General features: G+C 45.2%; 3 protein-coding genes and 1 long non-coding RNA gene across 5 annotated transcripts in view; 3 read left to right on the top strand and 1 right to left on the bottom strand.

Annotated features, from left to right (window-relative positions):
* Positions 1-43,254: 43,254 nt before the first annotated feature.
* LOC143804407 (uncharacterized) lies at positions 43,255-74,613 on the bottom strand. 2 transcript variants are annotated; one of them, XM_077282485.1, is made up of 10 exons: positions 74,418-74,508; positions 73,552-73,687; positions 61,997-62,030; positions 55,679-57,979; positions 55,217-55,282; positions 52,534-52,625; positions 52,384-52,448; positions 50,385-50,536; positions 48,075-48,227; positions 43,255-43,906 (listed from the first exon to the last, which is right to left on the bottom strand). In XM_077282485.1, the coding sequence occupies exons 2-10, from the start codon at positions 73,654-73,656 to the stop codon at positions 43,587-43,589; spliced, it is 3,288 nt and encodes a 1,095-aa protein (XP_077138600.1). In that variant the 5' UTR covers positions 73,657-73,687; positions 74,418-74,508; the 3' UTR covers positions 43,255-43,586. The 2 variants fall into 2 exon arrangements, with proteins under 2 accessions (XP_077138600.1, XP_077138601.1); XM_077282486.1 differs by having other exon boundaries at positions 43,261-43,906; positions 74,477-74,613.
* A 21,203-nt stretch (positions 74,614-95,816) lies between these two features.
* Positions 95,817-96,911, top strand: LOC143809091 (uncharacterized). Its single transcript, XR_013222064.1, has 3 exons — positions 95,817-95,934; positions 96,303-96,384; positions 96,869-96,911. It is a non-coding gene; the product is annotated as an uncharacterized LOC143809091 (long non-coding RNA).
* Positions 96,912-96,916: 5 nt separating this feature from the next.
* Positions 96,917-122,122, top strand: LOC143803657 (germ cell nuclear acidic protein-like). The gene is made up of 9 exons (XM_077281438.1): positions 96,917-96,948; positions 97,134-97,213; positions 97,314-97,433; positions 97,712-97,757; positions 98,203-98,344; positions 120,248-120,380; positions 120,791-120,998; positions 121,179-121,472; positions 121,799-122,122. The coding sequence occupies exons 1-8, from the start codon at positions 96,917-96,919 to the stop codon at positions 121,261-121,263; spliced, it is 846 nt and encodes a 281-aa protein (XP_077137553.1). The 3' UTR covers positions 121,264-121,472; positions 121,799-122,122.
* A 19,398-nt stretch (positions 122,123-141,520) lies between these two features.
* The window catches only part of LOC143809090 (germ cell nuclear acidic protein-like), a 4,721-nt gene continuing 2,062 nt past the window's right edge, over positions 141,521-144,179 (top strand). Inside the window, exons 1-7 of the mRNA XM_077292251.1 lie at positions 141,521-141,647; positions 142,016-142,097; positions 142,583-142,625; positions 142,847-142,920; positions 143,016-143,135; positions 143,414-143,459; positions 143,904-144,045. Of these exons, the coding sequence (XP_077148366.1) occupies positions 141,570-141,647; positions 142,016-142,097; positions 142,583-142,625; positions 142,847-142,920; positions 143,016-143,135; positions 143,414-143,459; positions 143,904-144,045 (585 nt within the window). The 5' untranslated portion in view covers positions 141,521-141,569. The remainder of the gene's footprint in view (positions 141,648-142,015; positions 142,098-142,582; positions 142,626-142,846; positions 142,921-143,015; positions 143,136-143,413; positions 143,460-143,903; positions 144,046-144,179) is intronic.

Raw genomic sequence — 144,179 nt, 5'->3', positions numbered from 1 at the left:
TGCAGGGTTAATCTGTTCAGTTGAGAGCTCCTGGAAGCTTACCTGCTTTGATCATCTCAGCTGTTCAGTGTTGGCCACTCACCTCTGCTATATATACTGGCCTTTGGCAAGCAGGGATTGCCAGTGTTAGTTTAATACTGCCTGGTTCTGGAGTTGGAGGTGTTGGTTGATAGGAGGCAATTGGAGTGTTGTTCTAAAGACTGTTGCTTGGTGATTTGCCTGTGTGCATATCCTTATCCTCTCCCATTTAGGTTTTCCTCCCTTTACTTTCTGACGTTCCACTGTTTATGAGTGCATATTTGTATGATTGGTATATTCCATTATCCCTGTATGTCTTCCCCAGTTAGTCTGGTTTGTCTATTCGTGTACACTGCTACTCCTCACTTCTCTATGTGGGGGAGGAGACAGATAAGAGCTGATTTAGGAGCTCAGTAAGGCATGTAGCCTCGGCGTCTTCACCATCAGAAGTAATCCGGGGAAGCAGGGATAGCTAGAGCGCCCCTAGCTTTAGGAATATGGAAGAAGCCTCTAGCCCCAGGATCTCTGGCAACTATGCTGTGACAACAGGCATCATGTATAAAGTGAGTCACAGTGACTGGAAAAATGCACAGGAAAGGGATAATTTAAGTCAGTGATGTCACCAGTGTGACAAAAAGAGAAGAATATAAAAAGAGATGATGCAGAAGAGGGAGAGATGTTAAATCGGTGGGGTTCTAACTGCTAAAATCCACAATTAAAAATTGCAATTTCAAAATTCAAATTTCCTGATATTCAGCAATATGCAACATGGTGTTTGAGCCAAGGTGGACCTTTCTGAACAGTGTCGGGTATTGCATATTTTCCCAGTGGTCACAGCTTTTACAATGTAACGGCCGATAATGAATGTGGTTTCCTTCATCTGACCAGCTTAGCTGTCTCTGTTATTAAATGGCAAAGGATAGACTGAAGAAGCCACCAAAGACTCCACTCCTGTCTCAGAAAGGATATGAGACAGGATGGTCATGAATGAGACATTGTCCTCACAATGTAAAAGTCCTGACAACTTTCCAGTGCTGACGTTTATTAACCTAGAATGGCCAATTATCTGCCTACCCTTTTGTCTGAACAATGCATGTTACATTCAGGGAATGACAACCCAACACTTTCACTTGGTGGTTTTGAGTAAATGTTATATTTGGTTTTATCCTTAAGAGAAGACTCCGGAAAAAAATCCATTAATTAAAAGCATTTATTCCTTGAATGGTCTTATGGCGCGGCTCGCATCAGGGTTTCTCACAGTTAGTTTTTTGAACCATTAAGACAAGCTCTATTGTGCTTGTGAAACAAAGAACAAATGGAAAGAAGCAAGAAATTCCTAACACTTATAACTGCAAGCCAGAAAGATTTTAAGAGGTGGGTGGCAAAAAAAGACAATTTAAGACTTGGTATTTGTAGTACGAATAAGAATATTTTTTTCCTGAAGATTGATAAATCTGCAGCTGTTTCCTTTTCTGCCTTTATGTAATTCCCCATATATTATAAGCCATGTGTCAAGGGTTTAGTGCGACAGAGAGGAACCAGAAGACCTCAGCATCTTATTTCTCCGACTCCTGCACTGATTAGAAGCACCTCACCTTCAAATTAAACAGTGCAAGTTTCTTTTAGCAGTGCAGGGTTTAATCTGCTCATTTGAGAGCTCCTGAAGCTTTCCTGCATTAAGGCTCAGCTGTTCACTGTTAGCCACTGCCATCTCCTAGATAATCTGGGTCCTGGCTAGCACTCATTGTCAGAGTAGCTTTGGCTGCGTGGATGGAGGTTGTTGGTGGTAGTTATTGGAGAAGGCGTTTGGTGGATTTATCTGTGACTGTTGCTAGGTTTTGAGTGTGTGATAATTCCCTTTCTTCTCCTATTTTGGTTTAACCCCATCCTGCATTCCCCGATGCATTCCTCTGTTGTATGTGTGAGTATATTAGTATGTTTGATATTTTTCATTACCCCTGTTCGTATTACCTTGTTAGTCTGGTTGGTGTATTACGGTACACTACTACTCTCCTCTTCCCTGGGTGGGGGAAGGGTACAGACTGAGGGCAAATTCAGGAGCTAAGGCAAGGTATGTAGCCCCGGAGTCTTCACCGTCACAAGTAATCTGTGGAACAGGGCGAGCAAGGGCGCCCCTAGTGTTAGGAACAGGGAAGGAGCCCATGGCCCGGAGACACCCGACAACAGAGTTGTGACACCATGCATGTTGCTGACTATTTATAGTCAGTAGCTGTGAAATATGTCATACAGCACGTTGGACATTAAAGGGAACCAGTCACCATGAAAATGCCATCCAATCTGCTGGTACCATGTTATAGAACAGGAGGAGCTGAAAAGATTGACATATATACAGTTGTGTGAAAAGTGTTTGCCCCCTTCCTGTTGGCCTATTGTTTTGCATGTTTGTCACACATAAATGTTTCAGATCACCAAACAAATTTAAATGTTAGACAAAGATAACACAAGAGAATAGAAAATGAAAACCGGGCTTAAGCTGATCCCTGGCTTCCTCCTCATGTTCAATCCCTACGAAGGTGGAAATAGTGACGCTGCGTTAATTGGATTGGAGAGGTGAACGTTTGGTTAGAGCTGGACCGATCAATAGAGAGTTGCAGTAGTCCAGAAAAGAATGAGTAAAGGCCCCGTCACACACAGCGACGCTGCAGCGATACAGACAACGATGCTGATCGCTGCAGCGTCGCTGTTTTGTCGCTGTGTGGTCGCTGGGGAGCTGTCACACAGACCGCTCTCCAGCGACCAACGATGCCGAGGTCCCAGGTAACCAGGGTAAACATCGGGTTACTAAGTGCAGGGCCGCGCTTAGTAACCCGATGTTTACCCTGGTTACCAGCGTAAAAGTAAAAAAAACCAAACACTACATACTTACCTTCCGCTGTCTGTCCCCCAGCGTTCTGCTTCTCTCCACTGTGTAAGCACAGCGGCCGGAAAGCACAGCGGTGATGTCACCGCTGTGCTGTGTTTTCCGGCTGGCCGGCGCTCACAGTGCAGAGAAGCACAGCGCCGGGGGACAGACACCGGAATGTGAGTATGTAGTGTTTGTTTTTTTTACTTTTACGCTGGTAACCAGGGTAAACATCGGGTTACTAAGCGCGGCCCTGCGCTTAGTAACCCGATGTTAACCCTGGTTACCAGTGAAGACATCGCTGGATCGGTGTCACACACATCGATTCAGCGATGTCAGCGGGACCTCAACGACCAAAAAAACGTCCAGGCCATTCCGACACGACCAGCGATCTCGCAGCAGGGGCCTGATCGCTGGTACGTGTCACACATAGCGAGATCGCTACTGAGGTCGCTGTTGCGTCACAAAACTTGTGACTCAGCAGCGATCTCGCTAGCGATCTCGCTATGTGAGACGGGGCCTTAAGAATAACTGTAAGGGTATGTGCAGTTTCCAAGGTGAGAAAAGGTCAGATTCAGGAGATGATTTGCAGGTGATATGAGAGAGTGAGGGATTGGGTATAGGGAATAAAGGACAGTTTTGTGTGAAATATAACCCCAAGACATAGAGTGTGCCCCTTAGGAGTTATGGTTGAACCATCCAAGGCAATTGCAATATCGGGTATGAGTTAGCTACTAGAGGTCGGAAACGAGAAGTTCAGATTTGGAGAGATTCCGTTTCAGATAGAGGGAGGACATGATGTTAGAGACAGTGGACAGACAATCCCTGGTATTTTATATTAAGGAGGGGGTGATGTCAGGAGAAGAAGTGTATAATTGAGCGACAACAGCATAGAGATAGTACTGGAAACCAAATCTCCTGATAGTTTGTCCAATAGGAGCAGTCCATAGGGAGAAGAGAAGGGGCCTAGGACTGAGCTTTAGGGAACCCCAACAGTAAGAGGAAGATTAGAGGAGTAAGAGCCGACAAAAGATACAGTGAAGGAGCGGTCAGACACATTAGAGGAGGACAAAAGAGAATAGGAAGCAAAACAAAACACAGGCAGGTAGGTGCTGTCTAGCTACCTGTTTTGCCAGGTGCCTACTTCTTCCAGCACAGACTGGTTAGAGTCCGCTCCTGCCGGCGATTCAGCAGCTTCCGCTGACGTTATTTCTGCAGAGAAGTGACTTCTTTTACTCACTGCTCTGTTTATGAGGCGTGATAGCCGACTCCTAATTGTGAAGAACCAGCTGTCAATCATCATGACCTCGACTGTTGCACATTGTTGAACAAGTTATTAGCAGGATGCTAACAATCAGGACCCCACTGATCTCATGCTAAAACCCTGCCCTAAGGATAGGCCATCAATTTTAATATATTTGAAGGAAAGAACAAGTCCAAAGTGAGAGATCTACGGTAGTTTGCCGGGTAGGGTACTCTACCACACATACGTACATGTATCCTATGTCACATGTAGACATGATATAGCGTTACATAAAGTGCCTATGGGCCACTTACTGGGCTGTTTGCTGCAATTTTGATAAAATCACATTTTTATCTGATGCAGATCTACAAGTTCTATGAATGCTGAGCTCTGTATAACCCCACTCACATCACTGATTGGCAGCTTTCTGTGTACACTGTGCATAGGCAGAAAGCTGCCAATCAGTGGTGGGGGCTGAGTTAAAAAGAACGCATAATTATGGAGGCGTATATAGTTTACTAGTCGTCTAACGATAATCTTCTGCTGATAAAACGGTGATTTTATCGAAGCTACAGAAAGTAGCCAAGTAAGTGACACATCGCTGGAATCAGGATCTCTCGCTATACACTACATTACGCTGCTGTCAGATTAGGTGGCGAAAACCTGTTGACAGATTCCCTTTAATTATTTTAATATGCGTAGATTCTGTTTTTTTTTTCAATGCAACATGATATCAATTTAATCTTTTTTGCAGACACAGCATAGTTTGATTTTTACATTATGTTGGCATAGGCATTCCAGTCTAAATTGCTCTGTGCATTGACTGCAGTTTAAGAAAGAAACAAATGGCTCTTTGTGAGGCTAGGCCCACACGCATTCCTCTGTAGAGGAGCTGGAAAACACGAGATCCTCAGGCGTTAGATAGTTAATTTGGATTCTAAGAATACACAATTCCTAATTCTGGTACTTTCTCTCAATGCTCCGAACACGGAGCGATGACAAGATGCAATAAAGCACGGCTCATCTGCTGTGTCATCCCAAATCCTCCAGTACAGTCATATCACCCCGCCGAGCGAATCATGCGTCTTATTTGGAAACATTTTCTGTTTAATTGAAGTGCAGACTGTAAAGCTTTTAGAAAGCTTCGACATGGCAGAACCCACATTACTCTTCCTATAAATGACTCATTATTTATATCACGGCTCTGACAGGAACATCTGAATAATGACTATGTGCACAGAGATGGGTTTCCATTAGAAAACTAACACCATAAAAATAAAATGGATTGTGAATACTATTGTGTAAACGAAGTGCATAAATCTGTTAGTCTTAAAGGGGTAGAGGTAGCCCATCAATGTTTGATCGGTGGGGGCCTGACCTGTGGGACCCACATTGCTGGTCAGGGTGTGCGGATAGCAGTGTTTTTGCTAGCGCCATGTTCCCTTCTTTATTCATATAGTTCCCTACATTTGCTTTAGGTTGTGCCTGGTTCTGTAGCTATGTCTTATTCAAGTGAAAGGGACTAAGCCGCAGTACCAGGCACAGGCACTCAAATGGATGACTGAGTTATCAATGAAGGAAAGGAAGATTCCTCATTAATCCAGCCTTGGATTAGCCCAGAATGTTTCATTTTGGAGCAATCCCTTTGTTATTGAAAAATTACATACAGCAGGGACTTATGGACTCATGGCAAGATTAGTCCATTTAAAGGGAAACTGTCAGCTAATTCATGCTGCCCAAACCACGGCCAGAATAAATCAGAGTTTAACTGCAGCCAGGTTTATATCTTCATCTGAAACACTCTAGTGTTTTAGAAAAAATATAGTTATAAGACCAGGCCAGGGACCACAGGGATAGGCGAGACTAGTGTGGCACCATGCCCTGCTAGCTATTCCCAGCGCCAATCCAGGTGATTGACAGGTACTCTCACACTCATGGGAGAAACATGTCCATCACCTGAAGTAACAGGGGAGATCTCCTAACTATTTCTTATAGAACAACATACTTGGCTGCAATCGTACAACCAGGCTCCGGTCCCGCGAGCAGCATGAATCTGCTGATTGGTTCCCATTATACCTATTGAAGACAACTATGTATTGTGAAAATGGGCCCTTTTCTGGTCAGCCTGGCACCACACATTGATGTGTCTGAATTTTTAACCAAATGTGAAAGGTGGAGGTTTATGAGAAATCCATGAATTGGTTATGCAGGCTTAGTTTCCTATCTGACCTGACCATTCAGCACTTAGCGAGTATACTGTACAGGCTCTAATCCGTGTGTGATAGTGCAGCGCCCCAGAGTCCTGGTCGTTGCAGTAATGTCATTCTTCCACCAGGGGGAGTGATATTACGTCTGATGGCAATAAAGGAGATCTCCTGTTCAGGTATCAAAGCCACACCACACACTTCACACTCCAGTCCACCAGGGGGAGCAAAGGTTCTATCTATTAGGCCACTTCTCACAGTTAGGTAAAACTAGTGGGTTGGTTAGGAAGTAGAGAGAAGCGAGCTGGATTCCATCCAGTGAGCATCAGACAGAGTTCCTGGCTGGAGACAGAGAGAGAAAGGTCTCCAGGCCGAGCTGGCTGGAGCAAGGCCCAGCTAGATCCAGACTACGGTCTGAGGAGGACGAGGGTCCACGGAGCTGCGCCTGCCCCACGTGCGGCAGCATCCAAAGAAAGAGACATTGAAAGGAAGCGTGTTCTAGTGAGTGAGAAACGAAGGCATAGCAACAAGTGGATACCAGAGAGGATAGTAGACGTGAGGAGCTGCATCCCTCTGGTGCACGTTCCAGTAGCCAGAACACCAAGGGAGTAAAGTGCTCTACGCCATTACTTCAGAGACTGGCAGGACAGTCAATTCCAAGTTGGCTGCCCGACCTAAAATACCTAAGAAGACACGGTGGCAAATTGTGGGGGTCGGGGCGTCTCTAGGGTCCCTATAAACAAGCCTCAGGTCATCAGTCATACGGGTTTTGTTCTATCCGGCCACAGGGAACAGAAAGAGAAGAGTAATAACAAGGCACATGGGCAACCAACTGCTCCATTCTTTTTTAGGGTATGTGCACACGCTGCAGATTTTGCTGCGGTTTTGATGCTGTACAGTACCATGTAAACCTATGGAAAACAAAATCCGCAGTGTACATGCTGCGGAAAAAAACGTGCGGAAACGCTGCGGTGTTTATTCCGCAGCATGTCACTTCTTTGTGTGGATTTCGCAGCAGTTTACACCTGCTCCTCAATAGGAATCCTCAGGTGTAAAACCGCAGGTGGAATCCGCACAAAAATCACGGTAAATCCACGGTAATTCCGCAGTAAATGCGCAGGTAATCCGCAGTGCGGCTTACCTGTGGATTTACAAAAACAGGTGCGGAAAAATCCGCAGACATCCCACCTACGTGTGCACATACCCTTACTTGCCGCTGTCATGCGACCACAGAGGACGCAGTCAACCATTCTATATCGATGGGGGTTCCGATGGTGGATTGATGGCAATTTATGTGGCCTGGAATGAGAATCATATATTGCTTAATTTCCACTATGGCGGCACATCACAGAAACTGAACAGCTGCAGCCTGATCCTTGCAACAGGATATCCTGCAATCAGTATGTTTAGCCAGGACATTCCTCAGTTGATGGGACTCAAACAGATCTGACAATCATCACCTATCCAGTGGTAGTAATTTATATAGGCAGGAATACCCTTTAAAGGGGTGGCCCACTACCTGAACAACCCCTTGTTAAAGTCAATGCTCATGACATTGTTATGCAGCGATCACACCTGCCTTGTATGAAACATTGACGTCTGAGGGAAACGTAGGAACTGCAGCCCATTAGTGGCCGCTGATTGCACCGCTCTCATGGTCAGTGAATGGTGCGGGAGATGAGTATCTTTTTTTCAAACTTTTTTTAAAATTGCCAGTACAGCACTTAAGAGAGGGTTAGCTAAGCAGTAGGCAACCTTTTTAAAGGGACCTGATACGCTATCATTGCTGGGGCATGTTTACAGTCAGCGCTCACTGTGTACTGAAGCTGTGCCTCTAAGACTGAAAGCCAAAGGCCGACGGGAGGAATAAAGTTTACTTACCCCATGTAGCCGAGCTCTCAGTGAGGCGGTCGCATGGCTTCAGAACACTACTAACCTGCAGTTTAGCCCCTTATCTGCTGGTCAATTTTTTACTAACTGATGAAGGGATCTCTATTAATTTTAATTTCTGTTATGTTGTTGTATATGCCATTTTCTTAGTTAGATCTTTTTTTTTTACCGAGCGTTATCCAATATATATTATATAGTGATACTGTCCAAGCTTCTTTATGAGCAGTGTCACAAAGTATATTTTCTATTTGGAATCTGATGAAAAGCTCTTTCGACCCATTTAGAAGTTGCAAAAAATAACTAGGTTTTCAATCATCGTTTTCTTTCACAGCGCAATTTATGGCACATTTCACAGAAGCGTTACCTACTGCCGTCCGCAAACAGTGGAGAAATATCCGCCCGTGGGTAAAGCCTCGCTGTGCACATGGGCAAATTTTTTTAACAAACATTAATTTGTAGTCTTATACTTCAAGAAGGAGCAAAATTAAAAGGAAGTATCCCAGGAAAACCTCTTTAAGAAAGCGTATCGCAAAATCAGGGTATCATATACAGGCAGTTACCGTACTTTCTGTAACGACAATTACCAGCGGTAAGACGCAGGCAGTGATGTTAATGGAACAAAAAAGCCATTTTATTGGATTCATTAGTTGAAGAGAAAACCTCTTTATGGGAACATAATGTATGATTAACATACTTCAGAGAATAGATGCCAAACTGGGGCGAGGATGACTGCGAGGACTTCGTCTGTGCAGATAAGTGAACAGTCAGATGAGAAGCATTTCCTGCGATCCCTCGAAATCAGCAGAACACGGAGATATCTGTTCGACATTTTGTTCTATGATGAGACAATGATTTACCAGGGAAGTGGAGCAGACGGACAGAGAGACGAGTGTAATAAATTCATGATGTTGACGTTTGTTTCCTCCGGAATCACAGCCCGTACATTGTAATTCTGGAATAATGCGCTCATAAACATATTAGATGATAATACTTAGAGGATGCGTGACCATATAGTGGTGTCACGTGAGAGCTCATCTATCATGGTGCTAAAAATATCGGCGCCAATTCATTAAATCTGACATTTTGCCTAATGAAAGGTACACTTAACTGTTGTGTGCTCCGCCAGAAATGTTAGTGCAGCGCCCCAGAGTCCTGGTCGCTGCAGTACTGTTGCTCCGCCGCTAAGGGGGGCTATGGTACGTCTGATGGCACTGAAGGAGTTCATCTGACCAGGTATCACAGACACCAATACACTTCACAGTCTGGCCTCCAGGGGGAGCTAAGGGTTCTATGTATTAGGCCACTCCTCACAATCTGGTAAAACTGGGGGTTAGGCAGAAAGTTAGTCAGAAGCTGACTGGGAATTGAACAGGCAACACCCTGTGGCAGGGGGTGTTGCAGGGAGAGACTCAGAGGGGTCCCTGTCAGAGGTGGGATCCTGACAGAGGCCTAGCAACCAGAGAGAACGTTACGGGACCGCGCCTGCACGATATAGCGGCGGTACCCCAAGAAAGGATAAGAAGCGAGGTATATTGTGCTGAGTGAGAAACGAGATCAACGCAACAAGGAGAATACCAGTAGGAGTCGTGCTGTAAGACGAGGCAACATCCTACTGAGGCGCATAACCGGTGGCCGGAACGCCGAGGAAGTATAGAGCTCCAGGCCAAACTTCAAACCTACGGCAGGACAGTCAGTTATAGGTGGGCTGTCTCACCCCATTGACCTAGGAAGACACAGGGGGGGTAACAACAGGAGTGGGGCGACGCTAGAGTCCCGGAAGAGCTCCGAGCCTCCCCGTCATACGGGTGTGTCCTAACCATAAGATCTGGGGGACGTGGAAGAACATCAGAATCGAGTTGTGAGGGAACACGAGAAACAGACACAACAGTTGTGAGGACTATCCCGTGGTGCTTAGCAGGGAAGGACTACAACACACAAGCGCTAGAAGGTAGGCACAGATTTCCACCTGCAAAGTGAGCTCTGGATGTGCCATCGGACTGGCCAGGCTTGCGCAGCCCGGTTAACCGTATTCCGGATTGAGGATCCTGAAGCCTTCAGTAAAGAGGTAAAGAGACTGCAACCTGGTGTCCTCGTTATTTACTGCAACCTGCACCGCACCACTACAACATCACCACCATCCCGCACACCTATCATTGTACGCCCCTCAGCAGGGTCACGGACCGTATCTAGCCACCGTGACAACCCCAGAACAGAGACTCAGAGGCCCGGTACCGGGTACCCCTCGGCCCTGCGGCAGTGGGGGCGCTACATTATTCCAGTCAGGGACTGGCATACACAGGCGAAATTTTGTGTTTCATAAATTATGATGAATTTGTTGGGTGAGGTTTACCATGGACAAGACGTGAAATTTTCTGCAGTTTCGAGTTACACAAAAATGTTACTACATTTCATGGAATTTTGCGTAAAAATTCTGGCATAAACTCTTTGATGAATCGGGGCCATTCAGTTCTCACTAGAGATGAACGCAACCACGATCCACAGTTCAGGTCAGTGCTCTCTGGCCATGGCCGTGCTCAAATTTCCCGAGCTCCAGGGTTCCCCGGTACTGCACTTGACTTGGATGACATCTCGCCAGCCCAACTTATTATAAGCCAAGCCTGGGATCCCTGAAGGTAATTCGCGTAGCTCCTTTCCACAGACAGAGACCACTGAAAAGGACTGTGGACCGGGGATGCACAAAATGAGCCTCTCATCGCTAGCGGTTTTGAAGGGATTTTTTAAAGGGAATCTGTCACCAGGTTTTTGCTAAGAGTACCATGATGTAAGGACAGAGAACCTTATTCCAGCAATGTGTTGCTTACTGGCTGCTTGATGTAGTTTTTATAAAATCACAGTTTTATTTGCTGCAGATCTGCCAGTTCTCTGAATGCTGAGCTCTGTATAAGCCGCCCACACCATTGATTGGCAGCTTTCTTTGTATACTTTGTATATACAGAAAGCTGCCAGTGGTAGGGGTGGCGTTATACAGAGCTCATGGTTATAGAGGACAATCTGGCAGGCTTACTAGTCTTCTACTACAAATCTATCAAATGTGACACTGAGTCACTACTCACGGACAGGTCCTGAGACAGGGTAGTCAAAAGGTTCGGGGTCAGATACCAAGAGAGCTTGTCATAAACAGAGAGGTTAGACAAAGGCGCAGTCAGGTCACAGTCCGAGGTCAAAATTTCAGGGAGGTAGCGTATCAAGACAAAGGGGCTAGGTAAACAGATGGTCAAAGACAAGGTCAATGTCGGGCAGCAAAAGATCAGAAAAAGAGCACTGGAAAACAAGACAAACACACCACCAAACTAAAGCTAGAACTGGCAATAATCAGACATTGACAGCCAGCTAAATAGGCAAGTAATCACCCAGAATGGGAGACACCTGGAAGAAAAACAGCACGCCCCTGCCTTGATTGGCGGTTGGACTGTTATTCACAATACTGACACCTCAGCACGCTCCTTTCCCAGATTGGACAGCTGACCTGTCGCTCACAATACTGACAGCTCAGCACGCCCCTTTCCCAGATTGGACAGCTGACCTGTCGCTCACAATACTGACAGATCAGTATGACCCTGATTCTAAGCTGTTCACTGAGCTGTCGCTCACTGCGTCCAGGGCACAGTGAGTGGTGGAACCATGACAGCAGCCCAGTAAGTGACACATCCCTGGAATCAGGGACTCTGTCTCTTTGTTATGCTTCTCTCAGAATAGGTAGCAAAAATCTGGAGACCGATTCATTTTAAACAACTTCTTTTCACTTTGGTGAGGTAACACTTTGTTGGAAAAAACGTAAAAAAACCCTCTGTATGTACAGCAATGTGGATTTCACATTGAAAACCATAGGATGAATAGTCAGGGAGTACTTGAAGCAGATTTTGAGGCTGATTCATGTAAACACTGACTGAACATACCCTTACTATTTACCTTTTTGCAACTTTTACTGTAAATTCTATACATTTAGCATAAACAATGTCCCATAGACTAACGGCAATTTAAAAAAAAAAAATGTGGTCCTCTCGTATCAATCATCTTCAAATATCTCCAGCCCAGAGGATGAATATACATCTTTACGCGTTCCTAAGGGGGTAAGCACCATGTCCTCCATCAGTGCTTTCAGTGTGCAGCACAGCGTCTAATCAAAGCTTTTTGGGCACTTAAAGGGAACCTGTCACCCCCCCCCCCCAGTCGTTTCAAACTAAAAGAGCCACCTTGTGGAGCAGTAATGCTGCATTCTGACAAGGTGGCTCTTTTAGTTCTGGGTGCTGTAACTAGAGAAATAATCCGTTTTATAATTAGTCTGAAATACCTGCTCCTCAGTCAGGTGGGCCGGCCTTTTCCCCCTGCTTCAGACAGCACACAGCTGTCACTCACATCTTCTTGGCGCCGGGCGCCGCCTCCTCCTCACCGCTGTTTTCAAAATAGCCGGTGCCTGCGCTCTTATCCCCTGCCTGGTGCAGGCGCAGTGAGCGCTGCCCGTCTGTCCTCATATGCAGCCCAGCTGACTGCGCCTGCGCGGCCGCCCTGCCTGTGAATCCCAGCCCCGCAATGTGCATAAATCATAAGTCACTGCGGGGCTGGGATTCATAGGCAGGGCGGCCGCGCAGGCGCAGTCAGCTGGGCTGCATATGAGGAAAGACGGGCAGCGCTCACTGCGCCTGCACCAGGCAGGGGAAAAGAGCGCAGGCGCCGGCTATTTTGAAAACAGCGCGAGGAGGAGGCAGCGCCCGGCGCCAAGAAGATGTGAGTGACAGCTGTGTGCTGTCTGAAGCAGGGGGGAAACGCCGGCCCACTTGACTGAGGAGCAGGTATTTCAGACTAATTATAAAACGGATTATTTCTCAAGTTACAGCAACCAGAACTAAAAGAGCCACCTTGTCAGAATGCAGCATTACTGCTGCACAAGGTGGCTCTTTTAGTTTGAAACAACTGGGGGGGGGGGTGACAGGTTCCCTCTAATGTAGTTGAGTAGCAACTAGCAAGTCCTTGGTTTAGAAAACTTGAGATTTACTTGCCCAAAATGCCTTTGTCAACTCCATTGCAAAATTTCAGCGATATGTGACTTCCTAATTAATATTCCCAGCAGGGAAACATTTCCTTTGTTATCAGAGATTCCCTTTAACAGTTTCCTTTTCTTTGCTCCTCTGATACTAAGACCGGCCTGTTGAGCAGCGAAGGAAGAATTCACAATCTGCTGACAAATCCTTTTCTGAATCGTCAATGATAAAAACAATCAGATCATTTATGGAAACAAGAAGCTGCGGGCAGTTCTGACATCCGGGGATTCAATAATGGCTGCATTCATGGACACTTGTTATTTCATAGAGGAGAAATAACTCAAAATAATATCCATATGGCTATGTTGTGCAGATCGGTAAGTTGTGGATATACAGTATGCCCATTTTGTAACACTAATAAGTAACACCATACCTCCTAACTTTTGAAGAACAGAAAGAAGTGCAAGTTATGTGGCACACATAGAGCGCCGTTGCAAGTTCACACCCCAATCCTCCCCATTTACCATTACTTTCTACCCTGGCAGAAGGCGATGTCAGAGGGCCAGTGGTAATGAGGGACATTCAGCAGATAACCAAGACTACAGGGCGTAGACCCAAATCTGGGACTGTCCATCCTGACCATCCTGATATGCATGGCCTCCTCATCCCCATCCTTGTATGTATGCCCCCCTCATCCCTATCTTGGTAGGCTTGGCTCCTCATCCCTATCCTGGTAGGCTTGGCCCCTCATCCCTATCCTTTTAGGCATGGTCCCCTCATCCCTATCCTGGTATGCATGGCCCCCTCATCCCTATCCTGGTAGGCATGGCCACCTCATCCCTATCCTGGTATGCATGGTGCCAGCTCCCTCAAGTGGCCTGCCCGCTTGCTCAGAGCCCCGGCACTTGCAAAACTTACCTCTCCCTGTTCCTGAGTTTCTCCTGACTCTGTGACATCTAAGGGCAGAGGGCGCGATGACATCACTACAGTGTGCCCTGTGCTCTAAACAGTCAGAGTGCAAAGAGCCGGAAGATGGCGAAACTGAGTCCGGACCTGCGGCCAGCGAGAATAGTATAGTAGAAAGTATTTCATTTTTTTATGTAAGGAGCAATATATAGGGTAGATACTGTTTGGAGCAATATATGGGGACCATTCTGTATGGAGCATTATATAGGGTCTGTTCTACATGGAGCAATATATGGGGTCCATTCTATATGGAGTATTATACGGGGCCAATTCTGTATGGAGCAATATACAGTGCCTTTCGAAATTATTCGGCCCCCTGGAACTTTTCATCCTTTTCCCACATATCATGCTTCAAACATAAAGATACCAAAAGTAAATTTTTGGTGAAGAATCAACAACAAGTGGAACACAATTGTGAAGTTGAATGAAATTTATTGGTTATTTTACATTTTTGTGGAAATTCAAAAACTGATAAGTGGGGCGTGCAATATTATTCGGCCCCTTTAACTTAATACTTTGTTGCGGCACCTTTTGCTGCAATTACAGCTGCAAGTCGCTTGGGGTATGTCTCCATCAGTTTTGTACATCGAGAGACTGAAATTCTTGCCCATTCTTCCTTGGCAAACAGCTCGAGCTCAGTGAGGTTTGATGGAAATCGTTTGTGAACAGCAGTTTTCAGCTCTTTGCACAGATTCTCGATTGGATTGAGGTCTGGACTTTGACTTGGCCATTCTAACACCTGGATAAGTTTATTTGTGAAACATTCCATTGTAGATTTTGCTTTATGTTTTGGATCATTGTCTTGTTGGAAGACAAATCTCCGTCCCAGTCTCAGGTCTTTTGCAGACTCCAACAGGTTTTCTTCAAGAATTGTCCTGTATTTGGCTCCATCCATCTTCCCATTTTAACCATCTTCCCTGTCCCTACTGAAGAAAAGCAGGCCCAAACCATGATGCTGCCACCACCATTTTTGACAGTGGGGATGGTGTGTTCAGGGTGATGAGCTGTGTTGCATTTACGCCAAACATATAATTTGGCATTGTTGCCAAAAAGTTTGATTTTGGGTTTATCTGACCAGAGCACCTTCTTCCACATGTTTGGTGTGTCTCCCAGGTGGCTTGTTGCAAACTTTAAATGACACTTTTTATGGATATCTTTGAGAAATGGCTTTCTTCTTGCCACTCTTCCATAAAGGCCAGATTTGTGCAGTGTATGACTGATTGTTGTCCTATGGACAGACTGTCCCACCTCAGCTGTAGATCTCTGCAGTTCATCCAGAGTGATCATGGGCCTCTTGTCTGATCTCTGATCAGTCTTCTTGTCTCCGGGTCTTGGTAGATTTGCAGTGGTATGATACTCCTTCCATTTCAATATTATCGCTTGCACAGTGCTCCTTGGGATGTTTAAAGTTTTGGAAATCATTTTGTATCCAAATCCGGCTTTAAACTTCCCCACAACAGTATCACGGACCTGCCTGTTGTGTTCCTTGGTCTTCATGATGCTCTCTGTGCTTCAAACAGAACCCTGAGACTATCACAGAGCAGGTGCATTTATACGGAGACTTGATTACACACAGGTGGATTATATTTATCATCATTAGGCATTTAGGACAACATTGGATCATTCAGAGATCCACAATGAACTTCTGGAGTGAGTTTGCTGCACTGTAAGTAAAGGGGCCTAATAATATTGCACGCCCCACTTTTCAGTTTTTGAATTTCCACAAAAATTTAAAACGACCAACAAATTTCGTTCAACTTGACAATTGTGTTCCACTTTTTGTTGATTTTTCACCAAAAATTTACATTTGGTGTCTTTATGTTTGAAGCATGATATGTGGGAAAAGTTCCATGAGGCGGAATACTTTTGCAAGTCACTGTAAAAAGCCCATTCTGTATGGAGTATTATATGGAGCCCAATCTGTATGGAGCAATATATCGAGTCCATTCTGTTATATGGGTCCCGTCTAGTGATAAGCGAGTGTGCTCGTTACTCGAGTTTTCCGAGCATGCTCGGGTGTTCTCCGAGTATCTTGGGTGTGCTCGTAGATTATGTTTGTGTCCTCGCAGCTGCATGATTTTCGGCTGTTAGACAACCTGAACGCATCCAGGGATTGCCTGTTTGTTAGGGAATCCCAACATGTATTCAGGCTGTCTAGCAGCCGCAAATCATGCAGCTGCGAGGACACAAACATAATCTGAGTCGCCCGCTAGGGCCGTGGGGTACCCGGTACCGGGTCTGGTGTTCACAGGGGGATGTCACGGTGGTGACCTGGTCCATGGCCCTGGGTGCCCATGTAAAAGGGAAATTGAATAAAGTTTATGTTCATGACGCCACCTGTGGTATTCGGTCAGTGGGGACCGACGCTGCTTAGAGGGGTCCACTGGGGTGATGTTATGGCAGCTAGATGGTATAACTTCCCACAGGTGAAGTATGTCCCCGGGGCTCCCGGTGTATAGATGAGGATGGTGAACGGTGCAGTAAAGAACAAGGACAGAGGTGTGCAGTCTCTTTACTTGGTTTACTGTAGGCTTCAGGCAACCGCAGTCCAGGGCACCAGATCACAGACAGGACAGGCAGGGTCCGGCCAGCTTGGAAGCGAATTCAGAGTCCCCTTTACCAGGTGGTTTTAAAAGCCTTCCTCATAGCGTGGTGGTGTTGTAGTCCCTTACAGCCTATGGCTTCTGATAAGGTCCTCACAGTTCTCTCTGTCCTCCATAAAGGTGGGACATAAACCCGTATGGCAAGTGACTTGAGCCTTTTTACAGGGTCTCTATCATGACCCGGGCTCTATGTGTCATGTGCCTCCTGGGTGTTAGGGCGGACAGGTGATATGTAATCCAGCTGTCCTGCCGGTTTCTGCTGTCAGTCTTAAAGTCCCTCACAACCTCGGTGTTCCGGCTACTGGTAATCTGCGCCAGCCAGGGAGGTAGCTAATTCACTGCTCTTCTCCAGTGGTGTTCCTTCTTCTGTGCTTCGCTCTCCCACACGCTCACTACAATCTGTTCAGCTTTTGGTATTATCTCTGTCCAGGAGCTGCAGCACTCTCTCGTGGCTGCACAGCTCCTCATATGTTCTTCCTGCCTCCGACTGCTCCAGTCTGCTCTCCGGCATTATCTGACTATTTTTCCCTCCAAACCACAATATATCTCTATATGCAGTGGAGTCACTTAGAAAAAGGATTAAAAGCTCCCCCTTGTGGCCTGGAGTGTGAACATGTTGCATATTTGTGTTACCTGGTGACAGTTATCCTTCATCGCTTCCAAGCGTGACATCACTCTCCCCGTGAGGAAATCAATGCCACTGTGACGACCAGGACCCTGGGGCGTCACAAATCTACGAGCATGCCCAAAATACTCGGAGAACACTCGAGCATGCTTGGAAAACTCGAATAACGAACATACTCGCTCATCAGTAGTCCCGTCCTTTATGGAGTATTATATGGGGCCCATTTTCCATGGATCATTATATGGGGCCCATTTTCCATGGAGCATTAAATGGGGCCCATTATTCTGTATGAAGCATTATATAGGGTCAATTATTCTGTATGAAGCAATATACGGGGCTCATTATACTGTATGGAGCACTATGTGGTGCCCATAATACATTATGGAGGACTATACTGTCCGGTCTAAAATGAAAACTTTTGAATACCCCCAGTGCTCGCATTGGGCGCTGCGAGGATTCGCCGGTTTCTGAGCCATTGTAGATTTAACAATAGATATCACTCATGTAATGTAAGAAGTACCGTATATACTCAAGTATAAGCTGACCCGAGTATAAGCTGAGGCACTTTGTTTTACCACAGAAAACTGGGAAAAATTGTTGATGCGAGTATATGCCTGGTATGTATTGTCTCCTCATCCCCATCCTGGTATGCATGGCACATCATTACCATCGTGGTATGCATGGCCTTCTCATCCCCACCCTTGTATGCATGGCCTCCTCATCCCTATCCTGGTATGTATGGCTTCTCATCCCAATACTGTTCTGCATGGCTCATCATCCCTATCCTTGTATGCATGGCCCCATCAGAAAAACATTAAAAAAATAAACCTTCCTACTTACCATCAATGCGCTCCCTCGCAGCGTCTTGTACCGATGCCAGCATCTGTGATGGTGGGGCGATCACGTGTTCCTGCTGCTATAGAGAAATTCCCTTAAGTAGCAGGTACACGTGATCGCTCGGCCAGTGCTGGAAGCCGGCAGCTGCGACTACTGTGCCAGCTAATGAAGAGAAATGAATATTCACTTTGAGCGCAGTGTTATTTACACTTATATTTATTTACACTTCATTTATCTTTAGCAGCAGGCACAGGCTTTAGCTGCAGCAGCCGGCTCCTGCCTCCTGTTACCATCTGTTCCGCCACTGCCGCTCCCCCTCCGTCTTCTGGGACCCTCACTTAAGTACAAGCCGATGGGGTTTTTTTTCAGCACAAAAAATATGCTGAAAAACTAGGCTTACACTCGAGTATATACGGTAATTTAAATGTTTGGCATTGTACTATACCTATATTTCTTATCTGTGCATCATGAATCGTGGTATGTGTTAAAGGGGCCCATTGAGACTCTTTCGCCTGGGGCCCACGAAAACATGGAGCCGGCCCTGGCTGCATCAAGAGACAATCCGCCACTAATGGACTGCAGAGGTGGCTGGTAAACTAGCAGTATTCAATAAAATTAAAATTCTCTCAGTTCCTGAGAACAAAGAAGCTTTTTAACAGGAGGTAATTTGCAAACTTGCTTGTTGTTACAAGCATTTCCGCTGTCTGTATTGTCTGTTTTTTGTTAGTTACTTTCTCGTCTTTATATGTTGTGAAAATCTGTGTACAACCCCTTCCCTGCTGTTATCTTTAAGGCCACATTCACACTTTCAGTATTTGGTTACTATTTTACATCAGTATTTGGCCGGGATCACACATACGCAAGATGCGTCCGAGTCTCGCAGGTGAAAACCCAGCTCTGGCACCGGCACTCCAGAGCGGAGCGTGCAGCCGCACAGCAATACATGGAGCTGCACGCTCCGTAGTGCCGGCGCCAGAGCTGGGTTTTCACCTGCGAAACTCGGACGTATCTCGCGTATGTGTGATCCCGGCCTTTCCAGGGGTTATTCCTTGGGTCCTGGTCAGACGTTTCTCCCAGCCAAACCAGATCTCACACTTTGCACTGACAAGGGGCAATACCCCGAAACACAGTGTCTGCAAATTGAAATTCTGGTTTTGGCTTTTATCCTAAGTCATGTAGCAAGACTCGTTATTAGTGTTGAGCGATACCGTCCGATACTTGAAAGTATCGGTATCGGAAAGTATCGGCCGATACCGGCAAAGTATCGGATCCAATCCGATACCGATACCCGATACCAATACAAGTCAATGGGACTCAAGTATCGGACGGTATTCCTGATGGTTCCCAGGGTCTGAAGGAGAGGAAACTCTCCTTCAGGCCCTGGGATCCATATAAATGTGTAAAAGAAAGAATTAAAATAAAAAATATCGCTATCCTCACCTCTCCGACGCAGCCTGCACCTCAGCGAGGGAACCGGCAGCGTTGTTTGTTTAAAATTCGCGCTTTTACTTGGTTACGTGAAGTCCCGGCTTGTGATTGGTCAGGGCGGCCATGTTGCCGGGACGCGGACCAATCACAGCAAGCCGTGACTAAATTACGTCACGGCTTGCTGTGATTGGTCCGCGTCCCGGCAACATGGCCGCCATTAACCAATCACAAGCCGTGACGTCACGGGAGGCTGGACACGCGCGCTTTTTAAAATGGGCGCGTGTCCAGCCTCCCGTGACGTCCCGGCTTGTGATTGGTTGCGCCGCGGTCAACCAATCACAAGCCGGGAGGCTGGACACGCGCGCATTTTAAAATTTTAAAATGGGCACGTGTCCAGCCTCCCGGCTTGTGATTGGTTGACCGCGGCGCAACCAATCACAAGCCGGGACGTCACGGGAGGCTGGACACGCGCCCATTTTAAAAAGCGCGCGTGTCCAGCCTCCCGTGACGTCACGGCTTGTGATTGGTTAATGGCGGCCATGTTGCCGGGACGCGGACCAATCACAAAGCCGGGACGTAATTTTAAAATCCTTAAGGACCTGAAATTACGTCACGGCTTGCTGTGATTGGTTGCGTCTCCCATGTGACTGCGACGCAACCAATCACAACGCCGGAACGTAATTTTAAAATCCTGAAGGACCTGAAATTACGTCACGGCTTGCTGTGATTGGTTGCGTCCCGGTCACATGGGCGGCACGCAACCAATCACAAGCCGGGACTCACGTAAAGGAAAGAAAAGCGCTAATTTTAAACAAAGAACGCTGCCGCTTCCCTCGGTAAGGTGCAGGCTGCGTCGGAGAGGTGAGTATAGCAATATTTTTTATTTTAATTCTCTCTTTTACACATTTTTACATTAATGTTGTTTCGATACCGATACCCGATATCACAAAAATATCGGATCTCGATATCGGAATTCCGATACAGCAAGTATCGGCCGATACCCGATACTTGCAGTATCGGAATGCTCAACACTACTCGTTATAGGGCCGGTATTGACATTTAGGATTGCTGCTTTCTATAGGTGGCGCCAGAATTCAAGTCCTCTTCTTCTCTGAAGAGGCCATTTGCCCATCAGTGTTTAGTCAGTATTTTACATCAGTATTTGTAAGACAAAACCAGGAGTGGAACAATCAGAGGAAAAGTAAAATAAAAACACGTCACCACTTCTGTATTTATCACCCACTCCTGGTTTTGTCTTACAAATGTAAAATACTGAACGATTGAACATGACCTAAGGCTTTTTGTGGGTTATCACTTCTAGGGACTATGGCCTCATAGAAGATAGAAAAAAATCTATTATATTTTGTTGTTAAATAATTGATAGGAAATGTAGTCATAGATGACTCCTACTGTGTCCTATGATGATTCCTTTATGGCGACCTATGAAATAATGAATCACCGATTGATCGGATCAGTTCACACAAGCGTATAAAAAGTCATTGAAGTTTTATTCACAAAACTTGGACGATTTTTTGCTCACATGTCCGGGCGTGATCCGTTTTTATACAGCAGCAGCTATTATTCATTTAAAAGACCTGATGTCTGAGTGCTGTCTGTTTTAATAAGGACAGCACTCCAACAGAAAATGTGCTTGTGTGAACGTTACCAACGGTTGTGCTTGGGTTCGGCACTATAAGGCTACCCTCCCACGATGAGCTTTTTGTGTGTTTCTGATGTTGCAGAAATTTTGCGCCTATTATTTAAATTAGGTTACTTGCATTTTTCTGTGCGCTTTTTTAGCATGCTCTTTCATCGGGTGTTTGTCTGTGGTGCATCATTCTTTAAATAAAGCTGCCTTGCTTTTGGTATTTTGATTTCACTGAACTCTATTAATATTTGTAGGTGTGGATTGCAGGCATTTTTGATGCGTCTCCGCAGCGGAAATGCACTACAAAGGCATGTGCGTTTTTTAATGGAGGATTTCCCACATCTGATGTAAGTCTATGGGAAAAATCTGCACAGAAAACTCCATTCACCCGCAAGAGAAATTGACGTGTTGCGGATTTGAAAAACACCCCGCGGGTCAGTGTGTGCTGCGTAAATAAGAAGCACAGTGGACGGGAGATTTCTAGAAATTTCATCCACTTTGCAGGAACTGTAAGACATTGTGTTTTTGATGCAGGGAAAACATGCATTGTCAAAAACATGATAAAAGCTGATTGTTGGAACGTAGCCTAAAAATTGTTTCCTGAATATTGCTGTCATCTTCGTGCCATCAAATGATGGAGTAAATCACTGCAAAAATCATTACATTATAGGAAACGGCACCATCTGGAGGTAAGAAAACAAACTTTTCTGCATATGCGGTCATCCCTGCCAGATGCATTTTTCCCAGACTAATGAGAGTCAAATCTGCATTCATATTTATTATGGGAGCAAAATAAAATGGAGGTGTCAGTAGGTAATCTGAGAAAGTTGGGGGACAACCCCCGAAGAAGCTGAATCTATGAACCACACTGTTCCCCAACTCCAGCCCTCAAGGCCCACCAACAGATCGTGTTTTCAGGATTTCCTCAGTATTGCACAGGTGACGAAATTATGATTTGTGCAATACTAGGAAAACCCTGATAACATGATCTCTTGGCGGACCTTGAGGACTGGAGTTGGGGAAAACTCTTTTGTTTGTTTTCGCACAATCACTTTTTTTTCCATCCCGTCTTTGATGATCTCTAAATTACTTTCCCTTCTATCTATCTAACAGTATCGTGGTTCCTTTTTTGGAACAGAATTGAATTACACCATTTATTTTACCATATAATGTACTGGAAAACTGGAAAAAAATCCAGTGGAGTGATATAGTGAAACAAAATGCAATTGAGCCATTGTTTTTTGCCTTTTATTTTTCGGTAATAATGACCTGGTAACATGATTCTTCTGTACGGTTATAGCGCTATCAAATTTATATAGTTTCATTCACATTTCACTAGTTTTCAAACATTTAGAAGTTTGTAAAAAATATATAAATAATGACTTGGTTTTGGAGCGCCCCCAGACGCAGGGCCACGGGGTACTCGGTACCGGGCCTCTCGGACTCGGTCCTGGGGTTGTCACGGTGGCTAGACCCGGTCCGTGACCCTGCTAAGGGCCGTCCAATGAAAGGTGATGATGGTGCGTGGTGCAAGGCGCGATGAATAACGAGGACACAGGGTTGCAGTCTCTTTACCTCTTTACTGAAGGCTTCGGAATCCGCAATCCAGAGAACTGCTAACAGGGCTGGCTGAGACCGGCCGGTCCGAAGGCACATCCAGAGTTTCCTTTGCAGGTGGAAATCAGTGCCTACCTACTAGCGCCTGTGTGTTGTAGTACCTCCCTGCTGAGCACCACGGGATAGTCCTCACAACTGTTGTGTCTGTTTCTGATGTTCTTTCTCTCTCCGTCCCCCAGATGATATGGCTAGGACGCACCCGTATGACGGGTAGGCCTGGGGTTATTTTATAGGGACCCTAGAGACGCCCCTCTCCCACAATTGCCTCCGTTGTCTGCTTAGGTGATTTAGGTGAGACAGCCAACCTAAAGTTAACTGTCCTGCCGTTGGTTTGAAGTAATGCTTGGAGCCCAATACTTCCTCGGCGTTCCGGCTACCGGCTACGCGCTTCAGTAGGATGTTGCCACGATCTTAGGGCACGACTCCTACTGGTTCTATTCTCCTTTGTGCTGTGATCTCGTTTCTCACTTCTCCACAATAAACCTCGCTTCGTGTCCTTTCTTAAGATGCCGCCGCAACGGGTGCAGGTGCGGCTCCGTAACAATCTGTCCTTGTCGCTAGGCCTCTGTCAAGATCCCACCCCTGACAGAGACCCCCCTGAATCTTCCCAGGAACTCCCTCTCTCACAGGATGTTGCCTGGGCAAAACCCAGTCCGCTTCTCCCTAACTTCCTATCCAACCCCCAGTTTTACCAGAGTGTGAGGAGTGGCCTAATACATAGAACCCTTTGCTCCCCCTGGTGGCCAGAGTGTGAAGTGTAATGTGTGACTGTGATACCTGGTCAGGTGAACTCCTTTAGTGCAATCAGACGTAACATCACTCCCCTTAGTGGCAGAGAGACATTACTGCAACGACCAGGACTCTGGGGCGCTGCACTCCCCCTGGTTAAATCCAGTACTCCCAGACTGGGAAGAAGAACAACAATACATGTTAGCAAAAGACATACAAAATTTTGAAATGCAATGAACAAGTAAATTTAACAGTGCTTCCCTTTATGGGAGGTGAGGACACTTGAACGTTACAAACGGAAACATATTTACATTTTTACTCAAGGTTATAAATAACACATGACTAACTCGACTATAAATAACCATCATTACCCAGCCGGGTATTCTATCTACTAAGTGCAAATTTTGAACAATAATTTAACTTTTCCTTTAAGGGCATATTAAGCTGAACCCACTAAAGGCTTACTATAAAACTCTAAAATATAAATTAACTTTGTCTTTATTTCTCTTTTCTAAATGCAACACTTTTCTTTACTATCTGACTTCGAACATGCAGGACCGCCTGGCTACTCGTCCGGGCCTACTGCCTCTTTTCTTCTATAAGCTCAATTTTTATTCACAGTATAAGATCAATCAACCATCTCTTTATGGTTTCCAGGAGGAATCACTAACTCCTACGGGTTCACTTCACTGAAACTCGGCTTTCAACTCTTTCCTGTTCTCAACCTCTAGTAACATCATCGAACATTTCCTATTATTTCTTAAATAACTACACACTATTCACTACTATTCAACGTTCTTAAAGTAACATTATATTTAAGTGCAACTCATGAACATTCCCTTTAAGAGGGAACCAAGTCTCTTTGAAGTAGTGCAGACTCTCTATCTGCAAGTCCATTTAAGGCAAGAACTTCTGCACTGTATTCAAGAACAGTCTCTTCAAAAAGTTCTCCTTTTTGTAAAACCAGTAGGGGGCACCTTTAAGAAGGTGCGAACTATTTACAACACAGTTTGTGAACCATTCACCATCCATGATTCGGCAGTCTTTGTAAACAATGATGAACAAAAGCAAAAACAAAAAGCAAAAACAATAGGGATCCCGGGTAAACGAAGGGATCCCTTTAAGGACAACCCTGGTCGGGTACTAGCAGCAAAACAGTAGAAGACAAACAAATAACTATTTACAGTTCCATGACTTTGAGGCTTACTCTGGTTCTGGCGGCCTCCACCGGGGCTTCACCTGACAGGTGGCCTTATGTGGCTCAGGGAAGCTTGACTCCAAAGTCTGCTCCCGGTGCCAGGTGCACTCCATGAGTTTGGGTCTTCTGCACGACCAGGTCGTGCGCTGCGATGAGTGTCTGCGTGGGCCGGTGGATAACGCTAGCAGCGGCTGAGGCTGCTGCAGCCGCTTCAGCGGCAAGCTCCTCCCCCTCGGTTCTGGATACCGCCAGGACGGCTGTACAGCGCTGCATATCTCAGGCCCACCAACTCCTTCCCTTTAGGTGTCGGCGATAAGTCACCACGTCTCCAGGCTTCAGGAGGGACTTTGCACCATCTCCGCACAGGCAGGGCTCCACCTCGTCCCGGATGATGCGGACTCTCAGGGTCGCTCCGATTTCCTGGACGAAGCCTTTCCCCTCCTGTGGTTGGTAGATAATCACAATGCCCCATTTCGGCAGGGAGCCATCCAGCAGCTCGCCCCATGTCTCCCGCTCCACTTCCTTCTGGAACTCCGCGATCAGGTGGTTCCGGTATTCTCCCCAGGGGAAGGGCCCGAGAACATGCCCCCCCGGTAATTTGGGGTCAGACGGCGGGGACACAGGGGCGCCAGCGGTCGCTGGTTCAGGTGCGGAGGTGAGGCAACCTCCCTGGGAGTCGTGGCACCGAGTACCTGCGCTTGAGGTAACTCCTCCGGCGCCACTCCACTCTCCTGAGAAAGGCTTACGGACTGGTGACAGTTCAGGCAGTGGACGTTCCACCGGAGGCTCCCATGGATCCAGATCCTCCAACGGAGGCATGTCGGAGTAATCCTCCGGTGACGGGGGCTGGTGCGGGGCCATTCTCTTTCGTAGGCCTTCTCTGGTCTCCAGTCCCACCTCATCTGAGTCATAGTTTTGTTTCTTTGGTCTCCGCCCACCATAGAAGATCAAGAGGTGGGTCTCAGCTGCTGACGGACACGTCCTCAGAATACAGTAATATTTAGACTGGGCGGCCATTGTCTTTCGCGCCCTCCAGCTTGTGTACGCCCACCCCACGCCCTTCTTCTTCTCCTGCGCTCCTCTTAGCGCTGTAATGGTGGCGGTTTTGGCGGGAATTTTTGGCGGCAGATAGCAATACACAGTCTTTGCAATAAATCACGGTTCAAGCACAATTCAGACACAGTTCCAAGGCACACATGACCTGATTCTTCAGGCTTAAGTAGATCCTGTTCGTGACGCCAAGTTGGAGCACCCCCAGACGCAGGGCCGTGGGGTACTCTCTACCGGGCCTCTCGGTCTCGGTCCTGGGGTTGTCACGGTGGCTAGACCTGGTCAGTGACCTTGCTAAGGGGCGTCCAATGAAAGGTGATGATGGTGCGTGGTGCAAGGCGCGATGAATAACGAGGACACAGGGTTGCAGTCTCTTTACCTCTTTACTGAAGGTTTCGGAATCCGCAATCCAGAGCACTGCTAACAGGGCCGGCTGAGACCGGCCGGTCCGAAGGCACATCCAGAGTTCCCTTTGCAGGTGGAAATCAGTGCCTACCTACTAGCGCCTGTGTGTTGTAGTACTTCCCTGCTGAGCACCACAGGATAGTTTTCACAACTGTCGTGTATGTTTCTGTTCTTTCTCTCCGTCCCCCAGATGATATGGCTAGGACGCACCCGTATGACGGGTAGGCCTGGAGTTATTTTATAGGGACCCTAGAGACGCCCCTCTCCCACAATTGCCTCCGTTGTCTGCTTAGGTGATTTAGGTGAGACAGCTGTTGTGAATTTGGATTCTGGGCTCCCCCGGTGGCTACTGGTGGAATTGAACTGGTGTCTTCATCTTCTCTGTTCACCTGTTCCCATCAAGATGTGGGAGTCGCTATATAACCTTGCTGCTCTGTTAGTTGCTTGCCGGTCAACAATGTTATCAGAAGCCTCTCTGTGCTTGTTCCTGCTCCTAGACAACTACTAGATAAGTTGGACTCTTGTCCATGTTTGTTTTTGCATTTTGTTCCAGTTCACAGCTGTAGTTTCGTTACTGTGTCTGGAAAGCTCTTGTGAACGGGAATTGCCACTCTGGTGTTATGAGTTAATGCCAGAGTTTTAAAGTAATTTCTGGATGGTGTTTTTTGATAGGGTTTTCAGCTGACCATGAAAGTGTCCTTTCTGTCTTCTGCTATGTAGTAAGTGGACCTCAAATTTGCTAAACCTATTTTCATACTACGTTTGTTATTTCATCTTAACTCACCGCCAATACATGTGGGGGGCCTCTGTCTCCTTTCGGGGTATTTCTCTAGAGGTGAGCTAGGACTAAGATTTTCCTCTGCTAGCTTTATTTAGTCCTCCGGCTGGGCTGGGCATCTAGAATCAACGTAGGCATGCTACCCGGCCACTGCTAGTTGTGCGTTAGGTTTAGTTCATGGTCAGCTCAGTTCCCATCTTCCAAGAGCTAGTTCCTATATATGCTTATGCTATGTTCTCTTGCCATTGAGATCATGACAGTTTGACCGGCCCGCAAAGTGTTAATTGTTTGGGCTGAAGCAGGAGAAAAAGAAGTGTTGAAGGGAAATTTTTTTTTTTTTTCCCCTCAGAGTTTTGCTGCCTAGCCCTTAATTGCTGTCTAGCTGCTTCTTACCTCCTCTTAACCCTTGAATGGCTCTGTGTCCACCTGTTTGTAATGGATCTTCAGAGTGTAACTGCAGGTTTGAATATTCTCGCCACGAAGGTACAAAATTTGCAAGATTTTGTTTGTCATGCACCTGTATCTGAGCCGAGAATTCCTTTGCCGGAATTTTTCTCGGGGAATAGATCCGGGTTTCAGAATTTTCGAAATAATTGCAAATTATTTTTGTCTCTGAAATCTCGCTCTGCCGGAGACCCTGCACAGCAGGTCAGGATTGTGATTTCCTTGCTCCGGGGCGACCCTCAAGACTGGGCTTTTTCATTGACACCAGGAGATCCTGCGTTGCTCAATGTGGATGCGTTTTTTCTGGCCTTGGGGTTGCTTTATGACGAACCTCATTTGGAGCTTCAGGCAGAAAAAACTTTGATGTCCCTATCTCAGGGGCAAGATGAAGCGGAAATTTACTGCCAAAGATTCCGTAAATGGTCTGTGCTTACTCAGTGGAATGAGTGCGCCCTGGCGGCGACTTTCAGAGAGGGTCTCTCTGATGCCATTAAGGATGTTATGGTGGGGTTCCCTGTGCCTGCGGGTCTGAATGAGTCCATGACAATGGCTATTCAGATCGATAGGCGTTTGCGGGAGCGCAAACCAGTGCACCATCTGGCGGTGTCCACTGAGAAGTCGCCAGAGAGTATGCAGTGTGATAGAATTCTGTCCCGAAGCGAGCGGCAGAATTTTAGACGGAAAAATGGGTTGTGTTTCTATTGTGGTGATTCTACTCATGTTATATCAGCATGCTCTAAGCGCACTAAAAAGCTTGGTAAATCTGTTTCCATTTGCACCTTACCGTCTAAATTTATTCTATCTGTGACCCTGATTTGCTCTTTGTCATCTATTACCACGGACGCCTATGTCGACTCTGGCGCCGCTTTGAGTCTTATGGATTGGTCCTTTGCCAAACGCTGGGGGTATGATTTAGAGCCTTTGGAGACTCCTATTCCTCTGAAGGGGATTGACTCCACCCCATTGGCTAATAATAAACCACAATACTGGACACAAGTAACTATGCGTATTAATCCGGATCACCAGGAGATTATTCGCTTTCTGGTGCTGTATAATCTACATGATGATTTGGTGCTAGGATTGCCTTGGCTGCAATCTCACAACCCAGTCCTCGACTGGAGAGCTATGTCTGTGTTGAGTTGGGGATGTAAGGGGGCTCATGGGGATGTACCTGTGGTTTCCATTTCATCATCCATTCCCTCTGAAATTCCTGAGTTCCTGTCTGACTATCGTGACGTCTTTGAAGAATCCAAGCTTGGTTCGTTACCTCCGCACCGAGAGTGCGATTGTGCCATAGATTTAATCCCGGGTAGTAAATACCCAAAGGGTCGGTTATTTAATCTGTCTGTGCCTGAACATGCTGCTATGCGAGAATATATAAAGGAGTCCTTGGAAAAGGGACATATTCGTCCATCGTCATCTCCCTTAGGAGCCGGTTTTTTCTTTGTGTCAAAAAAAGACGGCTCTTTGAGACCATGTATTGATTATCGGCTTTTGAATAAAATCACTGTTAAATATCAATACCCATTGCCGTTGCTGACTGATTTGTTTGCTCGCATAAAGGGGGCCAAGTGGTTCTCTAAGATTGACCTTCGTGGGGCGTATAATTTGGTGCGAATCAGGCAGGGGGATGAGTGGAAAACCGCATTTAATAAGCCCGAGGGCCACTTTGAGTATTTAGTGATGCCTTTTGGTCTTTCTAATGCTCCGTCAGTTTTCCAGTCCTTTATGCATGATATTTTTCGCGATTATTTGGATAAATTTATGATTGTGTATCTGGATGATATTCTGATTTTTTCGGATGACTGGGACTCTCATGTCCAGCAAGTCAGGAGGGTTTTTCAGGTTTTGCGGTCTAATTCTTTGTGTGTGAAGGGTTCTAAGTGTGTTTTTGGGGTACAGAGGATTTCCTTTTTGGGATATATTTTTTCCCCCTCTTCCATTGAAATGGATCCTGTCAAGGTTCAAGCTATTTGTGATTGGACGCAGCCCTCTTCTCTTAAGAGTCTTCAGAAATTTTTGGGCTTTGCTAACTTTTATCGTCGATTTATTGCTGGTTTTTCGGATATTGCTAAGCCATTGACCGATTTGACTAAGAAGGGTGCTGATGTTGCTGATTGGTCCCCTGATGCTGTGGAGGCCTTTCGGGAGCTTAAGCGCCGTTTTTCCTCTGCCCCTGTGTTGCGTCAGCCTGATGTTGCTCTACCTTTTCAGGTTGAGGTCGACGCTTCTGAGATCGGAGCTGGGGCAGTGTTGTCGCAGAAAAGTTCTGACTGCTCCGTGATGAGGCCTTGTGCCTTCTTTTCCCGTAAATTTTCGCCCGCTGAGCGGAATTATGATGTTGGGAATCGGGAGCTTTTGGCCATGAAGTGGGCTTTTGAGGAGTGGCGCCATTGGCTTGAGGGGGCCAGACATCAGGTGGTGGTATTGACTGACCACAAAAATTTGATTTATCTTGAGACCGCCAGGCGCCTGAATCCTAGACAGGCGCGCTGGTCATTATTTTTCTCTCGGTTTAATTTTGTGGTGTCATACCTACCGGGTTCTAAGAATGTTAAGGCGGATGCCCTTTCTAGGAGTTTTGAGCCTGACTCACCTGGTAACTCTGAGCCCACAGGTATCCTTAAGGATGGAGTGGTATTGTCAGCCGTTTCTCCAGACCTGCGGCGGGCCTTGCAGGAGTTTCAGGCGGAGAGACCTGATCGTTGCCCACCTGATAAACTGTTTGTTCCTGATGATTGGACCAGTAGAGTCATCTCTGAGGTTCATTCTTCTGCGTTGGCAGGTCATCCTGGCATTTTTGGTACCAGGGATTTGGTGGCAAGGTCCTTCTGGTGGCCTTCCCTGTCACGAGATGTGCGAGGCTTTGTGCAGTCTTGTGACGTTTGTGCTCGGGCCAAGCCTTGTTGTTCTCGGGCTAGTGGATTATTGTTGCCCTTGCCTATTCCTAAGAGGCCTTGGACGCACATCTCGATGGATTTTATTTCAGATCTGCCTGTTTCTCAGAAGATGTCTGTCATCTGGGTGGTGTGTGACCGTTTTTCTAAGATGGTCCATTTGGTTCCTCTGCCCAAGTTACCTTCTTCTTCCGAGTTGGTTCCTCTGTTTTTTCAAAATGTTGTTCGTTTGCATGGTATTCCTGAGAATATCGTTTCTGACAGAGGGACCCAATTCGTGTCTAGATTTTGGCGGGCATTCTGTGCTAGGATGGGCATAGATTTATCTTTTTCGTCCGCTTTCCATCCTCAGACGAATGGCCAGACCGAGCGGATTAATCAGACCCTGGAGACATATCTGAGGTGTTTTGTGTCTGCTGACCAGGATGATTGGGTTGCTTTTTTGCCATTGGCGGAGTTCGCTCTCAATAATCGGGCCAGCTCTGCCACTTTGGTGTCCCCGTTTTTCTGTAATTCGGGGTTTCATCCTCGATTTTCCTCTGGTCAGGTGGAATCTTCGGATTGTCCTGGAGTGGATGCTGTGGTGGAGAGATTGCATCAGATCTGGGGGCAGGTGGTGGACAATTTGAGGTTGTCCCAGGAGAAGACTCAGCTTTTTGCCAACCGCCACCGTCGTGTTGGTCCTCGGCTTTCTGTTGGGGATTTGGTGTGGTTGTCTTCTCGTTTTGTCCCTATGAGGGTCTCTTCTCCTAAGTTTAAGCCTCGGTTTATTGGCCCGTATAAGATATTGGAGATTCTTAACCCTGTTTCCTTCCGTTTGGACCTCCCTGCATCCTTTTCTATTCATAACGTTTTTCATCGGTCATTATTGCGCAGGTATGAGGTACCGGTTGTGCCTTCCGTTGAGCCTCCTGCTCCGGTGTTGGTTGAGGGTGAGTTGGAGTACGTTGTGGAGAAAATCTTGGACTCTCGTGTTTCCAGACGGAGACTCCAGTATCTGGTCAAGTGGAAGGGATACGGTCAGGAGGATAATTCTTGGGTGAATGCATCTGATGTTCATGCCTCCGATCTGGTTCGTGCCTTTCATAGGGCCCATCCTGATCGCCCTGGTGGTTCTGGTGAGGGTTCGGTGCCCCCTCCTTGAGGGGGGGGGTACTGTTGTGAATTTGGATTCTGGGCTCCCCCGGTGGCTACTGGTGGAATTGAACTGGTGTCTTCATCTTCTCTGTTCACCTGTTCCCATCAAGATGTGGGAGTCGCTATATAACCTTGCTGCTCTGTTAGTTGCTTGCCGGTCAACAATGTTATCAGAAGCCTCTCTGTGCTTGTTCCTGCTCCTAGACAACTACTAGATAAGTTGGACTCTTGTCCATGTTTGTTTTTGCATTTTGTTCCAGTTCACAGCTGTAGTTTCGTTACTGTGTCTGGAAAGCTCTTGTGAACGGGAATTGCCACTCTGGTGTTATGAGTTAATGCCAGAGTTTTAAAGTAATTTCTGGATGGTGTTTTTTGATAGGGTTTTCAGCTGACCATGAAAGTGCCCTTTCTGTCTTCTGCTATGTAGTAAGTGGACCTCAAATTTGCTAAACCTATTTTCATACTACGTTTGTTATTTCATCTTAACTCACCGCCAATACATGTGGGGGGCCTCTGTCTCCTTTCGGGGTATTTCTCTAGAGGTGAGCTAGGACTAAGATTTTCCTCTGCTAGCTTTATTTAGTCCTCCGGCTGGGCTGGGCATCTAGAATCAACGTAGGCATGCTACCCGGCCACTGCTAGTTGTGCGTTAGGTTTAGTTCATGGTCAGCTCAGTTCCCATCTTCCAAGAGCTAGTTCCTATATATGCTTATGCTATGTTCTCTTGCCATTGAGATCATGACAGACAGCCAACCTAAAGTTAACTGTCCTGCCGTTGGTTTGAAGTAATGCTTGGAGCCCAATACTTCCTCGCCGTTCCGGCCATTGGCTACGCGCCTCTGTTGCCACGATCTTAGGGCATGACTCCTACTGGTTCTATCCTCCTTTGTGCTGTGATCTCGTTTCTCACTTCTCCACAATAAACCTCACTTCGTGTCCTTTCTTAAGATGCCTCCGCAACGGGTGCAGGCGCGGCTCCGTAACGATCTGTCCTTTTCGCTAGGCCGCTGTCAGGATCCCACCCCTGACAGAGACCCCCCTGAATCTTCCCAGGAACTCCCTCTCTCACAGGATGTTGCCTGGGCAAAACCCAGTCCGCTTCTCTCTAACTTCCTATCCAACCCCCAGTTTTACCAGAGTGTGAGGAGTGGCCTAATACATAGAACCCAAAAATCAAGAAAAAAGTTGTCATCTGTTAGGTGTCTGCACTCCTTTCACACCTCCCGTGCCGTGAAGATGTTTATTTGTGTCATTTAATAAAGAAGACGGACTGCAAGCCTGGTGAGTGCTTTGGCGTTTTTTCTTATCGGCATTTTAATACATAGAACCCTTTGCTCCCCCTGGTGGCCAGAGTGTGACGTGTCATGTGTGACTGTGATACCTGGTCAGGTGAACTCCTTTAGTGCAATCAGACGTAACATCACTCCCCTTAGTAGCAGAGCGACATTACTGCAATGACCAGGACTCTGGGGCGCTGCACTTTGTGTTAACATAAACCCATAACCTTTTTTAGAAACATTTCTATAGATGGAGATGTATGAGGGCTGGTCTGCTGTAGTGATCTAATTTCAACAATTTTAGGTTATATTTGACCCTTTGCTCACTCTGTTTTAAATTATTTTTTATAGAGAAGAAGCAAAGTGGCAGAAAAAACAAAATTGTGGAATTTTGTCTTTTTCTTGGTTTTGAAAGAGTGAACTTTTACAAACACTGTGATATCAAATATGCTTATTTCTTTTTTGAATATTTTTTTTACATGTTTTAAATATTTTTAATAGCCCCTCTAGGGGACTTTAACCTGTGACCACTGAACTGCAGTACTTTAGCATTACAGCATATGGTGAATTCACAGATCTCCTATGAAGCCTAGCCAATGGTTAGGCTTCACAGCAGTCTCAAGAAGGCAATGTCAGGTGGCTTCAGTAGACCCCAAGCTGGTATTGTAACTCACTGGAACCATGCAACCACATTTGCGGGCGGCTTAATGGGAGAGAAAAATCTAGGCCCCTCAGGATCTAATCACTTAAATGCCACTGTCATTGATTGACTGCAGCGTCAAATGGTTAAACAGCAGCGATTGGAGCTAATTTCAATCTCTGCTGGTGGAGGCAGATGCCGGATGTATGACACAGACACAGTACCTGCCATGTATGGAGAGTGCTCAGCTCCTTAACAAGCTCTGTCCACTCACATCCTACATTCATCATACATGTACAGCAGGGTCAGTAAAGGGGTTAAACAAATTAAGGAAGTACTTGGATTCCTTTCTTAAAAACCTACCAAGTTATAAGATGTTGCATCTGGAAAGAACGTTTCTGCAAATATGGAGCTATTTACTTGTGATGGGTGAACCCATGGATGTTCGGGTCCAGCAGGATCGGCAGAACATCTAAAAAAAAAAAGTTTGGTTCGAACCCAAACCCGGACCACATTTAGATAAATGGGAGGTTCGAGCATCCGTTGTTTGCCATGACAGTGCAGCAAACAAAGGCTTTGATCGGCAGTAAGATAATATCTGACAGCATGGGAACTGCAGTTCTCTGACTGGCAGTAGAGTACTACTCTCATCAGCCTACACCTGCTGAAAACAGTGAGAGCAGGCACCGCTGATGGGAGTATTCATCAGCCGGTGCCTGTGCTATAAATAAATAAAAATGACATGGAGTCTCTTCTATTTTTGATAACCAGCGCAGGCAAAACTGCAACCTTTAGCTGTCAGCTTTATCATGGCTGGTTATCAACAATAGAGGGGTTCCCATGCCATTTTTTTTAAATTATTTAAGCAAATAATTTAAAAAAATGGTGTGGGGTCACCCTCATTTTTTACAACCAGCCAAGCTAGAGCAGACAGCTGATGTGACCGCTATCCAAATCATCCGGATCGTCATGGACCAGTTTGGATTACTCACTGGACTGGTGAGGGATAGAGTTGTTCATTATTTTTCTTTTTTAACAAGAGACAAGTGCTTCAATGGATTAGGCGTAAAGTGAGTATAATAGTTGTTTATTATTTTCTGTCTTCTAAAAGAGACAAAGGCATCAATGGCATAGACGTAAGGGGAGTATAACTTTGTTTTTTATTTTTAAATAAATGTATACAATAGGGTGTTGATTTTTATTTCAAATAAAGGATTTTATTCATGCTGTGTGTTTATTTCCAAACTTACTCTGGTGTTAGAAATGGGGGAGTCTTATATTGATGTGGTCTCCCATGGCTGTGTGTCCACTAGTTGGGCCTAGTCCTTCTCAGCCCTTATCTACATGCATGTCTCTTAACAAACAATAAGGTTTTTAATATTAGAGTTAAGACTGTCCCAATTATGGTCACCATGAAGAGGTGGGATGGCTTTTGCATTTTTTTTTATTAAAAAACATGTTAACTAAGTACTGTATATTATTTTCATGCACTATGTTATTTACTTATTTACTGCACCTTCTTGATATAATATCCCTCATCCTGGGCCCTTTATTTAATAATATGCCCCATCCTGGGCCCGATCGTATAATAATGTCCTCCATCCTGGGAGACTTCCAGTAATAAAGTACCATCCTGGCCCCTTCTAGTAATAATGTACAAGAGTGGTGGACTGTTCTGCTGCGTTCCTGCCCCTGAAGTCAACAATTGCGGCATGTGTGCAGTGTCATGTGTAATGAGTCCCTGCATGATGGGGACTGCCATCAGCTGGCTGGAATAAACCAGGTGGAACCAATTTGCACTAGAAGAATTGCAGGTGGAGCGAGTTCCTGCATATAAAAGCCCTGTGCTTATTTGGTGACAAAGAAAGAAGCTGTGCAGCCGTGAAGCACAGACTATGCTGAAGGCAGTGTGACAGGTGCAGCAGAAATGGTATGCCAGAAGGGTGCTGGTCAACTGCCAGACAAGACCCAGAGATCTGACCTGCGCCGGTCAAGACCCAGAGACCAGTCTGCACCGGTCAAGACCAGAACATTTGCCCTGCGCAGGGTCAAGACCCAGAGTGCAGGCAAGGTGGGGATAGATTGTTTCACAGGAGGCTCAACGCTCTCTGATAGACAGAGACACGCTGCTGTATTTCTTGTGCGAGAATCGTACTGGCTGTTGGCACTCCTGACCTGAGCTTGACAGCTGCATAGTAATCTATCATGCTGTCATGCTCGGGGGTCAGGAGAGGTGCCGGCCAGTCCGTGCAGTGCGATTATCACACGACTAATACGTCAGTGTGTATCTGCCCTTAGGAGGACTTATGGCCTAGCGGAAAAACTCGGTGACACCTGCTAGGGCCATTGTTGCAGAAAGAGATAACGTGGTAACTCCCAGGAACAGGTTTACCACCCTTATAGAAAGAATATTAGCATAATTATCGACAGACTTTCCCCGCTATTCTAATTGTATTGTTTCATGGTTTATTGTTTTTTGCACTGTTTGATATTAATAACTGTTTCCTAATTACTGCAAATTTCCACTGTATTTGAAAGGATTAAACTGTTCATTGAGTGTTCCTGCCCCGAGTTTCCTGTGCGTTGCATTTGGTCTCCTGCTTTACATTTGACGTAGTCGGCAGGATACAACATTCAAACACAGAGATGGCAGACCAGTCAGACCCTGGGGACAATGCTTAGCAACCTTCACAAATTCACGGCAAACAGTGTATCACCATGGGACTTATTATTGAGACCAATGGGCATGCTGCGCATGTAGTCCCTGACCCTCACCTGTCAAGCCGAGTTAGCCCTCCTGACCCTTGATGGAGAGATCCGGCAGATGGTTGTTATCTACCACCAGCCTAGGGAGTGTGACACTATTGACAAAGTGTTAAAAATCTTAGATGACATGCATGGTGACACTATGGGCTTAAGGCACCTCCTCATGCGACTGTTTCAGTGGGTCCAAGGGGAAAGTGAGACTATAGCTCGGTATATAAATGCGTTGCAAGAAGTGAAAACCATATCACTAAGAAGACCCAAGATGGGTACAAAGGGCTGGGGCGATTGAATGAAGTGCTGCGGGACCATCTGGTGGCTGGACTGAGGGTCCCCTGCCTGAGACAGGCCAAAAAGGAGCGCCAATGCATGAACGCAAATTTGAGATTTCTAGAAGTTGGAGCTGAATCCCAGGTCCTATAACGAGAAGCCCCTGTTCTGATGGGTGTGGTACAGAGCCATGAAGTGGCCACTGCTGTGCAAATACACACAGAGCCCGACTGGGCTCAGGAGCTACATCAGGAAATATGGGATATCCGAGGTGATCGGCGTATTATCAAGGGGACCCCTGCTAGTGTCGTCCAGCCTGTCCCCATGGCCCAATGTGAAAGGAGTTTGGAGTGGGAAAGCTGATTCCCACATGCCCTGCCACGCTACATCCATAGCCCACCAGTGGAATGCGTGCCAGAATTCTGGACCTGCGGTGAAAGGGGTCATATATTGAGAGACTGTCCAAACGAGAAGAGAAGGGTACATCCATTAAACTAATATGTCCCATGGTTTAGGAGCATACTGTGGGGTTCCGAGCCCCTGAAGGAAGGGTGAAGACTCTGAGGATATTGTCTCCGAGAGACCCATTACCTGGGCTGAATTTAATGGTCAGTGCATCTGATGCTTACTAGACATGGGAACTCAGGTAATCACTATGCCTGAATAATACTTTCAGATTCACTTTCAGGAGGTTGCCCGGACCAACAAAGAGCCCACCATCCAATTAGTGGTGGCCAACCAATTGCCCATTACAGTTGTGAGGATATGGTCGCTTCCTAAAGACTATAGGACAAATGGACGTAGAGTGGAGTCCACTGCTCTAAAAGATAGAGACTTTTTCCAGCACAGATTACAGGTTGTGTAGATATTGTTATGTTTTATTAGATATTTTCTTGCTGTGTTTTATTAGTGATTTGCTTGCTCGTCCTAAGAAATCAACGTTTCCATTCAGTGACAGTAAGCATAGGAAGACAAGCCGGCTATATCTTATGTAAACCTAAGGCCAGACAGGTGACTGCTAAGGGTAAATGAGTCGCCCGGCCAGGGCCGTGGGGTACTCAGTACCAGGTCCTGCTTTCACATGGGGATGTCACGGTGGCGACCCTGTCAGTGGCCCTGGGCGCCCATGTAAAAGGAGAAAGGTCTTTAAAGGGAATAAAGTTTATGTTCGTGACACCACCTGTGGTATTCGGTCATTGGGGACCGACGCTGCTTTAAGGGGTCCTCTGGGGTGATGTTATGGCAGCTAGATGGTATACCTTCCCACAGGTGAAGTATATCCCCAGGGCTCCCGGTGTGTAGATGGAAGATGGTGAATGGCGCAGTAAAGAATGAGGACATAAGTTTGCAGTCTCTTTACCTGGTTTACTGAAGACTTCAGGCAGCCACAGTCCAGGGCACCAGATCACAGAGCAGGCAGGGTCCGGCCCGCTTGGAGGCAAGTTAGGATTCCCCTTATCCAGGTGGAAATCAAAGCCTTCCTCTAGCACCGTGGTGTTGTAGTCCCTTACTGCCTATGGCTTCAGATAAGGTCCTCACACTTCTTCTCTGTCCCCCATATAGGTTAGAACATAACCCGTATGACAGGTGAAGCAGACCTTTTTATAGGGTCTCTATCACGACCTGGGCCCTATAAGTATCACTGTGTCTCCTGGGTGTAAAGGCGGACAGCTAACTTGAAGTTCAGCTGTCCTGCTGGCTTCAGCTATGCCTCTTAGAGTTCAGCACAGCCACGGTCTTCCGGCTACCGGAATCTGCGCCAGCCAGGGAGGTAGCTGATTCACTGCTCTGTTCCACTGGTATCACTCTCCTGTGCCTTTTCTCTCCTGCACATCTTCCACAAGCTTGTTCTTTCCCTCTTTGTTCTCTTCCTCCAGGAGCTGTAGTACCTCAGACTACATGGTCCCTTCAGACCTTCTGACACTCTATGTTTGTCTGCTCTCTTCTCTGTCCTCTGACAGAATGCTGAAACTCCCTTTCCCTCCAGACCAGAATGTATTTATAGGGGAGTCCACCCTAAACCAGGTTTAGAGCGCCCCCTTCTGGCCTGGAGTATGAACGTGTTGTGTGTATGTGATTACCTGGTGAAAGATATCCTTCATCGCTTCCAAGCATGACATCACTCTCCCCATGGGGAAAGCAATGCCACTGTGGTGACCAGGACCCTGGGGCGTCACAGTCGCTAACTTCCTGCCTGTTGTGCGCGACGCTGATTGAGAGCGATCACCAAAGACTCCTGTGGACGGTCAGCTGCTCCACGTCAACATAGCAGCTCTTCTTCTTCTGGGCAGCTCTGTCGAGTGGGTGTGACTGCCAGCATCATGCTGATTGAGAGCCGGCTTCCTGCAGTTAGACAGAGGGGAAGGCTGTCAATCAGCATGACGTCAGCAGTCACACCCCATCAACAGAGCAGAACAGAAGAGAAGCAGCTGCTCCATCAATGTGACATCTGAGGATGCTGCTGAATCGCCAGCAGGATTGCTGGCCATGATTGCTGACAACGATCTGCACGGGCACAACATGCAGGCAGTTAGCAATTACCTGCCTGTTAGTTCTTAGGCACATTGTAAAATAGTCCCAGATAACTCATGCAATGCAGGTCCTCACAGATGTTCTCTCTCTGTCCCCCGTATAGGATAGGACATAACCCATATGACTGGAGACTTGAGCCGGTTTATAGGGACCCTAGCACGCCCCAGGCTCTAACGGTGTCAACGTGCCTCCTGGGTACTAAGGCGGACAGGTAACGGAGTTCAGCTGTCCTGCCGGTCTCTGATGTAAGTCGTGGAGTCCCTGACTGTCCTCGGTGTTCCGGCTACTGGTTATCTGCGCTTCAGATGGAGGCAGCCTGCTCGTGGCTGGTCTCACACTGGTATCCTCTCCTGTGGTTTGCTCTCCTACACGTTCACTGAAATATATTCGGCTTTCTGAATGTCTCTTTCCAGGATCTGCTGCACTGCGGCTACACAGCTCCGTAAACCTTCTTCTGCCTCAGACTGTTCCAGTCTGTTTCCTGGCAAGAACTCACTAACTTTCCCTACAGACTACCATATATATGGGGTGTCACCTAGTAAATAGGATCTAAAGCTCCCCCTGGTGGCCTGGAGTATGAATGTGTTGCATGCTTGTGTTTACTTGGTGCCAGTTATCCCTTCTTGCCTCCAAACATAACATCACTTTCCCCATGAGGAAAGCAATGCTACTGTGACGACCAGGACCCTGGGGAGCCACATAAATGTAAAGCAATCATCCTATCAATCCATTGTTCCACCAGCCCTAGGCCCAGTGTGTGAATGGAGATAGTAGACCCAGGAGAGCCGTCACCACAGGGGGTCTCACATCAGCCCCAGGTGATGGAATATGCTTTGTTCTGTGAGCTAAAGAAAAATGTTTAAGGGGGAGGGAGAAAAAGACACATGGGTTGAATCAGGCAGTTGTTGGAGGGACTTCGAGGAGAGAGGATCCAAGCTGGGATGGATGGATGATCTATGGGGCTTTGGAGAATGATTGTTGGCTAGAGGGTATCCGTGAGCTGCAGTCGCAATCCATCTGCAGGAACATAAGCTGTGACTGCACACTATACTGGCTGGAGATACCAAAAGCTGTGGGCCAACCAAAAGTTGGGAGACAGTGGGTATCACCTGGTATGGGGCCAGTAGAACTACTGATCTCAGATCGGGAACTTGTGGACTAAGGACATTGTATGTTGGCCATCTACATTGATTTGTTGTACAACCATGGATGTATGGAATAAAAATAGTTGCATCATTAACCTGCCTAGGTGATTTTTATAACCCACAACATCAGATCTTGACATCAGTGGCTGGAGTTGTGTGGATGTCTGCTGTACGAGTGTGCAGAAAAGACCTGGACCGAAAAGGGATAGTGCTGGCAAAGGGCCCCCGAGAAGGAGGGCTCATCATTAGGGTTGAGCGACCTTAGCTTTTTTAGGATCGAGGTGGGTTTTGTGAAACCCGACCTTCTCGGATGTCGGATCGTATGGAATCGGCCGATTCTACTGTAAAGTCGGGTTCCGGACCCGGAACACGAAACCCAATGTATGTCAATGAAATTATTTTTTTATTCTCTCTCTCTCTCTCTCTCTCTCTCTCTCTCTCTCTCTCCCCTCCGTGCAAGGCATATGTTATTTTTTGACTCCGGAAATTACTACGTCCGAAAACGTAACATAGCACTATGATGCCGCAGGAGCCGGAACCTATGTCATCACGCTGCCCACAATTAATTGGCTCAAAAAAATGGCGGGGAAGGCGTCATTCGAAACGCGACTTTGGCGCCAAGTTCGCGTTCCACGTGGCCGACCCACACTGGGATCGGATCGGGTTTCATGAGACGCCGACTTTGCCAAAAGTCGGCGACTTATGAAAATGAACGACCCGTTTCGCTCAACCCTACTCATCATAACTCTTGGAATTAATGTGTTAAAGGAAGTAGGGCAGTTCCCGAGCAACTGTGCAGACAGAAACAGCTGGAATCATGCCACTCATGACCCAGCCAGCAAGAAAGTGTTCCAGCAGCTTGTGCGAGTCAGCCAATTCCAGAAGTTACCCCTGCCTCCCAGCGCCTTGGCAAAGTGCCAATACCTACGGAAGCTACAGTGATGCTGCCGGCAAGGCAGACTGTACTCACTAAGCCAGTACTGGCTCATTTATCTTTGCAAGGGGTGAATGTCCAAATTGAACCAATATAGGGGGAAGAAGCAAACTTTGCCCTATTGTTTGCCTGCACCTTGGCCATTGTACGACAAGGATACGTATCGATGCGTTGTATAAATTTCAGTGGAGCAAGCCTGCAGTTGATGCCCCAACAAGAAGAAGCCCAAATCTATGTAATGCCAAAAAATTTCAGCATAGGCGAAATTAATGCCTGTAGGAGGAGACCAGTGGACCTTGGCGGTGTCACTTGATGGATAAAAAAGTAGAAGCGAACCACTAGCTGGTCGTCATCTCTTGGAGCAAATGGAGGCTAACCTCACAGAAATTTTCTAGCAACAACTTTCACAAATTAAACAACTACTGCAGTGATACAGAGGAGTGTTTGCATGACATAAAAATGACTTTGGGTGTACCCAGGCTATCCAGCGCGAGATCCCCATGGGGCAGCTCAGATCTGTGATTATTTTCTCATGCCAAATCGACATGCGAGTCTATGGATGCGAGTAACACAACGCACAATACTCAGATATCACCTGAGTGTGGTGCCAATGCCAGCAACAGAGGAGATGGAGAAATTAAGAGGACTGGAGCACTGTAGCACAGACACTTGGCTCCCGCTCGCAGCAGAGCAGGAGCCGAGGGTTATTGGCATCTCACATCGGATGCCATACGCTGATGTGACTCCAGCCAGAGTGATTGTTTGACCTTACACTGGTTCAGTGGGCACTGGGTTCCTCCAGGTTGAAGAAAAAGCCCAGCCTCATGTGGTCATGAGGCCAGGTATTGTTCTGCACTTGATAAAGGAATTGATGCCATTGACTGATAATTGCTTGTTCCAAACCTTAATCCAATTGAGAATCTCATTGACATTATTTATCAGTGCTTCTAATAACACCAAGAAGCCTCACAGACTGTTGAGAACCTCAAAGATGCCCTGATCCAGGTCTAGGCAACCATCCCCTGTTTCATCAGGAGCTTGCCCATAAGTTGTCAGAAGGTCATACAGGCATGTAGGGGCCATACAAAATGCTCAGTCACATGATGTGTCAATACTTTCATTTTTCCACCATAATTTCAGAATGATTTGGAACTCATCCCTCAGCTTGTTGAAGAGTTTGACTTCTATTGACTGTGTGTTTTATGTCACAGTATTCTCAAATTACAACATTTATCTTATCGGAAAAAATATCCACTTACTTCACCAGTTAGACAACATATTTATCCTCCTAATTCTTGAACTCACAATTCATTCTAAAAGGACAAAAACAGGTTAACACTTCTTTATATACCAAGTTAAGCATTCTAACAAGTCTTTTACCTCACTCCAGAGCTAGATTCACATCTATATTGCTCAGGACTGCTGTATATTGTACTCTATGCTACTGATGTTTGTCTGTGTGCTAGAAGAAAAAGCTGTGAAGGCCAGGAATAACTGTGTGCTGGGTAGTGGGTATGGGAGAGACCATAACTGCAAGTCTCCTCCCGGCAGCGATCAGAGTAGACTGCAAATAAAGAGCCAAGAGTCTTCAGGAGGTAAAACTAGTGAAAATGCAGAATATAAGTCATGGGATCCAAGGAGTATGGTTTCTCCTTGCGGAGAGTGACATAAGCATGTCGAGGTGAGGAGACTTAAAGCCGCAATGCTCCTCTGGGAAATATGCAAATTGTCTTTTCAGAGAGGAAGAGGACTAGAACTCTAGTGCCACCTATTGGAAGTAGCCATCCTAACAGTCAATGTTGACCCTTTAACGAGCCTTGTCACATGACTTAGGATAATAGCCAAACCAGAATCTCAATTTGCAGACACTGTGTTTCTGGGTACTGCCCCTCGTCAGTGCAAAGTGGAGATCTGGTTTGGCTGATTGAGAGACGTCTGACCGGGATCCAAGGAGTATCATTTCTCCCTTCAGACGCCTCTCAATCAGCCACTGTCTGAAGAAACAATTTGCAGAATATAAGTCATATAATGCTAAGAAGGTGTTATTCCTTATACACACACACTTACACAACAGCTTATTCTGAAAAGTTACTTGAAGTATTGTTACCCTTTCAGATTTCCAACTTGAATTCTTTAATGAAACTTCGATGTGTGGAATAAGTGGTATGACCATAGAAGAAAACAATATAAGATATATAATGTATAACTATATAACTATGGCTATAAATAGGCCTTTATAGGAGCTGTAGGTACAAAACTATAAGATATTTATTCAACTAGCAAAGTTGCTGGATTTTATAGTTCACATGCATTGGAGCAATACAAATTATTGGTTTGAAAGATGAACTTAGACAATAATCTTGGAGAGCATAGACAACATTAATATAATGCATAGGACATTTCCATTCTTTATTCAGATGTAGGGACTATCATACATAATAGTCATTAGCATGCAGCCTGTTCGACAGTTATCTTAGTAAGCTCAAGTGTGCTTGACGTGTCCCTGGCAGTATGGTGCTCTCTGACACGTGTGGGTGATAAACTCCTGTAGGGGTTGGAAAGTGGTTGCCCAAGTTCTCCATGATGATCACCTCCTACATGTGTTTCAGGCTCTCTCGTTGGTGGATCTTGCAAGCTGAAGTTCACTTTGGCTCGTCTCTTATATTGAACAACAGAAAGAGTGATGATGATGAACAACAACGTGACAGCGACGGTAACGATTGCTCCAATGACAATCTCCAATTGTTCTGAAAGGGAATTGATCTCTGTTTATAGAGAAAGAAGACGGCAAAAGTGTTAACTGAAATCCTGTACAAGGCAAAATACACAAAAGAAAGTGATCATAGTGACATAGCAGAGTCCCAGAAAGTGGTCTTTAGTGATCCATCTAGTAATGATGTAACAGATCCGGCAGCAATCTGTTGACACAAGTTGTGCAGTCATGTGAAGCGTAAGAAAATTGGAGCAAAAAGTCCAAAGTACCGTAATCACAATGTCAATTTATTAGAAATAATACACAATACATAAACAGACTAGGATAAAGTAATAACAAAAGGACAGTGGTACCCTGACACAAGATATTATGTATTCAGCATGGGTAAAAGTGCTCAAGTGCAACAAGAGAGAGACCAACAAATGTTTGCAAATGGCTAAACTAATCTGTGCGCTATGCCATTATGTAGAACCGGGTCCCAAACTTGAATCATTGCTTACACATGATAGTAAAGTGCCAGGATCAGTGTCCACGCCGCCACCGACGAGCGTTTCGCCTCTTTCTCAAGGTGCGGTCAATTGTTTTGTCCAGCTAAAAGCTACCAATTTCAACTGGATAGGTTTATCTTGCATTGACGTCTATAGAAAACGGATTTGTTAAATAGCAATTTGATTTTCATTCCTTTGAAAAGGATCCACTCTTTTTGTTTTTATTACTGCATCGATATCAAATGATAAGTTGATCGGTCACAGGTCCAGTAGCATACAGTACGTTAGATATTTATTTTTGCACCTACAGTAAGCAAATAATGGATCCTTTTCATATGATAGAAAATGGATGGCTATTTGGCGGATCGATTTTCCATACACTTCAATTTTTCAAAACGGATTCTGTTGAATTCAGTTTTTTAACCAGACAAACACCATAAGTTGTGTCTGCACAACTTTTTTTGGCAGATTGCTGCTGGATCCATTCTAACTGATGATTACAGAAAGCCTGAAAAAAAGATTACCGTATTGCTGCTGGATCTGTTTGTTTTTAGTATTAAAGTAAAAATTAAATTAAATTGGATCCGTACTTTTTGCTTACTTGTTTTATTTCTATTTGATTATTATTGGACATGTGAACTCAGTCTTAGCTGCAGTACCAGGCACAGCTAATAGAAAAGGTATGCATGGATGGCTGCAGTGCTCATTGGAGCACCATGGCTCTTTCAATCTGCTGACTGTGTGGCTATTGGGAGTCAAAACGCCAAAGATCTACCAATAAAGCCAATCCCAAGGATAGGCCTTTGTGCTGTGTGAGATAGAAGGTGAGGGCTACTGGTGACACTCCAGTGTAAGGTGGAACACCCAAGAAGTCATAACAGATTTATCGCATGGGATGTTTCAGTATCAGAATCCTAGAAAACCACTTTGAAAACAGTAAAGTGAGAACAAGCTGAGAGCAGAGCGGTGAGCCTCAGGCTACCAAAGCACAGTGTGCACGAGGTCATCTAAGAAACTGGCGGCCATTGTAGATGAACACAGATGGGACCAGGAATCAGCGGATCCATGACAGGAGGAGGTGACCTTTACGGCAACCATTCAGCCATGACAATATATTTCTACTGTAATTATAGTCAGTCACAATACCACATGAACTCAGTTGTCACTACCTCTGTCTGTCATTTGTGCCTCAGTTTCTTTTTTTTTTTTTTTAACCAAAAATGGCCACCAGAGTGGCACGAAAAATGCCATGGAAAATCTGAATCGTAACTTCCCTGCCTGTTCCCTGCCAAGGGACAGGCACAGCACTGTAGTCATGGGCACTGGTCCATCCTACAGAAAGGGAATGCATGTATCAGACGTTACACAACACTCCCCATGCCAATATGGTGGCTACTTTCTGAGAACAGAAAGCATGGCACCAATGACAGATGGAGACGGTGACAATAGTGGAGCGCATTGACTGAACAGTGGCATGTAAAAGCTGGGGCATCCCTAGTCAAAATTATTGTTATTGTGAACTAACTGTTTACAGTAGAAAAACAGATTTATCATGAGTTGAAGATTAAATGATTTCTAAAAGGCCTAAAGTTAAAGATAACACATTTCATTTGTATTTTATCTTGCCAACCATTAAGCATGAGGTGTAGCAGCCAATAGCACGGGGAACATTTCACGGGTAGTGGGAAGTATGGATTCAGTGAAATTTCAACAAATTCTTGATACAAGCATAACACCATCTGTAAAAAAGCTGAAGTTTAAAAGAGGATGGCTTCTACAAATGGATAATTATCATAAACACGCATCAAAATCCACAAAAAAATATCTCAAAAGCAGCAAGCTGAAGGTTTTACAATGGCCCTTACAGTCCCCTGATCTGAACATCATTGAAAATCTTTGGCTAGACCTCAAAATAGTGTAACACCCCCAGGTAATCGCTTGTTACAGTGATGTTGCCTTCCTTTCGGGGAGGGCCAAGGAGGATCCCTCTAACAGGTTGTACACACACATGCAACACATCGCCCACCATAAGGGTACTGTCCTAGGACAGGAGAGAGGGGACCTTGTTAGGAGTCACAGGCAGCAAGGAACTCGCCTAAAAAGCACGAGAAGGAAGGTTTACGAACCTCACCTGGGAGAGGGATCCATCATTGTCTCCAGGCCGACCGGACCACCCCAACACCTGTTGCTGGTACCCTGGACTGTGGCTGTCTACCATCAGTAAACCAGGTAAAGAGACTGCAACCCTGTGTCCTCTGTTTATTTCCAGCACCACACCATCTTTGCCAATTACACCGGGAGCCCTGGGGACCCAGCTTCACCTGTGGGAAGCCATACCATCCTTGCTGCAGCGCCATCTCCCCCAGAGGACCCCTTTAAGTAGTGTCGTTCACCCCTGACCGAATACCACAGGTGGCGTCACAAACTTTTATTATTTCACAAACCCTTTTAAAGACCTTTCTTTTAACATGGGCGCCCAGGGCCACGGACCGGGTCACCGCCGCCGTGACACATTCCTTTAAGTACCCGACCCAGTACCAAGTACCCCACGGCCCTGGCAGGCGTTCCAATAGCAGAGTGCATGCAAGACGACTGAGGAATCTCACAGAACTGGAAGAATTTTCCAAGGAAGAATGCATGAAAATCCCTCAAACAAGAATTGAAAGACTCTTGTCTGGCTACATAAAGCGTTTACAAGCTGTGATACTGTCAGAAGGGGGTCCTACTAGGTGCTAACTTTGCAGGGTGCCCAAACTTTTGCATCGGTCTATATTCCTTTTTGTAATTTTTTTAAAGATAAAATATGCAGTATATGTATATATTTTTGGCATAAAATACAAGGGACGTGTCATTTAATTTTAGGCCTTTCAGAGATCATTTCATCTTCAACTTGCTTAACTGTTCACAATAACAGTAATGTTAACTAGGGGTGTCCAAACTTTTACATGCCACTGTACATCAGAAATGCATAGTCATATTAAATATTAAGGACAGAAAGAAATTTTAGCCAGTGTCCTAAAAAAATAAAATATTTTTAACACTCCTCTCTCCTCAACCTGCCACTGGCGCTCTGTCTTCTCTCTTGCATCTGCTTCCATTTCAAGTCACCTGGCACTGCCGTTCCCGATTAGGTCTAAAGCCATGACGTGGGGGCAACATAGGTCATTAGCGTTGATTATGGGTAATGTACACGCTCATGTGATACCCAGGTTAACTTCAGTGATGAGCACTGCGCCCCACATGACATTGTGACACCTAGTGAAAAACAGCAGTGCCGGAGGAGAAGATAGGAGACAGAAGAGTGGATGAGAGAAGCAATGGTGGTGGGAGCGGTCCTGGAGGCCAAGGAGATGCGAGTAACATTTTTTTTTTCAACCTGGCAATTTGCTGGAATTTCCTCAAATTAAATCTGAATTTTTTGGAGGAAATTCATAATGCTTTTGATTGGTTATGAATAATCTGTATGTCTAGACAGAGTGGGATTATCTATGGCAATGTGAAGCATATGGCCATAATGAGCACCACAATGCTGGAGCAGAAGTGTAGACATATTTATTCTTTTTTTTTTCATTTTTTTTAAAGACAATTTCTTTACAAACATATTGTCTGCAGAGTCATATCATGCTTTAGCTAGTTCATTACCAAGTACCGAACTACAAGGAATTTCACTTTTCTGTAGATTGAAATCCAAGTAATGGAACAAGACAAAATCTGTGCGGTTATTGACCGTACCTGCGGGTTTGGCAGCGATACACGAAGTCCCAGAAGCATCAGGAGAGTGGTCCTCATATCCATCCATACAAACACAAGAATAGGAGCCAACCGTATTGACACAGTGAGCATTACTATGGCAGTTCTCTATGCCAAGCTGGCACTCATTCAAATCTAGGCAGGGGTAAAAGACAACTCATAAAAAAGTCAAGTAACTAAATTAAAGAGGTTGTCTGGTCTTAAGTTGCAAGTCTGCAGTCACTATGTGTACACTGTGAAGATTTTTTGGTACTGGCACCGTGAGTAGCGGGCACATGATTGCAAGTACGTGATTTGAATACATACCATCTAGATGAGCACAGCCTCGCTCAATGCAAGTCTAGTCAGAATGTGGCTGGAAGTATGCAAGAACATATGTGGTCACATGATCGCCTTCCCCCAGCAGCACAGAATCCTGACAGTGTGTACTGTGCACACTGTAAGAATTACACAAGTCTGCAGTCACATACAGTTACTGAAGACTTGTAGTTTTAAAGGGGTTGGCCACTACTTTGAAATTAATGGCCCATCCTTAGGTTAGGTCATAAATATCAGATCAGTGGGGAACCAACCCCTGACAACTTACTGATCAGCTGTTTTCAGCCCTGGTGGTGGGAGAATGTTAGAAGTATAATACGTCAGATCAGATCTGCTTTGCACACATTGTTGTGTCTGTTCTCAGGTGCTGCAGCTCAGATCATACTAAAGCAAAGGAGCCGGACTACAGTTCCCAAGAAGGCCAGTGCACAATGTATGGAGCTGTGTTGTGCTGTTCCAGTTTTGCACACTTAAAGCCGTCTACTGCAGGTGCTGAATATAGTCGATCGGTAGGCTGCCTTACATATCTGATTAGGTCATCACTATACAAATAAAGGTACTGTGGAGTTGCCAACAGGGGAACAACAAAAGCCCTGGTGCCCAAGTTTGCCCCTATGCCATATAAGATATATGCAGACTGCAGTATTGTACATGGCCTGTGGTTGGTGGGGCCCCATAAGCTTCAATATATGCCTCTGCAGCGCCCCAGAGTCCTGGTCGTTGCAGTAATGTCGTTCTTCCACCAGGGGGAGTGATATTACGTCTGAAGGCAATAAAGGAGATCTCTTTACCAGGTATCACAAACCACACAACACACACACACACTCCAGGCCGCCAGGGGGAGCTACAATCCTATCTATTAGGGCACTCCTCACAAGTAGGTAAAACTGTTGGTCTGGATAGAAAGTGAGTCAGAACCAGCCATGGTTTGGCAGAAGCTGGCTGGAGCGTGTTCCAGCCAGATCCAGACTTTGGTCTGAGGAGGACGAGGGTCCACGGAGCTGCGCCTGCCCCACGTGCGACAGCATCCTAAGGAAGAGTCAATAGAAGGGAAGTGTATTGCAGAGGGTGAGAAACGAAGTCATAGCACAAAGGAGAAGAAACCAGAAGGAGTTCTGCCCTGTGAAAGGCTGCCTCCTTCTGAGGCGCAGAATCCCGGTAGCCAGAACACCGAGGGAGTAAGGATCTCTATGTTTTACTTCAGAGACCGGCAGGACAGTTAATTCCACGTTAGCTGCCCGACCTTATACCCAGGAGGCACGGTGGCAACTTGTGGGGGCCGGGGCATGGTAGAGTCCCTGTAAAAAGCCTCATGCCACCAGTCATACGGGTTTGTCCTATCCTATCCATCAGGGGGACAGAGAGAAAGAGACTTAACGTCTACAATAGTTGTGAGGACCTTACCGAGAATCTCAGCAGGGAGGTACTACAACACCCAGGCGCTAGAGGAAGGCTATTGATTTCCACCTGGATAAGGGGACTCTGGATTTGCCTTCAGACCGGCCGGACTCTGCCTACGCTGTGGTCTGTACCCTGGACTGTGGACACTGAAGCCTTCAGTAAAGGTAAAGAGACTGCAACCTCATTATTCACTGCGCCTCACACCATTCATCATCTACACACTGGGAAGCCCTGGGGACACACTTCACCTGTGGGAAGGTATACCATCAAGCTGCCATAACATCACCCCAATGGACCCCTAAGCAGCGTCGGTCACCCTGACCGAATACCACAGGTGTCGTCACGAACATTATCCCTTTAAAGACCTTTCCTCCACTTTTACAACGGACGTCCCTAGGGCCACGGACCGGGTCAGCCACTGTGACATCCCCACAGAATACTGAAGGACCCGGTACTGAGTACCCCTAGCCCTTGGGGACGCTCCACCTCTATTACTCCACAAAGCCTATGTGCCTGCTAAATAGCAGGGATGATAAATAATACACATAATGAAAATAAAATCATTTGATTTACCATCCACTGTGTAAGATATCAGTGTTGCATTGGAAGACCCAAATGGATAACCTTCCAGAGCTTTTAGCTGGGTTTTTAGGAAATTTCTCATTTCTTTTCCTCCTTGAAACAATTGTAGCCAGAAAGTTAGTTTTACTTTGTTGACATTTGACCTGAATTTTGACCTGAAAAAATAAAAATAAATAAAATATAAATAGTAAAGATCAACCCCCCACCCCAAAAAGATATTGGTCACCATCCTGTATATTACTACAAGATAATTAAACAGCTCAATCACAAATTTACATGAATCCAGCACCCCCCAATGACCATTAAGTTTCGGTTTAGTCTCCGGAGCTTCAGTGGCAGTTTACAGTAACTAATTGCCCCCAAATTATGGTAACTCATTTACTTGGTGTCTGTACATTGGGCCAGATTCATCAAGGCAGGTGTTGTTCACACCAGCTTGGATGAGGAGATGTGCTGGAGTCAGACACCCCCGATTCATGAATCAGGAGCATTGGTATTGTAGTGTAGACCTCTCTCTGTGCCTCACCACAAATCCTACTGCACTAAGATTTCTGGTGTAGTGAACACCACTGCTCGTTATGAATTTAACTAGCGGGTGTCACCACCTTCACGGCCAGTTTGTTGGAGCTTGGTGAAAATGGTGTGAGAACTGTGATAAGGTCACTAGTAAAGTACTGGAGGTATGCATCACTGAGGATGTTCGCTTCAGTGATATGAACCTGGGGAAAATGCTCCAGCACACAGTGCTGAGAGCAATTAATCAGCCATATTAAGAGGTGGATTTTTTTGTGATCAGCTGATGAGTGGGTGGGAGGCTGCGCACCACATCTCCACCCCATGGTGGGATCAAGACGGTAAATAGTCAGCATTCTGAATCATCTGCTGTGCCTGGAGATGAGAGCTCCAGAGCTGCATTTATGGTAAAGAGAGCTGAACCCTGTTTTTCCTGAGCAAACGTATCCCCGCAGCCACATAGGCTGTGCTGTATGGTTTGTTTTTTTTTCATGCCAGAAAGGCCATGTTTTGCTGATCTTTGCACTGGTTTATGCCATACCTTTTTAATAAACCAGTGGAAGATTGAAAACGAGAAACGTTTGTATCTACCTCTGTGAGCAAGCAAGTAAGCCAATGTACCACTGTATGAAAAAGTCAAAAAATGTTAGCGCAGAGACAAATTCTGTCAAAATTTTGAGACCTTTCAAAGTTTTTTTTCTACACCAGAATACTGACGTAAAAGCTTTTCATGAATAACGTCCATAGTCTACAGTGGTCCCTAAACTTTATTACCTTGAGAGCTTCATTCAGTTTTGAGAGCTGTCGCAAGGCACATCCAATCGCCCTTCCCCAGTAGTGACACTAAACCTCAATTATCGGTAACATGACAGGCAAAGCTTTCCCACAGAAGGCACATCAAAATGTTGTCCACCCTTCCTTATAAGCAGTATACTTATATGCAGGGGCTTCCCATCTTACCCCCATTCAGTATTTTTGCATCAAGCACACTCACCAGCCACAGTTTGGGGATCCCTGGTGGTCTACAGCATCATTATCAAAGAAGGGGGTCGCATTGTGTAGAAATAAGACAACTTGGTCAAGAAAGTCAACTGTACCCCAGATCTGTAAAGCCTGATGAAAATCCCTGTATGGATCTAAAATGTTACTGTTATGAGCAAACATCTTCTGTACCCTAATTGGGGTTTATTGTGCCCCTTTCTCTCTCTTTCTTCAGTAAAAAACTTCCACTCTAGGTCATGGCCAATGGGTGGGCAAAAATGGGGTCTGGCTTCGTTATTGAAATGAGCAGCCAGCTAGCCCCCCTCATGTGCAACTTTGGTCACGTGCAGACACAGAAAACACGGGCAGAACTTGGCTGAATTAAGTATATTAACAAATTATATAAAACTGCATATATAACCCCTTTAGTCGGACATCTGGGGAGCAGTTATGTGTGTATTTTTTGATAACTATGAATACTACCAGAGTTATTTACCGTCTGTTTTCCTTTAGCATGAGAGAGTTTGCTCCACTTGGATAATAAATCATCCTTTCTGTGATCTATAGAATTAAAAAAATAAAAATCCAGGAAGTTTTTCACTTTCATCAGTCAGGACATTTTTTTATTTTTTATTTTTTATTTTACCTTTTCACTGATGGATTGGACAAGATCTTCCTCAGAACCTTTCCAAACAACATCCTTGTCTTCAATTTCAGTGGTTATCACATATAAAGAGTCTGAAATGTAAATTGTAGCTATTAAATCTTGATAAAAAAAGGAAATCTGGAGAAATCAGCTAATAAAAATTAGAGTGTATATACCGTAAGTGTATTAACAGAAGAAAGGGTCATAGAAAGGGATTATCCTAACTAGCCATCTGAGCTGAGTCAGGGGAGGTCTCTATGGAAAATGTAATGACACCCTCTTCCAAATTATAGAAAATGGAAACAAGATAGTACTGCAGACATATTAATGTCACTACCACCAAAGAGTGGCAAATAAAATTGCCATACACTGCTCAAAAAAATAAATAAATAAGAGTGCTTTAATTATACTATAGGCTGTACCAATCCACCACTAAGAAAGTTTACACTGGGTTGTGATTGGGAAGGGATGGGATAGAGGAATCATAAAATTAGTTATTATGTAAATACACCACATTCCAAATTATGCAAATGCTAATTTAATTTTCTCTGATTTTCCTAAATGGTCGATGCAAATGAATCAGTATAATGTTCAAGAATTTTAGAATCTGAAAATCACATTTTATTGGACAAACCTCCCAATAACCCAATCATAACAAAAAAAAACCTCACTGATCAATGCACTGATCCGAACTTATGCACAACAGAGTTTCCAAACATTTTATAAGTTGTAAAGAGCTGGAAATGGTGATTTGTTACATTTGCAGCATTATGAAGTGACATTTACTGGAATCAAAAGCTTGTTCAATTAAAAACCATCTTAACAGGCCAAATTACATGTTACCATAGGACACTTTTTTTGGATCACCTTCACAATTCTTGGATCTATTGAACTTGTGAGGTTTTTGGAGAGTTTCTGCATGAATCTTTGCAGGATGTCGTACAATAACAAATTGTATTGTGGCACCGTGTTAGCCAGAAAAATCGATGTGAATACTTTGTTGCCCCATGATGACAGAAGTATTCTAGGAGTGATACCTTTTGCAGGAAGTCAGAATCGCCTCCCAGAGCTGCTGTTTTGATGGGAACTGTCTTCCACCCTCAGATATTTCACTTGATACTGATATTCCAAAGATTCTCAATAGGGTTGAGGTCTGGGGAGGATGGTGGCCATACCATGAGTTTCTCTTCCTTTACGCCCATAGCAGCCAATTACTCTGTCTGAAGTATTCTTTGCATGAGATGGTGCATTGTCATACATGAAGATTATTTTGTTACCGATGGCACGGCTTTATTTTTTTGCAGCATTCAAGAAACTAGTCAGTCAGAAGCTCTATATACTTTATTGAGGTCATTTTCACATCTTCAGGCAATCTGAAGGAGCCTACCAGCTCAGTCCCCATGATTCTGGCCCAAAACTTGTCTCCTTGCCGACATCGATGCCTTGATGGGACAGAGTCACCATCCTCCAGCCATGCAGTACTCCATCCATCTGGACCATCCAGAGTTGCACGGCACTCATCAGTTAACAAGACTGTTTTAAAATTAATGTATGCCTGGGCCCACTGTAATTGTTTCTGCTTGGGGAGTACTGTTTAGGGGTGTCCAAATAATAGGTTGCTCACAACTGCAAGCCTCTGGGGTATCCTACACCTTGGGGTTTGTGGGACTCCATAGGCACCAGCAGCTTTAAATACCTGTTTGCTGCTTTGTAGTGGTATTTTAGCAGCTGCTCTTTTAATCCAATGAATTTGTCTGGCAGAAACCTTCTTCATTATGACTTTATCTGCACAAACCCATCTGTGCTCTTTATCAGCCACAAATCTCTTCACAGTACGATAATCATGCTTAAGTTTTCATGAAACATCTAATGTTTTCATACCTTGTCCAAGGCATTGCACTATTTGGAAGAGAAGAGATCCTTTTTCTTTCCCATATTGCTTGAAACCTGTGGTCTGCTTAATGATAAGCAATGTGCTTCTTAAGTAGATTTCCTTTAACTAGGCTCACCTGGCAAACTAATCACAGGTGTTTGAGGTTGATTTCACTGACCCAAAGAGCCCAAAACACAAAACCACCCAGGAGTTTGTGAAAAACAAAACAAAAAATTATATTTTTATGACACAAACCCAATTTATATAATAATTTGGAATGCAATGTACAGTATATATATATATATATATATATATATATATATATATATATATATATATATATATATATATATATATATATATATATATATATATATATACACACACACACACATACATACACACACTCACGTGTATAGATCATGATATAGAAAATCTTACAAAAAAAGTTACCAAATATTTTAATATGCAAATTGCCTCTTCTGAGAAAAAGAGGACTTAACTCTATAGCGCCACCTGTTGGAAGTAGCGATCCTACAAGTCACAATCAACCCTCTAACGAGTAGTGCAAATATTTTAAAAAATATATTTAACATTTTTTTCTTGAAAACAGCTTATTTTGTGATTCTTTTTAATTTGAGGCTGGTCTTCAGAAAAAAATATAAAAAAAATAAATTAGAATGAATTTGAAAAAAAATCTACATGCACAAGACAACAAGAACACAAACTATAACTGTACATCAGTAGCAACTAATAGTCCGTATGTAATATTTCCAAGTCACAGATATCGTCAAGCGAGTTCTTACTTACCTCCTGGTTTGTGAAGAACTCCTAAACGAGATTCATTGTCAAAGAAATAAATTACATCCTGTTCATCTAATGGAGAAAAGCACATTTTTCATTATGTGTTTTGTCTTAAGGTGATATAAGGTGAAGAGAACTGTCTACTCTACTGACTTGTCTGTTTTAGTAAATAATTGTATCCGCTATCACAAAACATTATTCGAGCTCTGTGTTGTTCCATTCCTCTTTTACTTCCATTAGAAATCTATGAATAAATTGACAATGGGGTGTTCCCTAAATGTGGTCACAAAAACTACTGTTGAAAATACCAGACTGTATGAACCCACCCTCATGCCTTGGGGAAACAGAAAAAGTTACAAGATAAATAAGAAAAGATGCTCCAGAAGTTTTGATTATGAGGAATACAATTATTTAGTAAAGCGAATAGACTAGAAGAGTTGCCCTTCCCAAACATGATATTGTGCTTACCTAAATAGCCACCCCTTGGTTGGCCTGCTGCATTTTGGTAAAAATCGAGATCTGAACTAGTTTGGTAGGAGTATGTGCTCTTCTCATTTCCCTCACTGATCAGTCCTCTAGTGGTTATATCCATGCTTGATTTCAAGTTATGTGCAGTTTGAGGAGAATTCGGGGAGGGGGTAACCTGTGGTTTTATATCTTCTGGTGCATTTGAAAAAGTATTTCTTAACTCTCTAGAAAAGTACAAATATGACGGCGGTGTACTTAAGGGATGTGTGGATGTTGTTGAGATGGAATCTGTGGCTTCTAGATTCCCTGTTACTGTCCACCAGTCAAGCTCTTCCATAGGTTCTACAAGAGATTGAGTATACTTATGGTCAATTGTTGGTAAACTCTGAGTTTCCAAGTCTCTCACTATGGTATATTCATCTATAGTCTCCATCTTATCTGTGATTTCTGTAAATTCAAGCATGTTCTTGTGATATGTCAATTCAGTTGAAATTTCAGGGGTTGGATGAGAAGCCACAGTACTTTCAATCATTAGTTGTTCATCGACCTTTACCTCAAGGCTTTGTGGTGATGAAGGATCTGTGTGGCCATGTAATACTGATATATGGGTCTCTGTGAGTGTAGTCGATTGAAGATGTGAGATTTTCGAAGAATCTGGGTCAGGAGTAGGAACAAGAGAGGCTACCTTCCATGGATGCTCAGAAGCTGGTGCTTCTGGATGAGATTGTACATTAGTAGTCAATTGCAATTTATCGACTAACATTTGTTGGTGTGCACCATCGACAGTTAAAAAGCCAGATTGTCCGATAGTAGGTAGTATACTAAAATGATATGTATCCGTAAGGTCCCCATTATTGGTGAAAGTCAATTTGTTGACTTCTGAAAGTACTGTATTGTCAGGTACAATTAGAGGATTCATTTTTGTGGAATAAATATCCTGGACAGTACTGACTTTTGACAACGTAGGCTCAATATATCTGGAAAAATTGAATGGTATGTTCTCTGGGAGCACAAGAGAATTTACTACACTGACATTTAGGCTCTTAGGAAGCTCTACAGCTTGGACATTGCTGAAATATGATATATTGACCTGGTCAGTAGTTTGATCAATACCTAATTGTGAGGTTTCAGTTAATTTAGTGGTACGTATTTCCCTGGAATAGGATGTATCACTTAAAAGTGAAGGCTCGGGGTAATCCGTATTTAGTATGTGTATAAACAAAGGATTTAGAGGATCGGTAGCATCAACTGGACCAAAACTTGATTCCCAAGGTGTGATCAGACTTTGGGTCTGAACTATAGCAGATCGGTCCTCACTGAACATTTCTGTCTCCATCATCCAACTGATTACATCCAAATCTGCTGCCTCAAGAAACTCCGTGTTTTGTGCTGATAGTAGACTTGGTGTCTCAGAAGAAAACTCAGAACCAGCAGTTGTCCAAGTTGATTGAGACATGGTTTCCCATTTTCCAATATGACTTGGTTCTAGGTCTCCTACTGTTGGCATGACAGTGTGGTCTTCCAATAAACCAAGCTCCAAGGACTGTATCATCACTGGAGACTCAGAAGAATAATACATTGTGGAAAGGGTCTGTGATAAAGACCTCGTAACATGCAACATGTCATCTCTATGAGTGGTCGTAGTCAGTAGATGGTCGTTTGTAGGGGTGGATATGTAAGTTTCCATTACAGTAGGTGGCACTTGAGGATAAGAAGGTTCAGGAGTATAAGGTATGCTTCTAAACATTTCACTGGATTTAGATTCTGGAAACACAGAATCCAGATGGGATTTGGTGGTTGGCTTCTCATCAGGAATTGGGGGTTGAATAACTGCGCTTGTTGACACATTTTGTTTACTAACTAATGAGCAATTTCCAGAGTCAATATTTGGTCCAAGAACAGGATCATTAAATACATAGTATCTTCCATAGAAATATCTATTAGAACCAGTGTTTGCAAAACTGCGCCAAAGTAACACAACACTGACGGCTAAGGCTTTGGTGGCAAACACATGGGTATGCTTATTCCAACAGGCATACACAATGGTGTTCTCCACAGACGATGATACGCCTTCAAATATTATTTCATCATGGTTTTCACTGCAGGATTTATTTGTTTGGAAGCCAGTGATATAGATGACAATGTGTCTTTCTGGAGCAGCCATAATAGTCCAATTACACCATAGATTTACATGTATATTCCCATAGAATATAGGTGGTGAGAATGTCCCATGGGGTCCACTAAGATGTAAATGGCAGCTTCTTGCCGGCACAAAAGCCCACACTGCAGATGGATTGAAGTCTGAAAGCAGACAAAATAAAAAATCATAAGACAATACATTTTTATTAACCCCACACATTAGACCATATCTGTGACAATCTAGAGTTGGTGGACTTTCATTGTATGTCATTGAGGGAAACAAAGATCGGCAATGTTAGATTTTTAACATTCTCAACCATGGGGTTTAATTATAGAATATTTGTATTTCTATAATTTTGTGATGTTTATTTATTTATATGGTCACTGTCATTTCAACAAACCTTGAATAAATCAATAGTATAGGGAAATATGACAAACTTCATAACATACTTTATTAGAAAAAATTGGTTCCTCTCTCCATTTATGAACCACTTTGCCTTCCCTCTGCCTCCTGGGCTCTTCAATTACTTTGAAAAATTGTTGACATCCATTTTGGTCAAAACAAAACAGACTGCCGGCTCACTGAGGGATCAGTTTATAGCTGTGCTTTAAATTCTATTGAGAAGGGAGCAGGGAGGATGAAGGAAGAGCAGAGCGAGAGAAAGAGGCAGAGACTAGCAGATCTTGCTGCTTTCACCTTTACCAGGCAGCACGGTGGCTCAGTGGTTAGCACTGCAGTCTTGCAGCGCTGGGGTCCTGGGTTCAAATCCCACCAAGAACAAGGGCAACATCTGCAAGGAGATTGTATGTTCTCCCCGTGTTTGCGAGGGTTTCCTCCGGATTCTCCAGTTTACTCCCACACTCCAAAGACATACAGCTAGGGAATTTAGATTGTGAGCCCCAATGGGTACAGGGATAATGTCTGTAAAGTGCTGTGGAATTAATGGTGCTATATAAATGAGTAAAATAAATAAATCTAGTGCTGGATCCACAACTATATTGCTGTATAACGTCCTCCATGCTGCTGTTTCAGTTTGTGCTGGTTATAAGTAGAGATGAGCAAATTTGCTCGAGCTCCATTATTCGGCAAGCTATAGCGCTTGCTGAATAAGCTGCAGAGAAAACCCAGCTTCCTGGATCGCGCCGGCTACAAATGCAGCTGCGGCGCCGATCAGCTGATCGGCCAGCGTGATCCAGGAAGCCGGGTTTCCTCTGCAGCTTATTAGAGGGAACCAGAGCAAATTAGCTCATCTCTAGTTATAAGTAATATAATGGCCAGATATAGTAAACATACAAACACTTATTCTGAAAGTCACCTGAACTGACAGGTAAGGTTTTGCCTGGTTTAGAAAAACAATTTACAATTTTTCTCAAAGGGAATATCCCATGAACAAAGTATATTTTAACCAACTGATATTGGAATAATAAGTATTCTACAATTGGATGCGTTATTAAAAAAAAAAAAAAAGAAGTTCTTGTGCTGAAATAATCTTATAAATTAGCCCCTGCTTGGTTAACAATTGCTGTGTCTGACCATGCAAAGCTGCTCCAGTTCGTGGTCTGCGCATATCATGTCTACTGGCCAGGGAAGGAGAAGCACAAGTCAATTATTATTAAGCGAGTATACAGAGGATACAGTTTCGTTCTGGGGTAACACATTGCCCTGCCTAATTCATAAGGGCAGTTTAACAGGATTAAACTTTTATGGGCATAGAGAAAGTTTATAAACAAATACGAGGGAGAGATTACAAACAAATTACTCAATAGGGAATTAAAATGGATATTCACTTTGGAAGCCTCTGTACCAAATGGTTTAACACAGAGGTCTCAAACTGCATTCCTCAAGGGCCGCAAACAAGTCATGTTTTCAGGATTTCCTTGTACTGCACAGGTGATCATTTAATCACCTACACACATAATGAGTACAGCACCTTGTGAAATGCTAAGGAAATCTTGAAAACACGCATGGTCGGCGGCCCTCGTGGAATGCAGTTTGAGACCCCTGGTTTAACACAATACAAGACCTTATCTTGCAATACAGATACTCCACATCTATTTAAATATAGATCTTTTCTCCTTTATTTTTTGACTTTCATTTTTTTAAAACTTTTTCAAGTTTTTGCAATTGTCAATTCCCATTTTCATGTATTCTCTCTTATTTTAGGTACAGCTTCTAATCTTTGTTTTTAACTAGTATGTTAGTGGCATATATTGATTCTTGATTGGCTTCCTCAGATGAAAATGCCCTAAACCACATTCTGATACATATAAATAGATGATTTCTCAGTCAGAATCTGAACTATAAGTAAGGCTCTCTGTCGAAAGGCATAGATCCGTTACCTGTACCTATCCGTGTATTAGTGCCAGTAGATTGGAAAAACTCCATACAATCATTACTAATAAATGTTACGTTTTTTATATTTGGAACACTACACTTCACACTGAACCTTATCTTCTTGTTGTCCCATATTTTCCTGCCTGTTTTATCACAGGAGTGAGTGTTTATGCAGCATTTCCAGCCCTCTGATTTCATCATAATTGAAGTCAGTGACATAAGCTCAGTGGCTGCTTGAGCTCCTATTTCAATGACTTGATGTATGATAATGTGGCACCCCAGGGTCCTGGTCGTCACAGTAATGTCGCTGGCAGGATAGCTGAACTTCAAGTTCCCTGTCCGACTCAACACCCAGGAGGCACAGTGACACCCCGCAGAGCTGGGTCATCTAAGAGACCCTACAAACAGGCTCTAGTCACCAGTCATACGGGTTTTGTCCTATCCTAACCAGGGGATAGAGAGAATGAGATAACATCTGTGAGCACCTTATGTGAAGCTTCTAGCAGTAAGGGACTATACCACTACAGCGCAAAGGAAGGCTTCTATTCTTCACCTGGATAAGGGGACGCTGAACTTGCCTCCAAACCGGCCGGACACTACCTGCCCTGTGTTCCAGCGCCCTGGACTGCAGCTGCTGAAGACTTCAGTAAATGAGGTAAAGAGACTGCAAACCTGTGTCCTCGTTCCTTACTGCACCACTCACCATTCTACCATTTACACACTGGGAAGCCCTGGGGACATACTTCACCAGTGGGAAGTTATACCATCTAGCTGCCATTACATCACCCCAGAGGACCCCTTAAAGCAGCGTTGGTCACCCTGACCGAATACCACAGGTGGCGTCACGAACATAAACTTTATTCCCTTTAAAGACCTTTCCCTTTTACATGGGCTCCCTGGGCCACGAACCGGGTCACCACCGTGACATCCCCCTGTGAACACCAGACCCCGGTACAGAGTACCCCACGGCCCTGGAGGGGGACTCAATAAGCTCAGATGAATGTTGAAGTGGCAGAAACGATGTATTCCCTTGCACAAACAAACAGCTGTGCCATCTGTATACTCATGATAAATGACTCATGCTTCCTCTGGCCAATCGCTATGGTATGCGCAAACTATGAACTAGAGCAACTTTACATGGTCAGACGCAGCCATTACACAGTACATAGCAGGGGCACAATTAAAACATTATCTCAGCTAAGGAACATTTTTTTAAAACATATCCAATTAATATTATTCCAAGATCTGTTGATTAAAATGTACTTTATTCATTGGAGAATCTCTTTAATTGAACTACGTGTATTTTGAAGGGGGTAGATAGTGATAAGAAAAAAGGTCTCTTATTATGGGTGCAGTCTGCAGTTTAGAAACTATTAACTACAACTGTACATTAGTGAGGTGTCTACTGTGTGTACTTAAGCAGCTGAAGTCATTTAAGTTTTATATTTTTTGTCATATCCAGATAGCAAAGATAAAAACAGTCTACTACCCTACGCATATATGGTGCACTGATTGTGCGGGATATTGATTTGTGATTTATGTCGAGTCTGGTCACGTCTATCATAATTATAGGAATAAGAATGAGTTTTTAAATGTAACTGACTATTTCTATACCTCGGGCTCACTTTTTGCAAGTTCTTTTCATTTGATGCCTCGGAGTAATGCATAGAGGTTTTACAGAACCTTGCTTCTCTGTGAATTTTTGCTTCTGTATAAAACTACATCTATAATTTTAAAGTATGATTAAAATGGTCAGTTTTTACACTTTTCATTATGAATTTCTGGTGTTCTACTGCTGTAACATCGGCTAATTTATATAAATTCACAGAATAAAATACACTTACCTATTTGTAAATCAGTTTCTACAGAATAACTCTCCTGCAAAGAAAATGTGAGTAAATTAATATAAATACATCATCACAGGGTGATCCCTATGACCATTACAGGCATTAAAAGTAACAGTTTTATTTAATTGGCCCCTGAGATTTCTTTACTTGAAACTGCAGCTTCAAAAAGTTTTCCAAGGTGAAGATGCTGGTCAATTTCCTGAAGCATCTTTGCCATCGTTCTCTCGGTGGCTTTTCCTCTGCCAGCTTTTACACTACTCTGTTAAATATTGAGGGTGAATGGCTTTCTAGCAGAATCCGCTGCATGTTACTTCTTTTAACTGCTTCAAGGTTTCACAAACCTGAAGTGGTTAAAAGACAGGACACAAGACACAACATGTGCCCAGCAGTGCTGTTTGGACATTGCTATGAACTACAGTGGTGTGAAAAAGTGTTTGCCCCCTTCCTGATTTTCTTTTTTTTCCACGTTTGTCACACTTAAATGTTTCAGATCAGCAACTTGAAATATTAGACAAAGATAACACAAGTAAACACAGAATTCAGTTTTTAAATGAAAAAGAAATCCAATCCTACAGGACCCTGTATGAAAAAGTGATTGCCCCCTCCTGAAAACATAAATTAACTATGGTTCATCACTTCTTTGGAAAGCTGAGTACAAATTCCGCTGCTGTAGGAAGGGGGAGCCAGGGAGGTAGCAATGACCGTCAGCAATCCCTGTATCAGTCCCTGGACCCCCTCCTGCATAAGTTCACATTTCTCTGCTACGTTACCTCTGTGCTGACTCTCTGAGCCATTTGGACTTGCTCGGTAAGGGGATGTATTCCTCACAGACGGATCCAAAATAAAGGAGACACACTCCGGCTTTTTTTCAATATGGACTTGTTTACTCAGCACAACTTGCCCAAATACAGGCACTTCGGGTATCACTGTCAGTACCTTCTTCTCTGTCCCTGCTCTGTCCTCTCCTTCTCTATATTCAGCCCCGGGTAGGACTGTATCTTCCGGTCCCGCAGAATCTATTCCATCCGGAATTGTTGCCTCACATGGGGGGTCCTACACCGCTTCGCTCCGGTTTTAAGAACTGCCACCCAGGCAAAGATCTGCCATATCTTGCTTGTACTGCCTGTGCTGATCAGACTTTTCTCCTTTAGAGCGACAGATTTCCTTCAGCTGCATCCGCAGCACTGCCGCACTTCTTAATCCTAGAGGAACCTACCTGTGCAAGCTGCTCTATGCTTGGCCCCTCTCTTGTAACGTTGCTGGGCAGAGTGACTCCTGGTCAAGCAGTCCTATGAGCTGCAAGGGCGCCCAGGCCCTGACTGACTAAAATAGGAAGCCTAACTATTCTTATGCCACTGTGCCCCTCCTACTCTAACTATATGCTACAGTGCCCCCCTCTAATAGCCAAATATGGACACTACGCCCCTATCACTATACTGGGCAGGGGGAAAAATTTTCGCTATAAACTATACAGTATGTGCATGGAATACACAGAGCAATATACACACAGTATAGCAATGCTCTTGTACACGGTGGTAATACACTATGTGTAGCACTACCATCGTGTACGAACACAATAAATATATATATATATATATATATATATATATATATATATATATATATATATATATATATAAAACACACACACACACACACACACACACATACATACACACACTTAAATGGGGGCATGACAACTGCCACACCTGTTCTCAATCAAGAAATCACTTAAATAGGAACAGCGTGACAAAGTGACCAAAAATCCTCAACAGATGGACAACATGCAGCGAACCAAAGATATTCTGGAACAAATGGGAAAGTGAATGAGATCTATCAATCTGGAAAAGGCTATAAAGCCATTTCCAAAGCTTTGCGATTCCAGTGAACCACAGTGAGAGCCATTATCCACAAATGGTAAAAACATGTCATGGACCAGTGGTGAACATTCTAAGAAGTGTGCAGCCATCCAAAATTACCCCAAGAACGCAGCGATGACTCATCCAAGAGGTCAAAAAAGACCCCACAACAACATCCAAAAAAACTGCAGACCTCATTTGCCTCAGCTAAGGTCAGTGTTCATGACTCCACTATAAGAAAAAGACTGGACAAAAATGATGAAAACCACTGTTGAGCAATAAGAACATAAGGGCTCATCTCAGTTTTACCAGAAAACATCTTGATGATCCCCAAGATTTTTTGGAGAATACTCTGTGGACTGACGAGACAAAAGTTGAACTTTATGGAAGGTGTATGTCCCATTACATCTGCTGTAGAAGTAACACAGCATTTCAGAAAAGGAACATCATACCAACAGTTAGATATGGTGGTGGCAGTGTGATGGGACTGTTTTGCTGCTTCAAGACATGGAAGACTTGCTGTGGTAAATTAACTCATGAATTCTGCTCTCTACCAAAAAATCCTGAAGGAGAATGTCCAACCATCTGTTCATGAATTCAAGCCGAAATGCACTTGGGTTATGCAGCAGGACAATGATCAAAACACACCAGCAAGTCCATCTCTGAATGGCTTAAGAAAAACAAAATTAAGACTTTGGAGTGGCCTAGTCAATGTCCTGACCTTAATCTAATTGAGATATTTACTGTGATATGACCTTAAAAAGGCGGGTTATGCTCGGAAATCCTCCAATGTAGCGGAGTTACAACAATTCTGCAAAGATGAGAGGCCCAAAATTCCTCCAGAGTGTTGTAAAAGACTCAATGCCAGTTATCGCAAATGCTTGATTGCTGCTAAGGATGGCCAATCCAGTTATTAGATTTAGGGGGTAATCATTTTTTCACACAGTGCCCTATAGGTTTGCTTTTCTTTTTCTATTTCCCTTAATAATAAAGACCTTCATTTAAAAACTGCATTTTGTGATTACTTGTGTTATCTTTGTCTAATATTTAGGCCATGTGCACACGTTCAGTATTTTTTGCGTTTTTTTCGCGTTTTTTTCGCTATAAAAACGCGAAAAAAAAACGCGAAAAAAACGCTAACATATGCCTCCCATTATTTTCAGTGTATTCCGCATTTTTTGTGCAAATGTAGCCTTTTTTTCCGCGAAAAAATCGCATCGCGGAAAAAAAAGCAACATGTTCATTAAAATGCGGAATTGCAGGGGATTCCGCACACCTAGGAGTGCACTGATCTGCTTACTTCCCGCACGGGGCTGTGCACACCATGCGGGAAGTAAGCAGATTATGTGCGGTTGGTACCCAGGGTGGAGGAGAGGAGACTCTCCTCCACGGACTGGGCACCATATAAGTGGTCAAAAAATAAGAATTAAAATAAAAAATAGTCCTATACTCACCTTCGATGTCTTCCCGCCTCTCCGCTGCATGCTGCCGCTTCGGTTCCTGTAGCTGGTGTGCGGTGAAGGACCTGTGATGACGTCACTGTCTTGTGATTGGTCGTGAGCGGTCATGTGACCGCTCACGTGACCGCAACGTCATGGAAGGTCCTGCGCGCACACACCATCTATACGGAACGGACGCCGGTGAGGAGATCAGCTGTCTGCGGGTGAGTATAAGCATTTTTTTTATTTTTTTTATTATTTTTAAACATTCGATCTTTTACTATAGATGCTGCATAGGCCGCATCTATAGTAAAAAGTTGGTCTCACTTGTCAAACGCTATGTTTGACAAGTGTGACCAACCTGTCAGTCAGTTTTCCAAGCGATGCTACAGATCGCTTGGAAAACTTTAGCATTCTGCAAGCTAATTACGCTTGCAGAATGCTAAAAAAACGCGAAAAAAAACGCAAAAAAAAAATGCGGATTTCTTGCAGAAAATTTCCGGTTTTCTTCAGGAAATTTCTGCAAGAAATCCGGACGTGTGCACATACCCTTACATTTGTTTGGTGATCTGAAACATTTAAGTGTGACAAACATGCAAGAGAATAGGAAATCAGGAAGGAGCAAACACTTTTGCACACCACTGTACGTACATTTTATGGGGCACTTTCTCAGTCAGAATCCAGGTGGAATCCACCTGCAAAAGATGTCATATGCTTGTAAAAAGACACTGCAAAAACTTCTGGAATACAATTATTTTTTAAGAGAAATCCACTGTCCTTTTCATATAAGTTTTTTTCTGTATTTTGCTTTCTTAACCCCTTAATCCCATATGATGTACGATCCTGTGAAGGTGACCAGGGACTTAATTCCCAGTGACAGGAAAGTACGTCATAGTGGATCAGCCGCGCTCACGGGGGGGGGAGGGAAGAGCGGCCGAGTGTCAGCTGACTAATGTCCTGGCACATTAACCCCCGGAACACTACTATCAAACATGATCGCAGCGTTCCGGCGGTACAGGGAAGCATCGCTCAGGGAGGGGGCTCCCTGCGGGCTTCCCTGAGACCCTCGGTACAAGGCGATGTACTCACCTTGTACCGAGCGTCTCCTCCCTGCAGGCCCCGGATCCAAAATGGCCACTGGGCTACATCCGGGTCCTGCAGGGAGGTGGCTTTCCAGCGCCTGCTCAGAGCAAGCGCCTGTAAGCCTGCAGCCCTGCATGTCAGTGCTCTGCAAAGTGTCAGATCAGCGATCTGACCATATAACATGATGCCCCCCCCTGGGGCAATGTTATAAAGTAAAAAAAAAATAAATATTCACATGTGTAATAAAAATAAATACATTCCTAAATAAAAGAAAAAAATATATATATTGTTCCCATAAATACATTTCTTTAAATAATAATAAAAAACAATAAAAGTACACATATTTAGTATCACCGTGTCCGTAACAATCCCACCTATAAAACTGTCCCGCTAGTCAACTCCTTCAATGAACGCGGTAAAAAAAAAAAAAAAAACGAGGCAAAAAACAACGCTTTATTATCATACCGCCGAACAAAAAGTGGAATAACACGCGATCAAAAACACGGATATAAATAACCATGGTACCGCTGAAAATGTCATCTTGTCCCTCAAAAAAACGAGCCGCCATACAGCAAAAAATAAAAAAGTTATAGTCCTCGATGCAAAAATAATATTTTTTCTCTATAAAATAGTTTTTATCGTATAAAAGCATCAAAACATAAAAAAAATGATATAAATGAGGTATCGTACTTCCCGAAGAATAAAACTGCTTTATCAATTTTACCAAACGTGGAAACGACCCCCCCTCCCAAAATAAATTCATGAATTGCTGGTTTTTGGTCATTCTGCCTCACAAAAATCGGAATAAAAAGCGATCAAAAAATGTCATGTGCCCGAAAATGTTACCAATAAAAACATCAACTCGTCCTGCAAAAAACAAGACCTCACATGACTCTGTGGACCAAATATGGAAAAATTATAGCTCTCAAAATGTGGAGACGCAAAAACTATTTTTTTGCAATAAATAGCGTCTTTTAGTGTGTGACAGCTGCCAATCATAAAAATCCGCTAAAAAAAAGCTATAAATAGTAAATCAAACCCCCCCTTCATCACCCCCTTAATTAGGGAAAAATAATAAAATTAAAAAAAAATGTATTTATTTCCATTTTCCCCATTAGGGTTAGGGCTAGGGTTAGAGTTTCAGTTACAATTGCGGGTTTCCACTGTTTAGGCACATCAGGGGCTCTCCAAACGCGACATGGCGTCCGATCTCAATTCCAGCCAATTCTGCGTTGAAAAAGTAAAACAGTGCTCCTTCCCTTCCGAGCTCTCCCGTGCGCCCAAACAGGGGTTTACCCCAACATATGGGGTATCAGCGTACTCAGAACAAATTGGCGAACAACTTTTGGGGTCCAATTTCTCATTACCCATGGGAAAATAAAAATTTGGGGGCCTAAAAAAACTTTTTTGTGGGAAAAAAAAGATTTTTTATTTTCACAGCTCTGCGTTATAAACTGTAGTGAAACACTAGGGGGTTCAAAGTTCTCACAACATATCTAGATAAGTTCCTTGGGGGGTCTAGTTTCCAATATGGGGTCACTTGTGGGGGGTTTCTACTGTTTAGTTACATCAGGGGCTCTGCAAATGCAATGTGATGCCTGCAGACCAATCCATCTAAGTCTGCATTCCAAATGGCGCTCCATCCCTTCCGAGCTCTCCCATGCGCCCAAACGGTGGTTCCTCCCACATATGGGGTATCAGTGTACTCAGGACAAATTGGACAACAACTTTTGGGGTCCAATTTCTCCTGTTAACCTTGGGAAAATACAAATCTGGGGGCTAAAAAAACATTTTTGTGGGAAAAAAAATTATTTTTATTTTCTCGGCTCTGCGTTATAAACTGTAGTGAAATACTAGGGGGTTCAAAGCTCTCACACCACATCTAGATAAGTTCCTTAGTGGGTCTACTTTCCAAAATTGTGTCACTTTTGGGGGGTTTCAACATGGCGTCCCATCTCAATTCCAGTCAATTTTGCATTGAAAAGTCAAATAGAGCTCCTTCCCTTCCGAGCTCTGCCATGCGCCCAAACAGTGGTTTACCCCCACATATGGGATATCGGCGTACTCAGGACGAATTGTACAACAAATTTTGGGGTCCATTTTCTCCTGTTACTCTTGGTAAAATAAAACAAATTGGAGCTGAAATAAATTGTGTGAAAAAAAGTTAAATGTTCATTTTTATTTAGACATTCCAAAAATTGCTGTGAAACACCTGAAGGGTTGATAAACTTCTTGAATGTGGTTTTGAGCAGCTTGAGGGGTGCAGTTTTTAGAATGGTGTCACATTTGGTTATTTTCTATCATATAGACCCCTCAAAATGACTTCAAATGAGATTGTGGTCCCTAAAAAAAAAAAATGGTGTTGTAAAAATGAGAAGTTGCTGGTCAACTTTTAACCCTAACAAAAAAAAAATGTTGGTTCCAAAATTGTGCTGATGTAAAGTAGACGTGTGGGAAATGTTACTTATTAAGTATTTTGTGTGACATATCTCTGTGATTTAAGGGCATAAAAATTCAAAGTTGGAAAATTGTGAAATTTTCAACATTTTCGCCAAATTTCCATTTTTTTCACAAATAAAAGCAAGTCTTATCGAAGAAATTTTACCACTATCATGAAGTACAATATGTCATGAGAAAACAATGTCATAATCATCAGGATCCATTGAAGCGTTCCAGAGTTATAACCTCATAAAGGGACAGTAGTCAGAATTGTAAAAATTGGCCTGGTCATTAAAGTGCAAACCACCCTTGGGGCTTAAGGGGTTAAAGAAGTTTTGACTAGTGCAAAAAAATGAAAGGGCATGTGATATCTATGAAGCAGATTCTGAATGTAACCTCTCCAAACTAGGCACTGTTAAATCAAAAGGCTGCCCCCTAAATTTTGGGGTACAAAAAAAATAAATAAAAAAAATAAAGTCCAAATCTATTCAGATAAAAAAAATAAAAGCTCCTCCTTAAAAAAAAGTTTCTTCAATAAACTAAAAAGTCGTTTAGCTAGGCTATATTCCCATGCAACGTCTTTGTAACATTTCTGTTTTGCTGCGCTTATAAAAAATAAAAAGCTGCTTTTTACAGTGCCAACAAAAATTATGAGTTTTCAGAAATCTCATGAAAACAGCTGTTGTTTTTCTCCCCTGACAATTTGAAACCTGTTGTGTTTTTAAATTTGCAGTGTGTTAATTCTTTCAGCATTTTTTTTTAGATTTTTTCAACCATAGAAAGAAATTAGAAAATGAAAAAAAAAAAAAAAATTAAATGTTTTTGTGCCATTTTTTAGCTTTTGAAGTATTTTGATGAATACAACTAGTTTTAGTAAAAATGTACTGTAAACACAAAGACAATCCACACTCAAAAACAATGCAAAACAGCAAAAAAATAGGTGTCTTGAATGTATCTTTTTAGTTTTGTTTTTTTTTTCACCTCCAAGACACCAGGTTTAGGCTGCATAAAAATGCTGCATGTGAACGTAGCCTAAGGCTACATTCTCACAATGAGCTTTTGGTGCATTTTTGAAGCTGCATCAAAAATGCAGTGTCTTCAGCTACTTTCACACTTGCGTCGTATGACGTACGTCGCAATGCGTCGTTTTGGAGAAAAAACGCATCCTGCAAAGTTGCCCACAGGATGCGTTTTTTCTCCATTGACTTGCATTAGCGACACATTGCGACGGATTGCCACACGTTGCATCCGTCGTGCGACGGATGCGTTGTGTTTTGGTGGACCGTCGGCACAAAAAACGTTCGCGTCCGCCATTTTCGACTGCGCATGCGCGGCCGAAACTCCGCCCCCTCCTCCCCGGACTGCAGAATGGGCAGCGGATGTGTTGTAAAACTGCATTCGCTGCCCACATCTTGCAGTATTTCCAGGGCCGGCGTTAGGGGCAGGCAGACCAGGCAGCTGCCTGGGGCCCCCACTCCCCCAGGGGCCCCCAGCTAGCGGCAAATCACGCAGCCGCTATGGGGCCCCGGGCCCCTGTGAGGCAGGGGGCCCGCCTGCCGCCAGCGCTGACTCCCCCGCCGCATTGAACTGTACCGGCATCTGCCGGTACAGTTCAAAGCAATGATGGAGGAGAGAGCGTCACCTGACGCCCCCTCTCCCATCATTCCCCGCTCTGCCTCTGACACAGCGGGTGCGCGCGCACTCACTGTGTCCCAGGCAGAGCAGCTGCAGCCGCCGACACAGGAGCAGCGCGGGCACGTGTGGAGAGGTGAGGAGCTTGTGTTTTTTTTTTTTCTTTTTACTGGACGGGGAGAGGAGAGGGGAGGAGGGGAGAGGAGAGGGGGGGATGTGAGCTGTGGTGTACACCACTGGGGGCTGTGCTGTATACTACTGGGGGCTCTGCTGTATACCCCTGGGGGCACTGCTGTACACCACTGGGGGCTGTGCTGTATACTACTGGGGGCTCTGCTGTATACCCCTGGGGGCTCTGCTGTATACCCCTGGGGGCACTGCTGTACACCACTGGGGGCTGTGCTGTATACTACTGGGGGCTCTGCTGTATACCCCTGGGGGCTCTGCTGTATACCCCTGGGGGCTCTGCTGTATACCACTGGGGGCTGTGCTGTATACCCCTGGGGGCTCTGCTGTATACCCCTGGGGGCTCTGCTGTATACCCCTGGGGGCTCTGCTGTATACCCCTGGGGCTCTGCTGTATACCCCTGGGGGCTCTGCTGTATACCCCTGGGGGCTCTGCTGTATATTACTGGGGGCTCTGCTGTATATTACTGGGGGCTCTGCTGTATATTACTGGGGGCTCTGCTGTATATTACTGGGGGCTGTGCTGTATACTACTGGGGGCTCTGCTGTATACCCCTGGGGGCTCTGCTGTATACCCCTGGGGGCTCTGCTGTATACCCCTGGGGGCTCTGCTGTATACCCCTGGGGGCTCTGCTGTATACCCCTGGGGGCTCTGCTGTATACCCCTGGGGGCTCTGCTGTATATTACTGGGGGCTCTGCTGTATATTACTGGGGGCTGTGCTGTATACTACTGGGGGCTCTGCTGTATACCCCTGGGGGCTCTGCTGTATACCCCTGGGGGCTCTGCTGTATACCCCTGGGGGCTCTGCTGTATACCCCTGGGGGCTCTGCTGTATACCCCTGGGGGCTCTGCTGTATACCCCTGGGGGCTCTGCTGTATACCCCTGGGGGCTCTGCTGTATACCCCTGGGGGCTCTGCTGTATACCCCTGGGGGCTCTGCTGTATATTACTGGGGGCTCTGCTGTATATTACTGGGGGCTGTGCTGTATACTACTGGGGGCTCTGCTGTATACCCCTGTGGGCTTTGCTGTATACCCCTGTGGGCTCTGCTGTATACCCCTGTGGGCTCTGCTGTATACCCCTGTGGGCTCTGCTGTATATCCCTGTGGGCTCTGCTGTATACTACTGTGGGCTCTGCTGTATACTATATGGAGGACTATGGCGTGTGCATTTTAATATATGGAGGACTATGAAGAGTGTATTATACTATATGGAGGACTGTGGAGCACATTATATTATATGGAGGACTATGGGGTGTATTTTACTAAACAAGTAAAATGCTGCATATTCATTGGGTGATTGGATTGTTTATGCCGGAATAAAAATCATTGTTCTCAGCAGCACATCACCCTATGTAAACTGTAGATGTGCTGCTGATAACATGATACTGTATGGTGATCTGTTAGTGATCTCTTAGTGATGGTTCTGTCCCATCATTCTTTCTCAGATGGTGGAAAGAGGCCGGGAAACAAGCGTCCAACGACTTCAGTATTGTCGATCACACTCGTTTAGCGGCCTGAGATCAGCGCAGGTAAATACAACCGAAATGCTTCTGTGTGACGTGCAATATGTTAGCATTTGGGGCCCCATTTTAAACTTTGCCTAGGGCCCCACTTTGCCTAAAACCGGCCCTGAGTATTTCACAGCATCCGTCGGTACGTCAGCCCGTACTGATGGATCAGTGTGAAAGTAGCCTCAGGCTGTGTGCACACGATGCAGAATTTGTGCGGATCCGCAGCTGATTTTTCTGCGCAGAAACGCTGCAGTTCTGCACAGTGATTTACAGTACAATGTAAATCAATTGGAAAAAAAAAAAGCTGTGCTAATGGTGCGGAAAAATCTGCACAAAAACCGCTGCGGAACAAGGGAAGTAGCATGCTACTTCTTTTGTGCGCAACTGCAGTGTTTCTGACCCCTTCCATAATAGAAATCCACAGGGGTGAAAACCGCAGAAAATCCGCACCTGTGGTTTCTGCCAGGAGATGCGGATTTTTGTGTAAAATTCTGCACCCCAATCCCCAACGTGTGCACATAGCCTTAGGGTATGTGCACACGATCAGACTGGCTGTGCTTTGGATGCAGGACTGTGTCCAAAGCGCTGCTGGCTATTGAACGCACGTAATTCTGCATGCGTTCACTGAACCGTGTGGATTCACTGTGTCCAATACATTCTATTGGTCTCCGCAAGATAAATAGGCATGCTGCAGTCTGGAGAGAAGCGCCGCATGTCAGTCTCCATGGGTGATTCGCAGGCGTCTGTGAACGCATAGTGGAGATGGGATTTCTGGAAATCCCATCCACTATGCTGTAATGCTGTAACATCTGGTCGCTGCAGGTTGTATGCTGCACAAGTACGCAGTGTGTAACCCGCAGCATTTAGTGACCGTCTGCACACACATATATATTTTATTTGTAAAGATTGACGCTTCTTAAAACTGAAGTGTGCTGGTATAAAATACGCCTTCTTAGTAGGTCCAACGCATCGGTTTGTTTCATTTTTGGGGTCAGTGGCGATTTAACAAGTAAACTGCCAAGTACCATACATTTATTACAAATGTAAACATTAAAAACTTCATGATAAATAATGAGCCTTAACGCAAGTTACTCTGACGGCTAATTGAGGTGTGGTCCCTATACTTATTGTATAACCCCACGATGTGGCCACAAATTGTGCAACATAGTGCAGTCATATATTAAGCGCCACGTTTATTTTCTTTCCTGTAAATTTGCAAAAGTATGCAGTGATTGCCAAACAACAGTCAATTAAAAGAAATAAAAATCAGTTTTCAGCTTTCAACTTTGTCCTGTGTTTCTCTTACTGAAGCAACACGTTTGGAACCCAACTGAAAATTATCCCAAAAAAGTGACGATTTAAGAACTGTCGGCGGTCCTCATCTTCAATTTGTACTTACTAGTTTATCACTGTTAAAGCCAATGTTCCAAAAGTATTCTTCATTCATTCCTCCTTCCAGCACAAACATAAGCAGGAGCTGATAAACCATCCAACATGGTCTCATTGCGAAGATGCTTTCTGTTCTTCATCAAAACCTACAAACATTGCAGAAAGGAAGTTAATTCAATGCCTCTAGTGGGGGATATTGGCATTACAAGACAATAAAATCAGACCCTGGCCTAAGTTTTTTTTTTTCACTATGAATTATTCCTTAGCTTCTTCTAACTCTCACATTCTTTTTCCTAGACATTAGTGGTAACTGTAATAGGTCATTATTCTGGTGTTTCACATACATGATGATCCAGTCTAAAGCACCAGCTATGCTTTTTATCACAATGCAACTTTTTTTTTTATTATTATTATTATTTTTTACATTGTAAAAAATCTGGATTTTTTTCAAAGGTGTATTTTTTTCTAAAGCTGAAGAAAATTTAGTGCTAAAAGTAAACTGTAAAATACAAGGACTATTGTGCCCACAGTCCAGCTCCCTGCAGCACGGGGCGGGCAGGTAATAAAACCCCACTAATATGCATTTTACTGCTCATTTGCACTGAAAATCCACGACAAATCTATTCTGTGTGAACATGGCCGTATAAGCAGGGATCTTATTGAGAAGAGAATACATAACAATTAGACTTTTTTCTTTATTTTCTCTCTTGCAGCCTGTCCTAAGGTGGTTTTTTGAGACATTGGTCCCAGATTATAAAATTGTAATGTGACACTGATAAAAATACTGGAGAATATTATATTATATGACACTTTAGAATGTTCTGACATGAAGAACAGAACATCAGGGTCTAATATGCATTTGCCAGAAATACTCACAGAATTCAACGCCTTCCCATGTTTTTCCTGATGTTTCAAAAACCAAAGGCCGTACTGACCTGATCAGCAGCTGAGCAATCACACCTGACCCTCCTAGTGCCGGGCGTCCAACCAAAGCTGCGGGAAGCCGTTAACCCTTTAGTCATCACAAGGATACAAGGGGAGTATGTGTACAGTGAGTTTTGCAGAATTTCCGCACCTATTATTTAAGTTACGTTACTCTCAGTTTTTCATTACATGCTTTTTTCATTGAGTTTTTTTTTTTTTATCTGGTTGTTTCATGTTTTAAATAAAGCTGCTTTGTTTTTGATACTTCCTGGTACTTCACTTTGAAAAAAACTTTATTGATATACTTAGGTGCGGATTACATCTGTTTTTGATGTATTTCTGCTGCAGAAATGAACTATAAATTTGTGCGTTTTTTACCTGTGGATTTTTCAAATCTAATTCAAGTCTAATGTAAGTCAATACACCTACAAGACATATTGAGGCTGTGTGCACTTGGTGCTTTTTTGATGCTGTGTGCACATGGTGCTTTTTTGATGCGTTTTTTGATTGCAGAATTGGCCCAAAAATCATTGAGAATCCTGAAGTCTTGTATACATGATCAGGATTTTTCCGGTCAGGATTTGCTGTGCGTTTAAATTCGCAGCATGTCAATTCTTTGTGTGTTTTTTACCTGCGTTTTTGACCCATTGAATGCACAGGAAAAAAAAAAAACGCATGTAAAAACTGTGGCAAAAACACACGAAAAAAAGTTCAAAGTGCACTTTTTTGCTGCAGTGTTCTTGCTCCCAAGAGATGTAGAAACCTTGCAGAAATGTCTACATTCAAATACTCAACGTGCGCACATAGCATTACATGTAGTGGATTTAAAGCACGAACCTCAGGTGAGTTTACGCTTTAAAAAGAAGCACAGAGGGCAAGAGATTTCCATAAGTCCCATCCACTTTGCTAGAACTGTAAAATGCTGCGTTCATGACGCAGCAAAACTACGCTACGACAAAAACGCACCAGCTGATAATGTTAGACATTGTGGCGGTTATACCTCATCAAGGCGGACAGTGTGGCGAGTGTAGCTTATAAGTGCAGACAGTGTGGAGGCCATAAACCATAGGAGGCTTATTTACTTCATAATATGGTCAGACATTTTTATGCAGAGGGCATTTTAGTAACACTCTTATTTTTAAAGGCACCGGGTTGAGATGTTCTGCAGAAGACTGGAGAAGAGAGAAGTCTGCAGAGAAGAGCTGTGGATATGAAAAGTCATCAAGGCATCTGGACAATATGGAGATGAAAAGAAAGAAACTACACAATCAAAGAAGATGTCACCTCTAAGGTACCAGGATGTAAATGTTTACTTGTTGATACTGACTATGTCTCATCAGTACTGTGGTTCCTGTGTGGTTCACTGTCTGATAATGACTTATAACAACAACTTCCAGCATATCCTTAGTATTGTTAAATACATACTGGAAGTTGTAGGTTCATGAGATACAATTGTATATGGGCCTGACTTGACACTACAATTGATTGCACTACTAAGTTTGGTGATGTATTTATGTACTGATGGTGGTTCTGGTAACCTATTCATGTACTGGTGTTGTATTTATTTACTGACAGTGGTTCTTGTGATGTATTCATGTAAAGGTGGAGGTTCCAAAGATGTATTTATGTAGTTCTGGTGATATATTCATGTACTGATGGTGGTTCTAGTGATCTATTTACTGATATTGTTTTTGGTACTGTTTTTATGTACTATTGATGGCTCTGGTGATGTATTCATGTACTGATGATGATTTCGGTTTCGTATTTATGTACTGATGATGGTTTTAGTAATGAATACAGCCCCAGAACCATCATCACTATGTGAATACATCACCAGAGCCATCAATGGTACATGAATACCGCACCAGAACAAACATCACTACATGAAGATGTCACCACAACCACCTTCAGTACAGAAATACGAGATCAGAACCACCATCAATACATGAATACGTCACCAGAACCACTGTTCATACAGAAATATGGCACAAGAACCTCTTTCAGTTTTGTTTCAAACTGTATTTATTGCAATGTATGATATAAAAACCATCATACGCATAGTGGAGTCTGTTTAGGATTTGAACAAGTAACATCCACAATAGATCTGCGGTTAGTTTTCCAAGATATTTGCAAAAAACCTCCCTTACAAGTTCCTGCACAAACTGTGTGCAGTTTGTAACTAGAAGAATTGAAGCTTTTATGCTGTTGTGAAGATAATGGGTGATCACATCAAATATTGGTCTGAATTAGATTTCTCATTTGTTCATTCACTTTGAATTTTATTAACGTATAGAAATAAACTATTAATACTTTCTTTTTTAAAAAGTATTCTTACTTTGTCTCAATTTTTACACACCAGCCTAAAACTTTTGCCCAGTATTTTTTATATATAAAACACAATAATTTATATGTACCACAAATAGCACTAATAAATGGTCAAATGTGCCCAATATAAAACAAAGCATCATACAGCCACGTTTGTGAAAAAATAAAGTTATGGCTGCTGAAAAGAGGAGAGGCAGAACAAAACCTAATTGTCCGGTCAGCCATCTGTGACCTGGTCACTGAGGGTTGTACTATATTATCTATACCACAGTTCTTTTGCTTCTGTCCATACAGACCCATCATGTTATTCCTAAATTCCAGTTTCCATCATAATGTGCAATTTTACTTTCTACCACTAGATGTCGCTACTTACTGCGGATTTGGCAGCAATAGCTAAAGTCAGCGTTTACCCATATACTTTTATGCAGAAGGAGCCCAAAGATATGATGCGTCATGAACGTGAACAAAGTTGCTTAACTGTCATGATAATGCTGCCCATAGTAAATGAAACCATTGCATTTACTCCTGTTTTGGGTGAATAGACATGGGTGGCTTCTTATTACACACAGCACATGATTAAAGGGATTGTACAGGATTAGACTATATGACAGCTTTCTTTTAGAGCAGCACTAGCTTCATTAAAGTGAATAGTGCTGAGCTGTGACACTGTTTTTCAGGAAAGAAAAACAGACATCAATGCTGCTCGTCTTCCAATGTGGAAATGAGAGGCATGGGAAACCCCTTTAAGTAAGACTTTTCACTGGATTTTTATATCTAAGCTAAGTCCATCCTCCGTTTGCTGCTGCTCCACAGATTCGGGAACAATTTTTCTTTTCCTTCTGGGCCCCTCCATTCCAAAGTTATGCTCCTCAGAAATAATAGTGTAAATGGTGTACATGATTCCTTCAACCTGCAGGGTGTGTACCACAGACCTTCTCTGGGGGCGTGGCTATGTTTTGATTGGCCAGCATCAAATGAGAAAAAGCAGAGAAGTTCTGTGGTGCACGCCCAGTTAGCTGAAGGGAAAATATACTCCATTATTACAGGGGGCATAACTTTGGAATGGAGGAGCCCAGAAGAAAAAGAAAAACTGTTCCAGAATCAGTGGAGCAGCACTAATTAGAGGAGAAACTTAGTTTAAATAAAAAAATCCAGTGTATTATCCTCTTTAAAATGACATATGTGAAATTAATACAGTGGCATTTGTCTATGGAGGGACGTACTAAGCAGCTAGTGAACGTTCAGTATTTGATCTTCATGTGGAAGGAGTAAAAACGGTCAAATATAATGGTAAGGTTACACGGGGGACATTGCATCTAATGATGTAAAAGAGGTGAGGGTGCAACCCACAACCGACTGCGACTGTGAAGCAGTAATCACTAAATGTCTTTCTGGGTTGAATTTTGGATTTTTAATTGCAACTTACTTGCATGTTATGTGTCTGCAATTTGTCTTTTTTCATTATTTACAGCCAAATTGTAGGTTGAAATTCGTCGTATGACAGTGAAGTTAAGAAAGCACGACCAGTAAACTAGAGACAGGGTAGCGGACGCTCCAACTTTCTTGATCTGCACAGAGAACAAGGAATAGCCTCATCTGATCTGAGCAAATTGCTGAAAAATTAAAAGTTAGTGATGGCTCCGTCAGCACATAGAGCAATGCAGCTTGCAATGTATGGAGCTGTATAAGCTCGGAGTGGTCAGAGTGCCGCCTTGGTCCATGTCCAACACTAAAAGCACCTACAATGAGCACTTGAGCATCAGACCTACACAGTATCGGACTGGGGTGCCAAGGGCCCACCAGTAACTGACTTTGGGGGGCCCACTTTTCACCTGCATGCAAATATTATACTACCTTCGTTCACAAATTTACCTATATCTCTATATAATAATACACTGGGTAGCGTGGTTAATGAAAGAGATGCTGCTTTTTTCTGTACAGAGTGAATCAAGTGAATTATGGCAAGTGCTGCCCATACAGTGGAGTTGGGGGCCCAGATCTACACAGGGGCCCACCGGGGGATTCCCCTGTTACCCTGTGGGCCAGTCCGAGCCTGGACCTACATCATAAAGCAGGGGAAGATAGTGGCCTATCTTTCTAAAAATTTCTCTTTTTTAATATAATTTGGATGGTCTATGCATGCGAGTGGCTTTCATGGGGCAGAGATGGCACCAGGATGAACTGCTGCAAACTAAGTGCCCCTTCATGGCCGTGCTGTTCTCTGATGGCAGCAGAATAACATGATCTGCCACAATGCAAAAACTGCTTGGGAAGGATTTTATGCTTCCACTGTTTGGAACAGCGTTAGTCGTCTGCTTTTTTTGTCGTAAAAAGGGATAAAGTAAAAGAAAAAACATACGGTAGAAAAATATCCTTTTTTTTTAGCAAGTTTCCTATGGTGACAGATGTACTGCGTGACATCTCTGAAGAGTCTGTTTAAGTTTTCAAGCGAAAACGTCTTCATGAAATGTTCTTGTTTTGGGGAATCTTTAGAATTTTTCTTTTCCTGAAACAGTTTTGTAAGAGTTTTTTCCCCAGAAAGGTTTTCTCTGCAGCCGTTTGATTGGACAGTTTCTAGTTCCTCAGGATCCGAATCAAGCGCATTTTTTTTCATATTTTTCAAAACCTCTTCAGAAAAAAAAGTGCTAAAAAAACTCCTTATTTGAACGGCAAAACGGATATTCTATGGAAATGAAAGAAGGAAGAGCAGTTTTATTTGAAGCAGTTTTTGAAGAAGATTCTGGAGAAGGATCCAGTTAAAAAAAAACTCTTCAAAAGGCCCCGTCTGACTGCATCATATACTTTAAAGAGGGTCTGTCAAGTCCCCAAACACTAGTAACCTGCAGAGATATGGTTAGTCTGCAGGTCAATAGCATTAGGCTATGTTCACACACAGCAGTTCTGTTGTGTGTGTTTCTGCAGCCAAAACCTTCTCTCTTGGCAGAAAAAAGCCCATTTTTCAGTTTTTTCTATGCTTTTTCTTTTTTGCATCATTTTTTGGTGCCGATTACATTTGTACTTTGCCTACAGTAGATTTTTAATTAAGTTAGTTTAATTCACCAAAAACCCTTGATAAAATACACCATTTTGTTTTTTGCAGCTTTTTTTCTGTCTCATTGCATTCTATGGGTGAAAAAAAACGCTTCAAAAATCCTGAAAGAATTGACTTGCTGCAGATGCTCCTGCATGAGTGAAACCAGTTGGCTCCTGGGCGGAATAAAGTTAATTTTTACCTGATAGCTGCCAGTAGTGTTTAACCCCTAGACCTATGGTCACCCCTCTTTTTGTCACAAGTCTATCATTTTTAGTATCTATGAAGAGAATTGCAATAAACCTTATAATAATAAAGTATCAGACACATGGTGATTCTATCTACATATCCTAAGGCTCATTGACACTTTTTTTTTTAACGGCCTTCGGATTTATATTGAGCTTTTGATTTTTTTTTTGTGTTTTTCTTACATTTTTCATCAAAATAACTAAATAATTAAAAAGGAAGAACTATTTGAAGATCCCATATATTTCTATGAATGTAGATAGATTAAAGAGGCAATCACTTAGGGTGTGTTCAGTGTAAGAATTTGTTGTTGTGTTATTAAACATAGCAATAAATTCTTACATTGAAAACACTCCAGGTGATTACCACTCTATTATATCTATATCCATAGAAATGCATGTGATCCCTCAAATACCATAAGAGGCAGTCACGGTTTTACACTGCACTTTGCTTTCTCTCAACTTTATCTAATGACATTGTGGAGATGGGGGGGTCAGTGGGTGCTCCTGTCTGCTGGCCCGAGACCGCATGTAGCAGAGCTCATCCCACTAAATGCCCGCTCTCCTTTTCCCATGGACTTAATACTACTCAGACAACACAGGGTAAGGGTAAAACGGCATGGCAATACTTTATTGAACCACGAAACAGACAATAGCTTATGAAACAGTCCCAGCAAATGCACAACATGGTGCAAAATTACAGTCTCACCATTTCAGCTGATAAGCCGGGATTAGAACAGCTATGACTTCCAGGGCCGACCACCCCCACAAATGGTACCCCATGTTTTGTGGGCACCCATAGAGAGGAGGTAACGACAATTTTAGGAAGTTGACAGTTCAATTAGGCACGTGGCCAGGTGACCAGATCTTCCCAACCTGGCTTCTCCAAACGTCTCCATGGGACCAGGTGACCTGATGGTCCCAACCTGGCTTCTCCGAACATCTGCATGTATGCCAAGTGACCAGATGGTCCCAACCTGACATCTCCGAATGTCTCCATGAGGGTCACATGACCAGATTTTCCCAACCTGGCTTCCACGAGCATATCTAAAGATTCAATGATAGTCAATGGAGCAGATCTGCATTCTTTCAGCTTGGGCCATGGTCCTGTAAGCTGACATCATGTAGAGTCAAATCTGAGTCCCTCTTGATGGAGCCATGTTGATGGACCTCAATGAGGTCACTGCTGCTCACTGATGCTATGCTCACAGCAGCTCAATCATCAGTGGTTCTCACCCTGGACGGTCGCATCTTGGCACCGTCCAGGTTGAAAACTATTTATCCCCAGACATGGATTACGGCATGGGACAGAACATCGTACATGTGAGGGATATTGCTGTTTTTTATTTTGTTTTATTACGGGAGGCAAGGGCTTCAATGGAATGGGCATTAGGTGAGTATAACTGTGTTATTTTTAAATAAAAATTGAAAAGTGTGTTTTGTTTTGATTTCAAATAAATGACTTTATACTTGCTGTGTCTTTATTTACAATACAACTACAGGATTAGTAATGGATAGGCATCTTATAGACACCACTCCATTACTAATCCGTCTACTTGATGTCACCAGACAAAGGAAAGGTGACATCAACCCCACAAATATTACCCCACTTGCCACCACTACAGGGCAAGTGGGAAGAAACAAAGAGACAAAGCGGGCATAGAGTCAAAGAGGCAGAGACAAAATTAGTGCATCTAATAGATGTGCCTTTTCTGGGAGGCTGCAAGCTGGTATTTTTAGGCTGGGATTTGGAAATAGCCATGGCCCCTTACCAGCCTGAGAATACCAGCCCCCAGATGTCTGCTTTAGCAAGGCTGGTTGTCAAAAATGGGGGGGGGACCTCATGCCATTTTTTAAAATGATTTATTTCAATAATTTAAGAAAACAGTCTGGGAGAAATACTTCATTTTCAGGGACAATTTCAAGTGTGCCAACACTTTCTGACATGACTGTTAACCCCTTAATCCCATATGATGTACTATCCCATCGAGTTGACCTGGGTCTTAATTCCCAGGGACGGGATAGTACGTCATAGGCGATCAGCCGCGCAGCGGATTGCCGCCGGGTGTGAGCTGATTATCACAGCTGACAACCGGCACTTTAACTTTGCCATTCGCCCAAACAGTAGTTTACCCCACATACAGTCATGGCCAAAAGTATTCACACCCCTGCAATTCTGTCAGATAATACTCAGTTTCTTCCTGAAAATGATTGCAAACACAAATTCTTTGGTATTATTATCTTCATTTAATTTGTCTTAAATGAAAAAACACAAAAAGAATTGTTCTAAAGCCAAATTGGATATAATTCCACACCAAACATAAAAAAGGGGGTGGACAAAAGTATTGGCACTGTTCGAAAAATCATGTGATGCTTCTCTAATTTGTGTAATTAACAGCACCTGTAACTTACCTGTGGCACCTAACAGGTGCTGGCAATAACTAAATCACACTTGCAGCCAGTTGACATGGATTAAAGTTGACTCAACCTCTGTCCTGTGTCCTTGTGTGTACCACATTGAGCATGGAGAAAAGAAAGAAGACCAAAGAACTGTCTGAGGACTTGAGAAACCAAATTGTGAGGAAGCATGAGCAATCTCAAGGCTACAAGTCCATCTCCAAAGACCTGAATGTTCCTGCGTCTACCGTGCGCAGTGTCATCAAGAAGTTTAAAGCCCATGGCACTGTGGCTAACCTCCCTAGATGTGGACGGAAAAGAAAAATTGACAAGAGATTTCAACGCAAGATTGTGCGGATGTTGGATAAAGAACCTCGACTAACATCCAAACAAGTTCAAGCTGCCCTGCAGTCCAAGGGTACAACAGTGTCAACCCTTACTATCCGTCGGTGTCTGAATGAAAAGGGACTGTATGGTAGGAGACCCAGGAAGACCCCACTTCTTACCCCGAGACATAAAAAAGCCAGGCTGGAGTTTGACAAAACTTACCTGAAAAAGCCTAAAACGTTTTGGAAGAATGTTCTCTTGTCAGATAAGATAAAAGTAGAGCTTTTTGGGCAAAGGCATCAACATAGAGTTTACAGGAGAAAAAAAGAGGCATTCAAAGAAAAGAACACGGTCCCTACACTCAAACATGGCTGAGGTTCCCTGATGTTTTGCGGTTGCTTTGCTGCCTCTGGCACTGGACTGCTTGACCGTGTGCATTGCTTTATGAAGTCTGAAGACTACCAACAAATTTTGCAGCATAATGTAGGGCCCAGTGTGAGAAAGCTGGGTCTCCCTCAGAGGTCATGGGTCTTCCAGCTGGACAATGACCCAAAACACACTTTAAAAAGCACTAGAAAATGGTTTGAGAGAAAGCACTGGAGACTTCTAAGGTGGCCAGCAATGAGTCCAGACCTGAATCCCATAGAACACCTGTGGAGCGATCTAAAAATGGCAATTTGGAGAAGGCACCCTTCAAATATCAGGGACCTGGAGCAGTTTGCCAAAGAAGAATGGTCTAAAATTCCAGCAGAGCATTGTAAGAAACTCATTGATGGTTATCGGTAGCGGTTGGTCGCAGTTATTTTGGCTAAAGGTTGTGCAACCAAGTATAAGGCTGAGGGTGCCAATACTTTTGTCTGGCCCATTTTTGGAGTTTTGTGTGAAATGATCAATGTTTTGCTTTTTGCTTCATCCTCTTTTGTGTTTTTTCATTTAAGACAAATTAAATGAAGATAATAATACCAAATAATTTGTGATTGCAATCATTTTCAGGACGAAACTGAGTATTATCTGACAGAATTGCAGGGGTGTCAGTACTTTTGGCCATGACTGTATGGGGTATCAGCATACTCAGGACAAATTGCACAACAACTTTTGGGGTCCAATTTCTCCTGTTACCCTTGGTAAAATAAAACAAATTGGATCTGAAGTAAATTTTTTGTGAAAAAAAGTTAAATATTCATTCTTTTTTTAAACATTCCAAAAATTCCTGTGAAATACCTGAAGGGTTAATAAACTTCGTGAATGTGGTTTTGAGCACCTTGAGGGGTGTAGTTTATAGAATGGTGTCATACTTGGGTATTTTCTATCATATAGACCCCTCAAAGTGACTTCAAATGTGATGTGGTCCCTAAAAAAAAAATGGTGTTGTAAAAATGAGAAATTGCTGGTCAACTTTTAACCCTTATAACTCCCTAAGAAAAAAAATGTTGGTTCCAAAATTGTGCTGATGTAAAGAAGACATGTGGGAAATGTTACTTATTAAGTATTTTGTGTGACATACTGTATCTCTGTGATTTAAGGGCATAAAAATTAAAAGTTGGAAAATTGCGAAATTTTCAAAATTTTTGCCAAATTTCCGTTTTTTTCACAAATAAACGCAGGTAATATCAAAGAAATTTTACCACTATCATGAAGTACAATATGTCACGAGAAAACAACCTCAGAATCATCAGGATCCGTTGAAGCATTCCAGGGTTATAAGCTCATAAAGGGACAGTGGTCAGAATTGTAAAAATTGGCCCGGTCATTAACGTGCAAACAACCCTTGGGGGTTAAGGGGTTAATCGTTTCCTTTTTTGATGTCTGCCCTCATCTCGCTTGTTTTTATGCTCACTGCACACCAATCGTTTTTGCTTAATAAAGTTTATACTTTTTTTTATGACTTGATATATTGACTTGTTTATCTTTTTTTGCTCCTTTTGGTTTTGTGTTTCATTACCGATTTGGCATTACTGGCCGGTATATATACACACGCATACCTATATTATATAGAGATATTCATATAAACATAAACATGGTACCTTCTACTTGAATACTATTTTATTAGTATTTGTGTGTACAATACATATATAGATCATCCTCCATTCCTCTGACGTTTTAACAGATTATTATTATACATTTTTATAGCGCCATTTATTCTATGGCGCTTTACATGTGAACAGCGCAAATATAGACAAGTACAATAAACATAAGTAAAACAAGGCACACACAAGTACAGGAGGAGAGATGACCCTGCCCGCGAGGGCTCACAGGGGGATGGGTGAGGATACACTAGGAGTGAGTAGAGCTGGTCATGCAGCGGTTCAGTAGACTGGGGATCACTGCAGGTTGTAGGCTTCTCGGAAGAGGTGGGTCTTCCGGTTCCTTTTGAAGGTTTCCGTGGTAGGCGACAGCCTGATGTGTTGGGGTAGAGAGTTCCAGAGAATAGGGGAAGCACGGGAGAAGTCTTGGATGCGGTTGCGAGAGGAAGAGATGAGAGAGGAGTAGAGAAGGAGATCATGAGACGATTGAAGGTTGCGTGTAGGTAGGTACCGGGAGACCATGTCACAGATGTATGGAGGAGACAGGTTGTGGATGGCTTTGTATGTCATTGTTAGTGTTTTGAACTGTAGCCTCTGGGCAGTATGAAGCCAGTGAAGGGCCTGGCAGAGAGGAGAGGCTGGGGAGTAATGGGGAGACAGGTGGATTAGTCGGGCAGCAGAGTTTAGGATGGATTGGAGTGGTGCCAGAGTGCTAGAGTGGAGGCCGGAGAGTAGGAGGTTGCAGTAGTTGAGGCGGGAAATGATAAGGGCATGTACTAGTGTTTTTGTGGTTTCATGGTCAAGGAATGCACAGATCCCGGAAATGTTTTTGATTTGGAATCAGCAAAAGAAGGGGGCAAGGGCTTGGATATGTGGCTTGAAAGAGAGGGTAGAGTTAAGGATCACCCCGAGGCATCCAGCATGCGGGACCAGGGAAAGTGAGCAGCCATTGACATTGATGGACAGGTCAGGTGGAAGGGTAGAGTGAGGTGGGGGAAGGATGATGAATTCTGTTTTGTCCATGTTCAGTTTTAGAAAACGAGCAGAAAAGAAGGATGAAATAGCAGACAGACATTGTGGGATTTTGGTTAGTAAGGAAGTGAGGTCGGGTCCAGATAGGTAGATCTGTGTGTCATCAGCGTAGAGATGATATTGTAAGCCATGGGATTCTATGAGCTGTCCAGGCCATAGGTGTAGATGGAGAAGAGTAGGGGTCCTAGAACTGAGCCTTGCGGAACACCGACAGACCGGGGGCGAGATGAGGAGGTGGTGTGGGAGAGGGAAACACTGAATGTCCGGTCTGTTAGATATGATGAGATCCAGGATAGGGCCAAGTCTGTGATTCCAAGAGATAAGAGAATCTCTAGCAAGAGGGAATGGTCCACAGTGTCGAAGGCAGAAGACAGGTCCAGGAGGAGGAGGACAGAGTAGTGTCGCTTGCTCTTGGCAGTCAGTAGGTCATTGGTCACTTTAGTTAGGGGAGTTTCAGTTGAGTGATGTGGTCGGAAGCCAGATTGTAACCTCTCAAAGAGGGAGCAGGAGAGGTGGGAGGACAGTTCAAGATAGACATGCTGTTCCAGTAGTAGAGTAGTCCAGTAGTAGAGGCATAAGGGAGAAGGGATATCGGGCGATAGCTGGACACAAAGGATGGGTCGAGGGAGGGTTTTTTAAGGATAGGTGTGATTGATGTGTGTTTGAAGGATGAGGGGAAGACGCCATTTGTGAGAGGTTGAAGAGTTGTGTTACGGTTGAGATGAAGACAGATGGAATATTGCTGATGAGTAGGAAATATATGTGGAAAAACAAATTTGGGATGTTACTTTAAACAAATGGCAGTTTAGCAGTGAGTCTCAATGTGATCATATCTTTTAAACATGAATCATTATCATTTGCTGTAAATAGATCTGTGACAGTGTAGCAGGAATCATGCTAGCGCCTAAAGCTGGTGACACGGCTAATGTCACATGAAAATGATGTGTTAGGGAATTTCTGTTACTAAGAATAGTTCTATTCTTTATGGGGTGTGTCCTTGCTTTATTTGCTGACCTAACTTTTATGGGATAAAGATATATCGTCAACATCAGGAATTTACTGGGGAAATTAATTGTTAATTTTACATTGACTTACATATAACTAAATGCCTTATATAGTCTAATTAAATACATTCCTTGTGTAAATTACAATGACACATGTAATAATTAGTTACAAACATCTTGTGTCTTGCACATGATCAAAAGCAATCTTAGCCTTAACCCTGGGATTGTTTGCAAACAAATTATTGGAGCACATTTGTTCTCCAAACCAATATCTCTGTCCATCCTATCCATACCTCAATATTTTTTACCTGGTCAGTGTTTACCATGTTACCTGCTCATGTAGTTTGAGAGAAGTCTCCTTTTGATTTGAGCAAAAGGAAAAATTTAGGGGAGCTTTCTGGGACTAAAAAATTGAAGAGATTAAAGGGAACCTGTCAGCAGGATTGAGTACAGTAACCTACAGACAGTGTGAGGTCGGCGCTGTTATGCTGATTACAATGATACTTGGTGATGAAATCTGTCTTGTGGTTGTTGTTTAATCATTATTTTCAGTTGAGTTATAATGATATGCTCGAGCTCCAGGGCGGCCTGTGTGGGGTCTTCATGTGGTGCTCTGATTAGGTATTTATCTGTATGGGCTTATGACAGATCACTGATCCCTCACTGACCTGTCCCTAGTTTACATTCTGAATGGTCTAATCTATAATATCCATTTTATTATTTTATTTAGTGATATCAATTTCTTTAATTTTCTCAAAATGGCACCTGATAATGGCATCTACTTAACTTTGCATTTAGGAAGCAATTAAATAAATATAATTATGTATAAAGATGTACCTAGCCTTTTAATTACTAATTTCTCAATAAACAAGTTCAATATAATATCTCATTCAAAATGACATATCGTTTAGGCATCTAGTGACAGAGTATCACAAAACAATGCTTGTTTTCTTAAGAGGCTGGAATTATTACTCCAAACAACTTACTTGTCCCTCCTTAAATTTTCTTTTAACACATCCATACCCTAGGGATAGACCAGAAATGTTTGGTCATTGAGGGTTGAACCTCTGGGATCAGCACATTAAAATGTCCACTATAAGGCTCATTCAGACGTCCGTGCCAACCGGACTGCCAGTTTGTGCATTAGCGGTCCTATATGGGATTGAAATCCATGGATGTCTGAATGAGCCCTTATTGTTTCCGCAGGTATATAAGTAAATGGCACAAGCAGCTGTACCGGGACAGACCCTTTGATAGGTGATAAGCTGTTATGATGGGGCAACCTCTATAATTTTACACAGATAACTAAAAAATCTATAAATGAACTGTAGGATTTTATACATCTGCAGTGTAATATTGGGATAAATATAATAGTTCTTAGTCTAAAGACTTAGGGGGGCACAGCCACAACATGCACTATTCTTTTACCAACGTCTATGGAGTCAAGGGCTGGAGATGACTCTTCCAGGACTTGTCCGCGCTGTTTAGAGCGATACTCATCATACAATGAGTTTTCACCATTTTTGCAAATCCTGAATAATTTACCTGAGTATTGATGAAACAAGCTGTCAGAGGCACGCATATCATATTTTCTCACCTATTCTCTGTGAAACATATATGTTTATTGGCCATTGTTAGATGTGATTAGTGTCTTGTTACAGACCTTCTACCTGTTACCTGTCTGACCTAGCACCACAAAGAGGCAAAAAACACAGACAGGTAAAATATTAATACATGTACACTTAAGGAGCTTGTTAGTCCTGCTTGCATAAATCCAGCAAATTAAAGATTAATTACATAAAGGCCGCGGCACACAGACAAATAACGCTCCATCTTGGTTCCAGCTGGCTCCCTGAACAATAATTGTATTTCCTTCCCTGAATTTCATTTGGCTTAAACAGCAGCCGCTCGTCTCTCCGATTAATTAATTTTCCTTTCCTTCCTGATTCATTTAGTGAACTGAAAAGCCATTATGAAAATCACATTTCCCTGCACTTTGTGCGGAAATTTCTGCTTTCAAGCTCCATAATCGGGAGAAAAGATTTTTTTTTTAAATCTGTGTATAAGTATGTCAGACACCGAATACGTTACAGAGAGTGCATCAGACATATCAATTAGAGAATGTCATGTAGTAGTCACTGTTCTCATAGGGCTTCCTCATGAAACACCAGTTACAGGGATTTTCTTGGATTATATTGATCTAGCAAGTTATGACCCATACCAAAGTTGTTCAGTGGAGGCCTCATGGACGGCAGTTTTTCTATGTGACTATTTGGTGATATCAGAGTACAGTACTTGGCAATCTAAAGCAGAAAGCAAACCAATTGATGGTAATGTGTTCAGGAATACATTTTATGGGAGGTCTAATATGCCCAGACACGTGCCACTGAGTAACAGAGGTGAAGCCATAGTACCAACATTTCTGGAGGATTTATATGTCCTGTTCCCAACCCCATGCCTCCCGGGAATGCTCTTGGTCAGTCCACTTTGGGATATGACTTGCATGAACTCCAACCCCTTTAGTATTGGGAAATCCGGGTCAGTTGACCACTGTGATTGAAGCCTGGTATGTCATAGGGAGTGTGGTGTTAGTATTAGCATTCATGCTTTCGTCTTCTTGGTGTAATATCTGTACCAGTTCCTGTCCCCTTAGTTTCCACTTTTGCTGCTTGGCATCACAGTGCCTGTTTTATTCCAGAGACATTTGATGCTGCTAAATAAGTGAGGTACGGGGTTAATTCCTGTCTGATTTTGATTAGTGATGAGTAGTGTTGAGCGATACCGTATCGGAAAGTATCGGCCGATACCGGCAAAGTATCGGATCCAATCCGATACCGATACCCGATACCAATACAAGTCAATGGGACTCAAGTATCGGACAGTATCCCTGATGGTTCCCAGGGTCTGAAGGAGAGGAAACTCTCCTTCAGGCCCTGGGATCCATATTAATGTGTAAAAGAAAGAATTAAAATAAAAAATATTGCTATACTCACCTCTCCGACGCAGCCTGGACCTCACCGAGGGAACCGGCGGCGTTGTTTGCTTAAAATTTGCGGGTTTACTTCCTTACGTGAAGTCCCGGCTTGTGATTGGTCGCGTGCCGCCCATGTGGCCGCGACGCGACCAATCACAGCAAGCCGTGACGTAATTTCAGGTCCTTCAGGATTTTAAAATTACGTTCCGGCTTTGTGATTGGTCGCGTCGCGGTCACATGGGCGACGCGACCAATCACAAGCCGTGACGTCACGGGAGGCTGGACACGCGCGCATTTTAAAATGCGCGCTTGTCCTGCCTCCCGTGACGTCACAGCTTGTGATTGGTCGCGTCGCCCATGTGACCGCGACGCGACCAATCACAAGCCAGAACGTAATTTTAAAATCCTGAAGGACCTAAAATTATGTCACGGCTTGCTGTGAATGGTCGCGTCGCGGCCACATGGGCGGCACGCGACCAATCACAAGCCGGGACTTCACGTAAGGAAGTAAACCCGCGAATTTTAAGCAAACAACGCTGCCGGTTCCCTCGGTGAGGTCCAGGCTGCGTCGGAGAGGTGAGTATAGCAATATTTTTTATTTTAATTCTTTCTTTTACACATTAATGTTGTTTCGATACCGATACCCGATACCACAAAAATATCGGATCTCGGTATCGGAATTCCGATACAGCAAATATTGGCCGATACCCGATACTTGCGGTATCGGAATGCTCAACACTAGTGATGAGCAAATATACTCGTTACTCGAGATTTCCCGAGCATGCTCAGGTGACCTCCGAGTATTTTTTAGTGCTCGGAGATTTAGTTTTCTTCTCCGCAGCTGAATGATTTCCATCTGTTAGCCAGCATAAGTACATGTGGGGGTTGCCTGGTTGCTAGGGAATCCCCACATGTAATCAAGCTGGCTAAGAGATGTAAATCATTCAGCTGCAGTGAGGAAAACTAAATTTCTGAGCACTAAAAAATACTCGGAGGTCACCTGAGCATGCTCGGGAAATCTGGAGTAACGAGTATATTCACTCATCACTAATTTTGATTAATCTTTCCTGTGTGCCCTGGGAGGGGTTGTGTTCTACCTAAACCCCTTAATCTCTGATTTCCACTGACATTCAATAAATTCAGTTTACTCGGTCTATAACTTTAGTCCTTGCTCCTGTTGTGTCTCCTGATTTATCCCATTTTCTGACCCCGGCCTGTATTTTGACCACCTGTTTGCTTTCTGATTTAATCCCTGATATGACCTTTTGGTATGAATCCTGCATGAAGACCTTTCCTGCTGCCAGCTTTCTCTACCAGTCACCAGCTGACTACATGGCCCCAGCCCAGGGATCCCTGTGTAAGACCAGATTCCTAGTACAAGGTTTAAGGGGCAAAGGCCAGTGCAACCCTTGGGATCTGGTAACAGAGTGGCATGCTCTAAGCCTGCCCGTAAACCCATATTACCAGCTGCCGGGCTTCCATGAACAGTGCAACCATGACACTGGGTTTGTAAACAGAGATAGGTTTTCAAGTGTTACTTTCTAGAGAGTCTAGACATTTGCAGGCAAGGAGCCAGACAAAAACAGGATATAAGAAAGGCTCTGCAGAATATAAAAACTGATTTAGTAAGCAGCTACTAACACTTGCCAATTGGTGTGTAATTCCAGGGAACTAGTTTTGGGCCAAAAAGATGCATGTAAGCTCCATCCTGCACTGTAGTCAGTGTAGTTTTTCCCAGGAGAAAGAGATCAGTTTACCAGGATGAGAGAGCTGCCATTACAGAGAGAAGGTGAAGATTGCCACCGAGGGCAGGACAGAGGCTTATTCCTGTGAGTGAAGAATGTATTAGCTGACCTGGTGAAGATTGTCCACCATTAGGACAAAGATTTGCCACCATAGAGTGCAGCATAACATTTTATTCATGACTATGAGGATCGCCACAAAAGAAGTGTCTTAGCGCAGAGGCCTGAGTGTGACGAAAATTACCACATCAGAGAAAGCCAGTTACAAATGACTTTGTGTGCGGAACTCTTCCATGGTAACTGAGTGAGTAGGCCTAAAGAGTGTGCAAATTGCCAGACAAGACCTACTACAGGTCAAGAAAGGTGACTGCGAGGAGATGCAAAGACCAGCACTGTCTGCATTTGTGAAGGAGACTACTAGACTGGGTCTGAGTTATGGAAGGACTCCTAAAGTTTATTTGCCAATAGACTGTCAAAAGTGCAAGTGTTAGATTGTGTATAAACTCCCCTTGAATATACTCCATAGAAAACACCTGACGCGTTTCTGGCATATAGCCGACGTTAGTCTTAGTGAATATTTAAATAAAGCAAAACTAGAAACAATTTAAAACTCTTATCAGCTTATCCACTTTACTCTCAGTGGATAGGCTGCTAATGGTTTTAAATAGCTTTTAGTTTTGTTTTTTTTAATATTCACTATGACTAAGGGTGGCTACACGCCAGAAACAGGTCAGATGTTTTCTATGGAGTATACGCAATAATACAATATGTTGTTTTTTAATGAAGATGGAATAAAATTACGATGGTTTTCATTTACAAGGAAGTGCTGTTTTTGGTCTGCAATTTTAAACGGCACTCCAATACCAGTATCCTGATCAATTTTCTTTTAATATCAGCAGGCTCTTGTATATATTAATTATCCATTTCTGGTGAAACCTGGGACCTCTTAAAAACCTCTGTAACCATCAAGCTCGTTGCCACCCAGCGAGTACCATTTTCTTGAACTGATGCTTGTCCATCTGCATTATTCTTTGTTATCCCTGTGATGGGAACCTCATCCAACATGGTCAGTGTCCCCATAAATTACCCTTACCTAAATATTCAGTGCATGAATAAAAACTTCTATAACTTTCTAATACAGCTTCAATTTCACAAAAAAATTTTTCGATGCTAGTTTGCGGTTGGTGAAAGAGAACACCACAGTTACATTTTCAAGATTCTGACCTGAAAGTGGATTCAGTCTCGGGTTCGCGCTGAACTACGTACAGCAGCAGTAGCTGCACAAACCTCTTTGATAGTTACCTACAACGTATCCATCTGGACTCCAGATTCTTTGGCTCACAGAGTATTGTCTAGACATTGCAATTTAGAAGAGGACAAGACTGTTCTAATTCAGAAACCGTAAACTAATATCTAGAAATGTTTAAGTAATTGAATCATACTTGCAAAAAGTTGCAAATTTTACCAGAACAATCCTGTGAATGGGACCACAAAATGGGTATGAGAGAGGCTATATAGGTTTTAGGGTTTTCCCAGGAATTTCTGATTTTGGAAATTGAAATTTTGGTATATATTAGAATTAAAATATTTAAGCAACATAAAGATCATATTATTATTATTATTATTTATTTATAAAGCACCATTGATTCCATGGTTCTGTACATGAGAAGGGGTTACATACAAGTTACAGATATCACTTACAGTAAACAAACTAACAATGACAGACTGATACAGAGGGGCGAGGACCCTGCCCTTGCGGGCTTACATTCTTCAGGATTATGGGGAAGGAGACAGTAGGTTGGGGGTTTCAGGAGCTCCGGTGTTGGTGAGGCGGTAGCTTCGGTGGTGATGAGGAGGCAGCGGGGTCAGTGCAGGCTGTAGGCTTTCCTGAAGAGATGAGTTTTCAGGTTCCGTCTGAAGGATCCGTATGTGGTGGATAACCGGACGTGTTGGGGCAGAGAATTCCAGAGGATGGGGGATATTCGTGAGAAATCTTGGAGGCGATTGGATGAGGAGCGAATAAGTGTGGAGGAGAGAAGGAGGTCTTGGGAGGACTGGAGATTACGTGAGGGAAGATATATGGAGATTAGTTCAGAGATATATGGGGGAGACAGGTTATGGATGGCTTTGTAGGTCAGTATTAGTAATTTGAACTGGATACGCTGAGGGAATGGGAGCCAGTGAAGAGATTTGCAGAGGGGGGAAGCGGAGGAGTAGCGAGGAGAGAGATGGATTAGTCGGGCAGCAGAGTTAAGGATGGACTGGAGAGGTGCAAGGGTGTTACCAGGGAGGCCGCAGAAAAGGATGTTGCAGTAGTCAAGGCGGGAGATGATGAGGGCATGCACAAGCATTTTATTAGATTGAAGGTTGAGGAAAGGATGGATTCTGGAGATATTTTTGAGCTGGAGGCGACAGGAGGTGGAAAGAGCTTGGATGTGCCGTTTGAAGGACAGGGCAGAGTCGAAGGTTACTCTGAGGCAGTGGACTTCCGGTACGGCATGATGTCATTGATTGCGATAGATAGGTCAGGTAAGAAAGATCTGTGGGATGGAGGAAAGATGATGAGTTCAGATTTGTTCACATTGAGTTTGAGGAAGCGAGAGGAGAAGAAGGAGGATATAGCTGATAAGCACTCTGGGATTCTGGACAGCAGAGCGGTGACGTCTGGGCCTGAGAGGTAGATCTGAGTGTCATCAGCATAGAGGTGGTACTGGACTTGAGTTGTCCCAAGCCAAGTGTATAGAATTATGTATAACTACCCATAACATACACAGTGGCCTTCAGAATTTGTAGGATCCTTTGGATAGAATGAAAATTAAAGTAATACTTTATTTCCTGTTGCCAGTATAGCATCAATGCGTCTTCCATAAATATGGGCAGTGTGGTGGTTCAGTGGTTAGCACTGTAGCTTTGCAGCTCTGGGGTCTTGGGTTTGTGAGAGCAGGATTTATGTTTATCTATCCTGACACGATTTTTGATATTCTTCATGCATTTCCTCCTTTCCAGAATGGAGTTTGAGTCTGTGTGCGTGTGTTGAAATAAGCAGTTTTTGGAACTGTCAACAGTAGAACCGTTCCTAGACTCTTCAGAATTAACTTTAGCCAATGAGATGCATGTGTGCTAATGCCAGCACACAATTAGAGATAAACTAAGCTAATTTTATTGTTACCTTTTATGAATATTAAATACCTGTAAAACCTTGACCAAAGGATGTAATAAAGAGAGATCTGCTTTGATGCTCAATATATCAGCGTGGCTCTTCCGTGCACGTATTTGAATTTTCTATTTAATTTGGAGCAGGCACAACGTCTCAGAACATCCCACATTATGTGGTGACTACAGGTTCAAATCCCACCATGGACAACATCTGCAAGGAGTTTCTATGTTCTCCCCGTGTTTGCATGAGTTTCCTCCCAGTTCTCCGGTTTCTTCCTACATTCCAAAGGCCATTGCAGGCACTTTCAGTGGTGAATACGGTTCAGCATGTACACACTCTTGGGTTACACAGAACATTACGTATCAAGCTGTTCTGTTGGATTGGACCAGATAGGCTAGCAGAGCTAATGCTGCAGAATTTAGCAGTCATAATCATTACTTTCCTCATCAGTCTACCCTTTCATGCTATGAGATTATGGAAAATGTCTCAGACCTGAAAGTGTTCATGCAGATTTTTGATAAGGAATGAAGCTCCCAAACTTCTGTTAATATGCTATTTTGCTTTTATATGTTTTTCACCAATTATGTAATAGAAACTAAGAACTGAATTTTTTAAAGTTTTTCGAATTAAAACACATATTGTACTCTGCTGCTCCAATAACAGAAGATCGGGGCGGAGGAACGCTGCTGCCCTGCCAGGGTGCATGGCATCTCTACCACTGTTTTTATTTTAGCCGAGTCCTGCCTGGGCCATTGTTCCTGAGATATACAAAGTAAAATACTTGTCCCAAAGTCCTGTATGCCTGTGTGTCATATGCAGAAAGATTTGATAAATCTAGGCTTTTTTCAGCAGTGCTAAACAACACTTTTCACAAACACATCTCATTCACAATAATCATCCTGTTATTACTCCACGTTATTAGAATAACTATGTGTGAGTACAGATGCGGCCTCCTATCTATACATATATGGCTGCTTCTAATGGTGTCTGTGATGACGTCACAGCGACAATGTTCCATGGCTGGTGATGTCACAATATGCGGACAGTACTAGATGCCGTGTAACGCCTGATTCCGTTGAGGGTTGTTGAAGGCGTTGGAGAGAGAAGATTTGTGGTAATCTGCGATTTAAAACATGGCGAACAAAAAGCGTTTCAAGCGTATTATCGTTCTGTCTGATTCAGAGGACAGCAGTGATGAGGATTACCATCAGGTGAGCCGTCACTTCTGTACATTATTCTCATATATAACCAATCTATGGTCTAATGGTTTATGTGATCAATACTGCTGATTGTTGGCTTCTTAATAGCTGATAATGAAGAAAATATTCCTTTTTGGGTATTGGGTAAATAATCAGCGACCGTAGAAAATCACAAGAGTTTATATCCATCTTACTAGACCGTCGCGAACAATTTTTACAATTATTAATATAAGAATAAAATGTCCCTGCCCCCCGGATCTGTTCACTCATGTGCCCTTGTGAAAACCAGAACTGGCCCCGTCTGTTATTTTCATACCCTTACTGATATTTCTGATGATTTATGTGACATTTAAAGTCTTATATTTCTTCTCTTTTTCTAGTCCCATCCTAAAAAAAAATTGAAACTTCCGGACCATCAAGAGGAAGCAGAATTCAATACTGGGATAAAACCTAGAGACCCAGGTACTGATCCCCGATACAATCTAGTCTCTGCTGACATGTGCCCCAGATATAGTGGGTTTATAAGAGCAGCTTAGCTCGGGATTGTAGGGTTTCCTGCCTCTGTAATTATTTTTTTTAATGTGTTGTGTGTGACTTAAACATGAATGGCCTATTCTTAAGAAAAGCTATCAGTGTTTAATCAATAGGGGCAGATCTTCTAACATTGTAACCTCAGGCTTGACCTTTGGGCAGCCATTTCTGGTACTGCAGCTCACCCATTGGGGCTGGGCTGTAACCAATGAAGGCGACCATGATGACTTTTGCAGTTGCACTGCGACCAATTTGTTTGTCCCTTCATTCTTTTGATAAGACCCACACAAATCATTAAAAGTCTATCCTAAGTATAGCCTCCAATCTTCATGTCCTGGAAGATGCCTGTAATTGTCTAATATTGCTGTTACATATAATAACCATCTACTATATTCCTTTTCCTTTTCTTCCTCAGATATAATTCCATCTTTACCATCGTGTAGCAATGACATCTGCAGGTAGGATGAATCACATCTTCTCCAACGCTGAGCTCCGGTCCCATTGGGAGACATTTCTATTGAGTGTCCTTCATCCCAGCGTCATATAAGACTCTGGTGGTTCCTGGGCTCTGGATTATTTTATCTGATTCATTTTTATCTGTAATTTCATCCATAATTTCATTGAGTTTTAATATTAGATTTTTTTCCCAACTAATTCCTATTTCTATATTTGTTTTACAGTTCCACCAATGTCATTGTTATATCTGATGATGATGATGATGATGATTATTCTAGTGGCGAGGAAGCATCATCTCACAAACGTAAGGAGTAATTAGCTGTGTTTTCTAGACGCATCCTAGATTTCTGGTATTGGACATATTCCATTGATCCATTTTCTGTTCTGTTCTATGTTATTCACAGGACTCAGGACTTCTGATAATGAAGCTGCCATTGTCCATGAACAGTGCGCATCTCCAGTGATCGTTAGTGACAGCGATGATGATGACTGTATAATAATGGCACCAACATCTCCATTCAGTGGTCAGTGTCCAAAGCTGTGGATTATTTCACAATCTATACAGATTACATATATTTCACCTAAATATAATCTAACAATAGACAGATGCGTCTTGACCTGATAGCCAACAAGTGGTCATAGCCATCACGCTTAGAGTAGTGGCCATGAATATCTGGTGCCTCCTCACTCCCTTTCAATCAAGGACTGCAGATTTTGCTCCTCTCTAAGAATATTATACAGATGCCAAATGTAATAATTACCAAAGATGAAAAGATTTTTACTGCTCTATGTTTCCTTCCAGATACAGAATTATCCGGATACCTGGAGAGTTCCACCTCGGAAGAGCAGTAAGTTCTATAAAGTTATAGGATACACTGTAAACTAATAAGTGGTGCACCCTACTGGTGGACATCCTCAGCCATCTGCTCAGTTCACAAAATCCAGCACTATTGCATCCCTTTATTTGCACCCCCAATCCATGTCAGGGTTTAGTTAGTCCCCCTCTCCTCCCTGTGTAACTCCTGACACCCAATGAATCCTTCCACCCGCGCTCATATATCAATGATATTGGGTTCTTACATTAGCATTTTCGGGATATTTATTTCAGTGATGATTCCTCCACCTGCCCGGACTCATAGCTAATTGCTGGCTGCTCCTATTGTATATGTGCCCCTGACCTTCTACCACTGGGGTGACTGGATCCCTAAATGGGAAATCCCTTCTAAATTGTAGGGGAAAGGAATGTTCTGAGATATAATCTAAGGCTTCATGTATGATCTTCCGTTCTTCTAGGCCTATTTGTACCATCGAAGGCTGCTTTATACAGGATATCACATGCCCCACATCTCCATATGTGAAAGATTTCCAAAAGACCAAGCATGAGTTGGCGACGCGGCTGTTAAAGCTGTACAATCGCACCGTGTTTGGGAACGAGGTAAAATATTATTATCCCTCAGGTTGTACATCTATCATCTATATTGTGCTATCTGTATCTCTACATGTAAACTTCTTTGTAATAAATCATCGATAACCTTTACTATTCCTCTGTGTAAAGAGTTATAGAGGTGCGGAGGTAGCAGTCACCCCCGGGCCCTGGTGCCTACGGGAGTCTTTAGGACCAGTAGTCACAAGTAGTGTTGAGCGATACTTTCCGATATCGGAAAGTATCGGTATCGGAAAGTATCGGCCGATACCGTCAAAATATCGGATCCAATCCGATACCGATACCCGATCCCAATGCAAGTCAATGGGACGAAAATATCGGAATTAAAATAAACCCTTTATAAACTTGTAGGTTCATTCTACATGAAGGAAAACAACTAAGAATAATGTAGGATGTATTGGGGGACGTGGCGGAGATATTAAAGGGACAGAGGTTTAGCCCAATGTAATAGAATAGCAGGATTTTTAATTTTTTTTTATGAAGTTCGGCGTTAGAAAGAATTTGACTATGTTATTTTTTTTTTTTTTTATGTCAGATATTGATGTTTCACTACTTCCACGCCCTTCACCTTCTTTTTTACTTCTCCCACGCTTTCTTCTTAATTATCCTCATCATCAGCTTCTTTGACATCAACTTCTTCACCTTATTCATCTTCTTCTTCATCTTCTACCTATTATTTTTTGGGTTACATTGTTCATATTCTTTTTATTTTACTATTATCTTCATCATATTCAACTTCTTCATCATATTCTTATTTGTGACAGGCATTCCCGTAGTTGTTATCTATAAAAGTTTGAAGATTACACCTTCCGTTCTGCCTGTCACAAACCAGTTACATTTGTCCGCGTTCAGTTTGGCCTGCAGCATCAGGCTTTATCCAGGGGCACCACGAGGAGGAACGGACTCACCCCCATACACTGCTTAGTCTTCTTCTGCTTATAATTTACATAATATTTTTTTGCTCTGATATTTTGTGTTATGCTTAATGTCCTTCTGCTCTTTGTTCTGCAGCCTCTTGTTCTTCTGCTTCTCGGTCTTCCAGGTCGTCGTCGTCTCCAGGGTCGTCGTCTCCGGGGTCGTCGTCATCGGGGTGGTCTCCGGGGTCGTCGTCATCGGGGTGGTCTTCAGGGTCATCGTCTCCAGGGTCGTCGTCATCACGGTGGTTGTCGTCTCTGGTGTCGTCGTCATCTTAGGGGTGTTCTTCCGGGTCATCGTGTTTAGTCTCTTGAACTTGGAAATGTAGCAGAAGGTACAAGAAGGCTGAGAAAATGCCGAGAACCAGCTGATGGAACTGGAACTCGGATGGCTACCCGAAGGTCCAAGAGCCAATGGAACTACCGAGGACCAGCTGACGTTACTGGAACCCGGTTACTAAGCAGGAGGTACCCGTGCCTGAAAGCACTACCAAGGACCACCTGACGTTGGTGGAACTCGGATACCCAGAGGGAGGCACCTAAGCCAAAGGCTCTGCCCGGAACCAGCTGACGGTACTGGAACCAGGATGGGGAGCAGAAGGTACAAGAGCAAAAGACACTGCCGAGAACCAGCTGACGGTGCTGGAACCCGGATGGGTAGCCGAAGGTCCAAGAGCCAATGGAACTACCGAGGACCAGCTGATGTTACTGGAACCCGGTTACTAAGCAGGAGGTACCCGTGCCTGAAAGCACTACCAAGGACCACCTGACGTTGGTGGAACTCGGATACCCAGAGGGAGGCACCTAAGCCAAAGGCTCTGCCCGGAACCAGCTGACGGTACTGGAACCAGGATGTGGAGCAGAAGGTACAAGAGCAAGTGTCTGCGTGGCTTTTGCAGGACACGTTGCCGGCTGCACAGCAGGGGAACAGCTGGCGGTGCTGGACCCCACTGACACATTGGCGAGGTGTTTGGCTCTGTGCAGCCAGCACTTCCGGACAGCAACGAGCGGTGTTGTAGCCCGGGCTCTGCAGGGGGAGCAGAGTGTAGGCCGAAGCCTACTTGAACCAATTTCAAAGGTAACCTTTAACCCCCCCTCAGGGGTTAGAAAGTAGAAGAGCCACAGCTTATGCAGCAGTAGTGCTGCACAAGTCAAAGGTTGCTCTTTTAATTTCGCTCCTTGCACACGCTGAATGAAACACGTATAACATTTAGCCCTTTATACAGTCAAACTGTGTTGGAGGCGCGAGTTCCCTTTGTAATGAGACGCAGCACAGATGTCAAGAATCCCACCTTGGTGCTGGGTGCAGCCTCCTGAGCGTTGTTATTTGCTGTACAGGAGTCTGCGCTGTCGTGTTATCCCCTGGCCTAGCGCTGTTAGCGCTGCCCATCTTCTGACCTCATTTAATGTTGGCCGGTGCGGTTCGCGATGCCCATGAATCCCAGCCCCGCAGTGTATTGACATAGTTTAAACACTGCGGGGCTGGGATTCATGGCCTGGCGCAGTACATATGTTCGCCTCTCGCTTGGGTTCTTACACCTGCTTCAGACTATGTGGCGTCAGCTGATCCCTTATCGCATGCCACGGCCATGAAGCCGCACAGTCCGAAGAAGGCGGAAGGAGATGAGGGACAGGCGAAGTGATGCACTGCTCCTGCCCATCAAACACACCCTCGCAGTCCCAATAAATAAGACACCGAGGGGCGTTGTGTGGGTCAGGGCGGCCGCAGAGGCGCAGCCAGCCAAACAATGATGCCAGAAGACGGGCAGCGCTACCAAGGGGGTTGCAGCGTGTCATTACAAAGGAAAGTCACACCACCGGGACGGTTAAATGGTCACACAGAGGACACATTGCAGACGTGTTTTCAGTTCCACATGTGCGAGGAGAATACGTTTCTGAGCCACCTTGCACACATGCAGCATTACCGCTGTACAAGGTGGCTGGATAACGTAAAAACGCCTGGGGGAGGGGGGACAGGTTCCCTTCAATTTCAGTTCTTGTGTCTGCGTGGCTTTTGCAGGACACGTTGCCGGCTGCACAGCAGGGGAACAGCTGGCGGTGCTGGACCCCACTGACACATTGGCTGGTGTTTTTCTCTGTGCAGCTAGCACATCTGGGCAAAAACTGGCGGTGTGTTAGAGCCCAGGGACAGCAGGAGGAGGAGCAGGAGGAGGAGGAGCAGGGGGAGGGGAGTGTAGGCCGAAGCCTGCACAGGCGGCAGCTTTGGGTGTGTTGTGTCTGCGTGGCTTTTGCAGGACACGTTGCCGGCTACACAGCAGGGGAACAGCTGGCGGTGCTGGACCCCACTGACACATTGGCGAGGTGTTTGGCTCTGTGCAGCCAGCACTTCCGGACAGCAACTAGCGTTGTTGGAGCCCGGGCTCTGCAGGTGGAGCAGAGTGTAGGCCGAAGCCTAATTGAACCGATTTCAAAAGTCACCTTTAACCCCCCCTCAGGGGTTACAAAGTAGAAGAGCCACAGCTTATGCAGCAGCAGTGCTGCGCAAGTCAAAGGTTGCTCTTGTAATTTTTCTCCTTGCACACGCTGAATGGAACACGTATAACATTTAGCCCTTTATACAGTCAAACTGTGTAATGGAGGCGAGAGTTCCCTTTGTAATGAGACGCAGCACAGGTGTCAAGAATCCCACCTTGGTGCTGGGTGCAGCCTCCCGAGCGTTGTTATTTGCTGTACAGGAGTCTGCGCTGTCGTGTTATCCCCTGGCCTAGCGCCGTTAGCGCTGCCCATCTTCTGGCATCATGTAATGTCGGCCGGTGCGGTTCGCGATGCCCATGAATCCCAGCCCCGCAGTGTCTTAACATTGTTAAAACACTGCGGGGCTGGGATTCAGGGCCTGGCGCAGCACATATGTTCGCCTCTCACACTCGGGTCCTTACACCCGCTTCAGACTGTGCGGCGTCATCTGATCCCTTATCGCATGCCACGGCCATGAAGCCGCACAGTCCGAAGAAGGCGGAAGGAGAGGAGGGACAGGCGAACTGATGCACTGATCCTGCCCATCAATCACACCCTCGCAGTCCCAATAAATAAGACACCGAGGGGCGTTGTGTGGGTCAGGGCGGCCGCAGAGGCGCAGGCAGCCAAACAATGATGCCAGAAGACGGGCAGCGCTACCAAGGGGGTTGCAGCGTGTCATTACAAAGGAAAGTCACACCACCGGGACGGTTAAATGGTCACACAGAGGACACATTGCAGACGTGTTTTCAGTTCCACATGTGCGAGGAGAATACGTTTCTGAGCCACCTTGCACACATGCAGCATTACCGCTGTACAAGGTGGCTGGATAACGTAAAAACGCCTGGGGGAGGGGGGACAGGTTCCCTTCAATTTCAGTTCTTGTGTCTGCGTGGCTTTTGCAGGACACGTTGCCGGCTGCACAGCAGGGGAACAGCTGGCGGTGCTGGACCCCACTGACACATTGGCTGGTGTTTTTCTCTGTGCAGCTAGCACATCTGGGCAAAAACTGGCGGTGTGTTAGAGCCCAGGGACAGCAGGAGGAGGAGCAGGAGGAGGAGGAGCAGGGGGAGGGGAGTGTAGGCCGAAGCCTGCACAGGCGGCAGCTTTGGGTGTGTTGTGTCTGCGTGGCTTTTGCAGGACACGTTGCCGGCTACACAGCAGGGGAACAGCTGGCGGTGCTGGACCCCACTGACACATTGGCGAGGTGTTTGGCTCTGTGCAGCCAGCACTTCCGGACAGCAACTAGCGTTGTTGGAGCCCGGGCTCTGCAGGTGGAGCAGAGTGTAGGCCGAAGCCTAATTGAACCGATTTCAAAAGTCACCTTTAACCCCCCCTCAGGGGTTACAAAGTAGAAGAGCCACAGCTTATGCAGCAGCAGTGCTGCGCAAGTCAAAGGTTGCTCTTGTAATTTTTCTCCTTGCACACGCTGAATGGAACACGTATAACATTTAGCCCTTTATACAGTCAAACTGTGTAATGGAGGCGAGAGTTCCCTTTGTAATGAGACGCAGCACAGGTGTCAAGAATCCCACCTTGGTGCTGGGTGCAGCCTCCCGAGCGTTGTTATTTGCTGTACAGGAGTCTGCGCTGTCGTGTTATCCCCTGGCCTAGCGCCGTTAGCGCTGCCCATCTTCTGGCATCATGTAATGTCGGCCGGTGCGGTTCGCGATGCCCATGAATCCCAGCCCCGCAGTGTCTTAACATTGTTAAAACACTGCGGGGCTGGGATTCAGGGCCTGGCGCAGCACATATGTTCGCCTCTCACACTCGGGTCCTTACACCCGCTTCAGACTGTGCGGCGTCATCTGATCCCTTATCGCATGCCACGGCCATGAAGCCGCACAGTCCGAAGAAGGCGGAAGGAGAGGAGGGACAGGCGAACTGATGCACTGATCCTGCCCATCAATCACACCCTCGCAGTCCCAATAAATAAGACACCGAGGGGCGTTGTGTGGGTCAGGGCGGCCGCAGAGGCGCAGGCAGCCAAACAATGATGCCAGAAGACGGGCAGCGCTACCAAGGGGGTTGCAGCGTGTCATTACAAAGGAAAGTCACACCACCGGGACGGTTAAATGGTCACACAGAGGACACATTGCAGACGTGTTTTCAGTTCCACATGTGCGAGGAGAATACGTTTCTGAGCCACCTTGCACACATGCAGCATTACCGCTGTACAAGGTGGCTGGATAACGTAAAAACGCCTGGGGGAGGGGGGACAGGTTCCCTTCAATTTCAGTTCTTGTGTCTGCGTGGCTTTTGCAGGACACGTTGCCGGCTGCACAGCAGGGGAACAGCTGGCGGTGCTGGACCCCACTGACACATTGGCTGGTGTTTTTCTCTGTGCAGCTAGCACATCTGGGCAAAAACTGGCGGTGTGTTAGAGCCCAGGGACAGCAGGAGGAGGAGCAGGAGGAGGAGGAGCAGGGGGAGGGGAGTGTAGGCCGAAGCCTGCACAGGCGGCAGCTTTGGGTGTGTTGTGTCTGCGTGGCTTTTGCAGGACACGTTGCCGGCTACACAGCAGGGGAACAGCTGGCGGTGCTGGACCCCACTGACACATTGGCGAGGTGTTTGGCTCTGTGCAGCCAGCACTTCCGGACAGCAACTAGCGTTGTTGGAGCCCGGGCTCTGCAGGTGGAGCAGAGTGTAGGCCGAAGCCTAATTGAACCGATTTCAAAAGTCACCTTTAACCCCCCCTCAGGGGTTACAAAGTAGAAGAGCCACAGCTTATGCAGCAGCAGTGCTGCGCAAGTCAAAGGTTGCTCTTGTAATTTTTCTCCTTGCACACGCTGAATGGAACACGTATAACATTTAGCCCTTTATACAGTCAAACTGTGTAATGGAGGCGAGAGTTCCCTTTGTAATGAGACGCAGCACAGGTGTCAAGAATCCCACCTTGGTGCTGGGTGCAGCCTCCCGAGCGTTGTTATTTGCTGTACAGGAGTCTGCGCTGTCGTGTTATCCCCTGGCCTAGCGCCGTTAGCGCTGCCCATCTTCTGGCATCATGTAATGTCGGCCGGTGCGGTTCGCGATGCCCATGAATCCCAGCCCCGCAGTGTCTTAACATTGTTAAAACACTGCGGGGCTGGGATTCAGGGCCTGGCGCAGCACATATGTTCGCCTCTCACACTCGGGTCCTTACACCCGCTTCAGACTGTGCGGCGTCATCTGATCCCTTATCGCATGCCACGGCCATGAAGCCGCACAGTCCGAAGAAGGCGGAAGGAGAGGAGGGACAGGCGAACTGATGCACTGATCCTGCCCATCAATCACACCCTCGCAGTCCCAATAAATAAGACACCGAGGGGCGTTGTGTGGGTCAGGGCGGCCGCAGAGGCGCAGGCAGCCAAACAATGATGCCAGAAGACGGGCAGCGCTACCAAGGGGGTTGCAGCGTGTCATTACAAAGGAAAGTCACACCACCGGGACGGTTAAATGGTCACACAGAGGACACATTGCAGACGTGTTTTCAGTTCCACATGTGCGAGGAGAATACGTTTCTGAGCCACCTTGCACACATGCAGCATTACCGCTGTACAAGGTGGCTGGATAACGTAAAAACGCCTGGGGGAGGGGGGACAGGTTCCCTTCAATTTCAGTTCTTGTGTCTGCGTGGCTTTTGCAGGACACGTTGCCGGCTGCACAGCAGGGGAACAGCTGGCGGTGCTGGACCCCACTGACACATTGGCTGGTGTTTTTCTCTGTGCAGCTAGCACATCTGGGCAAAAACTGGCGGTGTGTTAGAGCCCAGGGACAGCAGGAGGAGGAGCAGGAGGAGGAGGAGCAGGGGGAGGGGAGTGTAGGCCGAAGCCTGCACAGGCGGCAGCTTTGGGTGTGTTGTGTCTGCGTGGCTTTTGCAGGACACGTTGCCGGCTACACAGCAGGGGAACAGCTGGCGGTGCTGGACCCCACTGACACATTGGCGAGGTGTTTGGCTCTGTGCAGCCAGCACTTCCGGACAGCAACTAGCGTTGTTGGAGCCCGGGCTCTGCAGGTGGAGCAGAGTGTAGGCCGAAGCCTAATTGAACCGATTTCAAAAGTCACCTTTAACCCCCCCTCAGGGGTTACAAAGTAGAAGAGCCACAGCTTATGCAGCAGCAGTGCTGCGCAAGTCAAAGGTTGCTCTTGTAATTTTTCTCCTTGCACACGCTGAATGGAACACGTATAACATTTAGCCCTTTATACAGTCAAACTGTGTAATGGAGGCGAGAGTTCCCTTTGTAATGAGACGCAGCACAGGTGTCAAGAATCCCACCTTGGTGCTGGGTGCAGCCTCCCGAGCGTTGTTATTTGCTGTACAGGAGTCTGCGCTGTCGTGTTATCCCCTGGCCTAGCGCCGTTAGCGCTGCCCATCTTCTGGCATCATGTAATGTCGGCCGGTGCGGTTCGCGATGCCCATGAATCCCAGCCCCGCAGTGTCTTAACATTGTTAAAACACTGCGGGGCTGGGATTCAGGGCCTGGCGCAGCACATATGTTCGCCTCTCACACTCGGGTCCTTACACCCGCTTCAGACTGTGCGGCGTCATCTGATCCCTTATCGCATGCCACGGCCATGAAGCCGCACAGTCCGAAGAAGGCGGAAGGAGAGGAGGGACAGGCGAACTGATGCACTGATCCTGCCCATCAATCACACCCTCGCAGTCCCATTAAATAAGACAACGAGGGCTGTTGTGTGGGTCAGGGCGGCCGCAGAAGCGCAGCCAGCCAAACAATGATGCCAGAAGACGGGCAGCGTTACCAAGGAGCTTGTTGCGTGTGTCAATACAAAGTCAAATCACACCTGAGGGACGTTTTAATGGTCACAGAGGACACATTTTAGACGTGTTCACTTCAACATGGGCAAGGAGAATAAGTTTCTGAGCCACCTTGAACACATGCAGCATTACTGCTGTTCAAGGTAGCTGTAAAACATAGAAACACCTGGGGGAGGGGGGACAGGTTCCCTTCAATTTCAGTTCTTGTGTCTGCGTGGCGGTCGCAGGACACGTTGCCGGCTACACAGCAGGGGAACAGCTGGCGGTGCTGGACCCCACTGACACATTGGCTGGTGTTTTTCTCTGTGCAGCTAGCACATCTGGGCAAAAACTGGCGGTGTTAGAGCCCAGGGTCAGCAGGAGGAGCAGGGGGAGCGGAGTGTAGGCCGAAGCCTGCACTCGAGCAAGTTGAAAGGAAACCTTTAACCCCCCCCCCCCCCAGGCGTTTGTAGCTGAAAGAGCCATTGTGTACAGCACTAATGCTGGAAAAGGTAAACTTAGCTCTTTTAATTATGGTCCTTGTACATGCGGAACCTAACATTTATGAAATGTGTCCCCACACAGCGTTAAACCGTCCGGTAGGTGGAACTTTCCTTTGTCGTGTGACGCAGCACAGCCATCATTTTTACCCCCTTGTCGCCGTTCGCCCCCTCCTCAGCGTTCTTTGAATCTGTCCCGGAGCCTGCGCTGTTAGGTTAGCCCATGGCCATGCACACATGTTGCGCTGCCCGTCTTCTGACCTCATTTGGTGTCAGGCTGGCTGCGCCTGTGCGGGTGCGCTGGCCGAGATCCCGCCTCGCAGTGTCGTCTAATGTAATCCCACCGCGGGCCTGTGATCCGTGCCCGTGCGCAGTGCATATCCTCTCCTCTCACTCCCCTCCCTACGGCTTTTTCAGACTGTGCGGTGTCACGGCCGTGGCATGCTATTAGGGACCAGCTGACATCGCACAGTCTGAAGAAGCCGTAGGGAGGGGAGTGAGAGGAGAGGATATGCACTGCGCACGGGCACGGATCACAGGCCCGCGGTGGGATTACATTAGACGACACTGCGAGGCGGGATCTCGGCCAGCGCACCCGCACAGGCGCAGCCAGCCTGACACCAAATGAGGTCAGAAGACGGGCAGCGCAACATGTGTGCATGGCCAAGGGCTAACCTAACAGCGCAGGCTCCGGGACAGATTCAAACAACGCTGAGGAGGGGGCGCACGGCGCCAAGGGGGTAAAAATGATGGCTGTGCTGCGTCACACGACAAAGGAAAGTTCCACCTACCGGACGGTTTAACGCTGTGTGGGGACACATTTCATAAGTGTTTGGTTCAGCATGTGCAAGGAGCATCACGAAAAGAGGCACTTTTTCCCTTTGCATCATTACTGCTGCACAAGGTGGCTCCTTCAGTAACAAACGCCTGGGGGGGGGGGGGTCAAGTTCCCTTACATTTAACTTGTTGTGCCTGCGTGGCGGTCGCAGTACACGTTGCCGTATACACAGCAGGGGAACAGCTGACGTTACTGAACCCCAATAACAGAGGAGGGACTGTTGACTGTGCGTACAGCACTTCTGGACGGCAACTGGCGGTGTTGGAGCCCAGGGACAGGTGGAGGAGGAGGAGGTTGGAGGAGGTAGGAGGGATTGCCACACACACAGCAGGGGAACAGCTGACGTTACTGAACCCCAATAACAGAGGAGGGACTGTTGACTGTGCGTACAGCACTTCTGGACGGCAACTGGCGGTGTTGGAGCCCAGGGACGGGTGGAGGAGGAGGAGGTTGGAGGAGGTAGGAGGAGGTAGGAGGGATTGCCACACACACAGCAGGGGAACAGCTGACGTTACTGAACCCCAATAACAGAGGAGGGACTGTTGACTGTGCGTACAGCACTTCTGGACGGCAACTGGCGGTGTTGGAGCCCAGGGACAGGTGGAGGAGGAGGAGGTTGGAGGAGGTAGGAGGGATTGCCACACACACAGCAGGGGAACAGCTGACGTTACTGAACCCCAATAACAGAGGAGGGACTGTTGACTGTGCGTACAGCACTTCTGGACGGCAACTGGCGGTGTTGGAGCCCAGGGACGGGTGGAGGAGGAGGAGGTTGGAGGAGGTTGGAGTAGGTAGGAGGGATTGCCACACACACAGCAGGGGAACAGCTGACGTTACTGAACCCCAATAACAGAGGAGGGACTGTTGACTGTGCGTACAGCACTTCTGGACGGCAACTGGCGGTGTTGGAGCCCAGGGACAGGTGGAGGAGGAGGAGGTTGGAGGAGGTAGGAGGGATTGCCACACACACAGCAGGGGAACAGCTGACGTTACTGAACCCCAATAACAGAGGAGGGACTGTTGACTGTGCGTACAGCACTTCTGGACGGCAACTGGCGGTGTTGGAGCCCAGGGACGGGTGGAGGAGGAGGAGGTTGGAGGAGGTAGGAGGAGGTAGGAGGGATTGCCACACACACAGCAGGGGAACAGCTGACGTTACTGAACCCCAATAACAGAGGAGGGACTGTTGACTGTGCGTACAGCACTTCTGGACGGCAACTGGCGGTGTTGGAGCCCAGGGACAGGTGGAGGAGGAGGAGGTTGGAGGAGGTAGGAGGGATTGCCACACACACAGCAGGGGAACAGCTGACGTTACTGAACCCCAATAACAGAGGAGGGACTGTTGACTGTGCGTACAGCACTTCTGGACGGCAACTGGCGGTGTTGGAGCCCAGGGACGGGTGGAGGAGGAGGAGGTTGGAGGAGGTTGGAGGAGGTAGGAGGGATTGCCACACACACAGCAGGGGAACAGCTGACGTTACTGAACCCCAATAACAGAGGAGGGACTGTTGACTGTGCGTACAGCACTTCTGGACGGCAACTGGCGGTGTTGGAGCCCAGGGACGGGTGGAGGAGGAGGAGGTTGGAGGAGGTTGGAGGAGGTAGGAGGGATTGCCACACACACAGCAGGGGAACAGCTGACGTTACTGAACCCCAATAACAGAGGAGGGACTGTTGACTGTGCGTACAGCACTTCTGGACGGCAACTGGCGGTGTTGGAGCCCAGGGACAGGTGGAGGAGGAGGAGGTTGGAGGAGGTAGGAGGAGGTAGGAGGGATTGCCACACACACAGCAGGGGAACAGCTGACGTTACTGAACCCCAATAACAGAGGAGGGACTGTTGACTGTGCGTACAGCACTTCTGGACGGCAACTGGCGGTGTTGGAGCCCAGGGACAGGTGGAGGAGGAGGAGGTTGGAGGAGGTAGGACGGATTGCCACACACACAGCAGGGGAACAGCTGACGTTACTGAACCCCAATAACAGAGGAGGGACTGTTGACTGTGCGTACAGCACTTCTGGACGGCAACTGGCGGTGTTGGAGCCCAGGGACGGGTGGAGGAGGAGGAGGTTGGAGGAGGTAGGAGGAGGTAGGAGGGATTGCCACACACACAGCAGGGGAACAGCTGACGTTACTGAACCCCAATAACAGAGGAGGGACTGTTGACTGTGCGTACAGCACTTCTGGACGGCAACTGGCGGTGTTGGAGCCCAGGGACGGGTGGAGGAGGAGGAGGTTGGAGGAGGTTGGAGGAGGTAGGAGGGATTGCCACACACACAGCAGGGGAACAGCTGACGTTACTGAACCCCAATAACAGAGGAGGGACTGTTGACTGTGCGTACAGCACTTCTGGACGGCAACTGGCGGTGTTGGAGCCCAGGGACGGGTGGAGGAGGAGGAGGTTGGAGGAGGTTGGAGGAGGTAGGAGGGATTGCCACACACACAGCAGGGGAACAGCTGACGTTACTGAACCCCAATAACAGAGGAGGGACTGTTGACTGTGCGTACAGCACTTCTGGACGGCAACTGGCGGTGTTGGAGCCCAGGGACAGGTGGAGGAGGAGGAGGTTGGAGGAGGTAGGAGGAGGTAGGAGGGATTGCCACACACACAGCAGGGGAACAGCTGACGTTACTGAACCCCAATAACAGAGGAGGGACTGTTGACTGTGCGTACAGCACTTCTGGACGGCAACTGGCGGTGTTGGAGCCCAGGGACAGGTGGAGGAGGAGGAGGTTGGAGGAGGTAGGAGGAGGTAGGAGGGATTGCCACACACACAGCAGGGGAACAGCTGACGTTACTGAACCCCAATAACAGAGGAGGGACTGTTGACTGTGCGTACAGCACTTCTGGACGGCAACTGGCGGTGTTGGAGCCCAGGGACAGGTGGAGGAGGAGGAGGTTGGAGGAGGTAGGAGGGATTGCCACACACACAGCAGGGGAACAGCTGACGTTACTGAACCCCAATAACAGAGGAGGGACTGTTGACTGTGCGTACAGCACTTCTGGACGGCAACTGGCGGTGTTGGAGCCCAGGGACGGGTGGAGGAGGAGGAGGTTGGAGGAGGTAGGAGGAGGTAGGAGGGATTGCCACACACACAGCAGGGGAACAGCTGACGTTACTGAACCCCAATAACAGAGGAGGGACTGTTGACTGTGCGTACAGCACTTCTGGACGGCAACTGGCGGTGTTGGAGCCCAGGGACGGGTGGAGGAGGAGGAGGTTGGAGGAGGTAGGAGGAGGTAGGAGGGATTGCCACACACACAGCAGGGGAACAGCTGACGTTACTGAACCCCAATAACAGAGGAGGGACTGTTGACTGTGCGTACAGCACTTCTGGACGGCAACTGGCGGTGTTGGAGCCCAGGGACGGGTGGAGGAGGAGGAGGTTGGAGGAGGTTGGAGGAGGTAGGAGGGATTGCCACACACACAGCAGGGGAACAGCTGACGTTACTGAACCCCAATAACAGAGGAGGGACTGTTGACTGTGCGTACAGCACTTCTGGACGGCAACTGGCGGTGTTGGAGCCCAGGGACAGGTGGAGGAGGAGGAGGTTGGAGGAGGTAGGAGGAGGTAGGAGGGATTGCCACACACACAGCAGGGGAACAGCTGACGTTACTGAACCCCAATAACAGAGGAGGGACTGTTGACTGTGCGTACAGCACTTCTGGACGGCAACTGGCGGTGTTGGAGCCCAGGGACAGGTGGAGGAGGAGGAGGTTGGAGGAGGTAGGAGGGATTGCCACACACACAGCAGGGGAACAGCTGACGTTACTGAACCCCAATAACAGAGGAGGGACTGTTGACTGTGCGTACAGCACTTCTGGACGGCAACTGGCGGTGTTGGAGCCCAGGGACGGGTGGAGGAGGAGGAGGTTGGAGGAGGTAGGAGGAGGTAGGAGGGATTGCCACACACACAGCAGGGGAACAGCTGACGTTACTGAACCCCAATAACAGAGGAGGGACTGTTGACTGTGCGTACAGCACTTCTGGACGGCAACTGGCGGTGTTGGAGCCCAGGGACGGGTGGAGGAGGAGGAGGTTGGAGGAGGTTGGAGGAGGTAGGAGGGATTGCCACACACACAGCAGGGGAACAGCTGACGTTACTGAACCCCAATAACAGAGGAGGGACTGTTGACTGTGCGTACAGCACTTCTGGACGGCAACTGGCGGTGTTGGAGCCCAGGGACGGGTGGAGGAGGAGGAGGTTGGAGGAGGTTGGAGGAGGTAGGAGGGATTGCCACACACACAGCAGGGGAACAGCTGACGTTACTGAACCCCAATAACAGAGGAGGGACTGTTGACTGTGCGTACAGCACTTCTGGACGGCAACTGGCGGTGTTGGAGCCCAGGGACAGGTGGAGGAGGAGGAGGTTGGAGGAGGTAGGAGGAGGTAGGAGGGATTGCCACACACACAGCAGGGGAACAGCTGACGTTACTGAACCCCAATAACAGAGGAGGGACTGTTGACTGTGCGTACAGCACTTCTGGACGGCAACTGGCGGTGTTGGAGCCCAGGGACAGGTGGAGGAGGAGGAGGTTGGAGGAGGTAGGAGGAGGTAGGAGGGATTGCCACACACACAGCAGGGGAACAGCTGACGTTACTGAACCCCAATAACAGAGGAGGGACTGTTGACTGTGCGTACAGCACTTCTGGACGGCAACTGGCGGTGTTGGAGCCCAGGGACAGGTGGAGGAGGAGGAGGTTGGAGGAGGTAGGAGGGATTGCCACACACACAGCAGGGGAACAGCTGACGTTACTGAACCCCAATAACAGAGGAGGGACTGTTGACTGTGCGTACAGCACTTCTGGACGGCAACTGGCGGTGTTGGAGCCCAGGGACGGGTGGAGGAGGAGGAGGTTGGAGGAGGTAGGAGGAGGTAGGAGGGATTGCCACACACACAGCAGGGGAACAGCTGACGTTACTGAACCCCAATAACAGAGGAGGGACTGTTGACTGTGCGTACAGCACTTCTGGACGGCAACTGGCGGTGTTGGAGCCCAGGGACGGGTGGAGGAGGAGGAGGTTGGAGGAGGTAGGAGGAGGTAGGAGGGATTGCCACACACACAGCAGGGGAACAGCTGACGTTACTGAACCCCAATAACAGAGGAGGGACTGTTGACTGTGCGTACAGCACTTCTGGACGGCAACTGGCGGTGTTGGAGCCCAGGGACGGGTGGAGGAGGAGGAGGTTGGAGGAGGTAGGAGGGATTGCCACACACACAGCAGGGGAACAGCTGATGTTACTGAACCCCAATAACAGAGGAGCGACTGTTGACTGTGCGTACAGCACTTCTGGACGGCAACTGGCGGTGTTGGAGCCCAGGGACAGGTGGAGGAGGAGGAGGTTGGAGGAGGTAGGAGGGATTGCCACACACACAGCAGGGGAACAGCTGACGTTACTGAACCCCAATAACAGAGGAGGGACTGTTGACTGTGCGTACAGCACTTCTGGACGGCAACTGGCGGTGTTGGAGCCCAGGGACAGGTGGAGGAGGAGGAGGTTGGAGGAGGTAGGAGGAGGTAGGAGGGATTGCCACACACACAGCTGGGGAACAGCTGACGTTACTGAACCCCAATAACAGAGGAGGGACTGTTGACTGTGCGTACAGCACTTCTGGACGGCAACTGGCGGTGTTGGAGCCCAGGGACAGGTGGAAAAGCAGAGGAACACAATGTAGGCCGAAGCCTGAGAAAGTCGAAAGGGAACCTTTAACCCCCCCCCAAGGCGTTTGTAGCTGAAAGAGCCAGCTTGTGCAGCACAAAAGATGCAAAAGGAAAAGGTGGCTCTTTTCATCATGCTCCTTGCAAACACAGAACTAAACACTTATAAAATGTGTCCCCTGCAACCGTAAAACCGTCCCGGAGGTGGGACTTTCCTTCGTAATGTGACGCAGCCCAGCCGTCATTCCTACCCCCCCGGCGCCGCGCACCGGCTCCTCAGCGTTGTTTTATTCCGTCAAGGAGCCTGCGCTGTTATGTTATCCCGTGGCCAGGCACACTTAGCGCTGCCCGTCTTCTGGCATCATTTGGTGTCTGGATGGCTGCGCCTGTGCGGCCGCGCTGGCAGAGAGCCCGCCTCGCAGTGTCTTCTGATTTAATCCCACTGGGGGCCTGGGAATCATGGACATGCGCAGTGCATATCTGAACCTCCACCTCTCACTCATCTCCCTATGGCTTCTTCAGACTGTGCGGTGTCACGGCCGTGGCATGCTGTTAGGGACCAGCTGACACCGCACAGTCTGAAGAAGCCATAGGGAAATGAGTGAGAGGTGGAGGTTCAGATATGCACTGCGCATGTCCATGGATCCCAGGCCCCCAGTGGGATTAAATCAGAAGACACTGCGAGGCGGGCTCTCTGCCAGCGCGGCCGCACAGGCGCAGCCATCCAGACACCAAATGATGCCAGAAGACGGGCAGCGCTAAGTGTGCCTGGCCACGGGATAACATAACAGCGCAGGCTCCTGGACGGAATAAAACAACGCTGAGGAGCCGGTGCGCGGCGCCGGGGGGGTAGGAATGACGGCTGGGCTGCGTCACATTACGAAGGAAAGTCCCACCTCCGGGACGGTTTTACGGTATCAGTGGACACATTTTATAAGTGTTAAGTTCTGCGTGTGCAAGGAGCTAAACAAAAATAGCTACCTTTTCCTTGGGCAGCATTACTGCTGCACAAGGTGGCTCTTTCAGTAACAAACGCCTTGGGGGGGGGGGGACAGATTCCCTTACATTTCAGTTGTTGTGTCAGCGTGGTGGTCGCATGACACATTGCCGGCTACACAGCTGGGGATCAGCTGACGTTACTGAAACCCAATAACACTGGGTCGTATGTTTTGACTGTGCAGACGGCACGTCTGAGCCTCAACTGGCGGTGTTGGAGCCCAGGAATTTAAGTTCAGGTGGTAGAAAGATGAACACAACAGGAGACCTGGATAACGTATACAGTGACCTAATTATTCAATCAGGAGGAGGAGTGGCAAATTCCGGCGAGATCCAGGCCTTGTTCATTTTCAGGAAAGTAAGCCGGTCAACGTTATCGGAGGATAGTCGCATGCGACGGTCAGTTAGTACACCACCTGCAGCACTAAAGACACGTTCCGATAATACACTGGCCGCAGGGCAAGACAGCACCTCCAATGCATACTGGCTTAGCTCTGGCCATGTATCCAGCTTTGAGACCCAAAACTTGAAAGGGGAAGAGCCGTCTGGGAGTACAGCAAGAGGGCAAGACATGTAGTCTGTCACCATCTGACGGAACCGTTGCCTCCTGCTGACTGGAGCCGTCTGTGATGGTGTAGACTTTTGTGGCGGGCACAGAAAACTGTGCCACAGTTCGGCCATACTGGTCTTGCCTTGGGCAGAGGCACTGCTTCTGCTCCCTCTTTGTGCAGAGCCTCCACCACGGCCTGGACGCACTGAGCTGCTTTGGAATGCACTAGCAGCACTTCTCTCAGTTGGAATGGAGAAGATGATGGAATTGACCAGTGTGTCTTGGTACTCCCGCATTTTTCGCTCCCGGTTCAACGGTGTGATGAGGCTTTCTACGTTGTCCCGGTAGCGAGGATCGAGGAGGGTGAACACCCAATAATCAGACATGTTGAGAATGTGGGCGATGCGGCGGTCGTTTCTCAGGCACTGCAGCATGTAATCCACCATGTGCTGCAGACTGCCAACTGCCCAAGAAACGCTGTCCCCTGCTGGAGGCGTGATCTCTGCCCGCTCGTCATCACCCCACCCTCGCTGTACACACTGAGTACTGGACAATTGTGTAACTCCCTCCTCTGGACGGATGTCTTCCTCCTCCATTGACTCCTCCTCATCCTCCTCACAAACGGTCCCCTGCCTACGCGTTTGTGAGGAACCACGTGGCGCTGACTGTCCAGAAGATGATGGAAATGGTGAATCCTCATCCTCCACCTCTTCCACAACATCATCCCTTAGCGCTTGCAGTGATTTTTCAAGCAGGCAGATAAGGGGGACAGTCATGCTGACTAGTGCATCATCTGCACTCGCCATCCGCGTGGAATAATCAAAGGGACGCAAAACCTGGCAGACGTCATTCATAGTGGCCCACTCTGTGGTTGTGAAGTCTGTACGGCGCTGACTGCGACTTTTTTGCGCCTGAAGCAGCTGGTACTCCATTACAGCTTGCTGCTGCTCACACAACCGCTCCAACATATGTAACGTGGAATTCCACCTGGTAGGTAGGTCACATATGATGCGATGTTCCGGCAGGCGGTGTCGGCGCTGCAGAGCCGCAATGCGCGCTTTTGCCGTGCTGGAACGCCGCAAGTGAGCACACTCTAGGCGGACCTTGTGCAGCAGTGCATCAAGATCCGGATAGTCCCTCAAAAAGCTCTGCACGACCAAATTGAGCACATGTGCCAGACATGGGATGTGAGTGAGGTTGCCGAGGCCCAGAGCTGCCACCAGATTTCGGCCATTATCACACACTACCATGCCTGGCTGGAGATTCGCTGGCACAAACCACACATCGCTCTCCTGCTTGATGGCATTCCAGAGCTCCTGCGCTGTGTGGCTACGATTCCCCAAGAAAATTAATTTCAAGACGGCCTGTTGACGTTTGGCCACGGCTGTGCTCATGTCGGTCGTAACATGTACACGTTCATCACGGGTCCATGTGGAGGTGGACTGTGACGGCTCCTGCAGCGATGATTCTGAGGAACTGGTGTAAGAGGAGGAGTCAATGCGTACAGAATGGATTCCTGCAATCCTTGGAGTGGGCAGGACACGTCCTGCGCCACTCGCACGGTCTGTACCCGGCTCAACGACATTAACCCAATGGGCAGTGAGGGAAAGGTATCGCCCCTGTCCATGTTGACTGGTCCACGCATCGGTGGTGAGGTGGACCTTGCTACTGACGGCGTTCAGTAGCGCGTGTTTTATGTGTCCCTCCACATGCTTCTGCAGGGCAGGGACGGCTTGCCTGCTGAAGTAAAAGCGGCTGGGCACATTGTACTGTGGGACTGCCAATGACATCAAGTCACGGAAGCTGTCAGTCTCCACCAGCCTGAATGACAGCATTTCCAGTGACAGAAGTTTGGCAATGCCTGCAGTCAGAGCCTGTGCTCGTGGGTGGTTTGATGAGAAAGGCCGCCTTTTCTCCCATGCCTGTACTACCGATGGCTGTAGACTGGGCTGGGAGTGTGTGGATGACTGGGAAAGTGGCGCTGCGGGTGGAATTACAGCGGGTCTCTGGACAACAGGGGCAGAGGTTCTTCCACGGCGATCCTGGGAGGACGCCGAACCAGCTGCGTGTGAGGTAGAGGAAGAGGCAACACGAGCTGAAGAGGTGGTAGCTGCCGCTGTTGGTTGGCCTACCTCTTCAGTGTGTTTTTCTAACTCCGCCGGGTGCCTGTTGCGCACATGTTTCCACATGTTGGAGGTATTGAGGTTGCTGACATTTTTCCCTCTTTTGACTTTTTGATGACACACGTTGCATCTGACATAGCAAATGTCATCTGCAACTGTGTCAAAAAAGGACCAGGCACTGCAAGTCTTGGGAGCGCCCTTTTTGGCTTTTGGAAGAGACATGCTCCTAACGGGTGCCAAAGCGGAGGCTGCAGGATCCGCAGTCTTCCCCCTCCCTCTCCCTCTTTGGGCCGTACGGGGAATCTCTTCCTCAGAGCTGCTCCCACCACCTTCCTGTCCCTCACGCCAAGATGGGTCGAGGACCTCATCATCTACACTACCCTCTGCCCCCAACTGCTCCTCCTGGGTAGTCTCAGCAGCAGAGCACGCACCAGTAAGTGGCACCTGAGTGTCATCATCAGCTGATGCGGCCTGCGATGTGGTGACAGGAGCCACTGGCCCACCCGCCTCTTCAGAGGAAGACAGAAAAAGCTGTTGGGCATCACTGCACCCTGCCTCTTCTTCCATTTCTCCAATGCTGCTTGGCTGGCCCCCTGTTTCCAAGCCAAGAGATTCAGAGAACAGAAGTAGAGACGGCTCCTGTCCTGGGCTCTCTGTCTGCCTGGGCAATTTGGCAGGTGGTGAAGAGACAGATGGCTGCTCTCCAGTGCTCTGTGTCTGAGAGGATGTGGCACTAATGGAAGTTGATGCATTAGCTGCCATCCATCCGACAACAGCTTCAATTTGTTCTTCACGCAGCAGCGGTGTACGGCGCTCGGACACAAAGCTTCGCATGAACGACTGTTGCCTGGTGAAAGTGGGTGCTGATGAGTCACCGGTGCCCGCAGCAGGCACAGAATCCCCACGTCCCCTCCCTGCTCCGCGACGGCTCCCACGCCCCCGTGCCTTACTCACTGCCTTCTTCATCTTGGTTGACTGATAAAGATAAGCAGAAAAGTACTAACGGATTTGTGTGCTTATTCCTGAGCAACTCCTCCTAACAGGTATAAGAAGCACTAATTATCTAAAGTGTGGACTAGACTTTAATATGAGCTAATGTGGCCTACACAAATGTAACGTGGTGTCACTGGTGTGTTTGGTGAACTTTATTATTTATTTATTTTTTTGGGGCTGAACTGACAACAGATAGAGCTGCAGTCACACGGAGACCGTGCAGACAGACGTAAACGGCGCTACAAGGCCCAAAAACCCTCCTCTACTTTATCCTATGTAGTGTTTTTCCACAAATTAGCTGGAGACGGGTGGAAAGACACTAATAGGATTTTTTTGAATAAATTAGCAGCAGACTACACTATTTGGAAAAAAAAGAAAATTGATTTGGCGGTATGACGCAGTGAAAAACCCTGAGCTGGAGACAACCAGGCTATAGCTGCTCACAGATTACAGGGCGAGCTGCAGTCACACGGAGACCGTGCAGACAGCCGTAAACGGCGCTGCAAGGCCCAAAAACCCTCCTCTACTTTATCCTATGTAGTGTTTTTCCACAAATTAGCTGGAGACGGGTGGAAAGACACTAATAGGATGTTTTTAAATTAATTAGCAGCAGACTACACTACTTTGAAAAAAAAGAAAATTGATTTGGCAGTATGACGCAGTGAAAAACCCTGAGCTGGAGACAACCAGGCTATAGCTGCTCACAGATTACAGGGCGAGCTGCAGTCACACGGAGACCGTGCAGACAGCCGTAAACGGCGCTGCAAGGCCCAAAAACCCTCCTCTACTTTATCCTATGTAGTGTTTTTCCACAAATTAGCTGGAGACGGGTGGAAAGACACTAATAGGATTTTTTAAAATTAATTAGCAGCAGACTACACTACTTTGAAAAAAAAGAAAATTGATTTGGCGGTATGACGCAGTGAAAAACCCTGAGCTGGAGACAACCAGGCTACAGCTGCTCACAGATTACAGGGCGAGCTGCAGTCACACGGAGACCGTGCAGACAGCCGTAAACGGCGCTGCAAGGCCCAAAAACCCTCCTCTACTTTATCCTATGTAGTGTTTTTCCACAAATTAGCTGGAGACGGGTGGAAAGACACTAATAGGATTTTTTAAAATAAATTAGCAGCAGACTACACTACTTTGAAAAAAAAGAAAATTGATTTGGCTGTATGACGCAGTGAAAAACCCTGAGCTGGAGACAACCAGGCTATAGCTGCTCACAGACTACAGGGCGAGCTGCAGTCACACGGAGACCGTGCAGACAGCCGTAAACGGCGCTGCAAGGCCCAAAAACCCTCCTCTACTTTATCCTATGTAGTGTTTTTCCACAAATTAGCTGGAGACGGGTGGAAAGACACTAATAGGATTTTTTTGAATAAATTAGCAGCAGACTACACTACTTGGGAAAAAAAAAAAAAAAAAGGAACAGTATGAGGCAATGAACCACCCTCCCTGAACTGAATACAACCAACTATGGATGGCCTATGTGGCTGCACTCAGACTGGAGACTGGGCTGCACTCACACACACACACACACAGACCCTGCAGATCGCTGTGAAAACAGCGCTACAAGGCAAAAGCAAGGTGAATAGTAGGTGAACACAGCGGTTGCTAAATTAGCCTTTGGAAAGCACAAAGAAGCAAATCGCTATCTCTAAACTGTCCCTCAGTCAGCAAACAGCGTCCTGTCACTAACTGAATTCACAGCAGAGTGATCGCAAAATGGCGCCAGCGACTTTTAAACTGCATCATGACATCATTACACCAGCCAATCACAGCCTTGCCAGTAGTTTCATGCCCTCCATGCTAAACAGGATGTGCCCACACTTGGAATCAATCTCATTGGCTGAATTTCTGCTTTTTGAATCTTAGAACTTCCGATTCCGGTATCCGATACGCGGCAAGTATCGGAATCCCGGTATCGGAATTCCGATACCGCAAGTATCGGCCGATACCCGATACTTGCGGTATCGGAATGCTCAACACTAGTCACAAGTTATACCTCCATATTGTAGTGTCCTAGAAGGGACTGCATTTTCAACTTTCTTTTATTGAATTACTATATAATGTATTTTATTTCTTCATTTCTCATCTTTAGCTTCCTGAAGATAAAATACAATTTAAGTGGAGTAAAAGACTGAGGGCCACATCTGCATTCTGTTATAACATCTGGAAGGATAATGATCAATATTCCACTATTGAACTGTCGGATAAAGTGTGTGACTCCGCAGGTAAGTTTGATATGACAATCATATGGCAACAATGTGGTATTTTGATGGAATTAACAAATTGTTAGGACCAGACCAAAATTACTGCAACTTTCATAGTTCTTAACTGGATTGGATCATTGAAACGCCTTTAAGGACCCTTTTTCCTTAATTGTGGGGAATCTGGAGGTGAACAATGCATAAAATACACATAAATAATGACTTCCAGGGATGTAACTAGAAATTACTGCGTTGATGGATTAGAAGAGTCAGCCGGGGTGATGGAGATCCTTCAGGTCCTATAGTTGGTGAAATTTCCAAAGCTCCAGGGCAAATGTCTCTTGAGTCTTCCCTAAACTATGGGCTAGCATATTGGCACTTGTCATGTAAAGTATCTTTATAAGTTATAGTAATGGTATATTTTCTATCTTTAGAGCGCCTTAGAGACACATTGGCACATGAATTGTGCCATGCCGCCTGCTGGCACATTGATGGCATGCAAAACGATGGCCATGGTCCACTCTGGCTATCCTATACTGAAATGGTCATCTCTGCTCACCCTGAACTACCACCAGTGAGCATGTATCACGCGTATGACATCAATTACACGTATAACTACGTGTGTGCAGGGTGTGGATACAGGTAAGGAGATATTTTATTATATAATTATAAAGAAACTACACTAATTCAACTAATATTATGAGATCAGAAGATCACTGAAGACTGAGATCTAATTTTCCATGTATAATAATGTCCTCCCTCTAATAACTAATATTTCTGCCCTTTCTTGTCTGATAATCCATGTTTTTTCTGTCTCCATAGAGTCGGGCGCTTCACAAAAATCAGAGAAGAGAAGACATTTTGCCGTAAATGTGGGGGCAGTCTTCTCATTCAAAATACCAGCTAAGATCCTGAGGACTGTCCATCTCCTTGAGATCATAACTCCATCCACATCTCAGGTAGACCTGTAGCCCAGCTTCATACTCCATCCAGACCTCAGGTAGACCTGCACTCCAGATATTACACCTGAATCTGGAAAAATCCAACAAAACCTGCAGAACCGTAATCCGGGCCGTACTACCAAGCAGAAGCGATATATTGCTTCCGTTATCAAATGTAAGTATATATAGTATGTTCTATAAATTGTATAGTAACAATATACACAACATTCATACAATAGTCAGTGTCCAGTACATGTCGGGAAACAATGTCTTACATACTCACATTAGAAAGGATGGCAGATTTTTATGGTAAAGTTGTATAGTGACAGTATTCAGTACACAATATTTATACAATCGTCAGATGCCAGTTCATCTCAGGCGGATTAAGATTACAGTATTAAAAGAAATAATAAGCGAGCAAAGGAAATATCAATTTTTCTTAACTTTTTCTGTAAAAAGTTGATTGTGTTAACAAATCATTCCTATTATCCACATTCACAGAATATGATCACGGATGCACCTCTTCATCTAAAAATAAGAATCCTGTCCACGGCCGGCATGTTTTTCCGAAGGCTATGAACATGTGGACGACGTGACATCTCCAAGCAGAGACTATGCTGACAACTCCTGTGAGTGTACATCCTAATGGAGAGCTGCTATCTGCCAGAGTCCTCATAAAGCCCGGAAGAGCAGAATTATACCAACCATTGGCCTACTGCAGTAGAAGAGGAAGAGTGTGCTGAGAACATTTCATAAAATTAAAAATTAAGCAAAAAAATACAGAAGACCAAAGAAAGTTAACTCAAAATATATTCTATACATAAACCCTTCTGTACCATATAAAAATATATTCTCCTTCATTACTCAAACCACAAACAAAAACAAAAGAAATATATATATTCCAGATCTCCTTATTTCCTTCAGCTGTGTCCAGGTGCCTTCCTCAGATTGCTGAGATGCAGAATTTGCCTGACACCATGTCTGGCACTGCCTGGTAAGCGAGAGAAGTAAAAGGAAATCTGTTAGACAATCTGATAACGCAGTCACTAATAATTACAAAGGGAACTTGCTTTCTTTTCTGTTTTAACTAATGAGGTATTTTGGTAAAAAGAAGTTATTATCACCTTTCCAGGCCCGTACTTGTCACCAGGCACTGGATGTCCGATGCCTAGGGAGACGGGTTACGGGAAGCTGCACCAGGATGTAAGACACGAATACAAACCACTGTGCGTGATGGCACTACCGGGGTCAGAGGAGCTCCAATAAGCTCCCTGCCCTAATGTGTGGCATTGTACTCACACTGATGATATTGCTGTAGCATGTTGAGGTCACCTCTTCAAACTGCAGAAGTCACTGAAGAGCGCCACACAGAAGGAGAAGCATCGGGAGCAGGTAAGCGTGTAGAGTCGAAAATTGAGCCGGCTTTTACAGTAGACTGGAAATTAATGGGCGTTTTACTGTAGACCGGGGCGGGGGTTAGAGCAGCTTGTGGTGCAAAGGAAGGTCAGCTCATCTAGTCCAGCTTCAAGTGTGAATTATCAATAGTTAAAATCCATTTTTTATTGGTTGCGATTAAAACAGTGCACAAAAAATACCATTGTATGACCAAGTTTTAATTGCAACCAATAAATAATGGATTTTAATTAACCATGCCCCAAACATGAAACTGAACAGTGCGAGAGACAAATTGGAAGGATAACAGTGTGGAGGATGGACTCCGTATGAAGAGAGGACAGTGTGGGTGCTCAGTATGGAGAAAGAGCAGTAATGGGTGAGCTTAGTATGGAGAAGAGGCAGCATTGGGGTACTCGGTTTGGGGAAAGAGGAGCATAGAGTGGGCTCCGTGGTAAAGAGGGAGTGTAACATCCCAAGTAACCGGTTGTTACAGTGGTATTGCTTTCCTCATGGGGAGAGTGATGCCATGCTTGGAAGCGAGGAAGGATCCCTTTAAGAGGTATCACATACATGCAACATGTTCTGACTCCAGGCCAGAAGGGGGAGCTCTGATCCAGTTTATGGGTGGCTCCCTTATAAATATTCTGGCTTGGAGGAAGAGTTAGTCAGTCTATGAGAGGAGAGGAGTAAGGAAGGCAGTGGGGCCGTGCAGATGTATGGTTCTGCAGCTCCTGGAAAGTAAAGAAAGGAACAGAACAGTTTTGTGGAGAGAGTGAAGGAGGAAGAGAAGCAAAAGAGAGTGAAGAGCTGGAGGAAAGCTGCGACTGAGCTTCCTCCACACTGAAGCGCAGAAACCGGTGGCCAGAAGACCAAGGTTGTGGGGGTAACTTCATGCCACACAGAAGAAACCGGCGGACAGCAGATTGCAAGTCTCGTGTCCACCATTAATATCCGATGGCACAGTAACACATAGAGCCCGGAGTAATCGGAGAGACCCTGTAAAAAGGCTCGAGTTACCTGTCATGCGGGTAGTATCCTACCTAAAGGGGGACAGAGAGAAAGTGAGGACCTTGTTTGAGGCCTAAGGCAGCAAGGGACTACAACACAGCGCATAGATGAAGGCTTCCAACCCTACCTGGCTAGGGAGATTCCTGAACCGCTTACAAGCTGGTCGGACCATACCAGCACCTGTGATCCAGTACCCTGGACTGTCGCTGCCTTGCACCAGTAAAGAGGTAAAGAGACTGCAATCTTGCATGCTCTAGTTCTTTCTGGCACTACACCATCTTTCTCCACTACATCGGGAGCCCTGGGGACCCAGCTTCACCTGTGGGAAGTCATACCATTCTTGCTGCCATAACATCACCCCAGTGGACCCCTTTAAGCAGCGTTGGTCATCCCTGGCTGAATACCACAGGTGGTGTCATGAACAAACTTTATTTAACATCCCCTTTAAAGTCATTTCCCTTTTACTTGGATGCCCAGTGCCACGGACCGGGTCGCTGCCATGGTGACCATCCCTTTAACGACCACTGGACCCGATACTGAGTACCCCATGGCTCTGGCGGGCGCTGCAACTGCATGGCAGGAGCAGTATGGTGAGGTGCAGAATGGCAGCAGGGTATGGAGAAGGGCAGCAATAGGGGCTCAGTATGGATAAATATCAACATGAGGACTCGGTATGGAGAGGGGATTGATTGGTGGGCTCAATATGTAGAACATGGGGGCTCACTATGGAGAATGAGGTAATGTGGAGGGATCTTTATGGAGAATGAGACAGCATGGCGGCCTCACTATAAAGAAAGTGGCAGTATGTGGGTTCAGTATGGAGAGTGGGACAGTGTGTGATGCTCAGTACAGAAATAGCAGCATGGGGGGCTCAGTATTGAGAAGGGGCAGCATGTAGGGCTCTGTATGGAGAAGGGGCAGCATGGGGAGGTCATTAAGGAGAAAGGGCAGCATGGTGGCTCGGAATAGAGAGGGGGCCACATGGCGGACTCAGTATGGAGAAAGGGCAGCATTGGCCTCATTATGGCTACTGGGGCAGTGTGAGACGTTTCATATGGAAAGTGGGACAGCTTGGCGGGGTTCCATATAGCGAGTGGGGCAGTACTGGTGATCAGTATGGTGAGTGGGGCAGCATGGGTCGCTCAGGGTACATTTACACTGGAGAATTGCAGCTTTTATCCCCTTTCTGACATTGGACATACTATCCCGTATGACCACCGACGGGATAGTACGTCATAGCGATCGGCCGCGCTCACGGGGGGAGCGCGGCCGATCGCGTCCGGGTGTCTATCGCAGCTGACATCCGGCACTATGTGTGAAAGAAAAAAAAAATATTATTCCCATAAATACATTTCTTTATCTAAAACCCCCCCCAAAAAAATAAAAGTACACATATTTAGTAACGCCGCATCCGTAACGACCCAACCTATAAAACTGTCCTACTAGTTAACCCCTTCAGTGAACACCGTAAGAAAAAAAAAAAAATGAGCCAAAAAACAACGCTTTATTATCATACTGCCAAACAAAAAGTGGAATAACACACGATCAAAAAGACAGATATAAATAACCATGGTACCGCTGAAAACGGCATCTTGTCCCGCAAAAAACTAGCCACCACACAGCATCATAAGCAAAAAAGTAAAAAAGTTATAGTCCTCAGAATAAAGCGATGCCAAAATAATTATTTTTTCTATAAAATAGCTTTTATCGTATAAAAGCGCCAAAACATAAAAAAATGATATAAATGAGATATCGCTGTAATCATACTGACACTACGAATAAAACTGCTTTATCAATTTTACCAAACGCGGAACGGTATAAACGCCTCCCCCAAATGAAATTCATGAATAGCTGGCTTTTGGTCATTCTGCCTCACAAAAATCGGAATAAAAAGTGATCAAAAACTGTCACGTGTCCGAAAATGTTACCAATAAAAACGTCAACTAGTCCCGCAAAAAACAAGACCTCACATGACTCTGTGGACCAAAATATGGAAAAATTATAGGTCTCAAAATGTTGAGACGCAAAAACTTTTTTGCTATGAAAAAGTGTCTTTTAGTTTGTGACAGCTGCCAATCATAAAAATCCGATATAAAAAACGCTATTAAAGTAAATCAAACCCCCTTTCATCACCCACTTAGTTAGGGACAAATAATAAAATTAAAAAAATGTATTTATTTCCATTTTCCCATTAGGGCTAGGGTTAGGGTTAGGGCTAGGGTTAGGGTTGGGGCTAGGGTTAGGGCTAGGGTTAGGGCTAGGGTTAGGGCTAGGGTTAGGGATGGGGCTAGGGTTAGGGTTAGGGCTAGGGTTAGGGCTAGGGTTAGGGTTGGGGCTAGGGTTGGGGCTAAAGTTAGGGTTAGGGTTGGGGCTAAAGTTAGGGTTAGGGTTGGGGCTAAAGTTAGGGTTAGGGTTTGGATTACATTTACGGTTGGGATTAGGGTTTGGATTAGAATTAGGGGTGTGTCAGGGTTAGGGGTGTGAATAGGGTTACCGTTGGGATTAGGGTTAGGGGTGTTGTTGGATAAGGGTTTCAGGTAGAATTGGGGACTTTCCACTGTTCAGGCACATCAGGGGCTCTCCAAACGTGACATGGCGTCCGATTTCAATTCCAGCCAATCCTGCGTTGAAAAAGTAAAATAGTGCTCCTTCCCTTCCGAGCTCTCCCGTGCGCCCAAACAGGGGTTTACCCAACATATGGGGTATCAGCGTACTCGGGACAAGTTGGACAACAACTATTGCAGTCCAAGTTCTCTTTTTATCCTTGGGAAATAAAAATTTTGGGGGCTAAAAATCATTTTTGTGGGAAAAATAAGATTTTTTTTATTTTCACAGCTCTGCGATGTAAACTGTAGTGAAACACTTGGGGGTTCAAAGTTCTCAAAACACATCTAGATAAGTTCCTTGGGAGGTCTAGTTTCAAATATGGGTCACTTGTGGGGGTTTCTACTGTTTGGGTACATCAGGGGCTTTGCAAATGCAATGTGACGCCTGCAGACCAATCCATCAAAGTCTGCTTTCCAAATGACGCTCCTTCCCTTCCGAGCTCTACCATGCGCCCAAACAGTGGTTCCCACCGACATATGGGGTATCAGCGTACTCAGGACAAATTGGACAATAACTTTTGGGGTCCAATTTATCCTGTTACCCTTGTGAAAATACAAAACTGGGGGCTAAAAAATAATTTTTGTGAAAAAAAAATAATTTTTATTTTCACGGCTTTGCGTTATAAACTGTAGTGAAACACTTGGGGGTTCAAAGTTCTCACAACACATCTAGTTAAGTTCCTTGGGAGGTCTAGTTTCCAATGTGGGGTCACTTGTGGGGGACTTGTACTGTTTGGGTACATCAGGGGCTCTGCAAATGCAACGTGACGCCTGCAGACCAATCCATCTAAGTCTGTATTCCAAATGGCACTCCTTCCCTTCCGAGCTGTGCCATGCGCCCAAACAGTGGTTCCCCCCCACATATGGGGCATCAGGGCACTCAGGACAAATTGTACAACAACTATTGGGGTCCAATTTATCCTGTTACCCATGTGAAATTACAAAACTGGGGGCTAAAAAATCATTTTTATGAAAAAAAAAAGAATTTTTATTTTCACGGTTCTGCGTTATAAACTGTAGTGAAACACTTGGGGGTTCAAAGTTTTCACAACACATCTAGATGAGTTCCTTAGGGGGTCTACTTTCCAAAATGGTGTCACTTGTGGGGGGTTTTAATGTTTAGGAACATCAGGGGCTGTCCAAACGCAACATGACGCCCCATCTTAATTCCAGTCAATTTTGCATTGAAAAGTAAAATGGCGCTCCTTCACTTCCGAGCTCTGCTATGCGCCCAAACAGTGGTTTACCCCCACATATGGGGTATCGTTGTACTCATGACAAATTGCACAACAACTTTTGTGGTCTAATTTCTTCTCTTACCCTTGGGAAAATAAAAAATTGGGGGCAAAAAGATCATTTTTGTGAAAAAATATGATTTTTTATTTTTACGGCTCTGCACTATAAACTTCTGTGAAGCACTTGTTGGGTCAAAGTGCTCACCACACATCTAGATAAGTTCCTTATGAGGTCTACTTTCCAAAATGGTGTCACTTGTGGGGGGTTTCAATGTTTAGGCACATCAGGGGCTCTCCAAACGCAACATGGAGCCCCCTCCCTGTGCGATGCTTTCCTATGCCCCCGGAACACTGCAATCATGTTTGATCGCAGTGTGCTGGGGTTAATATGCCGGGAGCAGTCTGTGACCACTCCTGGCACATAGTGTCGGATGTCAGCTGACACCCGGCCTCGATCGGCCGCGCTCCCCCGTGAGCGCAGTTGATCGCGCTGGACGTACTTTCCAATCCCTGGGAATTAAGTCCCAGGTCACCTTGACGGGATAGTACATCCAATGGGATTAAGGGGTTAATGACTTGACTGTAAGGGCAAATATTTAACCCCAGACCGAAGATTTCCTCCCCCACTTAGGCTTATTTCAAACGCAGCATTTTTAAAGCGTTTTTCAACTTTAACATTGCTTTCAACCACTACAAATGCATTCACTGGGAAATCTCATTGCAACATTTAACAACCCTAGCTGGCCATGTGGTGTGTGACACATAAGCAGACCTATCTTGTTTCATTTATGAAGGAGGGACTCTTAAAGTCACAGAGCCTATTTTAGCTGGTGCATCAGGCGGCATAAATCTTCTTAAAGGGCCATTATTAAACAGTGGGTCTGCTAAGCTGTTGTAGCCTATGCTGTGAGTGGATGGGCTGCCAAGAATTACGATGCACCACAATAACCCTTTCATAAGATGTCCAGGGGAGACTCCTGAAAAATTGTTGCATTGAATTCAAGGCCTGCCCTGCTACCAATTCATATGCACCCCAATAAGACTTTGAAACCTACATACTGGATGGGCCCCTGAAAATCCACTTCACAATATGCATTTTGTACACTGTACTCCTTTGTTTTACACATTGGCAGCAAGGCCAGCCCTGCTGCATAGTCAGTCATATGCACCCTATTACGCCTTGGAACCCACATACTGGATGGGCCCATGAAAATACACTTCACAATAGGCATTTTATACTCCTGTACTCCTTTGTTTTACACATTGGCAGCAAGGCCAGCCCTGCTGCATAGTCAGTCATATGCACCCCATTACGCCTTGGAACTCACATACTGGATGGGCCCATGAAAATCCACTCGTATTTTTTAATGGTATGATGGTTTCCTCTTTGCAGAATTATTTACAGGAGAATTTGGCAATTTTATTTGCCATATTTTTAACACTAAGGTTCAGATACGGCTAGAAGGCTAATACTTGCAATACAACACAATTTTATTGCAAACTACAAAATTCAAGGAATAGTATGATTGAATAGTGTGAGTGCGTACACTTTTGTATATGTTAACATACAAAAGTTTAATAAGTACATATAGGGATTAAATACATATAGTGATTACGTATATATGAAGATTAACTACATACAGTATACTTACATCATCCACAAGAGGCTTTTAAACATCATCCATCTGGAATATCAGAGAAGCAAGGCCAAGACAGAGAACCCCTGGGAGATTACCTATGCTGCATGGGCGTACCCTAGTTTTGGCAAATGTCTTAGTCATGTTTCTCTGGTCTTATATAGTGATGTACACTATGTAGTAACTCTAGTTTCAACCAAACCTTCAAGTGGCCAGCTTTCAAGGTTGTATGAAACTGAGATATCATGGAGTTATCAGACGAGGGGCCATAAACCCCTAGAAAATAAAAGCCACAAGGATTAAGATCAATCCACCACAGGCAGAGTTTCAGTAAACCTTAATGTTTTACAATGACAAACAGCAAACATATAGAGGCTTAGAACTGTTTGTGAAGTGAATAAACAAACATTTCTCAAGATTGTGTCACTATGAGCATTGTCTATCACATCTGTAAATGCTTTACCAGAAATGCAGCTATGTGATTGTCTGAATGCATTCGGTATACAGTATTTTAATCTTGGCAACAAATCGCCATTTATATATTCGCCATTTGTACATTTTAGGCAGCCAAAGTTATCGCTCTCAAGGAGAGAAACTAATATAGTCGACAAAGAAATATTTGTAATGAACTACTGAGCCAAACTAACAGCATTGCTTCATCAAATTTATTTTATACGAAGTGTATTGTGTCCAATGTGAGCAACCAGGCAACACAAAAAGGAGCTTTTCAAGTGAGCTCTATAAAGTACACAAATGTTATGAAGTCTTTGCCAACAAGGATGTGGTTTCACCAATGAGGCGTACCTTTTTCAAAAATATACCTATTAGTGTTGAGCGATACCGTCCGATACTTGAAAGTATCGGTATCGGAAAGTATCGTCCGATACCGGCAAAGTATCGGATCTAATCCGATACCGATACCCGATACCAATACCCGATACCAATACAAGTCAATGGGACTCGTATCGGACGGTATCCCTGATGGTTCCCAGGGTCTGAAGGAGAGGAAACTCTCCTTCAGGCCCTGGGAACCATATTAATGTGTAAAATAAAGAATTAAAATAAAAAATATTGCTATACTCACCTCACCGAGGGAACCGGCAGCGTTGTTTGCTTAAAATGCGCGCTTTTCCTTCCTTCCGTGACGTCACGGCTTCTGATTGGTCGCGTGCCGCCCATGTGGCCGCGACGCGACCAATCACAGCAAGCCGTGACGTAATTTTCAGGTCCTTCTAGGCATTCAGTATTTTAAAATTACGTCCCGGCTTTGTGATTGGTCGCGTCGCGGTCACATGGGCGACGCGACCAATCACAAGTCGTGACGTCACGGGAGGCAGGAGACGCGCGCATTTTAAAATGCGCGCGTGTCCAGCCGCCCGTGACGTCACGGCTTGTGATTGGTCGCGTCGCCCATGTGACCGCGACGCGACCAATCACAAAGCCGGGACGTAATTTTAAAATACTGAATGCCTAGAAGGACCTGAAAATTACGTCACGGCTTGCTGTGATTGGTCGCGTCGTGGCCACATGGGCGGCACGCGACCAATCAGAAGCCGTGACGTCACGGAAGGAAGGAAAAGCGCGCATTTTAAGCAAACAACGCTGCCGGTTCCCTCGGTGAGGTCCAGGCTGCGTCGGAGAGGTGAGTATAGCAATATTTTTTATTTTAATTCTTTCTTTTACACATTAATGTTGTTTCGATACCGATACCCGATACCACAAAAGTATCGGAACTCGGTATCGGAATTCCGATACCCGCAAGTATCGGCCGATACCCGATACTTGCGGTATCGGAATGCTCAACACTAATACCTATACTATTGCCATCACAACCCCCTTGCTGAAAATTCTGTGGTCTATAAATGTACAGAACACGTTCACCCAGGTCATGTCGTCAGAGATAAGCAAGAGACATTGCAGGAAACAGAGTTAAGAAGTAAGCCCAATGTAGGGGTGTGGGTCTCTGATACTTGTAATGAAGGGCATGAGCTGACAACCAATTCCCCAATGTGTGGTCCTTTTTTACTAAATAAAATAGTGCCATCACAGCCTCCTTGCCCAAAATTCACCGTACAGAGCACTTTCACCCTGGTGATCTAGTGGCAGGTAAAGGACACATTGCAGGAAACAGAGTTAAGAAGTAGGCCCAATGTAATGTAATGCCCAACTCACCGATGTGTGGTCCTTTTTTTACTAAATAAAATAGTGCCATCACAGTTCCCTAGCCTAAAATTCACCGTACAGAGCACGTTCACCCTGGTGATCTAGTGGCAGGTAAAGAAGAGACATTGCAGGAGACAGAGTTAAGATGTAGACCCAATGTAATGTAATGCTCAATTCCCCAATGTGGGGTCCTGTTTTTACTAAATAAAATAGTGCCATCACGCATCCCTTGCCGACAATTCACCGTACAGAGCACGTTCACCCTGATGATCTAGTGGCAGGTAAAGGACCACATTGCAGGAGACAGAGTTAAAAAGTAGGCCCAATGTAATGTAATGCCCAATTCCCCAATGTGGGGTCCTTTTTTTACTAAATAAAATAGTGCCATCACAGCCCCCTTCCCCAAAATGCACCGGCCTATAAGAGTACAGAGCACATTCACCCTGGTCATCTAGTGGTTCTGGATGATGAGGATGAGGATAAGGAGGAGGATATCAACAAACAGACCAAATCTGGAAGTGTATACCCATGTGTGGTTGTGAAGAGGTGCATGAGAATACTCCTCCCCAAAAGAGAGAATGTATTTGAGGTTATGTTTTGCAGTTTTCACTTGGTGGTGTACAGAAGTCTTTCCCAATCCAGCCCTTGTTCATTTTTATAGGACTCAGCCTGTCAGTATTTTCAGTTGACCGACGGATGCGCTTATCTGTTATAATTCCACCAGCGGCACTAAAAACATGCTTTGACAGGGCAGGCCAGGACCTCCAAGGTGAAGAGAGCCAGTTCATGCCACGTGTTCAGCTTGGATACCCAATAATTAAAAGGCACAGAGGAATCAAGGAGGACGTTTGTACTATCTTCAAGGTACTCCCTCACCATCTTCCCAAGCATTGCAATTCATTTGACAGCACCCCTTGTCTCTGTGCCGTCACGATGGGAGGGTCTGAAAAAACTGTCCCAGAACTTTGCCATTATTCCCCTGCCTGAGCTGGATTGTACTTCTATCTCTCTCGCTTGGACTCCTTGGCTGTACAACAAACTCTGACGTTTGCTGCCAGCATTCTCACATGGGAATTTTCTAAGTAATTCCACTACAAGGGCCCTCTGGTACTGCAACATTTTAGTACACCTCTCTGTCTCTGGTAGAAGAGATTGAAAGTTCTCCTTGTAGTGTGGGTCCAGAAGTGTCACCAACTAGTAATGAATGTCACCCAAAATTTTTGTAATGCGAGGGTCACGTGAAACGCAGTGCAGCATAAAGTCAGCCATGCGTGCCAGACTGCTAACAGGCAAGACTTCCGTGTCCTCACCAACAGGGCGACTGACCATGCTGTCCTCCTCCTTCTCATCCTTATCCTCCTCCTTCCTGTCCTCAAGCCATTCCCACTGAACAGATGGTATGACAGCTGTGTTTGTAGTACCGTCTATAGTGCATGAAAGTAGCTCCTGTTCTTCCTCCTCCTCCTCATTGACTACCAATCCACGTTGAGAAGATATGAGGCTGGGCTGAGTGTAATCCCTCTGCATGGTTCCTTGCTCCATGTCCTCTTGCTCTGCCTGCAATGCATCCTCTTTAATTGTGAGCAAAGATGTTCTCAGAATACTGAGAAGCGTGATAGTGACTCTAATTATGGCGTTATCAGTGCTCATCATCTTGGTGCATTCCTCAAAGTTTTGGAGGATGGTACATATGTCAGATATCCATGTTCACTACTGAGGTCTTATGTGTGGAGTCTGAACTGAATATCGATGACCTTGTTGATGTTGGTAATCAACAACTGCCCTCTTCTGCTCACAAATCCTTTCCAGCATATGCAGGGTAGAGTTCCATTACACACCAGCTGGTGAGCTGAAAACTGCAAACGCTGCTGAAGCACGGCAAAGGTGGCTGAAGAAGTAGCTGACTTTTTAAAATGGGTAGACAGATGGTATACTTTCACTAGCAGATCCGGCAGCTCCGGGTAGCTTTTCAGAAAATGTTGAACCATGAGGTTAAGCATAATGGCCAAGCAAGGTGTGAGCTCACCTTGCCTCAGAGCCACCACCAGGTTACAGCCATTGTCACACACGACCATGCCTGGCTGTAGGTTCAGCGGTGTCATCCAAACATCTGACTGCTCTTTCAGCGCTGTCCACAACTCTTCTGCATTGTGCGGTTTGTCACCTATGCAAATTAGCTTCAGCACAGCCTGTTGCCGCTTGGCTGAGGCAGTGCTGCAGTGCTTCCAGCTTCTTACTGATATGTTGATTTCAGAGATGGAGGAGGTGCAGGAGTTGTAGACTGTGTGGGCAACCCTGATTGACGCAGGTCCAGCAATCCTCGGCGTGGGGAGGATGTGTTCCATCCCAAGGTCCGACAGGGTCCCGGCTTCCACTATGTTAACCCAGTGTGCCGTCAGTGAGATGTACCGTACCTGCCCACAAGCACTTGTCCATGTGTCTGTAGTTAGGTGGGCTTTCCCTGTAACAGCATTGTTGAGGGCACAAGTAATGTTGTGGGACACATGCTTGTGTAATGCCGGTACGGCACACTGGGAGAAATAGTGGAGACTGGGGACCGAGTACCTTGGGACGGCTGCTGCCATCAGGTTGCGGAAAGCTTCCGTCTAAAGAGACTACAAGGCAGCATTTCTAGCGCAAGCAGAAGAGAAATATTAGAATTTAGGACTGTGGCCTTTTGGGTGTTGGCTGGGTATTTCCGCTTGCGTTCCAAAGACTGTGTTATAGACAACTGAAGGCTGTGCTGGGACAAGGACGTGGATGGGCTTGATGATGGTGCTGCTTGACTGCGGGCCACAACAAGTGCAGGGCTAGAGGCATCTTCACATGTGCGATGTACTGGGCGTTGGCTTCTACGCAAAACAGTGGAAGAAGCAGTGGTGTAACCTGCAGCGTGTAACGTGGAGCCTGCGGTTCGGCCCACAAAGTCGGGTGCTTTGCTACCATGTGCCTGATCATGCTGGTGGTGGTCAGGCTGGTTGTTTTTCTACCCCTGCTGATGCGGGCATGGCAGGTGCTGCAAATGGTCTGTTTGGGGTTATCAGCTGAGTCTTTAAAAAATAGCCAGACTCAGGAAGATCTAACAGTTGGAATGGCAACTTCCCTCATGTTGGTGTTACGGGGAATGGATGCACACCTTCTATCTGTGGCCACCACACTGCTTCTTCCTGCCTATTGGGGTGATATGCCTTCTTTCCCATGTGTGCTGCTGCCCTCGCTCTGCATGTCCTCCTGCCAAGTTGGATCAGTCACATAGTCATCCACCACCTCGTCTTCCACATCCGCACCCTGCTCTTCCTCCTGACTTTCTGGCAACTGTGTCTCATCATCGTTAACCTCTTCTGACGCTTTCCCACTATCGCCTTCATGTGACTGGGGCTTGTCAAAGCTTTGGGCAATCTCATCTGTCCCCACTTCAAGTTGACCGGCCGAGTGTTCTGAATCTTGAAATGGAAAACTGAACAGCTCTTCAGAGTGTCCAAGTGTGGGATCAGTTATCTCAGGGCACTCGGCATGGTGGGAGGAAGGAGGATCAGGGTGAGGAATATCCGGGCCACACTCACGGCTACTCAGACTTGACCGTATGGAAGACATGGTGGTGGTGGTGATGGTTAAGTGACTTGATGCGTTATCCGCTATCCAACCAACAACCTTTTCACACTGCTCTGGCTTCAATAGTGGTGTGCTGCGGTCCCCTAGAAACTGGGACAGGAAGGTTAAGCGAGAAGATGTGGGTCTTTGTTGTTGCCCACTTTCACCTTGGCCACGGCCTTAGGCTGTTTTCACACTTGCGTTTTGATCTGCAGCGTTTTTAAAAAACGCATGTGGTGAAAAAATGCATGTAAACGCATGCAAACGGTGCATTTTTTAGATGCATGCGTTTTTGCATGAAAAAAAATGCGGCAAAATGCGGCGTGCCATTTTTTGCGTTTTTTTAAACGCATGCTGAGAAGTGTGTGACAGCTGCCAATCATCAAAATCAACTAGAAAACCCACTATTAATAGAATTAGGTAGGGTTAGGGTTAGGGTTAAGATCCCTAGGGTTAGGGTTAGGGGTAGCTTTTTATTAGAATGTCCTGGTCACCAGGTCACTGATAAGCCACCACCCACCATCAAGGTGATAAAGGGATCCAAACCCTAACTCTAACCCTATCCCTAACCCTACCCCTAACCCTAACCATAGAGATCCAAACCCTAACCCTACCCCTAACCCTAACTGTAACCATAACCCTTTGCATCCTAACCCTAACCCTACCCCTAACCCTAACCATAACCCTTGGGATCCTAACCCTACCCCTATCCATAACCCTAGGGATCCTAACCCTAACCCTAACCCTAACCCTAAGGGTTAGGATCCTAACCCTAACCCTAAGGGTTAGGGTTAGGATCCCTAGGGCTAGGGTTAGGGCTAGGATTCCTAGGGTTACTGGGGATCCTAACCCTAACCCTAACCATAACCCTAGGGATCCTAACCCTAACCCTTAGGGTTAGGGTTAGGATCCCTAGGGTTAATAGGGATCCTAACCTTAGGGTTAGGATTAGGGTTAGGATCCCTAGTAACCCAAGGGTTAGGGTTTTCTTGTTTTTTTTTGTGTTTTCTTGTTTTTCTATAGAAACGCATGCATTTAAAAACGCATGCAAACGCATGTGCTTAAAAAAGCATGTGTTTACATAGACAGCAATGCATTTTTTGCCGCGAATAAACACATGCTTTTTTTGCGGCAAAAAAACGCCGCTAGAAATTACTACAGGTTGCATTTCTGCAACTGAACGCACACGTCAAAAAACACATGCGTTACCGAAAACGCGTCAAAAAGCATGCGAAAAAACGCATGCGTTTTTTAATGTTAAGTATAGAAAAAAAACGCATGCTTTTTTTTAGCGCTAAAACGCAGCATCCAAAAACGCAAGTGTGAAACCAGCCTTATCCTCTGCATGCACCATCATCATCAAGTCCACTTTCCCGTCCCTTGCCCCTTGCCCATTTTAAATGGACTACTGTGCTATTTCAAATAACCCAAACACCAGTCAGGCCTCAGCTTGACATAACAGACTGTATTCAATTTTTGGGGGCTTTTTGTGAAGTTAATTTATGCAAAATAGTGCTGTTTATAAGTAGAGTAACAGACAGCAAAAAAAGTGGTCCATCAGCCTTCAATGCCCAAACTTGGAGCACACAGATATATGAGGATTGTTTCGGAAATACCACACTAGCAAATATGTGGGCTGTTTTTTTTTAAAAAAAAAAGCCAAATAGTGCTGTATAAAATTAGAGTAACATACAGCAAAAACAGTGGCAAAATGGCCTAAAATGCCCAACTTGGAGCACGCAGATATATGAGGGCTGTCACGAAAATACCACACTGGCCAATATGTGGCCTTTTTATATTTTTTTATGCTAAATAGTGCTGTATATAATCACAGTAACAGACAGAAAAAAAAGTGGTCCACCGACCTACAAAGCCCAAACTTGGAGCACGCAGATAAATGAGGGCTGTCACGGAAATACCACTCTGGCAAATATGTGGTCTGTTTTTTAAAAAAATGCCAAATAGTGCTGTATATAATTAGAGTAACAGAAAGCAACAATAGTGGCAAAACGGCCTAAAATGCCCAACTTGGAGCCCGCAGATATATGAGGCCTTTTTTGGTGAATTTAAAACACACAAAAAAATTAGTAGAACAAGGCTAGCACACACAACTATGCTACGTATGCCTGAAAAACTATGGTTTTTAAACAGGCCTCTGTCTGACAGAACAGACCGTATATTTTTTGGGGGGGATTAATTTTTGGGAGAAAAAAAAACTGTAACTATGTACAGTACAGACCAAAAGTGTGGACACACCTTCTCATTTAAAGATTTTTCTCTATTTTCATGACTATGAAAATTGTACATTCACACTGAAGGCATAAAAAACTATGAATTAACACATGTGGAATTATATACTTAACAAAAATTGTGAAACAACTGAAATCATGTCTTATATTCTAGGTTCTTCAAAGTAGCCACCTTTTGCTTTGATGACTGCTTTGCACACTCTTGGCATTCTCTTGATGAGCTTCAAGAGGTAGCCACCGGGAATGGTTTTCAATTCACAGGTGTTGCCTGTCAGGTTTAATAAGTGGGATTTCTTGCCTTATAAATGGGGTTGGGACCATCAGTTGTCTTGTGCAGAAGTCTGGTGGATACACAGCTGATAGTCCTACTGAATAGACTGTTAGCTGCTTTTTTCTTGCCCTAATACAAATTCTAAGTAAAGAAAAATGAGTGGCCATCATTACTTTAAGAAATGAAGGTCAGTCAGTCAGAAAAATTGGGCAAACTTTGAAAGTGTATTCCAGCAAATAATAGAAAGCACAGCTTACCGCACCACCGCCAAAGAGGAAAAACAAATCCTGCTCACCTACGATGGGAGTGTGACCGTCGGATTCCGGGTGCTTCGGCCGAACCACATCACAAAGTCCATACGAGTAGCAAAGAAAAGGCAGCCCTCACCGATCCTTTACGAGAGGTAACTTTATTTTCTGAACTTACATAAAACTCTTCACGGCCGGGGGTGCAGATGAAAAGAGTGCGACTTGCCGCACTCTTTTCATCTGCACCCCCGGCCGTGAAGAGTTTTATGTAAGTTCAGAAAATAAAGTTACCTCTCGTAAAGGATCGGTGAGTGCTGCCTTTTCTTTGCTACTCGTATAAACTTTGAAAGTGTCTCCAAGTGCAGTGACAAAAACCATCAAGCGCTACAAAGAAACTGGCTCACATGAGGAACACCCCAGGAAAGGAAGACCAAGAGTCACCTCTGCTTCTGAGGATAAGTTTATCTGAGTCACCTGCCTCAGAAATCGCAGGTTAACAGCAGCTCAGATTAGAGACCAGGTCAATGCCACACAGAGTTCTAGCAGCAGACACATCTCTACAACAACTGTTAAGAGGAGACTTTGGGCAGCAGGCCTTCATGGTAAAATAGCTGCTAGGAAACCACTGCTAAGGACAGGCAACAAGCAGAAGAGACTTGTTTGGGCTAAAGAACACAAGGAATGGTCATTAGACCAGTGGAAATCTGTGCTTTGGTCTGATTAGTCCAAATTTGAGATCTTTGGTTCCACCGTTTCTTTGTGCGACGCAGAAAAGGTGAACGGATGGACTCTACATGCTTGGTTCCCACCATGAAGCATGGAGGAGGAGGTGTGATGGTGTGGGGGTGCTTTGCTGGTGACACTGTTGGGGATTTATTCAAAATTGAAGGCATACTGAACCAGCATGGCTACCACAGCATCTTGCAGCGACATGCTATTCCATCCGGTTTGCGTTTAGTTGGACCATCATTCATTTTTCAACAGGTCAATGAGCCCAAACACACCTCCAGGCTGTGACAGCATAAATGCCAAATATCGCCCTGCACATACCCACAACTTTTTGATTGATGAAAGGTCTATGGAGATTTAATAGAACAGTATTATATTTGATCAACTACTGTTCCACTGAAAAGGAGAATTTTGGCATTCAGTGGGAGACTCAGCGATCTGAGTTCCTGGATTCAAGTTGGTAGGTACCTTCCTGATGGGACTGGGGGCGTAGTGTGTGTGCTTCCTACTTTCTCACTGATGGAGAGTAAAAAACAGTGCATGTGTTCAGTTGTGGATTTTCATCACTCAAAAAGATCTCCTGTGTTCAATCTGTGCTATGACCAGTGACCATGTATGACACCTATAACATCAATTACAATTACGTGTGTTGAAGTGTGAGGGTCACATGGGCCGAGATATTCTGTCGTGACTCTAAACACCAGTTCTTTTGACAGTGTGTGTGATGTTATTTGCTGCCGATGTTGCATTCTGAGGCCACATACTCTTAGAAGTATCTGAAACCACTGATGTGAAGTATTTGCAATGAAGGACCCAATCCATTACACAGCAATAAAGAGAACATTACTGATGGAATATGTGTATGAAAGGTAGCAGGTGTAAAACCTGACTCTTACATCTTTTTACACTGAGCCACATTCATATTAGTTTCATATGGTTACATTTTACTTGTCAACGTTTCAGCAATACGGCACGTATGACTCGGATACTAAATTCCTGAGCCAATTATCTTTTAATGTCAGCAGGCAACAGGGTTACAAACGTGGTACATGATCTTTTCATGTTTTTGTATATATTAATTATCCATTTCTGTTGAAACCTGGGACCTTTTAACATTTTCTTGAACTGATGCTTGTCCATCTGCATTATTTTGTGTTATCCCTGTGATGGGTACCTCTTCCAACATGGTCAGTGTCTCCATAAATTACCCTTACCTTACATATTCAGTGCATGAATAAAAACTTCTATAACTTTCTTATACACTTTAGATTTCACTTTTTTTTTTAGATGCTAGTTTGCGGACGGTGAATGAGAACACCACAGTTACATTTTCAGGATTCTGACCTGAAAGTGGATTCAGTCTCGGGTTCGCGCTGAACTACATACAGCAGCAGTAGCTGCACAAACCTCTTTGATAGTTTCCTATAACGTATCCATCTGGAGTCCAGATTCTTTGGCTCACAGAGTATTGTCTAGACATTGCAATTCAGAAGAGGACAAGACTGTTCTAATTCAGAAACCATAAACTAATATCTAGAAAAGTTTAAGTAATTGAATCATACTTGCAAAAAGTTGCAATTTTGCCAGGACAATCCCGTGAATGGGACCACAAAATGGGTATGAGAGAGGTTATATAGGTTTTTAGGGTTTTCCCAGGTATTTCTGATTTTGGAAATTGACATTTTTGTATATATTAGAATTAGAATGTTTAGGCAACATAAAGATCATATTACTACCCATAATATACATAGTGGCCTTCAGAATTTGTAGGATCCTTTGGATAGAATGGAAATTAAAGTAATACTTTATTTCCTGTTGCCAATAAAGCATCAATGCGTCTTCCATAATTATGGGCAGAGTGATGGTTCAGTGGTTAGCACCGGAGCTTTGCAGCGCTGGGGTCATGAGTTTGTGAGAGCAGGATTTATGTTTATCTATCCTGACACCATTTTTGATATTCGTCATGCATTTTCTCCTTTCCGGAATGGAGTTTGAGTCTGTGTGCATGTGCTGAAATAAGCAGTTTTTGGAACTGTCAACTCAGAAATAATGAAGAAACAAAACTAACAGTAGAACCGTTCCTAGACTCTTCAGAATTAACTTTAGCCAATGAGATGCATGTGTGCTAAGATTAGAGATAAGCTGAGCTATTGGTATTGTTACCTTTTATGAATATTAAATACCTGTAAAACCCTGACCAACGAACAACATCTGCAAGGAGTTTCTATGTTCTTCCCTATTTGCCTGAGTTTCCTCCCGGTTCTCCGGTTTCTTCCCACATTCCAAAGGCCATTGCAGGCACTTTCAGTGGTGAATACGGTGCAGCATGTACACTCTCTTGGGTTACACAGAACAGTACGTATCAAGCTGTTCTGTTGGATTGGACCAGATAGGCTAGCAGTGCTAATGCTGCAGAATTTAGCAGTCATAATCATTACTTTCCTCATCAGTCTACCCTTTCATGCTATGAGATTATGGAAAAGTCTCAGACCTGAAAGTGTTCAAGCAGATTTTTGATAATGGAGCATCCAATCTTCTGTTAATATGCTACTTTGCCTGTGTGTTTTTTTTTTCACCAGTTATGCAATTTAATAAAAACTGAATTTTTTTTAAAGTTATTAGAATTAAAGCACATGTTGTACTCTGCTGCTCCAATAACAGAAGATCGGGGCGGAGGAACGCTGCTGCCCTGTCAGGGTGCATGGCATCTCTACCACTGTTTTTATTATAGCCGAGTCCTGCCTGGGCCATTATTCCTGAGATATACAAAGTAAAATACTTGTCCCAAAGTCCTGTATGCCTGTGTGTCATATGCAGAAAGATTCATTTTACTTGATAAATCTAGGCTTTTTTCAGCAGTGCAAAGCAACACTTTTCACAAACACATCTCATTCACAATAATCATCCTGTTATTACTCCACGTTATTAGAATAACTATGTGTGAGTACAGATGCGGCCTCCTATCTATACATATATGGCTGCTTCTAATGGTGTCTGTGATGACGTCACAGCGACAATGTTCCATGGCTGGTGATGTCACAATATGCGGACAGTACTAGATGCCGTGTAACGCCTGATTCCGTTGAGGGTTGTTGAAGGCGTTGGAGAGAGAAGATTTGTGGTAATCTGTGATTTAAAACATGGCGAACAAAAAGCGTTTCAAGCGTATTATCGTTCTGTCTGATTCAGAGGACAGCAGTGATGAGGATTACCATCAGGTGAGCCGTCACTTCTGTACATTATTCTCATATATCACCAATCTATGGTCTAACGGTTTATGTGATCAATACTGCTGATTGTTGGCTTCTTAATAGCTGATAATGAAGAAAATATTCCTTTTTGGGTATTGGGTAAATAATCAGCGACCGTAGAAAATCACAAGAGTTTGTATCCATCTTACTAGACCGTCAGTAACAATTTTTACAATTATTAATATAAGAATAAAATGTCCCTGCCCCCCGGATCTGTTCACTCATGTGCCCTTGTGAAAACCAGAACTGGCCCCGTCTGTTATTTTCATACCCTTACTGATATTTCTGATGATTTATGTGACATTTAAAGTCTTATATTTCTTCTCTTTTTCTAGTCCCATCCTAAAAAAAAATTGAAACTTCCGGACCATCAAGAGGAAGCAGAATTCAATACTGGGATAAAACCTAGAGACCCAGGTACTGATCCCCGATACAATCTAGTCTCTGCTGATATGTGCCCCAGATATAGTGGGTTTATAAGAGCAGCTTAGCTCGGGATTGTAGGGTTTCCTGCCTCTGTAATTATTTTTTTTAATGTGTTGTGTGTGACTTAAACATGAATGGCCTATTCTTATGAAAAGCTATCAGTGTTTAATCAATAGGGGTCAGATCTTCTAACATTGTAACCTCAGGGTTGACCTTTGGGCAGCCATTTCTGGTACTGCAGCTCACCCATTGGGACTGGGTTGTAACCAATGAAGGCGACCATGATGACTTTTGCAGTTGCACTGCGGCCCATACGTTCGTCCCTTCATTCTTTTGAAAAGACCCACACAAATCATTAAAAGTCTATCCTAAGTATAGTCTCCAATCTTCACATCCTTGAAGATGCCAGTAATTGTCTAATATTGCTGTTACATATAATAACCGTCTACTATATTCCTTTTCCTTTTCTTCCTCAGATATAATTCCATCTTTACCATCATGCAGCAATGACATCTGCAGGTAGGATGAATCACATCTTCTCCAACGCTGAGCTCCGGTCCCATTGGGAGACATTTCTATTGAGTGTCCTTCATCCCAGCTTCATATAAGACTCTGGTGGTTCCTGGGCTCTGGATTATTTTATCTGATTCATTTTTATCTGTAATTTCATCCATAATTTCATTGAGTTTTAATATTAGATTTTTCCCAACTGATTCATAATTCTATATTTCTTTTTACAGTTCCACCAATGTCATTGTTATATCTGATGATGATGATGATTATTCTAGTGGCGAGGAAGCATCATCTCACAAACGTAAGGAGTAATTAGCTGTGTTTTCTAGACACATCCTAGGTTTTTGGTAAGGGACATATTCCATTGATCCAATTTATGTTCTATGTTATTCACAGGACTCAGGACTTCTGATAATGAAGCTGCCATTGTCCCTGAACAGTGCGCATCTCCAGTGATCGTTAGTGACAGCGATGATGATGACTGCATAATAATGGAACCAACATCTCCATTCAGTGGTCAGTGTCCAAAACTGTGGATTATTTCACAATCTATACAGATTACAGATATTTCACCTAAATATAATCTAACAATAGACAGATGCGTCTTGACCTGATAGCCAACAAGTGGTCCCAGCCATCACGCTTAGAGTAGTGGCCATGAATATCTGGTGCCTCCTCACTCCCTTTCAATCAAGGACTGCAGATTTTGCTCCTCTCTAAGAATATTATACAGATGCCTAATGTAATAATTACCAAAGATGAAAAGATTTTCACTGCTCTATGTTTCCTTCCAGATACAGAATTATCCGGATACCTGGAGAGTTCCACCTCGGAGGAGCAGTAAGTTCTATAAAGTTATAGGATATACTGTAAACTAATAAGTGGTGCCCCACTCTGGTGAACATCCTCAGCCATCTGCTCAGTTCACAAAATCCAGCACTATTGCTTCCCTTTATTTGCACCCCCAATCCATGTCAGGGTTTAGCTAATCCCCCTCTCCTCCCTGTGTAACTCTTGACACCCAATGAATCCTTCCACCCGCGCTCATATATCAATGATATTGGGTTCTTACATTGGCATTTTGGGATATTTATTTCAGTGATGATTCCTCCACCTGCCCGGACTCATAGCTAATTGCTGGCTGCTCCTATTGTATATGTGCCCCTGACCTTCTACCACTGGGGTGACTGGATCCCTAAATGGGAAATCCCTTCTAAATTGTAGGGGAAAGGAATGTTCTGAGATATAATCTAAGGCTTCATGTATGATCTTCCGTTCTTCTAGGCCTATTTGTACCATCGAAGGCTGCTTTATACAGGATATCACATGCCCCACATCTCCATATGTGAAAGATTTCCAAAAGACCAAGCATGAGTTGGCGACGCGGCTGTTCAAGCTGTACAATCGCACCGTGTTTGGGAACGAGGTAAAATATTATTATCCCCAGGTTGTACATCTATCATCTATATTGTGCTATCTGTATCTCTACATGTAAACTTCTCTGTAATAAATCATCGATAACCTTTACTATTCCTCTGTGTAAAGAGTTATAGAGGTGCG

The sequence above is a fragment of the Ranitomeya variabilis genome, chromosome 2, assembly GCF_051348905.1.
Source record: "Ranitomeya variabilis isolate aRanVar5 chromosome 2, aRanVar5.hap1, whole genome shotgun sequence".
In the NCBI taxonomy this organism is placed as follows: domain Eukaryota; kingdom Metazoa; phylum Chordata; class Amphibia; order Anura; family Dendrobatidae; genus Ranitomeya; species Ranitomeya variabilis.
This window is presented reverse-complemented; position numbering and strand designations above follow the sequence as displayed.

Excerpts from the sequence above, each read along its gene's own strand:
- LOC143804407 (XM_077282486.1), bottom strand. The coding sequence starts at position 73,656 with ATGAGACCATGTTGGATGGTTTATCAGCTCCTGCTTATGTTTGTGCTG. Across the intron at positions 57,980-61,996 it reads AGAAACTGATTTACAAATAG|ACTTCAATCCATCTGCAGTG; the intron begins GTAAGTGTATTT and ends GTCTGCTTTCAG. Across the intron at positions 48,228-50,384 it reads GATATCTTACACAGTGGATG|ATTTGAATGAGTGCCAGCTT; the intron begins GTAAATCAAATG and ends ACCCCTGCCTAG.
- LOC143803657 (XM_077281438.1), top strand. The coding sequence starts at position 96,917 with ATGAATCACATCTTCTCCAACGCTGAGCTCCG. Across the intron at positions 96,949-97,133 it reads TTCTCCAACGCTGAGCTCCG|TTCCACCAATGTCATTGTTA; the intron begins GTCCCATTGGGA and ends TTTGTTTTACAG. Across the intron at positions 120,381-120,790 it reads TAAAGTGTGTGACTCCGCAG|AGCGCCTTAGAGACACATTG; the intron begins GTAAGTTTGATA and ends TTCTATCTTTAG.